Raw genomic sequence first — 131,396 nt, 5'->3', positions numbered from 1 at the left:
ATTAAAACCAAACACTTTGGAAATGAATCCACTTAAAATTTTATTAATTTTAAATCTTAAAATGTGTTTTTTTTTTTTTTTTTTGCGTCTTTAATTCTTCTTCCTTTCTCTTCGACGTCTGCCTCACATGTGCACACGTAGCAGCACCTTAAAGCCTCTGGAGATGAGACCTGAAACAGTTACAACGCAGAAGGAAATTAAAGTGGGAGAATCTGGTTAAGCGTCCTCCGAAACCTGAGTGAGGTAAATGTTCATAACTTTAAGAAAAACTACGCCCAAGAGAGCCTAAACTACAACCTCTTTACTGTTACATGGCTGCAAAGCATGGACGTCTCTGACAGCAGCTTCTGTCAAACCAATCAGTAAGATTGTCATTAGCAAGGTAGCATAGCATGCACCCCTGGAGCTTTACCTGCAGTTTCATGAATAATCAGGAAGATGGGGAGATAAAAGAGCAACACAAGAGCGATATGGAAGCCTAACGAGAGGGCGAGAAAGCAAAGAGGACAGATGGCGTTCAGAGGAGACTGTCTGGCTTCCCGTTGCTCTCTTTTCCATGCAACGATTAGATAACATCTTTTACCTTATCCACTGCAACCCACATACACTCTGCTCCATTGTACACGGGTAGGCCGGCATGTCGAGAATAACCTCGCTGGGTTGCCCTGACAACAGTTTGGTTCAAAGCGAGGCCGCAGGGCGTGGGTGTGTGTGCGTGTGTGTGTGTGTGTGTGTGTGTGTGTGTGTGTGTGTGTGTGTGTGTGTGGTGTGTACACCAGAGAGAAAGAGTCAGACATGTGTTTGGAGTGTTTTAGAAATAGACTTCCCAAGAATGTTTTTAGTATTCATGACAAAAACGTCACATGCAGCTGTCAGAAAACGATTGTTGTGCATGAAGAAAGTTTGACTCCCGAAACCCCCAAAAAAAAGTGACTACTGTGAAAGTAGTTATTTTTACTCATGCAGAGAGTTTAAAATCTAAAGGTTGAGAACTTAAAACAGAAATAAACTTAACGTAACTACTTTACAAAATGCACAGAGGGGTAATTAAAGAAACACACCCTACACTGTAATCAAAAGTATCTGCAAAGTCTTCACTGAAACAAGTCTAAAAGCAGTTTTTGTTACTTTGAGAATGAGGGAACAGAATCAAGGCTTTACCCCAAAGTCCGGTTCATTTGATCAGTGTGAACACAAACGTACCGTATACCTACAGTAGGTACCGGACTCAAGTCCGCTTGAAGATTTGGTCTCAGGCCCGATTAATGTGTACTCGAGTACAGTTCACAGGAGATGTGAACTTAACCGCGCTCAAACGAGCGCTATATGACGTCATTCTAAACGGCTCCTGTCGCTTCAAAAACCATCGGTAGATGTGAAAGTAGGAAGAGGGTCGCTGTTGGCGTCTCAGAAATCAGAAACACATCCACAGAGTGAACGTTGTAAAGATGTATTTTCTAAAATGTATTTGTTTTCTTTAAAGTATATTTTTTATGCCCTCTTCTAAATTTGATGTTTTGTGTGGACTATGGTGCTTAAGAATGTTTCTTATATTTATATTAATATGGTTTTTTTTGTATGTGGACCGCAGGAAGAATAGCTGAGCTCTAGCGTACAGGAGCCTTTATGTTATTTTCTGTGGCTCTGTTTCAGAGACAGGAGAGTGAGTCCAGTAGGAAATCAGAGAGAGAGAGAGAGAGAGAGAGAGAGAGAGAGAGATGGGAACGACATGCAGGAAACCATGCAACAGGTCGGATCTGAAACCCGGGCCACTCGCTCGAGGACTTAAGCCTCTTTATATATTAACGCTAGGCTTCCATCGCCCCTTGTGGCTGATGTTTAATTACCAAAAGTAAGAATCACAGAGCTCCTTTGTGCTTCAGCTGCAGAATGGAGAACATAACTGAACATCAGGTGTGTGGTTGTAGTTTAAATTAGTTTGAAAGCTTAAATAACATTTGAATGAGCTAACATTCACGTAGCTAGCTAGCTAGCTCTAGTGCTGAAGTTAGGCTTGTTAGCATACCGTGTGTGTCCCTGTCCCAATCAATTTAAATGTTTTATCTTCACATGGGGTTGCACCTTTTCTCTTAGGTTTCTGTTAAAATATTAAAATCATACCTTTATTTTTTATCAGTCGTGTTATACAAAAGTATCTGCACTGCTACTCGGGTAAATAATGTTTGTACCTTTGCCACCTCGGGCTGTTAAAGTAGAATTGTCAAATAAAAGAGCCACATTGACAGCTAACACATCCACCATATCTGATATCAGTCCTCAGCGGGCTAACACACAGACCACCAGTGCAGAGGACTACCCCTACCACAGCACACACACAGCTCATCTCTGCTGTTCTGCTCCATTAACACACACACACACACACACACACACACACACACTGTTCTCACACGCAGCTCAACTGTAAAGGTCACTCTGTTCACCTCTGATTCCCCCCGCCATCTTTCAACTGCAGAATCCCCTGTCGAAATAAAGCAAGTGTGTGAAGACATAAACGGCATTCATACAGCTCGTATGAGTGTGCGAGTGTGAAAGTGTGTTCCCGTTCCATGTCAGTCCACGCTTTGATCTGTCTTCATGCTGTCAGCTGGCAGCCATGTTTGTTTGCCCAGCGAGGTAGGCTACCTGTGTAATTACCTCTAACGTAGTGACTTGTTTTGATTTGGCCTGAAATCTAATCCCCGGCCGGGATGAAGACGTGGAAACCAGTTTGAGGTTACTTGGGGATTTTTTTTTTTTTTAAAGTGTGAGTCTGGCTATGTGGGGATGTTTCAGGGGTGAAACAGGTTCGGACGGAGAGTTTTGCGAGGAGAATAATCCCGGCTTGTTTGGAAGTTTATTTTTTTCCCCTCACACCCAACCAGAGCTCTGATAACCACCAGCTCACCTACATGTGTCTCTTACCTCCTTCTTAACCTCTCACATTCTTATAAAATTAATGCACAAGCTCACAAAAACAGAAAAAATGTTGTTGACTGTAAAGCGCTCGCTCAGCTTGAACTCACTCACAGTCCTCACATACTCCTGCTCCTGTGAATCATTTAAGCCCTGGCAGCGGTTCAAGACAACCTCAAAGAGAATCTTGTTGGCAGGAGGCTGCGGCACTTCACCTCTCCGGAAAAGGTTAGCAACAACACAATGTGGCTCTCCTCTCTCCTCACCTTCCTACCATCTCTCTCTCTCTCTCTCTCACCATTGTTTTTGTGCTCTTTTCTACAATCTTTGTTATCCTCTCGTTTGCTCATTTGACTGTTTTTGCTCTTGCAGAATCAACAGACATCTTTGATTTCTACATTTTAATGCTACACAGGTATTTGTAGCTAACCATAGACCAAATCCTCACAGGCTTCTTTACTTCAACTTGTTGCTTTACAAACAGTGTAACAGTATTTAACCCCGTCAGAGCTTTAAACGGGCCTTAAAGGCGACTCGAAGCTCCTGTCAAGAACTTTCACTTTGCGTCATTTTTGGTGACGCCTGTGAACAAATAAGTAGATATTTTATTTCTTTATTATAACCAGAAGGTCGGGGGTTCGATCCCCAGCTCAAGCAGCTACAAGTCCGATGTGTCCATGGGCAAGAAACTTAACCCCAAGTTGCTCCACACTGCTTCGTCTGCAGCATATGAATGTGTATGAATCTATTAGTTACTTCTGATTTTCAGAAACCTCTAACCCAGGTTATTTATTTGTGATTTTATTGGTTGATATTTCTTTATCTTGTATGCTCCAGTTGATGGTTTTATTTTAGTTTTATTATCATGTTTTCTTAGGTTAGAAATAGTTCTCCTTCTCTCTAATGTGTAGTTTCTTGTCACAACCCCGCTGGCTGCAAAACAAATCGACCCACAGGTAGGAAAAAAGTCACATGACTTCTGTACATCTGGAAGACAGAAATAAATGCATCAAAAAATCTTAAACTTAATAATAAAAGAGTGGATTCAAATAAATCAAAAAAGAGAATATTAAAAAGTTCAAGTAAAGCACAAGTTATTGTAATAATGATGTATTATATAAAACGTGCATAATAGGATAAATATGTATTTAAACCTAAAGAGAAGTGTGTAACTCTGTGTGGAATGATGTCACAGCGTCTTTTTTTTCATGCATATGTCCGCGTCACACGAGTTAATGTTGGAAGGCCGGAGAGCTTCCCATTGGCTTCCTGCTGCCGATAAGAAACGTAAACACGGCGTGCAATAAAACAAGAACACATCAGACTCACACTGGAGCTGATGAAGGGTGATCATAAGGTGGAGGGGGGGGGGCTGCTCTCACACAATGATCGGAGTGTTTGGAGGAGGGGGCATGGACTGTACAAAGTAAGGAAGTGACCCTCACACACCACCCGCAGAGCATCCCTCTTAATAAGACATTTTTCTCCAATGACAGTGCATGCATATGTATCCAACACCCCGAAAGTCAGACTCTGTATGCATGTACATGTGTGTTTATGTTCCTGTATCCCCCGCCCCATCTGCATCCCCCCCCCCTCCCTTAACCTTAATCCATGCAGGCAGGGATGTAAAGGCGATGGGTGGAACCTGGTGGTCAGTGTTTATTTGCTCTTTCTCTCTCTTCTTTCTGAGAGGAACAAGAGTCATGTTGGAGACGCTGCATGAGGGCACATCCTTCTGCTTTTTTCTTCGTCTTCCTCTTCACCTCATTGCTCTGTATCCCTCCATACCCCCCCTCCCCCCTCCCCTCTCCCATCTCTTTCCTGCACCTCATAAGGACTCCATTGAGGAGAGGCAACTTCTTGTTGCTGTGTAATCGTGCAGGCAAGCCAGATGCAGATGAACCCGAGACTACAGAGATCAAACTGGGACAAGCGAGCGAGAGAGAGAGATGCTTCTCCTCACACATGCTCCAATGAGGAAAACACACCGATGTAGCAGCAAAGATTTCTGCAGGCTAAACACACATGATTATCTCTTAGGCGACATGACATTGCTGTAAATTTAAAAAAATAATTTATTCAGTCAGATGGACAATAATCATTATTTAAGCCGTGAAGAGAATAAAACCAGCTCACTTTGAAATCCAGAGACTGTCATGTGAATACTTTCACATCACTGAGAAGGAACAATTAAAAGTTATTAAATCCAATGCATTCATTTTGAAATACGATAAAAGGGGATTTGGGGTATTTTTCATACACACAGAATAAAATAATATTCAATGATGTGATTTTATCCTTAAACAGCAGGAAGTAACTCTGAAGACTCAAAAGAGAACATTTATACATCACATTCAGTGGGTTAGTGGAGTATACTGTTCCCTTAATTTTTCCTGCCGAGAATAGTGACAGTGAACAGTGACATGTAAATCCCTCTTGCATACATAGTCAGTGCGTATTAGCCAGTTAGAGACAGAGTAGGGAGGGTCATCCCTTCACCATGCTAGGAACAAAAATGCAGCATATGACTGAATATTGTGAATCAATTATTGGTGTGATTCAGAGGAGATTTGGACGTGTTTATACCCTCTATATGAGTGAATAGTCTGTGTACCTGCGTAAACCCTGCACTACTACACCACAGGTCCCATTAGAACACAGACAAGAAAAGACAATTACATTCAGGCGTCTGAAATCATGAAATCATAATTATTTTACACTATAGCTAAATGTACTGCCATAGAAACACCACAAGTTCTATTATAATCAAACTGAGTACTGCACAGAAGGCCGGAGCCACTGTAATTCATCGTCCTCTTGTTTCTGATCCAACAGTAGTTTATTCTGCTGCACCGTTGCACTATTGTCTCCTCTTGTTGTGTTTTTATATATTTTAATATATATCTGTTTCCATCGGCCTGCACAAAGCAGCATAGCTTTTAGAGGTGGGGGGGAAAAAAATCAATACAGCATCATATTGCAATATTTTGTGTGGCAATATTATATCACCTCACGGCCGCCAAGTGTTGATCATTTTATTATATTAAAAGCAAAATAAGCTTTTTTAAAATTTTAAATCCCTGAAGGAGTTGCACTAATCATTTTTGAACAAGTTGTCAGACTGTGAGGAGCAGGCAGACTTTAAAGGGTTTCACTTTGAGTCTGTGGGCTCTACTCTCACTGTGCAGAAATAAAAAGACCGAAGAGAGACGAACAGACAGAGAATGTTTTCTTATTTGACAAAACAGTTCATGGTTTATATTAATTTTGTGGACATATTCTGAAGTTAAAAACACGTAATCGCAATATATTTTATCACAATTCTCAGCAAAATGTTTAAAATCGCAATAATATCAAATCGTGATTCAAGTTTCATGATGATATGGTATCATGGGGCCTCTGCTGATTCACACCCCTGATAGTTTTAGTTCCATGTGTCTGAGCTGCCTTTGTCTAACTTGCCCTGGTTGTTAATTTGTTCATCTGTAAAAAACCGGAAAACCGGAGCTCAACCTGTTGGAATATACTCAAATTCCAACAGGTATGTGTTCAAATACTCAGCCAATCAAACGGATTCTGATCATTAAAACATGTATTTATATTCCAACAGGCTAAGAAAACGATGAGTTTGATATTGTACACACTCTATAGACAGGTATTGTATTTATGTCTTCAAAATAATAATACACAAACTCTTCTTTATCTGTGTCTACCTTGTTGTAGAGTAGAGCCTGACATGAAGCCTCTCTAGTCCGGGTGGGTGTTCTCCGGTCCCGACCTGACCTCGCGGATCCGTCCGCCGCGCATTCCACCCGCACGCGCTATCGTAAACATCCTAAACGAGGGGCAGGAAGTGCGCGAGGACAGGAATTCCACTCTTTCAAATTACATTATGGCCCGTTTCGATGATGGCTCCTCGATATATTGTCACCACACACACACAGCACGTAAAGGCTCTAAAAACACTGAAGCCATTTCAAAGAACAGATAGAATATATAGAGAGAGTTATTACAGCAAACCTGGAAGTCTGTGAATGTACACGTGATTTTATTTAAATAAAGCCTACAGTGCAAAACCAAGTAACTCCTCTCTGATAAGTGGGAGAGCTATCTGCGGCCTGTGATCCTGCATCAGACACTGACAGGTCTTATCAGTAAAAATACAATTCAAGTTATTAATAGCACTGTGGTATAAATATCAGGCTATATGGATTTAATTTTTGTACAGTTATTGAAGTGTGTATGTGTCAGCTGCAGTCTATTCAAAGACTTTCAGAGGATGTATATTTATCTAAGAAGAAAACACGGACTCTCAGTGTCTCGTGCATCATCTCAGAAAATACCTTTAATCCACGAGCATGATGCACTGACCGACTGACAGGACACATTTCACTTACTGTTAAATAATATAGAAATAGCAATTTTATTTATATAGCACATTTCATTACAGATAAGCTCAATGTTAAACATTGAGGTTAAAAACAAAATCAAAACGTCACAGCATACAACAAGAAGTGTTTCCACAGTCATTAACAAGATACAGAGATCTAATCACTTAAATCATTCACACCCCAAAGCAAACATCAGTTACCACAAGAGTGATCATACACACACACACAACAAAAATAACTATTCATATGCTTTGGAGAACAGATAGGTTTTGAGTTTTGCTTTAAAAGTAGACACTGAGACAAGTAATAGTCAGTGTCTCTGCTCCTGCTCTGAGGTGTTCCTTCATTTAGAAAACATGTCTTGTGATCCAGGAGTATCATCTTTTATTTATTAATAAGAGAATGAACCTCAAAATAATCGAAGTTTTAACGAGGCAATTAAATAAGTTTGTGCAGAGATAAAGAGCTCCAGATTCCACATCACAGCGAACAAATGATCACGTGTTTGCTTTTAAATTAAACCCACGATTCCTTTGTTGTTGTTGGCATTTGGTTTAATTAATTAATTTGTTTGCATGTTTATTTATCACCCACTAAACTCCTTTAGCCGATGGAAACAGGCTGTAGCATCACATTAACATTCCGCAGCGCCTCTCTGCAGCCTGTGAGCAGCTCGTGTTTCAGGCTCCGTGTTTTGTTTACGGATTGTCGGCGACGGGTTCCTTTCAAGTTGTGTTGTGACGTGACGCGCGTGACTGCGGCCGCGCGGAGCCGCTGAGGTTTACAACAGGTATACCGGAAGTAGATGAGGGGAGGTGAAGAGTTTGAAGACACGATGTCAAGGGTGAAGGACGAACGCTTGCACCGGGAGGAACTGTTGTAATGACTCAAAGTGATGATCACTAATTAGCCCAAAGTCGGTTGCCATAGTAATTATTATAGTTTGTCAAACTATATATATATATATTTTTTTAATTCTTATTATTTTAAAACAGAAAGGCTGACATGAATAACTCGTTTTCAAATCCCCACAGAATAGATTAGCATATTTTAACATATTAACATATTTAGAAAATGTCATATTTTACATTTAGCTTGCTTATAGGCCAAGGGAATGTAAGATAAGATAAACCTATATTTATCCCACAGAGGAGAAAGTACTGTTACAGCAGAGCAGGGATAGTCCAGAGAAAGGACACAGTGCACATTTAAAGAACCGGAGAGCCGGAACAGAGCTGAGTGCAGCACAGCTACACGTTAGCATTTAGCATTTGACCCTTTAAATAAGAAGATTCATATCAGTGTGTTTAAGAGTGAGGGATCAAATGTGCTGATCATAATAATAATGAGCGTTTCAACCTTTGAAATAATGCAGAAAATCAACTTTTTCACTTCATGTCGACGAGTTTAACTTTCTTCTTTAAAGTCAATTTAAATATATACATACAGTATCAGTCAAATGTTTGGACACACCTGATAGAAATGTCACGTCTGCATTTCTTTCCAAAACATGAAATGAAATGTTTTATTTTTAATATCTGCTATTATTCTAAAATGTGGAAAATAGTAAAACTATAGAAAAACTTTTTATTAGGCTAATAGGTGTGCCCTAGTTACAGCTTACAATGGGTATATTATAATAATATAGTAAACTGTATTATTGATGTGTGTCCAAACTTTGGACTGGTATTGGATATGGAAATAGTTTGATAAAAAAAAAAAAAAAAATCATGAAAACAAAAAGATGCAACAGATTCAGAGTTTCTGGTGACTCTTACCTCTTTATTATTTTATAACTCAAACATGCATGTGATTAATTTCTCTTTTTATTATAGTATTAATTCTCATTATTTTATTTTTCTCTCTAAAAGCCTCCAGTGGACAAATGTGGATAATTAGCATGTTTGTGAAAAGAAAAATCAAACAATGCATCTGGTTCGTCAAATGTGACTGTGAAGGCCATGAAAAATATGAAATCTAACTATAAATGTATAAATCGATCTATGCATCTATTTCTTTGCAGAAACAAGTGAGAAGAGAAGACTAAACAAGTCCTGAAAGCATGAAGGAAACTAAACCTCTTCTTCGCTGCATGGTTGACAGTGTGAGTGTGTCTGTGTGTGTGTGTGTGTGTGTGTGTGTGTGTGTGTGTGTGTGTGTGTGTGTGTGTGTGTGTGTGTGTGTGTCCGTTCATTAATAACGTGGATTAAATAATTGATTCATTGATCTGAAAATTGCTCTCTGGATTTCTGGCTTCATGTTTTATTTGATAGCCGTGTTATTTCTTTAATCCGTCGGATATTCAACACACTGAATGATGTCACGTTTTAACTAAGCCACAGGCGTACAGAGCGGGGGTGTATTAGTGGTGTTGAGATTATCAGGAAATGCTCTGGGTCTTAAACATGCGAAAAAGACACAGAAACATGGAACAACACGGCGCTGTGACGCTTCAGTCTGGGACTCCGCGGTAATTGCACGTTGAGAGATGGTTGGCACTCAGCGCCGTTCAGCTGCTGCGGCCTGCAGGCTGCAGACTGGGTGCAGGGTGATGACACACATGCCAATGCTGTTCCACCTGCACAGACTCCCAGAGCACGGAAATACACTCCCGGAGAAAGCCGAGGGGACCCTCATGGGTGGCCGGAGAAATGTACACCTCTCCTGCGCTTCCCTCTCAATATGTGAGCAGATGAAGCCGCACTGTCTGTGCAGACTTTCACCGCTCAGTGGACAGGGTGGGTGTGAGAGTGGGATGTGAAGGCCTCTATTTGAACCAACTCAGTCAAATACTCTGATATGCGGCTATGGCTTGCATACATTTAAATTAACTGGCTGTCCAAGTGTTAAGGCATGTAGAAATCTAAAAACGTGGTTCGCAACATTTTTCTTGATGCAAGGGAAACAAATCTGAAGATGAATTAAAGCAAAACTTTTTCTCTTTCTCCCTTTCTTTAAAAAGTTTGTGGTCATGCTTTTCTTTATGCTATTAATAAATAAAAAACGGGATATATGCTCAAACGAGTTTCTAAAATTTGTAGAAAGTAATGTCTATGTTTTTCCAGCGTTGATGTTCATCATATTCTTTAATAATTTTGCAAGGCAATTTAATTGTGTTCATGTCCACACTGTATTAGGTTGACCAGTGTGTGATGAAAAAAACGATTTCTAGTCTGTTCAGACGAGCCTATTATTATTTTTTCATTCACTGTAAGCACCGGAGGCGGAACTCAAATGTGCGCAAATCACAACACAGTACGTCGCTGCACGGAGAGCATTGGAGCAAAAGTAGCCTGTGAGTGTGCCTGAAAAAAAAAACTGGGAAAGGGCTGGGCTTACACACTCTCAAAGCTCAACTTGGGTTGCGCCTCCATCAGAAACCAGTTTAGAAAAACCCTCGCTGAAGACGGTCTGGTGCATGTCACCTACTGAGCTGCAAAATAACGATTTCTCTGCACACAGTTTGGGAGAAAGCTTTGAGTGCGCGGTGCATCCTGGGGCTCTGCAACATCTTTTCTGAGGGTTTCAGGCGCCTTGAAGAAGTCTGCGCATTGGCATTAGGACTGGAGTTGTTTTGTTTTGGTGTGCGCAATGATGGCCACTTACCAAAACCCGGAGGATGACGCAATGGCATTAATGATCCACGACACCAACACGAGCAAGGAGAAAGAGCGACCCAAAGAGGAGCCGGTCCAGGAGAAGGTCCCGGAGAAGCCGGATCCGTCCCAGAAACCACCGTACTCCTATGTCGCTCTCATCGCCATGGCCATCCGGGAAAGCACGGAGAAGCGCCTCACTCTGTCCGGTATTTACCAATATATCATCAGCAAGTTCCCCTTCTACGAGAAAAACAAGAAAGGTTGGCAGAACAGCATCAGGCATAACCTGAGTCTCAACGAATGCTTCATCAAAGTTCCGCGTGAGGGCGGCGGGGAGAGGAAGGGGAACTACTGGACCCTCGACCCGGCCTGTGAGGACATGTTTGAGAAGGGGAACTACAGGAGGCGCCGCAGGATGAAGCGGCCGTTCAGACCTCCACCGACGCACTTCCAGCCGGGGAAGTCCTTGTTCGGGGGAGACGGCTACGGCTACCTGTCCCCGCCTAAGTACCTGCAGTCTAGCTTTATGAACAACTCCTGGTCGCTCGGCCAGCCGCCCACTCCCATGTCGTACACGTCCTGTCAGATGGCGGGCGGCAACGTGAGTCCAGTGAACGTGAAGGGACTGTCAGCCCCTTCGTCTTATAACCCCTACTCCCGCGTGCAGAGCATGGCACTCCCCAGCATGGTGAACTCTTACAACGGCATGAGCCACCATCACCACCCGGCGCATCCCCACCATGCCCAGCAGCTGAGCCCGGCCACCGCGGCACCTCCTCCGGTCTCCTCCAGTAACGGAGCGGGCCTTCAGTTCGCGTGCTCCCGTCAGCCCGCGGAGCTCTCCATGATGCACTGCTCTTACTGGGAACACGAGACCAAACACTCGGCGTTACACACGAGGATTGATATTTAAACTGTGCCAAATGGTCTGTGCAAAATGAGGACTCTGAGAGGGAGCGATGATTCCTGTGATTTCAAAACAGAGCCTAGAGGTTTTTTTGTTTTTTTTTGTTTGATTTTATTTTTTTGAAGAGACCGAGCTGTTTGGGTCCAGCAGACACCCACACAAGGCCGATCGGAAGGTATGCGCGAGCTGATGTTGGGGAAGTTTTTACTGAATTGGATCTGGAGCTCAGAAAGTCACCAGGACGCATCAGGTAGCACAAACTCATGGAGCCATTTCGTGCGCTTGTTTTACACTTGGACTGATGGCCACGCATTTTGGTGTTGTAGTCCTGAGTGTGCCTTTTCACTCTCACGGGGACATACGTGGCTGATGTTACTTCAGTTGCGTGTTGTGTACGGAAAGATCTCTTTTTTTATACGAACAGCTTTTCCTCACTATTTGCCAAATGACACGAGGAGACCATGAGATGCCCTGAATCGTGTCAGTTTTTTGTAAACCTGAGTCAGAGCTCAGTGTGACCTCCTGATTGACTCTAACCGAATAGGCCTGCGTGCTCCAACTTCACCTCCTGTCATGCACTCCACTGGGGTAAAAGTTCAAAGTTTGCTTTTGATCCAGTAACTATTAAAAAAAAAAAACAGTTCAGGGTTTGTCATATTTTGTGATGTGTGATAAACTCGCCAGCAGTTCCACGTTCTGTTCATCCTTCTCAGTTTTTTATTACGTGATTAGCTGTATTGTCTCATTAATGTTGGGGCCATGTTTCATTTTAATTAGCACTTTCCCCTCTTTTCTAGGTTTGTGAATTTCTTAATAAACTTGTATTTCTGTAAGTAAAGCAGTGGTCATGACGTTCTCTGTTCGACGCATTTAGAGGCTGCAGCGAGCTCCACTGTTGGCTTTAAACAAACTGCAGCAACACATTAGTCCGTGAACGCAACACAAAGTTTAATGTTGTTCACGTAATCTTTGAATGAGGAATGTTAAATCTTGAAAAACACCACATGTTTATGTGGTTTGGTGCTGGACTTGTTCCAAAGTTTAACGCGTAAAATGTGTGTTGATCCGGCACAGCGTCTCCTGGAAAACTAATACGACTAATTAATCTAATAAAACCAATATATAATTAATGTTTTATATTTTAAAAGTTCCTCTTATATCGGTATTTATACCTTTGTAATAAAGATTAGATTTATCCTAACAGATTAAACGTGTCACACATGAAATATCGAAACAATAATAATAATAATAATAATAATATTAAAGGTGCATTCAGTGTCGTTTATAATTTCTGTAGACTTTAATTCTGCTCATGTCTTTATTATTCTCTTTTCTTTTTCTTCTTATGTTATTATTTTTCTCCCTCAGTAATAATTCAAATCATCTGGATTTGTATTTCATGTTTTTTCTAAAATCACTCCTCGTCAAAATAAAAACAAATTCCAGCACATAAAACCCAATCACATCCCTCTGATATGTGAGGTCATATTTAATGCAGGTTTATTTCTAAATTTTATCACTTTAAGAAAAGACGTAGAGGAATGTGAAGACTCCTCGGTTATGTCCGGAGAGATGGATGTACGTGAGAGAATCAGAAATACTTCATTAATCCCGGAGGTTACAGTTTCACTAAAACACAAAATAGCAGTAAAAATAGTTATAATCAAATATGAATTACATATGAAAGTAATTAAAATATCAAGCAATACGTCTGTGCTGTAGAAAAGCAGAGAGAGGGAAGACAATATGGACTAAATATCTATATACACGTTTTCAAGGTTTTGTGTACTTTTTGCAGGAAAAAAAAAACATTTTCAACGTTGTTTTTTTTCCTGCTCCCTACAGAGAATTAAAATGATATCAGCTCTGGCACTAAAGCAGCAACAACATCAACACTGACATTTAAACAAATTATAGCAATGAGGTTTATTTCATTTTTTATTATCAGGAAAGGTCACGTTTTGCTTTCGCTTTCAGTTTAAATTAAAGAAAAGTCATACAAACAGCCGCTACAAACTAAAGACACAAAAATCATGTTCTTTATTTGTAAACTAAATTATATAAAATAAAATCAACATGAGATCGGTGTTAGACTGCACAAGGTGAATGTCCACTGCTGCCCTGACAAAAGAAACACTTCTGTGTGAGTGTGCAGAGTTTGAAATGAGTCTTCTAACAGCTCCTTCTTCATGGTTTGGTTTTAACGCGAGTCTGATGAATTAATTACGCAGAAATGATCCCGCGTGAGCCCCATGCAGAGGAGCATCCCGTCGCCCTGACGACCAGCAGCTCTGGTGTCCAAAATAAAAACGGATACGTTTACGGTTAAAACATATTCGACCGATCCCTCATAAAAGCACACTATCACAGCTAAGTGATGGGATATACTCTGTTTAGTGCAACCTAATAGGACGTCTTCACATCTGAGGCAGAGTAATTAAAACGTGACTTTATTCAGCGCGTGGAGGTGATTCACGTCCATCCAACCACTGGTCTCCACAGAAAAAGTCAAAACACAGAGTCAGTGTGAAACAGAAACAGATTCAAAAAATAGAAAACACGACGTAGACACCCTTAGCAATTACTAGAAATAATGACAACATTTGTAGTAACGGTGGGGTGTATTAATGTATGACTGCATGTTTTATTATTTACATATTTGATGACACGTGATTGTGCATTCAGCTGCAACACGACAATAACTCAGACCTGTCTTCTGAACTAATCCTGAACAGAAGTGTCCTCCTTCTATCTTTTAAAGTAAATGATATCAGTCACCGTAAATCTTCTCTGAAACTGTAAACGGACCCTCATTGGCTGAATCAGGAGGGACAGCGGTCTCATAGGCTTTAAAACGACAGGCTATAGAAACAGGCGGTGTTCCTCCTGGTGAGGTTTAGGTCATACAGAGGTTTTGGTTAATTTTAAGTAATAAATGAATGAGTGTGTGCTGAGTTATGTAAATCAGTAAAATGTTGTAAAACAGGAAGTAGGTTTTTCGTTCTTGAGTTGAGATTATTTCTCCTTTAAACCTTTAAAATAAATACATTTAGAAAAAAGACAAATTAACACATAATGTAAAATAATTTGGCCCCTTTAGAAAAAAGTAATTTTGCATGTTTTTTTTTTGGCTTTGCACAGAGTGAAATAATTTGAAGACGACCTCAGTCAATATTTCCAGGAGTTTACAAGCTTTCATATTTGTTTTCTTATATTTACTCTAAAGCATTATATCAGAAATATTTACCAGGAAGTATTCCACATAAAATACCAGAGTGTGCATTCACTTCTGCTGCTCATCGTTTATTTAGTTTTTTGGAATTAAAGTTTTTATTTGTATTATTTCTGCAGCATTCATTTAAAAATAAACAAAGACGTTCTTAAATATTTTAAGTCAGTAGATTTAAAAAAAAAAGGAAGGAGATCCCTCTCCTAAAAAAACAACAACCACAGACAGACAGACAGACAGACAGACACACACACACACACACACACACACACACACACACACACACACACACACACACACACACACACAAGCACAAAATGAAACAAACAAATCTCTAACAAGCCGTCCCTCACACATATCCATAAACACATCTCTTACAGGATCCTGATATTTCATATTGAGAAGCATTTGAAGCTAAATATGTTTTCTGTTCATCTTTGAAACATTCATTTGCAAACCGATCTCATGAGAACTGAAGGAGCTCTCAGGTTTATCTGTGAGGAGGTTAGAGTCACACTAAATGAATCTGCATGCATTCAGCTAATCATACATTTCATCCGTTTATTTTTAAATATGATTAAAAAAAAAATCTTGCTGAATCCTCAAAGAGAAAGTCAAGGAGTAAATATTTCAAACATTGTTAAACACCAGTATTTGAATGCAGGAGGAGAAGTGGAGATTATTAATTTAACTTGTGTATATATATATATTTATATATATGTGTGTGTGTATATGAAGAAATGAATATTGACATGTATTTAACGACATAAAGTTAGACCTCACACACGTTCAGGTTCATTTGAAGAGATTTGTTCCAACACTGAAGATTCAAGTTGACTATTTTTTGAAGTGTCTGCATCCTTGTAAGGTTATATTTCAGTATTATTTCATTTACTTTATTGTATTTTATTTATCAAGGGACAGTGTGCAATGACTTTGATCATTTATGCAAAAGAAAAATGAAAAGATGTTTGCACCACATTTACCGAGTCGCTTATTTCCATTTCAATCTTTACGCACGACGTAAAACAATAAAAGAAACACACCTGACAACAGAATCAGATGCACAATTAAGAATTCAGATTATTTTAAAATATGAAATATAAATGAAATATATTCAATCTTAAAATTAAAAATAAAGTTTTACAGAAAAGGAATAAAAACGTCTTCCTGGTTTACTCCTTCCTGATGTATTCAGATAATAACACACGGAAGATGTATATGAAATGTGTCACATCAGGCTAAATGAGGCCAATAAACCTCAGCTGACCGGCCTTTAAGGAACTTTACAGTTCAGTATGAGACACTCCTCCAGCTCTACTCTCCAGTTGTCCCTTCTCATGGCTGAAGGTTTACAGTAAAGCAGCCGTCGGGATCAGCTCCGTTTCAGCCGTAGTCTATACTTTAAAAACATGAAATAAAAGTGCCAAAAGCTTCGTGAATAATCAACAACCCTGTCCCCCTGCGGTCTGCGAGGCTCTGACACGCTTCTCCTCCATCCTCCATCGTCCAGTGTGTGCACAGGCAGCGCGGATCTCCAGGATGAAATGTAGCCTCGCTGCGTCCTCTCTGCTTCCTCACATTAATGTTTTGTAAACAAGAAGGAGATAAGGGCGCGTTTGAAAGGCAAGTGTATCCTAAACACTCTTCTTAACATAATAAATACAAGTGTTTTACAGAGAAATGAGGGCTCCACGAGTGTAACCAAGCTTTCCAACAAACTGCAGGCTGAGAGGGATTCAATGATGATAAAGTCTTTTCAGTTAGACCTCGTGAAAGCCTGCATCATGCATTCACATATTTAATGGATTTTTCTATTATTAGTAGCTTGTAGATCAGTCTGACCTCACGGTAGATGCCTAAATAATGTCTTCTTTTCCATTTATTTATTTTCTTTTGTGTTTTTCTCTGGAAGAGCCCATTTGTTAACTATTCCCCAAATCCTGCAGCAGCCCTCCACTACATGATGCATGCCAGGATTACACATTGATACACATGCAGAAATATTGTCCTACACATTCTCCCTTGTAAAGCTCCTAAAAACCAAATCTATCGGTGCGGACTCGGGCGCGGCAGGTGTGCGCATTTGTTCAGGGAGAGGTTGACAGTTGAGCCGGGAGGCGGGGAACAATAGGCCTGCATACAGGATGTCTCAGGGGCCGACAGAGATAAGGCCAGCCGAGGTTCATGGCTCCCACACAGGCTGCATTTTAAATCAAGTCTTCTTTCACACTGAGTAGAGCCAGCAGACTGCGTCAGCCTTCTTCCACTGGCTGTTAAGTTTGTGGAATATATCCTATACCTTGGTTGTTTATATGTATTTAAAATCTACTAAATGACCAGGGTGTGTTTTTATTAATTCATTCTAACACTTTAATTCTTTTCACGTCTCTTTCAGCGCATCATTATAAACCACAGTATGTGGACGAAGGAGTTGATGCATGATTCAGCTTTAGATTCTTGTATTAAGAGTTTGAATTTTATTAAAAATGGAAACAAACCGGCACATTTCCATTCCCAACATAAACCTTATTATTACCTGAAAGGCTCTCACGTGCAGAAATACAATCCTTATCCAACGTCCAAAAACGCATCAGTGTACACTACAGAGATATGAGTGAGCTGCATTAGTGATAAATAGACGGTTCTGTTCGTTATTTCTGCCCGAGGTGAAAAGGTTTTGGAAAGCTCGGTTTGGCCTTCCTGCGTTTTTTCCGCCGAGCGCGCGCTGAATAACCGTGATTGTATCCTTTGTTGTGCTCTCACAGATGAGATGACAGATTAGAATCAACAAGACGAATGAGGTCAACGCCGTGTGTAGGAGCAACGTGTTTGACCCTCATCTCTCCCCACACACACACACACACACACACACACACACACACACACACAGGAGCGCGCGGCACAGGAGCGTGCACCGGGCCTACTCGTTCCGGGTGTGACAGCTTGCACGCTCGACGGGGCACCGGCGATGCGACCCGGCCGGACCGGTCGTGTCACGCGCAGGTTGCAGGTTTTCCCAATGCCTGCACACAATTGAATTCCTGACATTCTCGACCAATGTTTGAGAGTGAAGAGCAACAGTTTCCACCTAAAGCTGCGCACATCACCCCGGCCCCATTGAAAAAGGAGAGTGGGGGTCACCACTGTTTGGTATACATCTGCTCCAAACAGGAAAATATGCTAAGATTTGATTCGCAGAAAATCCGGCGATTGTTCCAATCAGCGTGAGGTTTTTTTTTCTTCTTCTCTTGCTCTGTTGTCTGAGAAGAAATAATAAAAGTTTAGTATCAGGTCTATTTCTATGACATTGCTCCATGAAGAGGTGTTTATCTTCCCTCTGGTGGATCTCCACGGTGATCTACGTGATGTTTTCACTGACTCCTGATCTCTATCTTCATCACAGCCCCGCGAGACAATAGATTACACGTAATAATTCGTTAATACGCCAAAATAATGACAATAGAGTGTGTTGATTATACAGCACAGTTTATAAATAGGAACCGTGCGTTTTGTTAAATGGGCCCCTGGTTCAACAGAGGTTCATCTTGTGTGTCTACAAATACCGTTTCTATAAATAAACAGCAGTGTCATCTATTCAGAGCGGAGAGGGACTGTTCTCTATTCACGGAGAAAATCATCACGCACTGACCTCCGTTTACCCTGCAGCCGCTCAGATGTCACATAAGCGCCATCATTACACAGCCTGTGAACATGAGGGGTGGGGGGGGGGGGGCACAGAGAGGAGGAGAGGTGATGGATGCAGAGGAAGAAGGTTTGCAAATGCAATGAAAAAGCACATTTACGCACGGATGGGAACTCGTTTCTTCATATTGATCTATTTCTTGCACTAACTGATGTAAAATATCTGATTATTTGTCTGCACTACAGAATAAACTCTGTGGGTTTTTGTTTTTTTTAAAGCAATAAATGTTTCTCGTGCCAAACAAAGCCGTTTGCACAGACAAAAGCAGAAGGCAGCTTTTAGCAGCTGATTCTTCTTCGGCTGTGGCGGAACTTGCCAGCTTATACTGTAAAGGGAAATGCGATAAAATGCTTCCGTTCTCTTGATTATGAGCTGCAAATCGCTTTGTCGGGATTTAAATGGCAGCCCCTTTTTTTCCCATCGTGCACTGATGGAGTCTATTTTTAAAAGCCCCCCCCCCCTCTCTCTTCTCTCTCTTTCCTTTCTCGCCCCCTTAAAACACTTCCGCAGGGTTGGCAACAAGAAGCTATTAGGATAACTCTTCTCCTGTTAACATTCCAATTAATCAAAGATGAAACCAAATGCCCGCTGGGATCATTAAGGCCCCGGCACCTGTTCCTGGGGTACTGTAGGCTGGATCATAAAGCAGTGCGTGCTAATGGTCAGACTCTGGCTGACCTCTGGGGATGGTGTGAGACATAGAAGCAGTGCAGGCCAGTGAAACATCAGCCCTCCATCACTGATAGAAATATAACCTCATTCGGATATGAATGCCAAACAATGAGCTTATTTCACAACCAAAACAAGCCCATAGAGCTCAGTCATTTGTACTATCAGGATTTCCTTAAGTTTCAAAACAGTTTGGGCTTGTGGTTGCATGAGAGGAGTTTAATGATGCACTCCTCGATTCAATTAAATGATGATTCAGTGGATTATTGGCTTTTATAGTAATCTACCCGGCAAATGTGTACTTCATTGTATGATTGTTATTTTCATGTCTTATAATCACAATTTGTGTATCGGATCTCTCTCTATTAACTTTAAAGTGTGCTAAACAGGAAGTTGGCCTCGGGCTTGACCTTTGTCCCGCCTCCTCCCAATGCCAAACTTCAAATCTCAGAGTGTGCAGTTCAATGTCAGCCATCTTTCTTTCAAGCAATTACATACCTCTTGGCAAGGCCTCACAATTAAACAAATGACGATATTTTGATATCCGTAATTATACGCATTCACATAAGGCGCCCTTTCATGTTAAATATGCTTTTTATTACACGCCTATCGGCCGTGATGAGATTATGCACAGAGAGGGTTTGGATTGAGTTAGGGTACATTTAATCGAATAAGAGGAGCAGTAATGGAAGCATGCTGGACTCAGGATTACTCTGCATAGGCTGCTCCCTTTGAGCCCGGCTGATGTTCAGTACATTTCAAACAATGAGAACGTTATGAGGGGAACTCTGAGGGCGAGCCTTTTGACCGCTGCCCATGCAGCACGAGGTCGAGGTCGAGGTCAAGGTCAAGGTCAAGCACGTCACCACCTCACTTCGACATCACAAAGAGGTTGCATCACACACATTTGAAGCATGAGGAGATGATTAAATGTGCATAGCTGTGACAGAACTAATGATCTGTGATCTGTACACATGGCTCCGTGACAAGGCGAGGATCCGTTTGCAGCAGTGACACTAAATACCATTCATTCAGATTTCATTGAAAGCAGTCACAATGGGACCTAATTTCTTACAGAAGTTAGACAAATGTGCTCACCATGAAAGCACTCCTCAGTCTTGCACTCAAAGGAGAACAGTGAACACAAAGTCTGCTCTGCTGGTCTCTGCTGCCCCCTTGTGGTACAACATATGCTGACACTGCAGTAATGAGCCTCACCTCTTACTGATTCAGAGGTGTTGACAGTCTACCTCTCACTTAAAGTATTTGGATCAGACCGACCGCATTCTAAAACATCAGTGAGCCATGCTTACTATTCCACAGGGAAGTCATCAGAACGAGGAGAACCAGGTGAGTTTAAGTGGCTCACACAGATTATACATCAAAGTACGGATCATGCAAAAATAAATACTGAAACTGTTTGTTTTCCATTTACAGATTTGTCTCATTGACTCTGGCTAAACTCTCAAATGAGAATCACTTTTCATAAAACATGAAGTTAAAATCTCTGTTTGTCAGTTAGTTTGGTTTTTCTCAAGAATTCAATTAAAAAAAACTTTATTTGGGGTGGAAATTCAAAAGTGCATAGCACGAAGACTAAAATAAAACACAGAGCAGCAAATACTGAGTGGGTAGAGTGATCACAGTGCAGCGAGAACAACAGGACAATGGGAACTAAATATACAGTATATACCAAGCTATACAAAATTAGACAAGTACTGAATGAATAAAGGGATCAGTTACTCGCTCGTGTCGTTTCATGAGTGTAAACGTTTGAGATCAACAATCTACAAATGTGCACAATAACGACCTCGACCCTGCTGATCAAAACTGATCCGTTGATTCTCAGTGAAACTGTCAAACTCTGCACAACTTTCTTTCATCATCTGAGCCGTCACAAACTAAACGATCCATTCAGTCATCAACATGGCTCATGTATATTCATACACATGGGATGTTAGTGGTGTCTGATAAATCGGTCAATGAGCTGCCAGCTGACCGTAATGACCGAGGACACATGGGAGTCGAAGCTTGACCCAAAGGCAGCTGGACATGTTGAAGATGTTGAAGACGTTTCACCTCTCCTCCTTCAAAACTATCTGCTGGACGGAGCTAGAAATCCAGGAGAGGCGAAACGTCTTCAACATCTTCAACAAGTCCAGCTGCCTTTGGGTCAGACTCGACCTGGATGACTGAGAGACACAGACAAACATGGGAGTCATTCAGTGTCTGATTTTCTCTATCGGACTTTGTATGAAATTGCAAAGGAGAAAGATTTGTATACATGTCACACCTTGTTCCACAAACAGAGTCACTGCATACAGATGTTCTGATCTTTATGTTGCTGTATCGTACAGTCTGGATTCTTCTCAGTAAACTTTCACCTAATGTTGAAATCTGAACCTGTCACATGGAAAACACACTACTCTTGCTCTGCATCGCCAATTTATCAGAAGAACCCCCAACGTTTGAAGTGTAAACACACCTGACAAATGTTCAGAGGGACCTTTTATAACCTGTAAACTCCTCCTCCTTACTCATGACCCCGACTGACCCCACAGTCTCCTGCTTTTATTTCAGCGTCCTGGATGTTGTGCGCTCATCGTTTGAGTGACAGGGTGCTCAAGTGAATGTGCTACCAACTCCTCTGATGCGCAAACACAGGCGCACAAGCTTGCATGAACACGTCTGTCTCGCGACATTTGTAAAGTCTAAACAAAAGGTGGACTATGCAGCTAGGCAATCACGCACACAGGGCCTGCACATGCGCACTGGCAGCAAGCATCACATTCACCCTCAGACACTAAGATCATTTAGAACATCAGCAACATTTCAGCTCACAAATCAACATTGTCCCATTCCACAAACATACAAAAAAGGCGCGCCTACCTTTTCATGTCTTCATAATAAGGCAATCCAGCTGTTGTCATGTTTTAGAGGCCGTGATTCTTGTCGCTGTCCGGGGCCTTTGTCCTTTTTCTTTTACCAGGTTACAGGTCTAACAGTCTTCTTTTGGTCATCTAACAGTTCTTGTTAAGTCTCCCGGTGACAACTGACTTTATTGATAGTGTTGGTATCATCGACAATCCCAGCATCCTCAGTAAAAGATGCAGGGCAGGTGTTCTTCCCCGTACCTATCCTCCGGCTATCTAGATCTTTATCAAGTCCATTAAACATCACCTGTATGAGCCTCACAGGTTCATCATCACTTTGTTTATAGTTTATGATCGAGTGTCTTCACATGGAAACTGTTGTTACTGATAACAAACAAACAAATGTGCCAAACAAATTAGCGAAAATTTAAAAAGTTGCGCTCTGACAAACAGGAAGTCTTTTAAGGTCAGAGTTCAATACGTGCTGCGCCATTGGACGGACTTTTTAATTGTATTTAAATAAAAAAATAAACACATTTTTTTGATGTCTTCATCAAACTGAAATGTAGCCTAACGTGTAAAGAAATTAGATCAGAAAATATAATGAAACCACAGACATGTCTTGGGGTTGTTTCAGCTATCCATGGGTCAGTCTACCTTAAGTCTAGGGGCGTGTCCAGATAGGGGTAGCACGGACCCCCCTCTTGGAATCTGATTGGCCCCCCATAATCCAAATCTATGATAATATATTTGCCTTATCAGAGGCGGGACTTTTTCAAGTTTTCAACAGACTGCTGGTAGTTTTCTTTAAGTTTTAATGATGTGGTTACTTTAACTTGTAAATAAATACTTCTCTCTGTCCATGAAAATGTCATGAAAACACTGTCTAACTTGCAAAGGACGTACCTGACATTAAAAAAAGTACTTTTGAAAGTTAGACCGTGCACAAGAGTTTGCATGTGATTGTCTAAATACTTTTAAGTTGTGATTTTTGCTCATCCATCTTTACACTGATGACTCTGAGGAAGACGCAGTACATGTTGAAACATTAATTCTGTCCTCTGCACCTCAATAAATTTGCCTTCAGTGAATCATGTGCTCCAGTATCTTCTTTGGATTCTGTCTATGAATGAGTCCACTAAAAACATCATATTATAATGTTCTTATCTGAGAGCGCCGACCTCCATCTGTGGAGGAGCTGAAGAGCATTAAATTTACATGTTGTCAAATTCTATTACTTATAAGAACATATTAGGGGGGATAGAAAGAATAATGAAATTAATTTGTGTGAGTGTGCCCACAAACTTTAAGCCACCCCTGCATAAGTCAGCACCCCAGATGGGCCACCCCGAACAAAATCAAATCAACATAGATGAGTTCAATCAGAGTTTGTCCATTCATCAGGTGGTGTTTCTACGCCACTGAGGTTGTTGTCCTGACATAATGTGGGACATCATTCCACATTTTAGTGTCTGTATGAAAGAACGACCTCTGACCTCAGCTGTTTTTGTAAGCCGGTACTAGGATTAATCAATGCAAGAGGGATCTAGGGCTGCGTTCCCGACTCGTGTTGGACCTTGGTACAGAGCACTAAATGCTGGAGACGACTTGTTGTTGTAGATCTGATAAAACTTCATGGAGTAAATATTTTTATAATTCTGAAAAGTCAAAAGCGAGAAAGTTCAGTACAGTGATGAGTGTGTGTGTGTGTGTGTGTGTGTGTGTGTGTGTGTGTGTGTGTGTGTGTGTGTGTGTGTGTGTGTGTGTGTGTGGTGGGGGGAGGGGGTCCATTCATTTTATGAGCTCTATTATACAGTCTGGCAATAGCTTCAACTGATTCTAAGAAAGTCTGTTAATTACTTATTAATAATTGTTAACTCAAGATGAATGGAGAGAGGGGTAGGGGTTAAATAGATTCACACTTTTCCCCACTCCTTTTTTCGAAACAAAGACTTCAATCAATCAATTCTATAAAATAATATGACCTATTTTTTTTATTGAATCTCTTCTACTTAAAAGTCTCAGAGTTGTATGAACCGCTTTGACCACCAGGGGGCAGCAAAGCTCATATTTCCAACTTTTGGCCTTCGCAGAGTCGTATGTATTTAAATATCCTAATATTAAAGAAATAACTCATGAATGAGGATTTGTCGTGGCTTACTTGAGTGGTAAATACCTACAATAAAGCTTAATAACTTACACAGAGACATGCTATTGGCCAATGTTTAATATCTCGATGTGTTTCAAATTTGGAGGTTGCCTGACACGCGCCGTGGAAAGGAGTCGTGGAAAGCAGAGGTTAAAAAAAACTTTGCGTTTCCGGTTTCAATCACTGCCCAAAAGTTATGTGCCGGTGTTATGAAGTTGTAAAAAGAAAGCCCTCGATGCCTCAGACTGAGAAATGCACAAAACTGCTGCTGCTGCTGCTGACACACGCCAGAGGATCCGGTTTTTCAAAATAAAAGCCTCTGAAGAGAAGTAGGCTATTTAAAAGTATCGGAAATGTTGACAACCTGTTCAGTTCTGTTTCAATTTTATGATCAAACCCTTTAGAGCTTCCTCAGACGCTTTCTGTTCAACAGATATAAGACCACCATCAGATAGGAATATAATCTGATTGGCACTTAGTTAAGACGTTAAAAAGGAGACACAGTGCTCAGTCAGCGAGACAAATCAGGCACAATTTGGGATTTGTATGCTGAATGTGTTTTCAGGTAGGGCTGGAAAATGTATTGGGTTTTTAAGATAAATCAATATGTTCAAAGGAGATAGGGTAAACAATCTCCCTTAATTCAATGTAGTGTATGTTGCTTTAAATAATGTTATAAGTTTATTCTCTAGAGCTGCCAGTTCTGCTCTCTGACTGCCGCTCATCTTCCGAGCAAAACTCAAAAACTACCTAGAACAAAATGCACAGCCGTTTTTTTATAGCTGGGCGTCAGGAGGTGATTGTGGGGACGACACAGTCCGATGGTGGTGTCAGGGACGTCGGGTGGTAGTGGTGCCAGATCACCTCGCTTATGCACATGTCGACATTGTGCAGCTGGCTCTTAATAAAAGTGCCTGTGTGACGTTTGGAATTTGGCTCAAAAACATACAAGATAGAGCTTACATCATGTATCGCCATTCAGCTATGAATATCGAGATACAATTGTTTTAGTCCATATCGCCCAGCCCTATTTGTCATCATAAGATAAGAACTTTTAATTCTGACCTCGATACCATGATGTGTTCAAATGTTCAAGTGTTGAAGGACTGCCCTCCAAAGAACTATTTCAAGAGTAGCCATCTGGTATTGTTGGGTGTATTTATTTGTTCAGGGTTTATCTTTAGCCACAACATAACTGTCTCTATTTACCTTTTCTCCTCACGATTTTAAATGTGCACTCTGCTGACCTGAGGCCCCAAGCAGCTGCCTGCCTTTCCTGTTGACAAGCAGCGCCTCTGCTCGTCGCTCATGTCATGCCTAAATCTGTCACTACTCACTAAGAGGGTGTTTTATTTTGAAACACGCTGAGCGGAAGTTCAACTTTCGCGTCACTGTCTCGGACTTGACTTGGCGGAGGGAGAGGTGGCGGAGGAAAAAGCAAGCGGCTGTGGTTCACCTTCTGAAACAAACAGGAAGAGAGAGCAGCGCTCATGTCCACCTGCGAGGGACTGTGGACTGCGTAGGGAGACATCCGACCGCGGCTGTGGAGATTTCGGTTTTTTCCAACGTCACGTAGACTTTTTTTTTTTTTTTTTTTTTTTTTTTTTTATTACATTGAGAACCTACTACATGTGAAACTACTCTGCGTAGTGAAGACCTGACAGATTTATTAACTTTTCAGCTGTTTTTCCCGGCTGGTTCATTCTTTCAACGACCTCCCAGCGGAGAGCAAACTTCAAGGTAAGCCCCTCAGTGTGTCCTTCTCTTTTCTCATGGGATTGATTTCAGCTGCGTCCTTCTTCATTTGCAGGGTGAGGACGTCACACCAAAGTCCACTCATCTTTCTGCCAATTTAATGTCGCATTGCTTTGGCCGTCCTTTAAATGTCAACCCCCGCCCCCCCACCCCCAAGTTATTTCATCTTTACAACAAACTAGTTCATCATTAAGGCCTCAGTAGAAGACCTGTCATGGTACAATGTGTAGTCCTACTTAATTGATAGAAGTCGGCTTCGACTAGCCTACAGTTTTAATTAATTAGCAAAAGCATGAAAGTCCACTTCTGTTCCCGGGAATATTTTGAAGCCGAATTTACCTGCAGACCCTGTTGATGTGTTCAGGACTCAAACATGGCTTGTCGTGCGTGGACTACACCTGCTATCAGAGATACAACTAACTTGTTAGGTTTGTAAACCGGGTTTGTTCAGTGCTCGTTGCTCCCTCCAAACGAGTACAGAGTGTAGCATTCCTCAGTGACTGTGCTGTACAGGCTGCCTCTGCATACTGTACAGGTGAACATACAGGGACAGTGGTCATTGTTGTCCTTATACCTGTAAATGTGCACACGCCTGTAGTTTTAATGTCATAATTGAAAACACTGCACCTCCATATTATGTCTTCTGTAAGCTTTCATGTGATCAGTCCCTGCCTGTGATTCAAAGTCAAGTCAGAGGGATTCATTTGATTGTCTTAAGCTCAACCTAGACTTATTCTGACACAGACTGACCCCCATATGTCCTCTAGAACCAGATCAACGAAACCAAAAGTCAACTAGATACCAGTAAACAGTGCCAGAGTTGTGGGTTTCATTTAAAAGAGGATGGGAAACTTTGGAGACTTCGCTTGAGTCAGCTTTTTGTGCCATATTCACAATGACTACATGGTAAATCTTCGGCTCAGAGGCAGAAGTCATGACCTGCTGTTTGAAGGGTTTACCTTGTTTCATCCTCAAACTTGAGCTGATTCATGAAAACACATCAGCTGTGGATGGATCTTGCTAAGTTTCTGCACATCGCCTGTGTCCCAACAGGTCATTTTTAAGCTTAAATATTAAATAGGTGAGCCTAAAGTCGACAATAACACACAGCTGGTAGATGTAAAAGAAGATTACGAGACGGTTACACTCCTCACGATGAGCAATGTGTGTCACGTTACATCACGTCTAACTCAGACATCCTTTTCTTAGCTGTGATCGTGGATTTTGTGACTGTGGAGTTAAGCGTGCATGTCTGTGTTCAGAAATCATCGGCCCTTACACATCCTCAGGTGGGTTTACCTCACAGGAGGAACCCTCTGCTCTTCATTAACAACAGGCTGAAGGACATGGATTTGTAATTTCCAGCTCAATCTGTGTCAGTAGAGAGAGAGAGATAGAGAGATAGTCAGAGCTCCTTATGTCAGCATGACAATGTTACCTGCAGCTTTGTTAGTGCCTGTGTGTGTGCGTGTGCGCGTACGGGGTTGACCTTGTGTGGTGAGCACACAGCTTTAGTCTTGGCTTTGTATGATTTTGAGGGATTTTTTTATTTTTTGAATGCACGTTAGTCTGACATTTCTCCAGAGGCTGCTGTCCTTTGAATGTCCCTGCATGTATTAGGACATCTCCAGAAATCCAATCACTGACCAGGAATGCTCGCGGCATTTTCACTTTTAAATTGTAGTTTTATAAGTTTATGTCACTAAGTACCATGCAGCTGTGTATGCCTTTATTTAAACGGGACAGTCGATGGATGGAAACCAGGAGAGAGAGAGAGAGAGAGAGGGTGGGGAAAGGAGCCAAAGGTTGGACTTGAACCCGAGGCTGCCCAGTTTGAGGACTATAGAATAGAAATTACTTTATTGATCCCAAACTGGGAAATTGTGGAAATATAGCCTCTGTACACGATCTGCGTAAACTAACCACTAGGCTATCAGCGCCCCCAGTGTATGCCAATGTAAAGCATTCAGTCAAAAATGTAATATCGCTGCATTTAAAGGCTTTATATGTAATTTTTCACACTTACATATGATATAAATCAAGTATATCCTCTGAAAATAACTGAGTAATGACTTTTTTTGAGTTAATGAGTTTTTCGAGTCCTATCTTCACTTTGTTTACATCGCCCGGACAGCCGGCTGACTCCTCCCCTCGCGAATAAAAGTTGATTAATTGAGGGACTAGAGAAAAGAAGAATAACATACTGTACTCACTGCTTAACTGTGTTTCTAGATCTCGCTCATTTCAGGTAAATTTACATGCAGTGTGAAGATACGAGCATAATAAAGATCGCTAGCATTAGCATAACCCACAATGCACCGCAAGTTGTTTTGGTTTCATGCTGGTGCTCAAGGGCGACATCTGCTGGATCAAAAAATCGCATATAAAGCCTTTAAGATAATATTTAAAACCAATACAGTGTATTATCTGTAAATTATCACTAAATCTAACATGTTGATTCCGAGGTGAGATGATACTTTCTTCCTGTGCTGTTAATAACTCAAACTTTGATCAGTATTAGGGCGCCGATAACTTAGCGATTATGACGCGTGCCCCATGTATGGAGGCTATAGTCCACGTCGCTGCGGCCTTATAAAGGCAAAAATCAACAAAAAAAATATCCAAAAACAAACTGTGATCGATCAGTGTTTGCAGGGAGAGAAGCTCCGAGCCACACAATCACGAGCCAAAAGAGGAGAAGAAGAGTTAAGTACAAGCGGGGTTAAGTTCTACATTATATCTATCAGGCGATGATCCCGGACGCCCTGCTTTGGGCGGGGTCTGCTTTCAGGCCCCTCTCGGAGGTGAAGTTAGAGAACACTGATAAGACTCACTGACGTCACTCCAGAGGCTACAGCCAACAATGCAGCTATTTACTCCCCGCCAGATTTAGTCCCAAGGCAGGCCTCCCCCGACAATCAGGGCACAAATGATGGCAGAATTCTAACTAACCGTGCCACAAAACAACAAACCTTGAAGAAAAGTTTTGCAACCGCGCTGACATCATGCCCTTCAGCGTTGACCTGAACTTGAATACTACTGTAAGTAATGTGACGCAATATTCTGTGAAAAGCTTCTGATTTGAATGATGGTTTAAGATTGAGTAACCTGAGCATGAAGTGGGGTGTGGAGCTGAACAGAGAGAGAAAGTGTGTGAGCCTGGTCTTGGTGACACTATGAGGCAGAGCTCAGAGCAAAGAGATGAGAGGCTGATAGAAGATTGACTTCACATGAAGCAGGTTGTTAGCGAGGTATTTCCTCAGACACACATGCAGCAAAGACTCTCAAAGTGTTAAAGCCGGCATCATGGTGAGACTAAACATGCAGCACAGCATGTAAGTGATAGCTTTTCATTGTTTTGGCTCCTCCATCTTGGATTTCACGTGAAACAATGGCTATCAGGTGAAATAGCTGACTCAGAGCTTCAAGGTTGTTGGCGTCCATGCTGGTGTGAAAGCTCTAAGTCAACTCTTCACTGTTTATTCCTGGAGTAGAGTTTCTTAACACTTGTGGACTGCGTAAAATCACGGAGCTGTGCTGAGCTGGGCCCGAACGATATGGAATTTTTGAGGCCAATATTGATATTGGGGAGAAAGGGAAGATCTGATCCTCACTGGATGTGATCAAATCAGCCGATATCATCGTTTGGTTGATTAATCGGTCGGGCCCTAGTACTAAGTCTCAGAACCGGCATCAGACTTTTTTGGACGTTTTCAGACTCAATCACACTGCCAATGTCCACATAGTCCATTTGTTCTGTCAGCGCCACGGCTTTGCTCCGTCGGATGGTGCGCTTCCTGCCCTGCTGGGTCAGTTTCTGGAGTGTGAGCACAGCCATCATCAGCTGTACACACATCTCAGGAGAACTACAAGATCACAAGAGAACTTCAAGATCACATGAGAACTTCAAGATCACATGGGAACTTCAAGATCACATGAGAACTTCAAGATCACATGGGAATAAAGAGAAAAATGTTCAAGCATGTTGCTTTGTCTTTCTGAGGATGATGTGTTGTTCATTCGGTGCCTATATTGGCGTCATGTATTTTATTTTGAAATTGACCGGAGGCTCTGTGCGTTTCCTTGTCTGACTTCCTGTCCGGTTTGTTCTATTCTGTCCAGCTTGACGCGTGCTTGCAGTGTACTCGAAGAGACTCGCAGCGTATTTGAAACGGAGCAGAGCGTAGTGGTGCAGCTAGCACGCTCCAGAGACGGATCGTGGCGCTCGCCGTGGAAACAGGACCATGGACTAGAGTAGCATCGAACAGTAGATTAGTGGGCGGGGCCAACGTACCAAGGTGCGAACGGAGTCTGTGGAAATTGGGGGTCAGGATAGGAAACTCAAATGCTGATAATGTAGTGAATGCTGCAACTTAAAAGTTTAAATTGATATGAACTGCTGCGATTAAAAACACAACAACTTGGGTAATGCCTCGGCCACTCTGGTGGTACAGTAACAATAGAATGGCCGTCATGTGGAGTGTAGGAAAGGTAGAGGAGAAGAGATGGAAGAAGAATCAGAAACTGTACAAACACAGAGAACAATTACTGTGTGTGTGTGTGTGTGTGTGTGTGTGTGTGTGTGTGTGTGTGTGTGTGTGTGTGTGTGTGTGTGTGTGTGTGTGTGTGTGTGTGTGTGTGTGTGTGTGTGTGTGTGTGTGTGTGTGTGTGTGTGTGTGTGTGTGTGTGTGTGTGTGTGTGTGCGCACTCTGGAGCTCTGTGTGTTTTATTTCAATGATCCTTGAGCTGCTGATTTTCTCCTGATGAATGTGTTCTCTACCTTTTTTTGTGAGTTTCAGTCTCACTGATTGCCTTCTGCGTTTGAATACAGTCAGAGGTTGCTGTGGCACTGAATGGCAGCTTTATTTAACTGCATAGAGGCAGAACACCATGCAGCAGGACATTAGAAAAAACTGTGTCCTTCAAGGTTTTCGTTATACAAACACGTTCATATGAAATGCCTCCATGTCTTTTCAGACCCACTTCAGCTGCCCCACCTTTATCTTCTATTATCCGTGTCTTTCTTTGCAGGTCAACACCTCCTGTGTGTGTTGGCAGCTTTTACCATTTACTGTTTGTATTATCGTCAGTATTTTGTATTTCTCTCCAGCTGAACTCTCTTGCACTCATTCACACTTCCTGCTGCTATATTTCTAGAGTAATCAGCCCTCATTACGCTGAAAGGCTTGTGTAACATCCTCTCAAGAGATGGATGACGAGGGAGTCTGGGCATGTGTTTGTTTGTTTCATTTGATGTAGGCGTGTATACAAGCCGCCTTTCAGGATTTCTCTGCTACCGTAGCATGCATGATTACAAATGTACTAACGAAGGAAGAAGCCCACTGAACCTCAGTGCCTTACATAAAACCAGAGGTAGAAATAGAAACCGCCCTGGCAAGAAATGGGACTGACAGTAAGATGAGAGCTGCCTGCAGAAATTCTGCTCTTTGCTGCACAGCAGGCTGGGACCTGCCAAGGAATGCAGGGAAGACAGCAGGAGAGGGAGAGAGGGAGACGTAATGGACTGAGAGAGAAATGTCACAGAGTGTTCTAGGGGTGGGGGAACAAATCGATTTGTGCCAAACTCGAGATTCGTAAATTCTCAGATTTTAAATAGATTCATAACTTCCAAAAATGGGCTGATCAGTCACTCCATGCTAAGTGCTAAGGCTAGCTCTTTCACTAGAATGCCAAATGGAGCAGCAAGAAGTACAGCCATATTCACAGATGACTGGAGTAGATCCTGAAATAGGCTATGTACTAATTCAAAAATAGACTTTGAGTCCATGAATCGTTTTGAATCGAAAATAGATTCTCAATCGAATCGTGACCCCCAAATATTGCTATCTAATCCTGAGACACCCAAAGAACCCTAGAGTGTAAAAATGGCTTCCTTTAAATCAGTCTCAGTGATTTGTGGTCAGACACTTCAAGATTCAAGAGACACTTTAAGCCACATTAACTCCAATGTGCAAATACTGCATCCAACTTCAATTTTCCCAGCATCGTCATGTCATCACTTGTAAACAGGGCCTGTCGTCATGCAGAGCTGAGAACACAACCGTTAATCCCTTAAACGTTTATTATCTGTGTTACAGAGTTTATGATTTTTTTACTTGAAGGTTAATCTGAAAAATTATTCTCGGAACATTTAAGTTCCGGTAAATTCTGTTTCTGTTAACAGCATTTTTGTTTCTTGAATTCACTTTTGCCAGCTCAAGTCAGCTGACTCTCTTGGCTCCTGACTTTCCGAGGAGACGAGACTGCCGACCCTGTTGTTCTCCGTTTTTTTTTATCAGTGGACACGTCTGTATCATGTTTAATGTTGGTCATGAAGGGAGAGATAGAAAGTCCTGATTCTACTCTTATTGGTTGTAGGTCAATATAGATCCTGATTGGTTAAAAGATGCGTCAATCGAAAGGTCTGAGTGCATGAATTAGTACGATTCTACAGTTCAATTATCAGACGTTTTTATGAAATGGGCAGTACATCAGACCGGACACATAGGCACTGACAGGAAGTGACCAGAGGCAGAGCACAGGTGCTGACAGGAAGTGAGAGGCAGCGCACAGGTGCTGACAGGAAGTGACCAGAGGCAGCGCACAGGTGCTGACAGGAAGTGACCAGAGGCAGAGCACAGGTGCTGACAGGAAGTGACCAGAGGCAGAGCGCAACATCGACGGCTGTTCTTGAGATTTCTAATCAGCATCAAAACCATCCTAAATACCACCACCATCATCCCATCTTCATCATTAAGGTCGTAGTTGTTCATAAAGAGCTGGGTCTTTAGCTTTTTCTTAAAGGTGCAAAGGGACTCAAATGGAGTTTGGTTTTCCCTCCACCACCGAGGGATGACAGAGGGGAAGAGTCTAGTTGGAGACTTAGGGCCCTGTTGTGAAGGTTGGATCAGACGCCTTTCATGGAGTGTAGAGGGCGGGAGGGAGTGTAGACCTGGATGAGCTTTGTTAAGGAGGAGCCGTTTTTCTTGCGTTATAGTTAGAGTAGTGCAAAGAAGAAACAACATTTTGATGCAGTCCGTGGATCTTTATGGATGTGATGTGTTTGGATGAAATCTTTTTTCTGAATTTGGATCGTTGAGACCCTTGTCAGTCAATGGGGGGAGCTCCAAATGTTTTGGCTTCATGTTTGCTGCTTCAACACCCTTTGTTTATACAACCTGGAATATACTCGCAGTCCAAAGCATTTGAGCTTCTCGACCTCAAAGCGTGGTGTAGAAGAACAGATTTCTCCTGAGCTACATACGGCTACCCGTTGCTGTTGTAGAAATTCATGCCTTCCTCATGATGTCATCGGTTCATTAAGTCCACAAAGTCTGGGACGTGTCAGAGTTTATCTCTCTCTCTCACTTCTGCTTCTCTTTCCTCGAGCTGAACTGCATGACGTACGAGTGATCTCAGCCTGCTACATCATCATGTGTCTGTGTGGGTTGTAATAATGGTGGGACCCTTTTGTGTGTGTGTGTGTGTGTGTGTGTGTGTGTGTGTGTGTGTGTGTGTGTGTGTGTGTGTGTGTGTGTGTGTGTGTGTGTGTGTGTGTGTGTGTGTGTGTGTGTGTGTGTGTGTGTGTGTGTGTGTGTGTGTGTGTGTGTGTGTGTGTGTGTGTGTGTGTGTGTGTGTGTGTGTGTGTGTGTGTGTGTGTGTGTGTGTGTGTGTGTGTGTGTGTGTGTGTGTGTGTGTGTGTGTGTGTGTGTGTGTGTGTGTGTGTGTGTGTGTGTGTGTGTGTGTGTGTGTGTGTGTGTGTGTGTGTGTGTGTGTGTGTATCTGAGTGATCGGCAGGGCTCTACCCCAGGCTCAGATGGACCTTTGCTCAGTCAGATGGCAGGAAGGTAACTGATTTACAGCATCCGAGGGGAACTTTTGACAACACACACAGACAAACTCGCACTCCACCCACCGCAGGGCAGCCTTACAATAGCGCCTTAAAATAGAGGCTGAGGCAAGAAGCTATATAAAGTGTGACAGCAGGAAGAGGTGTGTGCAGGCCATAGGTATAGACAGACACATATTGAATGGCTGCATATGAAAGACCTGTTACTCAACTTGGATGATGTTTTTCTGTGTCGAAGACTTGTAAACATCCCACTGTGCCAACGAGTGGGTGTGTATTGTTTTTTTTTTTTTTTTTTTTTTTTAGAAATGAACACACAGTGCCCTTTTGTTTACGGCGAGGCAGTGATGACGCCAATCAAATGCAACGGCCACTCAGACCACATTTGGTGAGGGGAGTGTGTGAGATGTGTGCTCTGGTGCATTCCTCCTGCATTCCTTTTTGCATGTTTTGAGCCCATTACCTTAATCGCCTTTGCTTTACGCTTTCCAGAGATTGACTTCACAAGGAAAAATGTTTCTTCTCTGATTGGACGAGTTTGACATCCTGTGCCGTGTGCTTGACCGAGTTGTACTTATGTTTGCATATCACTATGAAGCTGCTGCTTTGATTGTGATAAACTCTGGTATAAAAGTAGGACTAACTCAAGATTCTCTAATTCAATGATGGCCTGCGTATTTACAGAATGAATCATTTATCTAAGAATAGTTTTTAGTTTTAAGTTCCAGGGCTGAAAAAAACATTTTCTAGAACCCCTCTCACACATGCACTCCTGACATTTTTCGAGATGATTTCAGGACATTTGCATCTGACATTTCGTTTCATGTCTTTCACACATGTACCTCAGCGGGCGGGGGGAGCTTGTCGGTGTCTGACACATTTTCATAGCTTTAAAGAATCAGTTTGTTTCAGGTGAAGGGAGGCGTGGGTGGTGTGTGCAGGAGGAGAAGGAGGAGCTTTTTGTAAATATGACTGATTCTGGGTTAACATCACTACGACATGTGTAACGACGTAACTTCACGTTAAAGAAACGCAATAGTAGAGAACGTTATACAGGAAACTGTCACGGGCAGTTAAGAAGAAGATAAACTGAACCACGTCATCACCCGACTCACGATGAACGCTACCAGACTGTTACCTGCTACGTTAACATTTTGCTTAAGGAAAAAAGTCCTAGGAGGTGAACACTTTTGGCCATTTGCGTCCACACATGTAGCTTTCTCAGATTTTCAGGAGTGCAGTGCATGTATGTAAGGGGCTTAGGTAACTCTGTCAACACTTTACCACATAACTGTAATAGTAAGCCTTTCAAATGTAAATTTTACAAATGCGATCGTAAAAGGAACCGTCAAACAATGAATGTGGTGGCTGTTGTCAGATTTAGCTGTGAGACTGAATATTCACTGATCAGTTTTTTAGATGATCTTTAAGCCAGTCCTCTTCTCAGCTGAAGAGAGAGTGGGGGGATGACATGCATTAAAACGGTCACCAGCTGGGAGTCAAACCAGACACCAGGGTACTGAGGACTTCTGCTTCTGTCCATGGGGCGTCTGCTGTACCCACTGAGCTGAACCGGCTCTCTAAAGCTGCACATCGAATAACTGGCTATAACAGCGTCTCTTCCTGCTGTGGTCCTTTGGGACTTCTCAGGCTGATTAGCCTGAATTCTGAGCGCTTACTAGCAACCCCTGGAGAATGTGCACTTTCCTGATCCCTAATGCATCCTCATACATTTTCTTTTGTGTCACATGCATGTGTTAATCTTAAGTCCTTGATTCTTTAAAGGGAAGGGTCCACCAGTCACACAGACAGGTCAAACATATTAAGATCAGATGAAGCTTCAGGACGGAGTTGGAGGCCTTTCTGCATTTTCACAAACAATGAGTCCCTTTCATTAAAGATCTCATCTTCACCTTTCATGTTAACAGTCTGTGAAACCGATAGAGCAGCTTTGAATGAATTCCAAAAGTTGTCCACCTTTGTGGAGCAGAGCGCTGCAGGGCTGCCAGGGGTGGGATTGCTTGTGCAGTAAATAGGAAATGGTGCGGCCTCATGATGGGAGCCTGCAGGAGGTTTATGATGCTTGTTTTCTGACCCTGATGACCTCAGGGTCATAACTTCTCTCTTTACAACTGGAGGCACCATCTGTCTTTTTCCCCAGCCCAGTTGTACAAACATTAAGAATGTGATTGTGACTGACCCACAATTTACAAAAGAAAAAAAAAAAAAAAGACATACGGGTTAAAAAAAACAGGGTGTGTTTGGATGAGTGCATATGGAAGTGGTCCAAGGTGAGGGACTGGGAGAAACTTGGCGGCTAAAGCCCACGGTCATTAGCATTTTAGCATTCCTCACATTCCTGTACCAGAGCATGAGTGAAGGAGAGGAAGGTGTGTGTGTGGAAGGGGTATCTGTGGAGAGAGAGTCAGATCAGAGTTATATCCTCACTCTGGTGTTTGTTCAATGATAAGAGGGATAATTTCAGGGGGAGGCTCTGCCCAAAATTTTTTTAGGTGCACGTGTAAACTTCAATTCTTCTGGTGTTAGAAACCACTGAGGTAACTGTAAATAGCTTTCACAGCGCTGTTGTCCCCTCGAAACAACAGATTTATAGAGAATAGTTGTTTTGAACAAACAGGTGCACTGTTGGTTTCTCAGTTTTGAGCGCCAATTCTGCAGTTGATGAACTTTGTCACTTGTGTGTGTTTACATGGACTTGAATATCCTGATTTTGTGTTTGTGCATGTCAACATCATATCCTGATTTCAGAAACCAGGACAAGCCCTTATTTCGTCTTTGAGAAACCTGATTTAGCCACCGAAGTGAAAACTGGATACTGTGGCATGTTATACCCCTTACCACAGTTTGACAGCTGCACAGGCGTCGCGTCAAGTGACATATCAGCAAAACAAACAGGGAAGCTTCCAGTCACGGCTGTGTATCTTCACCCATTGCTCCCTTGTCTTGTCGTGGCAATAGTCAAGTCAGGCTGAGAGCTGGAGCTGAGGCTGGTTTTAAGCCTCCTCACAAATCGTCAGGATTTTGCACTTCAGCATCGGCTTCATTTTTCAACCTCCGAGGTCGCTGCTTGGATAAAAACTGAGGAAAAAAACGGAGCCTTAGGAAACTCAGTTGCTAAAAAACAAGAAATTAACCCAATTTTCATGCTTCAATGAAATATGAAACAACTTACAATCTGTCAATAAACTGATTATTTTCAGCATCCCCCCCCCCCTTCAAGATACCCATCGACGTAAGAGCGAGACTGTTTCCAGAAAACAGAAGCAGAGCTAACTTTGGTGTTTGCCCTCCAGCTGTTATGTCATCACTGAAGCACTCTATAGTGAATTATCTGTGTGTCTGTGTGGATCATGTGATGCTTTGAGATGAATCCAGTCAGGGAGTTAAACATTGACTCTCTCTGGCCTGAGATTGTATCATTGTGTTAAACAGCACACTTCCTGGAGCTGGTCATCCCCCCCCCCCCCCCCCCCCCCCCCCTCTGTAATACCACTGTAGTTGTGTTCGAGGGTGACTTTAAATATTTTTTCTCGCCTTTTTGGGGGAAACCGAAATGTTTTACCTCTTTTGTTTGGATTTTTCTTCAAGCCCATCAGAAGGGTATAAATATCACTGTGACACATCCCCACACACACACACACACACACACACACACACACACACACACACACACTAGAGCATTGGGGTTGTTTTTGTGAACCAGTCTGTGTCACACCCCGGTAAACAAGATATGGCATCATGACCGCTGGGGAAGAACAGGAAGTTTACCGGCCTCAATCAGAGTGTTTGCATTGCGTGTCATCAGCGTGTAAAGGGTTCGCTGCACACCCTTGATCACACTATATTTGTTTACGGCATCACTTGTTGCGTTTGATGATTGAAGCTATTAGAACTGCAGAGAGATGGTACTGATTGAGAGGCCTATGGGCTCTCTGTATCTCATATGCAGACACACAAGAGGTCATGACCTTTGAGGAACTTAATAAGACCTTTAAGAAGCTCGACACAGCAGAACCTATATTTACATGAGGGATGAATAATGACCATGACGAATACACAGAGGTTTCAATTTAGACTACAGTCCACTTGTCTGAAGCTAAGGAAAGTACTCAACATGACTAAAAACAACATCACATTCAGCTTATTTTTCAGAAATTGAATCCCATTCTTCGATCTGCTAAATGCTGCTAAAACGTGAGGCACTTTGCATTGCTCTGCAGGTCTCGGTTTGCAGAGGGTGGCTAACATTAGCGCTGCTAGCACCAGCAGCCTTCAGTCCGTTGACATCCACACCTCGTAAATGAACACTTTGAATACTGTCTGCAGTTACCCGTAGCTCCAGTCTGAATGCCTGAAATGAGAGTTAAGTAATCGCCGACTTAATAAGATTACACAAACAGGAATATTCATCCTGCAGGGATGTTTTTAATTACGGAAACTCTGATGAACCAACAAGCAGATGTATCAGAGCATGAGTGAAAAACAAGTGCATGATTCACTCTTTCCACTTTTAGTCCTATGCAGCTGTTCTCACAATGACAATCGCTGTTGCATGAAACACAATCGGACATGTTTTAAAGTTAAAAATCAGACTGAGGTCATGTTTTCTTGCAGTAAGAGTGGACGCATCTACAGTACAAGGTGTGACATTAGTATATCCACTCACTGTACTATTACATGTTTGAATTCAGTAAATCAAAGGGGATGGATTGTGTAAGAAGAGGGAGAGTGAAGAGAGGTCAGAGGGGGCACTTTGCTGTGAGGGCTCTGTACTTTCTGTTGTCTTATCTCGTATGACGGGGCAGCTGGGGGCCCCGTTTAGGGGGTGGGAGTGTACTTACTGTGATGTCCACTTGAGCAAAGTGCAGACTCTCACTCAGAGGATTTTCTGTTCTCATTCTCTGTGTGGAATCACTTCAATCACTTTTTTCCACTGTCTGTGTATTGACCGTCTCCTCAACTTGTTCTTAAACGTGCTCTCCTTTTTCTTACCAACAAACACACATACAAAGACATCTATTACATTTTGAGGTCAACCCCCCCCCCCCCCCCTTCCTCTAACAGTCAGTTTGTTCTTCCCTCTCTCCAATCAGATGCAGTGTCCCAGCCGCTGTCCAGACACCACCTGTAAGGAGCGGAGGCACAGGAAATAAGAGACTTCAGGAAACGGCAGGTAAAACCTCTGCCTTTATGTGTGGGAACATGTTGTATCCTGTAATTATCTCGACCTACTTTTACCTGTGCTGCTGCTGTGTGCGTGTGTGTGCGTCTTTTTACGCCCGTGTGCCTTATTGGTAGAGGAGCAGCAGCAGAGTGCTGACTTGGCGGGAATCTGGGAGAGTGGGCCTCGTCCTGACAGGCGGGGAATGCGTGGAAGTCAGTCAGCATGCTCGGCTTTCATGTCAGAGATCAGTGTTGCACCAGCTGCTGTGTGCACTCTCACTGCAGTACCTTCGATATCCTGCTCAGGTGAAGCCCTTTTGGAACTTGTCGGGGCAGTTAAAGGGAAAGGTCTCGACTGTGTTGTTGTTTGCTTGTGTCACTTCAGTTTGTTGCACTTATTGATGTTGTTTCCTCATTTCTTCTTCTCGCTTGTGTTGTACTTAAATCATCTGCTAAGTGAAATCAGAACATGGTGAGCTACAATACATTTCAGGACACACCCCGTCAAAGCGGCTGGGACACCACATCCTGACTATTTATGCCATTGTAGTAACTCTGAATGGGCAGTCACTGACATCATGTAGCCAAAAGCATCTTTCAAAAAAGGGGTTTTTTTTGGCCCTGGAGACCAAACGGCCTCGAGTTGGGAGTGGTGTTTATGATTTTGTGATGGCCTAAGGTGCATGCCAACAGAAAGCAAAAATCATCCTGAGGGCTGGACCTGGCTCCCCATCTATAAAGATTGTCATTATGATGTTAGTGATAGACTATCGAGCCTCATGGGGAAGTCAACATGTTGCCTCTATAACGTCAACGCACCTCAACGATTTCCTGTTCTGTTGAACTGAATTCATTTCCTGTGATTTCGGACTTCTGTAGTGGCCTCGGTTTACCTCAGTCCTCAAACTGGATGCTCATTTTGATCACCATTCAATGCACAATGGATTCCCTCTTGTACCTACTGTGCATACATAGTGCATGTAACAGATGCTTCTCATTCCCTGTATGTGCCCTGTAATCTGATTGGCTGGCCCGTTTTTAGAACAGATGTGTTGATTGGTTGGATTGCAAAGTAAAATTAACCGTTAAAGTAGTGAACTGTGCTACTCTCAGAACTACTGACCCAATTTGTCGACCGTCCCCGAAGTGATGTGTGCAGGCCTGCTGCTGATCAGCTGTTGGATCATTATGGTCTGTCCTTTTTTCCGTCATAACTCACTTCCTACTGTCTTGCTTCTTTACCTTCTTACCTATACTTCAGCTAACACAGTTTGTCCAACAATTCTGCCGAGGATTGACAGAGTTTTTAATCAATTGATGGTGAGCTGCTTGGTGAAGTGTGTCACCTCACTGAAAGGTTCCTGGTTCCAAACCTTTGTCGGACATAGCCTGCCTGTGTGGGGTTTGCATGGTCTCCCCGTGCATGCGTGGACTTCCTCCCACCGCCCAAAGACTCGCCCGGTAGGTTAACCGTGTGTCGGTGTGAATGTGACTAGTTGGTTGTCTCTGTATGTCAGCTCTGTGATTGGCTGGAGACTAGTCCATAGTGTACCCCCCCCCCCCCCCCCCCCTTGCTCAATGACAGCTGGAATCAGCTCCGACCCTAACGGGATAATGGGTGTAGTAATGGATGGATGGGCCAATTAATTGTTGAAATAATAAGAAAAAACTCCAGGTTTTCCAAATGTAGTAATTTTAAATGTTTGAAGACACAGGATTCTTTGTTTAAGGGCAAGTTGATAAATGGATTCATCCCAGAGTCATTAACCAATGTTGACAAAGAACCGTATGGCGCAGCCAGGGGGTAATCCAGTTATATTTCCTGCTGTTCTCTGCCCTGTTGGCATGTGTACCAGCTGCAGAGCTCACAGAGTAAACACTGTCTGAACTTCCTCCTCCACTCCGATCAGCTAGCTGAACTAATGGGTTCTTACAGGTGCAGCTTCAGAAGCTGTATTCAGAAAAAGCTGCATGTCATTCTGTCAATCTGTGCAGGTGTCCATGAAGCACCAATGATCAGTTCAGATGTGTTCCACCTGCACTCTCTGCTTCCCCCCCCCCCCCACCGCCTTCACTCCCACTAAAATGTGGAAAAAAGAACTTGATCGGATTACTCATGCTATGTCCTGTCTCCTGTCATCCTCCCACTGACACCACTGTTATCACCACCGAGCAGAGGGGAAGTTCAATGGCAATGCAAGATCATTACATAGCTTCCAATAAGACACATGAGGAACTTCTGCATGACTTGTTTGTTCCCCAGAAATGACCTTTTATTGCTTTAAGTATTAGTACTGTATGTTGAAACTCTTTGACTCAGACAATCTTAGGAAGCCCTGCCCACAGGCTCATTCTTAGCAGTGTGTTTGGATGGCATTATACTCGTCACAGTGACCTTGCAACCCGATGTATTTCGGAGTATAATTAAACCAGCGTGTGGTTTTCTGGACAATACAGCGTGTACTAGCACAGCCTAATTATAGGCCAACGGCGAAGAAAGGCAGTGTTCATGAATGAATCATTATATTTTCATGTCTAAAGAAACAAGAGATGTATTTGTGCATGTGTCTCTGTAGATGACAACGATAACACGATTTATTTGGCATTGAGTCCTGTGGAAAACATTGACTTGTGTGTGCTGTAGTGAAACAGAAGTGGACGCTGTAGCCACACACACACACACACACACACACACACACACACACACACAGATGGATGTATAAATTGGAGAGGTGGGCATCAGCTTGTTTTTTTTACCACAGAGTTTTCCCAGCAGCCCAGTCACCTCTATAGCAAGATGACAGCCGCAGCCAAGAAATGTCTCCCATTCCAGGCTTGTGTGTGTGTCATTCAGTGCCAGTGTGGGGCCTTTTGTTCACGAGGGAGATAAATGGTGGATTGGCAGGATGCTGGCAGGCTAATCCTGAAAAATCAGCAGTGTGTGTGTGTGTGGGAGCCGTCCCCGCTTCATTCGCAGCAGCCGCTCGCTGATAGTTTCTCTTACTTCTCTGTGGTATTTCTGGTTTTGGGGTATTTACTCATGATGGCAGCTGTGGAGGTGGTGTGTCTGCAATTTCATATTTTCTCTGTTATTTTTACACTTGTCCATATTTGAATCTGCAGGGAGTTGTTCTGCCGTCAGTGACCTCACACAACCTCTCGCTCGGCTCGGCTGTCCTTGCGCTGATCTTGTTTTTGACGTCCATCAGACTCCTCTGTCGTGGTCATACATTATGTTGATACCTTGAAGCAGAGTGGTACTAATGCTGCTCAGGCTGTACATCGTAATTGAATAACAGTAACATTAGCCGTGTACATTCTGTCCATCATGAATAAAGCCGGGGCTGCTGAGGAGAAGGCATTAGACCAGAGGCTGTATCAAATATGGACGTAGTCTCAGTGACTTCACCCATTGGTTTCTTAAAGGCAGGGTTGGTTATTTCCTCCAGATCCACTTTGTAAGATTTGGGTTCAAATTGTCTTTAGGTCCTGACAGAAATTAATAACTCATGTTCTCTGAAAAAGGAACAAAGAAAATCCATCATCTGTAGCAGTTTGTAAACCTGTAAAAACTTCAACCAATATCTGCCACGATGAACCAATCAGACGCCTCCCTGTCTCCCTGCTCGTTCTCTACCCCTTGCGTGCTCTAGCCCACACTTGCATCTAGTCACTGATGACTTTAAGAGTTTATACTGAGAGTTTACTTATCGCTGAATGAGACATGAGACGACGTAGTTTCCACTTCTGGAGCAACTGCGCTCGTGTATGTAAGTGGCTTTTGAGGGAGCACAGAGGGAATGCTACTTTCAAAATCATGCTAGTTTTTCGAAAATGACCAACCCTGCCTTTTATGTGCACTTGTGAAGTCCATTGTTGGCTGTCGCCATGTTGAAAAACTCTTTCAGTCAACCTAGAATGTGGGCAAGCTGTGATGCAGTTATCAAACACTGGTGGAAAAAATATTTAGATGGTCACTATGAGCATGAACGACCCTCACCGCTCAACACACTGGAGAGTGACGATACTTGTTGTGATCCATATAGCGCCCTCTGCTGGTTAAAACTGAGCTGCTAGTGTAATGAAACTCAAATGAAATGTTATTTGACTGGTGAATAAATGGAGTAATATCTGTGACAAAGTAGCCGATATCAATAGTCATGTGATATGCTAATATATGCTGGCTGATTTATCGGTAAGGCTCTAGTTGTAATGACACATATTTACTGTCCGTATTTGTGACATGGGAATGGGATGGATCTGTTAACTGATAAGAGGACCACTTTTCTTATGAGGATGTATATATGGTGTTTAAATAAGGTTCATGACAAATATTTACCTCCATATTATAACCAAACACGCCTACTCCCCTAATGATCGCTGTTAATTGTGCCTTTTTAAAAAAAAAAAGAAAAAAAAGAAGATATAGTGTCAAACAGAACCAAAGCCGTACGTCCTCGTGTCATCAGAACAGGACGAACCACATCGGCCACTGTCAGTCGGCCTGCAGATCATCTGTGATAAATACAAACCTCGGCTCATCCACCTCCGCTTCAGTCATTCATCTAGTTCTATCTGAAAGACCAGAAACAGGGAAGTACCCCACAAGAAAGTATCCAAAAATAGATCTACTGGTTGTTGTTTTGATGACATCATGTCTATTCAGAGAAGAGCAGCTTTTATTTTTGTACAAATGTTCCAAGAACTTGCTCCATTCGCGTTCATTTCACTCTCAGTATCACAAAGAGGACCTTCTGTGTCCCTGAATCAGATTCGTCGGAAATCTAACGTTGTATGTGCATGTTGTCTTTGTTCAGCCGTCTGTGCTTTAAGTGTGTGTATTTGTGTTTGCATGTATCATACTTTGAATAATGACCTGCGGTGGTTACAAGTGTTTGCATAGCCGGTAGCTTTACAGTACAGGCTAACAGCAGCAGTGAGTCTGTTGTATGTCATTAGCATTGACCCGTGTGTGTGTGTGTGTGTGTGTGTGTGTGCGCGACTTAGGCTGGGTTTTGTTAGGGTGGGGGGACTGTGTGACCCATGCCATGTGACCCTGTTGCCCCTCCTGAGTTTTTACTGGAGCTCAGTGTGTTTATCTGTCTGTGAGGCAGTGCTGGTCAGGGCTTTGTGTTTCCGCCTGTGTGTGTGTGTGTGTGTGTGTGTTTGTCTGTGAGGGAGAGAGAAATGCTGCAGGGGGGGCCGGTTTGTTGTGAAGGGGTTGATGGGGGCAAGGGCATTACAAGGGCAGTGTTTGTGCAGGGCACGGGACCGACCTCACTGGCACGCACACACAAACACATACAAACACGCACACACTTGCCAAAAACAGAGGCTTATTGTGGACACCCAGCCCAGTCGGGTCCACGCACTACAGTCACACATTGTGTCACACTGCTCTCGGTATCCACCCAAATTACCGTCTCTTCTTTCTCATTTCTCACAACGCCATCACACACTTCCACTCTTGTTTGGCCTCAGTCTGACGTCATCGTTCATCCTCACCTGTGTATTCAGCCGTCAGCTGTTTCTCCGGCTCGCTCCTTCAAGGCCGTCGACATCTTGTATCTGTCACCCGCCCTTTCATCCCGGCTGCAGACTCCGTCTCCACTCATTCTGAAGCATCCTCCCATCCCCTCTCCTGTTCTCTCAGAGAGGTGTGAGAAGTCTGAAAGATGAGTCATGTGAAGCGTTTCGACACTTCTCATACTCACGCCTGTGTGTCGCCTCGTGTCTGAAGTGAATCGAGCTCTCAGGGACATCACACTTTCACCAAAGACACACACAAGGAAGCCAAAAAGATGAACTCATAATCCGACTTTATTATGCAGACAGATCTGATATGGCAATTAAAATCCAAATCATATTTAATACCTCCTGAATTATTAGCAATGTAATTAAAACGTGTGTGTGTGTGTGTGTGTGTGTGTGTGTGTGTGTGTGTGTGTGTGTGTGTGTGTGTGTGTGTGTGTGTGTGTGTGTGTGTGTGTGTGTGTGTGTGTGTGTGTGTGTGTGTGTGTGTGTGTGTGTGTGTGTGTGTGTGTGTGTGTGTGTGTGTGTGTGTGTGTGTGTGTGTGTGTGTGTGTGTGTGTGTGTGTGTGTGTGTGTGTGTGTGTGTGTGTGTGTGTGTGTGTGTGTGTGTGTGTGTGTGTGTCATAAGTGCAGCCCATTTACAGTTTGGGTATTTTATATTCTTTGTCAGAATTAAGGAATGTTGCCATGGTTACTAATGCAACAATATTGTTATTAATATCTTGCATAGCCGTCTTCACTAACCTCCTGCTCCCGCTGTTTCTCTCCCTCGCCTTTAATTGAAGCCGTTGTTCCACATAAAGCAGTAGAGACAAAACATCCAGAAGTAGACAAAACAAACACGGCAAGAAGAAGAAGAGGATTATACGGCAGCCAGATGCTCGAAGATCTGCCTGCTTCTTAAGATCAGCTGTGTGGGGAAACGTTTGACATTCTAATGAAAATTAGACGGCATTACCCAGAGGTGCCAATCCCCGGAGCAAGGCATAAGAAAACAGGTGTCCAACAACAGATAGAAACCTAGAACTATACATCCTGGAGTCTTGGTTGCTTTTTCATGTTGAACCTTGAACTGAAGAACGTAGCCTAAAGAAACGTGAAGCCTTAAAGCCTGAGTATATCCTTCAAAATGCAACTCAAGGGGGCACTGGTGGTGCAGTGGTTAGTGCGCACACCACATGTATGGAGGCCGTGGTCCTCTAAGTAGGCGGCCCAGGTTCGAATCCCACCTGTGGCTCCTTTCCCGCGTGACATTCCCTACTTTCTCTCCCTGGTTTCCAACTATATCCACTGTCCTAACTCTCCATTAAAGGCACAAAAAGCTTAATGACAGGTTAATGACTAGTCCAGCAGTGAGCCGGCCGCCGTGTGGGAGTTCTTGTTATTGTTCTGTGATTCTCAAGAACAGCCAGTTTGAACACATTTGATTCACAACTGTTAATTTATCTGCAAAAACAAAGGGACCTTAATTCAAATGTGAGCTTCAGCAGGGACGTGGGCTGCCGGTACGTGCATGGTGAAAAACACCGGGCTCTGCCGCACACTGTTCAGGGTTTTCTGAAAAACAAGTTGGAAAGGATTTACTGTTCGTCACCGTCATGGTATCATCTAAAAATAATTTTTTAAGCAGCATCAGCCAATCCTTACCCCCGACCTTCACAATTACACACAGTCATCGTGAGTGGTAGGTTTTAATGTGTCCAGACACCCAGATCCTCCTGTCTGAAAAGGATAGAACGAGGACAGAAGAATATGCAGAGCAGTCCTGCTGAAATGATCTAGATATTTTCAGGAGTGCAGATGTGAAAAGGGCTAAAGAGACCTCACTCTGGCTTAACTTTGTGGTATGGACCTTAAAGAAAGACCTTAACGTTTGTCCCACTGAATGCATCATGATGCAGATATGAAATCAGTGAATCTTGTTCTCCTGACTCTGCGGCTTTGATTGGATGGTTGAACTCAGCTCTCCGGCCTCTCGTTTCCTTCTTCAGATGTAAGAAGTTGAACACAGTAATGACTAAGAAGCACAGAGACCTTGAATGGCTCTTTTAATACCATGTGATGACGTTCTCTCTGTAGCTCTATGCTAAGCAAACCTAAACTTCTGACAGCATCACTCTGAATGCTTTAATTCAGCTGTAATTAAATGAGCTCTCTGTAATACGAGACACTCATCCTATCAAGTGCAGCGTCTTTTCTTACATTACAGATAAGAGAATCACATATTATCCTCGACCTGTGACGTCATGACTAGTCAATACACCTGTTAGATTCTGCACATTTGCGTTGTGACTATTTCGACTTCGAATGACATCACGACGTCTGATGTTCACTCCTCGCCGCCTGTTTCTACATCTGCATCAGGTCGAGTCAGGTGACTGGCGCGAGACAGACCGAGGGAAGTGCAGTACGTTAAGGATCCATTTCATGCACACTGCTGACGTGATGGCTCTTAAAGCAACACATCTCCAAACACTCGCTAAAAGCAATAAAGACACTGTTGAAGTACGCGCTGCAGCTGTGAATACAGATCTGTAGTTTCTCTGTGTGCTGTTTGAGTCTGAAGAAAAAAAACACTGAATCATGCTTGTGTTTATATTTGATTTTGTAAGTCCATGCAGCCACTTTAATGCCTCTGTGTCTTTACATGAAACGGACAATATGCAGAATTTAGAACGAAGCAACTGACAGATATTTTATGCCGCAAAATCTTTCACTTAAATAGACTCTTGAATGTAGAGTTCAGAATGTAACTCAACACTTTAATTCGGTTTTAAAGAGTACATATTATCCCCCTTCTCCACCTTTTCAAACAGACCCCCGTGGTCTAAATGAAATGTCTGTGCTGTGCTTTGATCAAAATATAACATGAATCTGGGCGCGCTGGTGGCGCAATGGTTAGGGCGCGCGCCCCATGTATTGAGGCTGTCGTCTCGAGCGGGAGGCCCGGGTTCGCCTCCACCCGTGGCCTCCTTCCGCATGTCATTCCCCACTCTCTCTCCCTGGTTTCTGACTCTATCCACTGTCCTATCTCTGCATTAAAGGCACAAAAAGCCCAAACATAAATCTTTAAAAATATATAACATGAATCAAGCACCAGAGGAGGTTTGTGACCCTGTATAAACCAGCTCTCTCAGAACGCTCCTTTTTGGTGTGTGTGTCTCTTTAAATGCAATGAGCCCCCTCTGAGTTTTCCCGGTAGACATCACTCCTCTGTAGCAAGAATAAAAATGGCGGACCTGCACAAAACGTAGCATTTTCTTTAGTATTTACTACAGCTGGGTGTCTTTAAAAACTCTCAATATTACCTGAGGAGCGGCGCCTGACCCTGTTGATAAAAACACCTGCAGTGAGTGTGAAAAGAGCATGCTTTCAACGGCGTGCTGAAATGATGGGAATCTTTCATCACTTTTCACAAAGATAAACAAGGCAACATTCAGCTTTTGAAATCAGTTGCCTAGCAACAATGGCCTCTTTGAGTCACTTGAACACTGAGGACATCACGTGCTAATCTTTCCATGTCGAAAAAAACCCATAATCTCACAAGTTCCATTTCACTGCTGCGTGAGTTTGAACCTGCCCAGAACGTGTGTGTGTGTGTGTGTGTGTGTGTGTGTGTGTGTGTGTGTGTGTGTGTGTGTGTGTGTGTGTGTGTGTGTGTGTGTGTGTGTGTGTGTGTGTGTGTGTGTGTGTGTGTGTGTGTGTGTGTGTGTGTGTGTGTGTGTGTGTGTGTGTGTGTGTGTGTGTGTGTGTGTGTGTGTGTGTGTGTGTGTGTGTGTGTGTGTGTGTGTGTGTGTGTGTGTGTGTGTGTGTGTGTGTGTGTGTGTGTGTGTGTGTGTGTGTGTGTGTGTGTAGGATCTTACCACAGGGACTAGAACCTTTAAAGGAACTTCATATGTTTCCACTTCAATGACAAGGGTCAGCATAAGTCTTGATACATTGCTTGTTCAAAAAAGTTCAAAATCCTGCAGTTCCACAAGTGTCCACTAGAGGAAGAAGCACCGGAAGTCACATACACACCCATTCAAAAATGTTTTTTAATACAGCAGAAATGAAAATGTTTACAGCCTGGTTCAAAAACCAAATAGTTCTGATTAGCTCATGTCTCGATCGACACACACTGTACGGGGGGTGAATGTTTTGATGACTCATCCATTTTGATTTTATGAAGGATAAGAGTTATTCACAATAAGGCGTGTAGCTGACCTGATTGACAGGTGGGCGCGGCGTAACGGTTTGTCAGGAGGTTTAAAACCCGCCTCAGCTCCAGCTCTCAGCCTGCCGTTAGGTTAACTGAAAGTTAGGCTGAGACAGTCTGTCCCCCCCCTCTCCTAGCTACAACTTTAATTGGCAATTTTCCTGTGAGAAACGTTGTTAATACTAATGGATCACCAGAAAAAGTTAGATCAGGGTCACTCTTATGTGATAAAATGAGAGGTGCTTGTGTGTACTCTTAACTCGTGTCCTGTTTTCCAGACATGTCATAATGTTGGTTATCTAACATCCCTTCGATTCGTCTGGAATACAGTCAGCAACACTGAAAATAACTCTCCAAGAACCTCAGCCTGTGACTCAGCATTCATCATCGTTTTTATGAATGAGTGGTCGGGACGTTTGCGCTGCTTGTTGTTTGTCACTCGTGTCCTGTTTGGTGCCATCGCTTCCTGTCTGAGAGGCGGCCGTGTGCCACTGTGTCACTGGAGGTGGTTAGAGCGACGGAGCACTGTTAGCTGTCCGGATGTGGGCACACGCACACACACACACACACACAGACACATGTCTTCACAAGCGCACAAGTAGACTCACTCTTTGATTAACACACGCTCCCACTCGTTCACTTCGTCTGCGTGTCCTCTCGTATACAGTATGTATGAAGATGATTCATTCCCTTGGGACTGTTAGAATATTTTTACGGTGGATTTTGTTTCAGCACACTTCCTCTTTGCTAGAGACGATGTTTTATACAATTCATCATCATCATCGCATCACTGGTGCCAAATATATATTCATTAGAAAACTCCCTCTGAACAGATTTTCCGTTTACTTCCCGTCCCCTCATGGTGGCGCTTATGAGGGAAAGATGAAAGACAGTAGTTGCGTAGGTGAGATTAAAAAAAAAAAAAAAAGATGACATTGGCATGATGTCATACAGAGATCAAAGGTCAGACTGAGGCCAACTGGCTGAAAATAAAAAAATAAAAATTCCTTTTTAAGAGGAAAATTGTTGTCATTGGTTAATCAGATATTTTGATGTTTAATTATATGATCAGTCATCACAGAATTGCTGTTTCATGGTGTTATCGTCATTGTGGGCCAGGTATCGCATACAGGGCCAGACGGATATAGGAACTTTTAGGTCGGATAACGATACCGATATTAGCGAGAGAAAAAACTCCGATATATATGCCAATATCTTTCTTAGATCTATCTTCGATCTGTAGAGATAGACAGATATAATAAATGCTGTTATCAAACTTGTGGAAAAGATTTATAATGAAGACAAGATGGACACTAAACTAGAAAGTAACTAAGCATGTAGGAGCATCACTTCTTGACACTCTGGAGAGTGATGATGTTTGTTGTAATTCACATAGCGCCCTCTGCTGGTAGAAAAGAACTGATAGTGTAATACAATGAAGCTCAAATGAAATGCTTTGTGACTCGTGAATAAATCTAGAAATATCAGCGCATCTCTGCAACAAAGCATCCATTACCGATAGTCACGTCATATGAAAATATCGGCTGGCCGTTTAATCGGTCGGGCTGTAGTGTCATATCATATCGCTTGTGTCATATTGTATGTGGTCGTGTCGTATGTTTAGCTGATTGTACCGTATGGTGTCATATGTTAAAGAGCCCATATTATGCCCTTTTTGGGGTTCGTATATTTAATCTATGTATCTACTTTTGTACGTTCACAATAGATAAAGTCTGAAAAACACGTCTGTTTTCATGTACTGCTCCTCCTTGCTCCCTCTACGCTCTGAGTCTGTCAGCTACACTCTGCTGAGCCCCCACTGTTCGACCCCACGTGGGCCAAGTCTGCTCTGATTGGTCTGCCGATCCGCTCTGTCGTTATTGGTCAGTTGCTCGGCACGGTTCTCGGAAATGTCCCGCCTCTTTTACCATATTGGGAATGCAGCCACTGGCTCTGTCCGAGGGGAGCATAAACATTAGCACCTTAGCACTACTGTGCTACCGCAGGCTATGGTATGTCGTGGGCGTGCTACAGAAGTTGAAGGGCGTGCAACATGAGCTGCTGGGCTTGCCACAACAAGCCAATGGGCTTAGATCAGTGATCTCACACTGACAATGATGTCGGACTGACAAATTGTTATCGAGGGGGGCTAGAACCGAGCATTACATGCGGCTAATGCTACAGCTAACAGGAGGACGTAGGAGAAGCCACGTTTCTGCGGACTTGAAATTTTTGCAAATAGATGTGTCTAAACATGCACAGGACACTTGGAAAACACACTAAAGATCATCTAAAACCAGAAAAAGCGTAATATGGGACCTTTTAATGTCTCGGATCATATATTGTGTCATTTTGCATCTGATCGTATTGAATTTGACAGTATTCTGTCGTATCAGAACGGGTCGTACACTCTTGCAAATTCCACGTTAAAAAATGGTAAACAACTGGCAGTAGGGTTGCCAGGAAGTTACTGTAAGATTAACGGCATATTGCTGTTGTTGAAATTTACAGTTTTCTACGTTTTTTGCAAATACAGCAAAAAGCTGTGATTTTAAACCTTAACAGGAAAATACTGTCGAAAGAATTAACTGTTAAATACTGTTTATTTGCAGATTTTTACTGTGAATTGTAAATACTACACCTAGCTATAGATTAATTTCCTTCTACCAAAATGGATACGATATAATCATTTTCTAAACCTAGTGATTTGATAAATGATTCCTTGCATGTCAGGTTTTAAAACACCATGTTTTAAAATAATAAATAAACAGTGCCTTTAAAATTGCAACTTAAAATGTTAAGACAAATGATAAAACGTCAAACTGTTTTCTCAAACCACATCTGTCTTTATTGAAACTGTAACAAAAACAAAGAAAATACACTTTAAGAACATAAAGGTTAAATAGGCAAAAAATCTAGCACAAATATTTACATTAAGATATTTAGCAAAGGCCATTTCCAATGTATAGTGCATAAAAGAGTTTTGGTGGATACATTTTAAACAGAGAAGTAGAAGACTGAAACTGCTTCTGTAAAGGGAAAAAACAACATTAGAACAAAAGCAGCTCCAGCTGAACAGTGAACATTATCATATGGACAATCCTTTCTTAATATTCTCCATATACAAAGAAGTAAAGTAAAATTATGAAGTAAAACTAGTATGAATAAAAATAAGTCCTGGAATTACTTAAAGTACATGAATTCAGGATGTATGGCAGCAGCTTTATGTGTTAAAACAGTAAAAAAAAAAAAAAATCATCATTTCTAATCCAATATTTAATAAATAGTCAGTGTCAGTTTCAGTTGAAGCTGAAACAAAGAAATGTTAGCTTGTTGATGTTAGCTAACCTTACCATTCTAGGACAACCAGGCAAGCAAGTCAAGTTCATTACAGCCCACATAGTTAACCACATTACAAGAAATTTTTTGTTTTTTTTGTCCCATTTAGCAACTGTTAAGATCTGTATTTCAAGCTAATGTAAGCTGGCAAAGAATTCACTCACTGCGTGTGTGTGTGTCTGCCTGCAGTGTGTCTGTGTAATTTCCAAATCTAGCTAACGTTAATCCCACAAATGACTTCAAACTTAGTAAGCGATGGTTTTTGCCAATTCTAACTAGCAAAGCAGTAAGGCACTCACCTCTTAATTGTCATGGAAGCCAACTCCACTGTCCTTTCAACCATGTGGTCTCAACTTTTTTTTCCCAAAATGCATTGCAAGAACTACGGTAAATTACTGTTTTGTTTCCTTCAAGCGATAATACAGTAAAATATTGTTATAAACCGTTATAAAACAGTAATGTCCTGTATTTAAACATAACAGGATCATACTGTTGAAATTTCCTTGTAAATTTACAGCAATTTCTTAGAGTGTACCTTAAGTACCTGATCATAACTGTGTACTGTTTGTTGATTTACCCTGTGACACCCAAAGCTTACATAGCGAAAGGAGAAAGAGGAACTTGTTGCAAAAGTGTCTCGAGTGTATCGTGAGAAGTTCAATTTTAAATACCTACATTAATGTAAATACGCTTCAGTCACTGTTGAAGTGTATTCAGACTTGCACGCACACAAACACGTCCACTCACTGACTGAGCTCTGTGTCAGAGGTTAAAGAGCTGTTTCAAACATGGGTGTGTTTACCGTCTACATCCACCCCGAAATACAGTAAGTAGTGCTCTGCTGCTGATTCACACACACACACACACACACACACACACACGCACACACAAACAGACTGTTCTTTTAAGCACACACACATACAGGCCAACAAGCACTTATATGAAGCTCGTTTTCCACACAGTCAGTACACTGTGAGCCGCGCTACGACCACGCCTCCTCATCTCTGCCGCTTGACACGTTGCGTTAGTCTGAGAGAGTTACCTGAGGTAGTTTAAGGCGCTGTGTCGACGTCAGTAAAGATCAGAAGTATCCTCTCAATGAATGGATCATGTTCTCTCTCTCTCTCTCTGTCTTCAGTGTCTGTTGACTTGCCATCTTTAATCTCAAGACACAAAAAGAAGTGTATCTGTGTGTTTTGTGTGTGGAGGGGTGTGTGTATGCGTGTGTGTGTGTGTGTGTGTGTACAGTGGAGCTGCATGCAGAATCACTGCCGTTCGTCTCTGAGTTCTCGTGGTTAGCGGCTGAAAGTGAAACAAGATGTGTGGAAGTAGCGCTGACATGAGTATAATTTAGAGATGCACTGACTGTGACGATCAGGGACGATACAGATGTTTGGAATAACTACTGGGCTGATACCAATGTTTCTTCTCTTCAGATTTTCAAATGAGCATCGTCTCTGAAACATGTCGTATAAAATGCAGGTCGCTGATCTTTCTCAGAGATCGACAGAATCTTACATGGTTGACCACGACAACAAGTCAGAGTTTGTCCAATATGGTGACTTCTTCCTCCCAATAAGAGTCCGCTACACGACACTATAATGAGAATATGTGTCTTTCTGTCAATGCTTCATGTAGTTCAACAGAATCAGAATCTGAACTAAAGAGTGGAGAAGAACATACTGGAGAACAGGAAACATAATGCAGCAGGTTGTGAGCACGGAGATGGTAGAGGTGGCGTGCAGACAGTCTATGGTCGTGCAGCGATCACAGGGAATAAACGTCACCACCCCCTCCCACTCGCTCCAGGTGAATTCTCCTGATTATATCCTGCTGTGTTCTCACATCAGCTCACTCTGACTTTCTGCAGAATAAATACGAGGAGGCTGGAGGAGAAACTCTGAGTGAAAAATGTGGCTGTTTGTGTTCACACATGCAGCTCAGCCTGAAAACTTCAGGAGTTTTTCAGAAGTGTGAACAGTCTCTGCACTTGGTGGAAACACTGACTCAGGCCCGTGTGTGTGTGTGTGCGTCTCACACTTATTTACAAGAGAACACAGTGTTTTTGCTGTTGAGGTGAAGAGTTCTTAGATCCTCTTTGTTCAATTTATTTTCAGCAAAGCGTGGAAGAAAATGTGTCACAGGACCCTTAATCACCAGACATGACCTTTCTTATTTTACGCGCGCGCGCGCACACACACACACACACATTAATGTTAGGCCTTCTTTTTCAAGCAGTCACACCCACAGACGCGTGGACACACTCTGTATTGTGGAGCCCCTCACAGGCGTCTTACTGTCGCATAGAAAGCGCTTTAGAAAGAGAGTGCTGAGTAACTCCAGTGTTTGAATAACCATAATCACATCTGGCATGAAAGCCTTCACAACATGTCACTGTCACCGGCTTAGAGGGACCCCTCCCATTCACGCTGCTCTGCCTGGATTATCTGAGGACGTGAACTGTGTGTTTGAGCTGATTGAATTCCGTCTTCTTACCCACCTGTGGAAGTGTTCTTATGACTAAAGCAGTCCCAGACGCTAAAGCATCCCAGGGCGGCTGTGTTTTTGTAAAAGGAAACAAGAAAGAGCACATTTGTGACCCACACAAATCTCCTGCAGACACAAAATGTGAACCCTAATCCACAAAGAGGCAACGTGGGCCTATTATGGATTCAACAGTACATGTTTTTATTCTAAGCATTTTGGCTTTCCCAAGACAGAAAATGAAAGAGGTGAGAAATAAAAGAAATAAAAGAAAAAAAACTGTGTGCGAATATTACAAGAAGACAGGGAACTACACAAATGGAACAACCAACATGATGCAGCATTCAATAAACACCACAATGAGAAGCTCCAATCACCTCCCCTTGTTGAGAGAAAACAAATATTAATAGGCCAAACCACACTGACAAGCGGGTTATAAGCCCCTAAAGGAATCTTTTTCAGTCATAATTTGTCTCATTTTGTAAAATAAATCGTAAGAGAATGGTATCGTCAACCCAGCATTGTGAATCGTATTGTGAGTTGAGTGAATCGTTACCTTCCTACTAGTCCTTCCTGCATATTATTCCATAAAGCCTACTCTTTTGTAAAGCGTCTCAAGATAACACTTGTTGTGAATGGCGCTATACAATTAATGATTAATTTAGAGAGGAAATACACATCTTTACCTGGGAGCTCCTGAGCTCTTTGTTGCTTGGTTCCTCTAGATCCTTGGTGGGGGATGGCCTGCTGCTATGAACCCCCCCCCCCCCTTACTTCAACTATAATATCAGCCTTACATCTTTCATCATATATATCTCTTATATCTATATATGTATATATATCTTCATATATAAATAGAAAGAATCTAACAGCGGCTCAACTTCAACCTCTATGATTACCACACTAAGTTGTTACTGCTAATGCTACACACACACTTTTATCTTGATTACTGACATTGTAGTTAAACATTTGTCTTATCCATTGTTGTTGCTGCTCTGTTTGTCTCTGTGCTCTTCCTGCATCTTCCATTTTTAAAGCCCCACACAGTCTCTGTTCATCATGAGTCTGTTCGACATTTCTGCCTCTTAAAGGAGGTCACAGTAACTTTGCTAAATGTTGCTAAGTGCTCATGATGGATTAACATTTGCTCTGTGTAGATCATATTACAATGCGTAAAGTCTTTTGTGAAGACATCTTGAGATAACGTTTGTTTTGAAATGACGCTACACAAATACAGATTGATCGATTGATAATCTGCCTTTGTTTGCTAAGAAAGCGGGTGAAGCAAAAGTAAGCAGGATCCTATTTCTGCACCGTCAAACACAAACAGTCCTCAAAGTCTGCCTGTGAATCTGTGGACTGAAGGACCCATGATGGAACATGGTTTACATCTGATATTGGAGCTAACTGCTTCGTTCCCTTCGGGCTGCGCCGTTTGTTGTCACATGAAACTCTCTCTCTCTACTTTTCCCTCATCTCACAAGCCCGCTTGTTCTCGTCTGATGCAGCCGCTGAAACCTGACCTCCTCGCAGACCTCTGGCTGTCTGCCACCATATCCTCAATAACCCCTCTCACCTGTGTATGTACAGTGTGTGTGTGAGAGAGAGAGAGAGAGAGAAAGAGAGAGGCGCGATGTGTCAGCGTCCCAGACAGATGAGACGCTATTCAAGCCGTCTGCTGTGAAAAAAAGGTCGTTCTTGAAACCCATCATTAATGAGCTGAGTGTTTGTATGCATAAACATGAACATTCATCCCCGAGCACCCAGCGTCGTCTACTCACCATCACACAGACACGCCGAGTGTCGAGTTACTTTTCATGTGTGTAACCGTGCACCTCCGTGACGCTCCAAACTCGCCATTTTCTGCCCTCTGCCGCTTCATTTCAATGGCTTCCTGTGTTGTGTTTTAAGCTGTCTGAAGTGTGTGTCATTGAAACAGAAGAATTCCTGTTTAGTATGGCTGCACAGACTCTCAGTTTCACTGCTATCACAGTTTGAACATTTGCAATTATCTCATGGAAACAGTCAGGATTTGTCAAAATAAATAAGATGAGGTTTTTTTTATAAACAAGCATGCGTACTGTTTTACCTGTTACCATGGAGGACTGGATTATACTGACCATGCTTTCTCACTATTCAGATACAGACAGATGAGACTCGAGCTCAATTTAGAAGATTTAATTTATTTTGAATTGTAGATGTATGATGCAAACACAGATATTTTGTAGAACAACAACAGACGACATAGAAACTGAGTTATTGCTGAGGGTTAGAAAATCTTGATATCCTATCGGGACTTGAGTGTATCCTTACATCGGGGCGGCTGTGGATCAGTTGGCAGATTCAGTCATCTCTCAACCGGAAGGTCAGGGGTTTGATCCCCAGCTCCTGCAGCCACATGTCTGATGTGTACTCGGGCAAGACACATAACCTCAAGCTGCTCCTTCTGCTTTGCCGGCGGTGTATGAATGTGTATGAATGGATTAGTTACTTCTGATGGACTCTTTACCCAGCAGCCTCTACCATCAGGGTGTGAATGTGTAGGTGTGACCTGCAGTGTAAAAGCGCTTTGAGTAGTCAGAAGACTAGAAAAATGTTTTATAGGCTCGAGTCGATTAACTGTACCTGCTTCAAACTGTTATCAAAACATTGAAACTAATAATTACATCGCTTACTTCCCACGTTGAAACGAGTTTGTTTCTAATTGCAGTTGTGTCATTGTTTTGTTACCACGGCTACGTACTGTTCATCTGAAATAGAGGAGTGTAACGTTCTTCCTGGTGAGAGCACAGGTACGTAGCCCCGCTGCACAGGCGCTCCAAGCTGTTCTTTCCCCAAGATGCACTCAGGCGTTTTTGGAGAAGCCGAGTTTAGGGCGATCGGGGGCTGAGGGGCTGTACAATATTCTGTCCAAAATATAGCCTGATTTGTTTTCAGATTATTTTTACTATTTCTTTTCTTTGCAGATCCTTATGAATCTTAAAGTGGTGATAATGATGTTTCAGATTTCCTTTATTCTTACGGCTACCTCGGAGGCAGTGGTACGATTTTAACGGCATTTAAAGATTCCACTTCAGAGGAAAACGGCTTCCATCTACATATGCCCAATTACTCTTTAATACATGTTCAAAGAGAAGAATACAGTTTGAGCCGCACACAGAATCCCACACTGAAGATTGCCTGGTTGATAATGTTAAGTGGTCCAGATGGTGGCTCCAAACACGCAGCAGACACTGCAGCGTCCTGAAGCCCGCTCGGAGCTCAAGCACTTAACTTTCAGGGGAAAGACCATTAGAGGCAATCAGGGCTGTCGTTTTTAATGGCAGCATGGAGATGAAATGGAGATGGACCTGTGGACTAGTGGAAGAGTTAATGTTCCGGGCCACTTGAGGACTCCTCGGTAATGAGAAAAAGGCGGGTGGAAGTGGTGTGACGGTACAGCTGTGGTCGAGGCACGAGCCCAAACGGAAACCAAACTATGGGCTGGTTTTACATCAGCGGCTGGAAAGCCACTTACCGCAGTTCGTTGGAACTCACTGCAGCTTTCCTGCAAATGTTTATGTCCTTATTTGTTTTTATTTTACTGGAATGACATGCCCTCACTGCTGCAATGTCCAATTGATGAAGATACGTGTTACAAAAACCTTTACAAGAGGAACTTAATTCCAAATAGCAGAGGGGCTGAGTAATCTACCACAAGTTCAACAATGACCCTTCACCAGCTTCTCTTTCCTCCTAACTAAACCCTGCAGTCACTAATTGACACATTTCAGTCCTAAAGGGCACCCAACGACTGATAAGCCAAATGTTGTGAATGCATGGCCGATATAGCCAGGGCTCCTTTTTGATTGGTCAAGTTCTTGCACGCTGAGCGAGAATATATGGCAAAATGTCAGTGTTTTTTATTTTTAATTTCTGGGACTACAAGCTGTCTTTTGTAAAGAGTTTTTAATCGCACATGTTCTTTCTTTTTCACAATAAGAAATAAAATACAATTCAACGTGCAGCTCTAATGCTCTGGATTGTGAGGAAATAGCCTCTCTCAGCCTGTGGTTTTAAACATGTAGAGAGGTCCAGTGGCAGGGTGACCCCCTCCTGCTTGATAATTACCTCAGCAGCAGCCGCTGTGTTCTGTTTTTTTGTGTAAGTGTGTGTGTGTTATGGGACAGTATACAGGATGCTTATGTATTTATGTGCACTCTTATGTCTACATTACTGATGGTTAATGCAGAAGTGTAAGTGTTTTCTTTGTGTGTGTGTGTGTGTGAGAGAGGGTGTGTGTGTTCTCTGCCTGCATAGCGACCAGCTTGTCAGAAGGGGGAGGGGGTTGTGACGGAGGGAGGGAGGGGGGTTTGCAGGCTGACCTTTTGTTCTGTTTGCTTAGTGGGCATTCCTCTGAGCACTGGCCCTCACCCAAGTCAAATTGTCCTGCCTCCCACTGGACTCAGCACAGTGCTGCCCCCACAGACCGGCAGTGACACTGAACCATGCCCCTGTCACCTTCATGTTAATTTGGAGGATCAATGAAAGCAGGGAAAGGGAAATAAGTGAAGGATACATGCATTATCACGATAACATATTGATGATTTTGCAGCATTAGCATCTTAATATTTGAAACTAGGTTATAGTTAGCCTGAACTTCTGAGTTAGCGTTGAAGAATGACTTACTGACACACAAAATAAAACCCAGAGCTGCAACCATTCCAGGAAAGTGTTTTCAGCACGACATGTTTGATCATGAAGTCTGTTGACCTTCAAGATTAGCGCACAGGGTGAATGACTCCTGTAGTACCTTGTTTGTACCTGAAGGGGGCCTTTGACGTTCCTTTGAAGCGAGGGGGAAATAAAACCCTTTGATTGTTTTTGTGAACATGCAGACAGTACACATGTTCAATCAGTCTGATATGTAGTATTTGTTTCTGTCCTCTGCTCCTCCAGGTCCTTATGGTTGAGGTGGTGTGTGTTGCCCCTTGCCATGCCTCCTGCCATGACAGACCTCCTGGACATATGGGCGGGCCACTCGCCCCTGGCCGGCCACGCTCTGGACACGATCACTGTGGACTTTCTGCTGCCCACCGGTATCTACATCCAGATGGACGTTCCTCGAGAGGCCACCATTCAGCACATCAAACTGGTGAGTGGCAGGGAGTGCGTCGGAAAGCATCGGTTTCGGTTTTAAAAAGCAAGTTATAGTCTTTGGTTGAAAGACCTTGCATTAGAAGTCTTTTTTTTCTTCTCGGTATCTGCACATGTACAAGTAAAGAGAGGTCACATATGCAAAATCCTCTTCAACATGTTTCTCTCACACCAATATGTGTCCTTAGTCTTTCTGCAAACCCCCCAATGATGAGAGAAGTCCATCCTCTCCATCTTTAGCCTGCTTCACTTTTCAGAAAATGTGTGCTCAAACAGGCTCTTTGGATAGTTTCCCTTCATGACATCACAAAGGGCAGTAACCCCTCCCCCAGGTGGGTGACACTCCCACAGCCAGGTGTTTGTTCTGCCCTCTGAGTCTGCCTTCTCACAGTAAACAATAGGACATGGAGCGAGAAAGCCCGGGACGACCAAGTCCTTTCAGCGAGGTGGCATGGTCAGACACAGCTCATTTACATTTAAAGGTACAGACACAGAAACAGCCTGTTCTGATCAGGGGCAGGCAAATTAACTGAACTGCACCAACATAACCTTCTTTTTAGCCTTGAAAGTATTCACAGTCACTGCTAAAGGGAAATTTTGTTAAAAAAATCACAAATTACAGGGTGCCAATAGCCAAGTGGTGCACCCCATGTGCTGATGTTGTACTCCTGTAGGCGTGTGGCCCAGATTCAAGTCCAACCTGTGGCTTCTTTCCTGCATGTTGTTCCCTATTCTCTCTCTTTCCCTGATTTCTGACTCTATCCACTGTCCTGTCTCTTCAATAAAGGTATAAAAATAAACCTTTAAAAAAACATGACTGACATATGTCCGGGACAAAAATGACAAAGAGATAAGAGGAACCACTTTGTCCACAGGGGGCGCCAAAACAACACTAACCGAAGTATCTGTTTATGTTCCCTGACGTTATCTTATTGTCCTTACATGCCTATTGTCCTAACGTGGAAAAACAGTCAACACACCAGTCTATAACACATACACACACACACACACACACACACACACACACACACACACACACACACACACACACACGCAGCTGCTCAGCCAGACATGATCTAATGCCTGTTTTCACAGACGTGGCTGTTACTAGTGGCCTGGTGTTTTTTTGTTTGTTTGTGAGTAGCGTGTCAACCTTCTGATTCTGAGGTGATCAGAGGTTACAGATGGATCCCTCTGTTTGTTAATAAAGAGACTTCAAAAGAAAGCAACACAAGGTTTGTTTTAGCGTAACACACTTCAGTTTTTCTGATTATGAATGGGGATGATGTGACCTTTAACGGTAGCTTAAATTAACTCATTGTTTTTATATAAAAGATGTGATTTAGGCTATAACTATAGAGAACCAATGGACAGCTACCAAATACACCAACAACAGCTTCAAATGTTATTCTGAGCTAGACCAATCGAAACACATTCCGATTACTACAGTAGTATTTGTAATGTCTGTATTAAGTTTTTTTTATTCTTGGATTTGATTATATTTCATAACATTTTTTATATTTCAGGATACAGTGTACGAACTTCTCACAGCAGATGTTTTTTTGGATCCATGTAGCTCTCTAGACACACACTCCGCCCTGTAACAGAGCCAAAGCAGCGATCTGAAGGTGTCATCACACACGTACACAAAACACCTAAACATTTCCTGACATGTGTGAAGCGACCCTGACACATTTTTCACCTTAACTTTCCCGTGCCAGCTCACTGGTAAAAAGTCAAATTAATCTCAAGTTGGGATGAGCTAATTGTGTGAAGGCAGCAGTTAATGCTCAAGAAAATTCTCAGCATCTTTTATCTGAGTTTTACCATCGAGCGATCACCATGCACGTCATGAAGCTGCTTCTTGATTGATTTGCATTCATCCACAATCTTGGATTCCTGCAGCATCTTTTTTTACGCCCTTTCTTGCCTCCTGAGACGACCCCCATCTGTAAAAACAGGGGGAACTTTACGCTATTAGGGACAATATGTGGATAAGTAACCCAGGAAGATTTCAAGGTCAGTCTGTCTGGAAAATCTCCCGAACACTGGCATATGTGAAAACAGCTTGAGCTTCATTTGACTTTCAGAGAAAGCAGCTCCAGGAAGGTATGGTTTGTTCATTTATTTTTTGAGGAACTGCACAACGGGTGAAGTTCACTGCTGCGTTCTTTGAGTATATCGGACTACATTTACACTTGAAGTGGATCTATATCCACACATGAAAGATCGTCATTCCCTGAGGGAAGCATGTGCAGAAGCAGATAGAGATTTCTGTAGTCAATGAAAGAGGGGACAAAGGCGAGGGACGCCTAAAGGGATTTAAGTTTGACCTTTACAAAGCTTCCAGAAACTTCATACTAGACTCTTGTATGACTTATCAAGAATCAGAGAAGGGCAGATTTATGAAAAAGTCATCCATAAACCAGTTAAGAATTCCCAGAAAGCATACATTTTTGATTTCTTGGCCAACTGAACTCATCATTTCTATTTCTAGGTTTCTAGAAATAGGTTTCTATTTGTAGTTTGTGAAGACAGCTGACTTGTAAACTTGTGCAAAATGAAAGTGACCATGTGACACATGGTTATTCAGACATAAGGTTATTACATAGATGGTTTCTAGCAAAAAATGAAATCCTTTATGCACTGAGCACATGAGATGGGATCAACGTAACATGAAATCACGAGTGTTCCTGGAGATGGGGGTGTTTGTGAAGAGGGACAAGAGTGTCCTGTTTACAGTGTGCCACTACAGAGCCCTCTAAGCTCATGCTGCGGCATCACAGGGACATGAATCATGACGGGATCGGTCGGTGAACATATTATTCACATCCTGATCAGCTCGCCAAAAAGATTTGTCATGTTGCCATGAGTCAGGTTTGTTCCTGACCGTGAAACCTACTTGTTGGTAGTTATGTCATTGTTTGGTGTTTCTTTTAGTTTGAAGGCTTGGTTAAACGTAGAGTCAGACGTTCCTCCCTTCAAAATAAAATACAGACCTATAAGTGAAGCTGCTCCATTGTCCCTTCTGGGCCTCCTTACATGTGTGGTGGTGACTGTGTCTGCAGAGACTCTGTCCTCTGACTGGATTTTACTGTTCTGCTTTGTTCTGGTTTGTTCTGGTTGACTGGGGACGTTTCTGGGCGGAGCTGGTGTGTTTCCTCCAGCCAGCAGGTGAGTTTAGGAGTGGATACAATTCAGCGAATAAGACAGACGTGGACGTAGCAGCAAAGAAGAGAAAATATAATCCCAGTGAGGAGAAACACCAAGTGGATAAAGCTGGTTCTGAAACGAGGGTGAACCTTGTGTTGTCTTTTACCCGTGGACGTGGAGTTGTTCTGCTTCCTGTTGGACAGGCAGGTGACAAACACCGGCGGTTAGCTTGCGCTAGCGTGCGTTAGCTTGCAGTGTAGGTACAAGCAGTAAACATGCACACTATGTCCTGCAGGGGGCGGGGCTTCTGGTGGTGATGAGCCCAGGAGGAGGGGCCACGTTTGAATGTTGTGTTTACAAACTGCAGCAGACATTTCTACAGACTCAGAAAGAACAGTGATGCTCCTGTTTGCGTTCATATGATGCCTTAAAATGGCATAATTAAATTAATTAAATAATTAACTCTTCAAACACCTGTTAAAATCTCCTGTTTGCCAAAATACCGCTGCTGTCTATCCTGGGTGCACGCTGAATGTAGGAATGATTAAATCTCCTGGACACAACACTCCCTGTGGTGACCACATATTTGTTCCTCCTCTCCTTTCCAGCTCTTATGGAAGCAGGCTCAGTCATTCCCCATGTTTCCCGCTTTGGGAGAGATGGAAAGCCACATGTTCGAGTGTGTCAACCAGGCGGCCGTGCACGAAGAACTGGAGGACGAAACCCGCCGCCTGTGCGACGTTCGCCCTTTCCTGCCGGTCCTCAAGCTGGTGACGCGCAACTGCGGCAGAGCAGAGCGCCTGCTGGACTCCAAGATAGGCGTGCTCATTGGCAAGGGTAAGCAACATAACTTTTATTTCCCTCTAATATAAGACAGCAGATTATCATGCAAGCTCTCACACACATTACTCTCTTCCTGATTGATTGGTTTACTGTCCTTGTTCGACACTCCCAATAAAGGAAAGCACTTACAAGTTGGTAAGTGGCGCCGTAAATCTTTCTCCTCCAGTACAATGAGTAGCTCTCCTTCTCGGCACATCCACCGAGCCATCAGACATGAGGGGCCCCGCCTGCAGCTGGCTCCGATCAGAGGCCCGGCTGTCTGATAGAGGAGCGTGGGGATGGACGGGACGTGTTCCTGACATGTCTCCCATCACGTGTCACTGTGTGTTATCTCCAGTGAAGATAAGGCCTTTCAGAGCAGCAGAGGGGATCGATCAGTACTGAAGAGAAGTCTACTCCTCTGTGGTGACCTCTTCATAGATAGAGGAGGGTGCTCGCCATACCGTGCTGAAGTACGATCCCCCCTCCCCAGTCCCCCGGTGGCCTACACTCACATGCTCCAGCTCAAACCGTCTCTCAGCACGGTTACCTTTTGGACATAAGTCATCACCTCGTAAGAAGACACACACATGGCTTTAGGCTATTTTTGTTTACAAGAAGCGCGTCCTGAGAGCCAGCTCAGCGGAGACAACCATGTTTTTATTTCCTTTCCCAAAGCAGCCATTGTTGTCCAGAGTCCCTCTATGATTGCGGCTCAGGGTCATATGAATGTTCAATAGCTTTAAATGTCAGCGTGTTGTTTTTATTGCCAAGAGAGAATTGTGCAGAAACCCTGTGATAAAAAACCCGGAGACAAAAGCTCACCAGGGAGCAGAGAGATAAAGTCTGATTCGCCTGAAGAACAGTTCAGAGCCCTGGCATTTAGCAGCAGTGTGAATGTTTGGAGGATCTGCTTCAGACTGCTGTTCTAATCCTCTTTACACATTCAGGACCAGCAGAGGCGTCAAGTATGCACAGGTGCTTATCCTTTTTTTATTTTCCCAGAGTTCACGGTTATTAAATCAACAACAACAACAACAACAACAGGTACATTCAGACTTGTAAGAATATCTTCTGAAGAAAAGAGAACAAATCCAGCTCTATAAAGGATAAGAGACCTCTGCAACAGTACATATGTTAATCTCTGATTCTACTGATCTTCAATCATATGTAGCTGCTGAGCAAAAGAGAGAGAGAGAGAGAAACAGGTGGAGTGACATGAAGAGTAACTGTAGAGGGTGAGAGATGAAAATGAGAACAAAGCAGTGAATCTGAGAAATAAGACTCTTTTTTCTGATCAATCAAGATCCAATAAACACGTCCTCACGCCCGCCAAATCCTGCAGGAAGGTGCCGTGTTTAGTTTACATGCAGTCGGGCTTCATCCTGTCCACTGTGTGTAACTCTGCTCTGCAACAAAAACAAGGCTGTACCCTTTCACAGGGTCCCTTCAGTATTTCATAAAGTTGCACATGTTAGGTTAGTGTCTGGTGCAAAAGGAAAGGCACGGGAAGGGCAGCGATGTCACATGGTCCAGTCCTGTCTGCACACTGCTCCATTGAAATCTAACGTCTTCCTAAAATGATATATATTCCACTTGAGAACAGTGATGTAACAACATCCTTTTCTCTGCCTCCAGGACTCCATGAACTCGATGCCATGAACGACCAGGAGGTGAAGGACTTTCGCTGTAAGATGTTTCGTTTAAGTGAAGAGAGGATGCAGCGGGTCCAGATGATGACATGTATGGAGTGGCTGCAGGCCTGCTTCTCCCCACAACTAGAGCCCATGGCAGGGACGGCCATCACGGACGGGCTCAACGAGCGGCAGGTCGACCTGAAAGTCATTATCCACTTCGACCAGTCTCAGGTGAGAGTCTGAAGAACACAGCTTCAAATGCTAAAAACTGCTGCCTGGCAAATTTTTCTCTCAAAGATCCCCAACAGGATCAATATGCTTGATTTGAACACTTAAATCAGCGGCTGTGTCTCAGTTGGTTGAGTCGGTCGTCTCTCAACCGGAAGGTCGGGGGTTCGATCCCCAGCTCCTGCAGCAACATGTACAGTGTGTGTCCCCCAAGTTCCTCTCGCTTTGTCGGCGGCCTATGAATATGTATTAATAAAGGGGAAATCTCCCGTCTCGAAAAATGAAACCAATAGAGAAGTGCAAACTACTGCAGTTCCTCGAGTGTCCACTAGAGGCTGGCTACAGGAACACAGGAAGTCACATACACACAACAGCCAAAAAAGCCGTTTTTACAGCATAAATAAACAGGTTTACAACCTGGTATAAAAAGCTAAATAGGTCTGATTAGTTATTGTCATCACTGGCATAAACTGTACGGGGGGTGAATCTTTTTAAAGGCTACGTTTTGATTTGATAAACGACACATGTTATCCATAGTTAGCTGTGTAGCTGACATGATTGACAGGTGGGCGCGGTGTAGCTCTCAGCCTGTCCTTAGGTTGACTAAAAGTTAGACTGAGACAGCATTTCCAGCATGGAGACCGCCATCGATGGGACTCCAGCGCCCCCTGCAGGAACAGACGGGTGACATCACTCAGGCTTCAACTGATTCAATTGATATTTACAGTCTATGGTATGAACGGATGAGTTAATACTGATGGACTCTACTCGGCAGTCTCTACAACAAGCTTGTGTCCATTTACATTTAAATCAGAGGAACCATGTCCAAACTGGATAAAATGTCACATGGTTAAAGAGGGCAGTTCAAGCCTTTCATGCACCGAGAGAAACCAGTCAAACTGATTTCTTTCTGTTGCAGGGCCGTCAGTGTTTGAAACATCCAACCAACAAAATCAACAATTAAATATATCAAGCTTCAGGCAGTTAAGACAGTTATTCTCATTGTAAGTTCAAACGTTACGCTGACCGAGCAGTCATGTCCTTCTCTGAATCTGTCATAACTTTTGTAATTTAATTGAAAAGAAAAATCAATCGTTAACCCCATTAGCCAAAACTCATCAAGTGTAGCGTGAACAGTAACAGCCTGACTCGGTGCGTCCTCACAGCAACATAAAAACCACTTTGTTTAAGTCGACTGGAGCAGCTCACAGTCTTTTTTCTGCTCATAGTTGGCAGCTCCACAAAACTCACGTGACTGATGCCAAAAAGGAAGTCATGTGACGACACTAAGTGGGTCAAAATCATCAGAGAAATTATGCCATCCTCCCGGACACACACACACACATTAGCATGGCAGCTCCAGGGACAGAGGCGCTGATTAAAATGATTCCTCTTCTTCTATGAACTCTGTCTCCTCCCATCCATCTTCCTCTCTCTCTCTTTCGGTTTTTGCGTCTGTCACAGACTTAACGTTGTTTAACCATAAAGCAGACGGTCACGTCCGTCCAGGCCTCTCTGTGTGTATCAGTTTTGATCAACATCACAGACGCACACACACACACACACACACAAAGACAAGGCCATCTGTGCCTCTGCACTCAGGTGCACACAGACAGGAAGTCTTATTCAGGGGTCAGACACAATACGCCACAATAAAACAGGAAGTGTGCTGGTGTGGTTTACTGTGCTAAATTGTTTATGACCATTAGAGCCCCACCAGCATATCTGACGGCTGCTATTATCAGCTAATACGGGCCAATCACAGATGTTCATAAAATTATTTTTGTTACAGGAAATAAGCAGAAAAGGATGATGTTCTTTTCAGACTGCGCTCCTATACTTCAAGGTCTACAGTACGCTCGCTCAGTGCTTTAAGCCCTACCAGGAGAACTCAGAAACACAACAGAAAATGGGATACTGCGGCATGTAAACACGATTTCTGACAGGCACGGCCTTAACCAAGCGACTTATCAGCAAAACAAACATGGCGGCGTCTTAGATCTGCAGTAAAACTGCTGGAAACATTTGGAAGTTAGGTGGACTCGCTGTATCTGCAACGCTATGTTGGTGTGTGATTTTTCTCACATTTCAAAGTTTCTGCAGTTTGTGTTGTAAAAAATTAACATCACAGACGCCTGCACAAACAAGATGCAGTCATCATAAACCAGGATATTATTTTTTTAAATGTATACAGGGATCTGAAGAACCCGTATCAGACTTGGGTTTCTGTCCGATCTAGTAAACATCCTGGGAGTTTCTAGTCTACATAAAATTGCATGCTATGATTTAGGATTGTACTTCCTACTCAATGTGCCGACATATTGAATGTGAATAGTTTGAAAGTTTGCCTTTCAGAAACGTCCAATGTTTTTAAAAATGTCGGGGCTTCATGAGCGGACACTTTAGCTCGCCTTGAATCATTTTTGTTTATAATGTTCATTTAAAAAAATGTTTAAAGATTTATTTTTGGCCTTTTTGTGCCTTTAATGCAGAGATAGGACAGTGGATAGAGTTGGAAATCAGAGAGAGAGAGGGGGGAATGACATGCAGGAAAGGAGCCGGTTGGGATTTGAACCTGGAGGACTACAGCCTCTATACATGAGGCGCGCACACCAACCACTGCACCACCAGCACCCCTAAATTGTTCATTTAACTACGTGTTTTCTTGCTGGGGAGTGGGGGATTATTTTTATGCCGAACAAAATCTACTTGAAATGGTTTTAGGGTCAAGTGTCTGCCTTAAGGATCAAAAAAAAAGATGTGTTGTCACTGCAGTCGATCTCAGCACTGTTGGTTTTTGAAGACCCTCATAATGGATCTGTTGGATGTCGTCAATTATTAATTTGTAGCAATTCATCCAAACCTCCAGGAAATGATGATTCCATCTCAGGTACAAGGTCGATGCTGTGCTATAAATAACAGGAAGCAGTTAGCCTCAGTGTAGCTTTGACAACCAATGAGAGGCAGAAACAACAGACTCTGTGCATGTGATCGCATGAATTTATCTGTTTTTTAGAGGTGGAACGATAATGTGTCTCTATCTTTAAATTCCTCTTCACTATCTTCAGTATTCATCAGAATCAGGTTGATTGGCAAGTAGGAATTTGAGTTGGTCGTTTGTGGCAATGAACGTAGAATTATTATAAAGAGTTAGAAGCTGTAAAACCGCCGTTCTCCTGCTGTGAAGGGACTTTAAATAAGATGAAATGTAAAAAGGTGAAACAGATTAACTGTACAGTTGTGCAGGTATATGCAATGACATTACACACAAACTTGTACCGTTCATCAAATCAAAACGGAAGAGTCATCATAACTTCAGCTCCGTACAGTGTGTGTCGATCGAGACATGAGCTAATCACACCTATTTGGTTTTGTGAACCAGGCTGTAAACATGTTAATCTCTGCTGTAAAAACAGGTGTTTTAGAATGGGTGTGTATGTGACTTCCTATGCATCTGCAGCAAGCCTCTAGTGGACACTCGAGGAACTGCAGTATATTGCACTTCAGCATCGGATTCATTTTTACTACACGGGAGGTTGCTGCTTTATTACACACACTGTGCAGAATAAACAGGGAATATTCAAGTCCTCTGTGCTTTAAAGCCTCATTGATTCAATGTCATGATGTTTCTTTCCTTGCAGCTTTTCAGCATCTTTTTGTCCAATTTCGACATAAGAAAATGTATTAATTTTAAAACATTTCTCTGCTCTGCTATTCTTTTTCAAGAAGTACACTTAGATTAAAAGTAAACACTAGAGTCAATCCCTCCCCTCTGTCTCTTGTTTTTCTCCTGTCTTCTGTCAGGATTCAGCCAGTGTGATGGTGCCATCATCCTGCACCCCCACTGAGCTGATGGAGCAGGCCGTGAGGAAGTGGCTGACCACCCACGGGCCGGAGGAGGAGGCATGGCAGGGTCAGTACGTACTGAGGGTCAGCCACTGTCTGGAGTTCCTCTGTGGAGACGACCCCCTGAGTCAATATAAGGTCAGTGGCTGTGCAGTCGATGTGGTCGGGTGTCTATAAGTAGCCATGTGTCGCCTTTTGTGTCAAGCACAGAAACAACGGAGGAAGTCGCAGGGTGCAGGTACAGAAAGACCAGGATGAGGACTAAAAGAGGCGTCACATCCTTTGTATCATGAAGCATTCAGCTGCTTAATAAGCTCTGATCATACAGGAGGAAGTCAGCACTCTGCACTGTTTTGAACTTGCAATTGAAATCCCTACATGTGATAGTTTGATGGTTTTGTTTTTATGAGCTGTCCTGTGAATGGTTTCGACGTCTTTTTGAATTGTGTTTTCATGCTCTCGGTGTGAGGCACATTCCCCCGAGGGGCAATGAAGGTTTCATTCATCCGTTCATTTATTCATCTTCTTTGGGGTTTTAGAAACAAACATGCAACCAACATTATGGCCGTGTGTGTAAATATGAAGGAAAGCCATATTCTGCAAACGACTTCATGATCAACCTCCGCTGTGAGTGGAGCGACATGTGGCATTTTGTCAGTGTTCAGTTTCAGAAGAGAGAGACTAAAGTGCTAAAGACATAAAAGAAGAAGAACAGCCAGATGATGGTTTATTCTGCAGGTTGTGTTCAAATCAGGAGAAGCAAACACTAGCATGCTGGCAAGTCTCTGTAGTAAGCTCAGAGATTTGTAAACATGAATCTCCAGTAAATACAAACAAATAAGTGTTGTACATTTCAGTGTCTTTCTTGCTCTCAATGTTTTTCCGTTGAACAGTTTGAGCTGCTCAGCTAACTTTCTAAAAGCACTCAGTTCTCACACAGTCCTGTATTTGCACACTGAACTGTTTGTGTTTGAGCCTTACATAAAGATGTTTGTATCTAAGTCAACAAGCCCAGCTTCAGCATACAGAGTTACAGTATTAAGCGGATCTTTGATGTGTGTGTGGCACTGATATGCACATTCATTCAAAAGATTTGCTGTCCTGTTTTGTTTGTAGTACATCCGCACGTGCTTGCAAGCCAAGGAGCCTCCACACCTCACCCTGGTCCACACCAGCACCGTCAAGGCCATGTTTGACAAGGAAATCTCCGCCATCGGAGCTGTGGTTAGCCGCAAGTCCTCCAACCCACCTTTACCACTACCTCCCAAGAGAAGAGTTCCCACGGTCAGTCTGCTTGCTCGTGAAGCTGTGTGAATGTGCTTTTTCACTTCTGTTTTGTAGCGGGTTATTTTGGCCTTTTCAACATTTACGGGGGAGTTGAGAAAGAAAATAGCATCTAGGACAGGGGTGGACAACTGGTGGCCCGGGGGCCACATGCGGCCCCCATCAATGTGGCCCTCAGGTCAGTTTTTAAATATCAATTATTTGGAAACATGAAGAAAACATGAGAAAATCTGCCATGAAATCATGAAAACCAGAAATATGTCCATAATAATATTTGAGCACTGGCATATGTTGAGTTAAATTTGAGACATCATTGATTTTTGTGTACTACAATTTGGCCCCCTCGCAGTGAGGATTAAATGAATGTGGCCCTTGCTGTGACCAAAGTTGGTCCTGCATCTGCAAAAAGCATTGGTGAGTTAGTCGATTGGGTGGAAGATCGGGAAAATGTGCTTAAAGGGGGTACAAATAGTTTATAAGTTTCATTTCAATCCAGCATGAATGCTTTTAGTCGGATATAGAACGTGTTAGTGTTCGGTAGTGGTGGTGTGCTTCAGACTCCGATGGCCAAGAAAAGTATTACAACCAACCAACAAACACTTCAAAAACATGCCAATTGGTTTGTTTGAGCACATTTTCTGCAAAGTGGAGCAGGCATGACTCCTTCTTTACTGAGTGCAGTCAAAACAATACTTGGTTATGCTTGAGTTGCATTCTTCAACTGTTTTTGAAACTGTTGAGGTTAGTGCCGGTAAGTGTCGTGTTTAACTTCCTCCTCTGTGTTTATTTGCATTTAAAAATACTGAGGAAGTTTCATGTATTCCAGATAACAAGCACTTACTGGAATATATCTGTATGTTTACTGAGTCTATGTTCACAATGATTCACCTGCTGAAGGAAGCAGGTTGCTGCGGTTTACCTAGCAAACAAGTTATCTGCAGCTGCCACCTGTCCTTTATGAGGCCGTGTTCAGAGTGTGGAGGAGGAGTATTCTGCCAGGTTGTCACAAAATATGGCCAGCTCCTCGCTGTTGCTCCTCGCTGCTGCCAGGTGCACAGTGACATCACTCCTTGTATGCTAAATGTCAGGTTGAATGTAATTGGCTTCTGTTAGCGTGTCTCCCGGGGTTTTAATTGCCTGCTGCCATGCTTACTGTAGTGCCCGGTGATGTGAAAGTCTCCAAATTAATAACGGATTCCAATCATCTTATGAAACGATACCACACTATATTATCACATAAAATCACAACAGTGATTATTTCATAACGTGTCCTCCATCATGATTAACATTTGTCTTGGTTTCCAGTAAGACCAGACGCTAACTACAAAACACTTGGCACATTTTTGGGATACGTTTAAAGGTCACATATTCTGTAAAATACACTGCACTGTTTCTCTAACACTAACATGTGTCCCTAGTCTGTCTACAAACCCCCCAAAGATGAGGAAAGTCCATCCTCTCCGTCTTCCGCCTGCTCCACTTTTCAGAAAATGTGTGCTCAAACAGGCTGTTTGGGCAGTAACTCCTCCCCCAGGTGGGTGACACTCCCACAGCTAGGTGTTTGTTCTGCCCTCTCAGTCTGCCTTCTTACAGTAAACAATAGGACATGGAGCGAGAAAGCCCAAGACACCCAAGCCCTTCCAGAGAGGGGGTGTGGTCAGACACAGCTCATTTACATTTAAAGGTACAGACACAGAAACAGTCTGTTCTGAGCAAAGTGAAAGTATTTTTAGATTGTCAAATGAATTGCATACCAGTGAGGTGCAATGGGTGGGTCATTAAAGTAGACAGACGCAGACAGAGATTCTCGTAAGGCTGTTATAATGTCACCACAGCAGTTTGGGTGTCTGCGACTGGAGCATAGATTTATTTTCAGGAGAGGAGCCTGTTATCGACACGTCACTGCTGTGCTGGAGGAAGCCGGACTGATAATTGCTCAACACAAAACCAAAATAGAACACAAGGATGGGTTTGTTTTTAAGAAATGACACTTTATAGAAAACTCCTGGTTCTTCTTGTAATGGAAGAGGCTGACACAAATATAGTCTCTTTCCTGACAAGAAGGCAAATCACACACACACAAAGACGGAGGCAACAAACAGCAGGAAGTGTGCTAGTTAGTCATGTTCATACACTCCACAGGTCATGTGATGCTGTTTTTCCTGCTGACTGCTGACCCTCGCAAATCCACTTGGCTTGACATCAGACTGACCTGCCTGTGTGTGTGTGTGTGTGTGTGTGTGTGTGTGTGTGTGCGTGTGTGCGCATGCAGGGGAGTGGTGGAAATGAAGAAGCAGTGTGTGTAGGAGTACATATTTTCACAGTGCATTATGCTGATATTGCTCACTTAAGTGTCTCTCTCTCTCTCCTCTCACTTTCCCGCTGCAGCAGGTACAGACGTGTGTGTGGGGCGTGTCTAGCCCGTTTAAGATAGTCTTGGTAACAGGCAGCAAAGTGAACGCCGAGGAGACTGCCAAGGTGAGCCTGCTGCTGTCCATAAAACAGTTGTTTGTGTTCTGTTAATCAACTTTGCACACAGACACCCACATCTCCCACACAGTTCACATTTACGATAGGAACGCGTTGGCTTTGTCAGTCAGTTTTTCTTTAGTCTGAGATGCCTCGTGTTTTATTTAAACACTTCACTTCAGGTATGATCATCTCAGATATCATTTAAACTGTTTCACATTTGTGGAGGCGGATTTTACAGATTACAGAGTACTGTGAGTTTATGACTATGACTCAGTTGGTCGAGTCGGTCGCTTCCTAAGCTAAAGGTCAGGGGTTTGATCCCCAGCAGCCACATGTCCGATGTGTCCTCAGGCAAGACACTTAACCCCAAGTTGCGCCCGCTGCTTCGTTGGTATATGAATGGGATAAGTTACTCCTGATGGACTCTTTACACAGCAGCCTCTACCATCAGTGTGTGAATGTGTAGGTGTGACCTACGGGGTAAAAACGCTTTGAGTGATCAGAAGACTAGAAAAGTGCTACAAGCTCAAGTCCATTCAATATTTACTTCTACCTTTTTAAGGGCTGTACTAAACAGGCTTGTAGTATATAAAGTAGGACACTACAGTGTTACTTGACCTCTTATTTGCCCTCCCACTCAGGTCCAGGTGAGGGCGGGGCTCTTCCATGGCACGGAACTGCTGTGCAAGCCAGCGGTGAGCAGCGAGAGCAACGGGCGCTCGGACCACACGTGGAAGGACAGCACGCTGGAGTTTGACATCTCCGTCTGCGACCTGCCGCGCATGACCCGCCTCTGCTTTGCCATCTACGCCGTCATGGATAAAGTCAAGAAGCAGAAGTCAACCAAAAACGCTCACATAAACAAATACCAGACCATCCGCAAAGCAGGGAAAGTGGTAAGAAGCTGTTTACTCTCTGCAGGTGGCAGTGGGTCAAATGAAGACAGCATCTTTATGATGTCATAGACTGATTAGTAATTTAACTTCTTCTCTCTCTTTGTGAACCAGCACTACCCCATAGCCTGGGTCAACACCATGGTGTTTGACTACAAAGGCCAGCTCAAGATCGGACACATCATCCTGCACTGCTGGTCCTCCTTTCCTGGTACACACAGACTAACACTCAGGAGCTGTTTTCACACATGCACTCCTGGAAATTCACAAACAATTCAGGACAACATATCCCTGAAATGTCTCATTCACACATATCCCTTATAGCGGGAAGTTTGCCTTGTCAGATGAGGGAGGGGCGGGGGGTGTTAACAGGGAGGACACAACGTAAAAGAGATGCTGTGGACATCCAAGCTGATAAGAGTCTGAAACTGTAACGGTATCTTTTTGCCCTCATATCAGCTACTTCTTTTTATGGGATCAACCGATATCGGATTTTTGGGGCCGATACCGAATTTAAACCTGATGCCGATATATCGGCCGATATCTTTCTAATCTCTACCTTAAATTAGGTCATGCCGAAAGTCATGTGATATGCTAACATCGGCCGATATTGTTAAATGTCATGCTTATTGGACGTATTCACAGAATGAACAAACAAAGGAAAGGAATAAAGTTAAAAGATTGGAGCAGCTTTATTACTTGCACAGATGCACCTATTGCGCACCAGATGTGTGATATAAACATCATCATCCCACCTGCTCGCGGAGAATTTTCCTGAAAGTTTCTGCTGCTTTGCCACATCGGATCACCCCGACTTTATGCAAACAATGTTCTATGAGGCAGGCAGGAGAAAGTGCGGGAAAAATATGCCTGTACTCATCCGCACATGCAGCTCATCCTGAGATTTTGAGGAGTTTTATCCATGTGAGAAAACACCAATGCTTACTTTTCATGTAGCTACCATGGTAACTAGGGCTAATTTAGCTTCTCCAGTGATGTGCAGCCTCACAGTTACCCTGTTTTTGTTTTTCTTCCAGACGAACTTGAAGAGATGCTGAACCCCATAGGAACCATTCAGACCAACCCATACACCGAGAACGCTACAGCCCTGCACATCCACTTCCCCGAGTACTCGTCACACCCCATCATCTTCCCTCCCTTCGATAAGGTCAGACAGCTCACAGTCCGTCTCACATCCCTTCTAGCCACTATCTGGACGCGGCAGCGAGCTTGAATCTGTCTTTTCTGCTGGCATGGATTCAAACACGATCGGTCTGAAAGGATTCTGACATTACTATCTGTAGACTTAGCCCGATATGAAACGCTTTGATGAGGCCTTTTCACAAACAGACCTGACTGCAGTTTGTCATGGCAGTCGCTCGGTGCTCTTCATAATGGTGCGTGATTATGATGAAGTGGTGGCTGTTAGCATGAGGGGATCAGGACGTGCTCCGCCTCACTAATGCTCTGTACGAGTGCATGAGTCTTGCTTTCCCTTCATCGGCTTTCACTTCACTCTAGGATTCAAAGTGTTCTTCATTACATACAAAGCCCTGCAGGGCCTGGCCCTTACATACATTACTGAACCACTGTGTCCTTAATCTAGCAGCCACCTTTGCTGATCTTCTGATCAGGGCCGTTAACACTTCCTCGTTCATATTTTAAATCCAGCGGTGATCGTGTGTTTCCTTAAAGGTTTTCCCCATAACGTTAGGTCTACTGAATCTGTAGTTTCTTTAAAACGGCTAATTAAAAACTCGTTTTTTTATATGTCAGCATTTTAATAAGTTCTGTCTGTCTGTGAGTTTTACTTGTGTCTGTGTTTGAATACGTGCTGGTTTATGATATTTATGTTGGTGTGTGTGCTTGTCCACCTGTCCTTTGTGCTTTGCACGTGTGTTTAAAAAAGTGCTTTATGAATGTGTTCATACAGTGCTGTTTTTTTCTACAGATACTGGAAAAAGCTGCACAGATTGCCAGAGCGAGCGACTGTGCACCCATGGTGAGTAGACGTACAGATCACAGAGATTATTGCAAACAGGCGTGTTTGCGTGTTTGTTTGAAGTCGGGCTGTGAGGAATATCTGCGCCCCCCCCCCCCCCCCCCCACATGCACACGCTGACAGGTTCCTGGAGAATCCTTTGTTTCCACTCTGACAGAGTGAAGCTGCACAAACATTTCAGTCCCCTTTGACAGTAGCAAGACGCTCATCAGATGATTGTGTGTTCTCCTGTGACAGCCCCTCAGATACAAACACGTCTCTAGGTGTGTTACAGCGGGTTATGTAACCCTGTGTTATGTAGAGGGCATGTCTGAGCGCAGCCCTTTAATGTGGGTGTGTGTCAGGAAACCATGGATCAGATACAGCTACAACTTCAGGTTTATTTTCATGTGCATGAGGTGAAATGCTCCACTTATTTCCTCGAATGTTAAAGTGAGCTGATGTTTTTATTTCGACACATCCTTCACTCTCTGTTAGATTTATTATTGTTGTCTACTTAAAGCTCATATGTCAGGCAGCATGCGAGCTGCCAGCAGAGACAAGTTGAAGATGTTGGTCCTTAGTTTGAATTTTGATTAACTTCAGTGAAGGTAGAGAAAAAGCCGGATGTCTGATACACTCCTGCCATCTTGTGGTTCTTTCCTGCTACTCACCATCAGAGTCCTTTAGTAACTGCACTCTTCAGTTTTCTCTCGTCCACACATCTCCCCGTTTCTCTCCCCCACATCTCCTCGCTCTTTTCTGTCTCAAACTTCCCAACATCATCTGACTTTAGTTCCCTCCTCTCCGTGCTTCTATCAGGGTCGTGGCGGTAAGAAGTTCCACATAGAGCTGAAGGAGATCATGGAGCGTGACCCGCTCTCTCAGCTGTGTGAAAACGAGAAGGACCTGATCTGGACACTACGCTACGACTGCTGGGAGAATTTCCCGCAGTCGTTGCCAAAGCTGCTGCTCTCCGTCAAGTGGAGCAAACACGAGGACATGGCCCAGGTAGACCAGAGTTTGATGTGTTGAATCAGCCCTTAATACAACTTTGGAAATTAAAGATGAAAACAAGTTCAATATTTCTTACATGTTCACAGGCTATGCAGAAGTTTAATTCCCTACGGTGTACTTTACAGTATGAGAACAGTTACAGTAAGATTTTGTAGATAAACCTCTCCTCTCCATGTGATGCTTTAAGGGCCGATCACCCAGAGACGCTTCATCCAATGCGCCTGTGGAGTAATACTTTAGGATCAGATGTCTGTGTTAATGCACTGAATTTAACGCCCCAGGTGTCTGCCTGTCACAGGTGTTTGTTTGCTGCGTGCTGTGATTGAGCAGGCGCTGCTTTTCAAACATTATTCTGTCTGCAGGCTGCAACAGTGTCTGTCCAGGTGAATAAAATAAGTGGGGAAAAATTAGATTCAAGCAATTGTAGAGCTCTCGTCGTTGATTCTCTCCTAAATAAGGAGGGGAAAAAGTAATAAAGGGGTAAGGAGGTAAATCCTACTTGATTTGATTTTTTACTTTTATGCACTCCCAAAAAAACACTGGAGCAGAGAACATCATCCAGAAAGAGAGCTACATCAGTGATCAGGTCCTAAGACTTCTAAATCTAAAATTGTTTTAATGGGACTCATTTGTTAGAGAAATGTCTTTCAAGCAGGTGATATTCTTTGAATTGAACCCGTTTTAAAAGTTCATAACGGTTCTTTTTCAAACCTTCTGTCACTCATATAAACACTTATTCATGTCTCCGTACAAACAGCCCATGTAGTTTAACGTTGTCTCAAAATGTAACACTATGACCTCTTAGATGAATGTTTGTACTGGTTTCCGCTGACCTTTGGCACAGATGATGGTTTTGATGTTTTAACATCCATCAAGAAGGAGATAAAAAAAGTTTTTATAGCCTTAAATTTCCCTCAGGATCAGACTTTAAGTCCTCCTCTGTCCACATTTTTTAAACATTGCTGACTTGTTATAGATAAACATGACACAATTGTGCACATGAATTAACCTCCTTTTGACACAGAAAATGTGTCTAGATGGAGCCTTCATGTCTCTCGTGGACAGATGCTTTTGCAGCCTGCAGACAGAGTTCTGTTTGAAAAGCAGCGACTGCTCAATCACAGCAGGCAGCAAACAAACACCTGTGACAGGCAGACACCTGGGGCGTTAACTTCAGTGCAGCAGCACAGAAATCTGATCCTAAAGTATTACCTTTACACCTTCTCTGCTGTTAATAATATGCCAAGGGAGAATGTGCAGCCTTATCCATAACATGTCTGAAACCTTTCATTCACAGAGCTTTATACATTCTGTCTCTGATAAATGTGCACCATGTTCTGATTCTCTCTGTGTCTGTATGTCGATCTCAGCTGCAGGCGCTCCTTCAGATCTGGCCCAAACTGTGTCCCAGAGATGCTCTGGAGCTCCTGGACTTCAACTACCCCGACCAGTATGTCCGAGAATACGCTGTGGGCTGTCTGCGGGACATGAGGTGAACTCATCTATCCCCCCACACCGACATTGTTTTATAACACACGGTCTTCTTTCTGTTTTCTTTCTCTTATATTCAAACTTCTACATTTATATCACCCGATGCACATGTTGTCACATCCCCCTTCCTCCTTCCAGTTTGTATTTATCAGATATGATTCAGTGCACAAGTCAAATCTCCTGTGAGTCGTTTGTTACTGGTTGTGAAACATACTGGAATTAATACTGGTGCATCTTTATCGACTACAAAAGCAAAAGAGACAATCAGCAAGTTCCATATCCCGTCTAAACTGGTATATATAAGATGCAGTTTATTTTTCGGGGTGTCCCAGAGAGAAAAAAAGGTGTAAACTGTCGTCCTACATGATGATTTCCTTTGTTAGCCAAGTCCACAACGGTCAATTTCTGTGCAGCTCTGTCGCTTTTTTGGTACCGTCTGTTTGCACTTCTTCTAGCTACAGTACGTTAGTTGATCTCTCAGCGTACGGAAAAAAGTTGTGAAGTACTGATCGACAGTCTGCAAGTCGTGCTGCTCACCTCCGATGGTCACTCGATGACTTATTGAAGAGTTTTTCAATCAGCGCTCCACACGCTTTATGCACTGATCAGTAAACCTGCAGGATTACGACCTCAAGACGTAGAAAAGATGTTAAAAAGTGGCGCTGCCAGCCTGCTCTGTGTATCCCAGAACAGCTTGCAGTACACAATGAAAGGGGAGGTTGAATTTTCAACCGTGTCAGGTCGAGTACAATGTGTGATGGTAGCGGCTGCAGCACTGAGTCATGACAGCGCCTGAGCAGTTTATACTAATATATTGGGCCCACCAGTGTATGGGCACAGCCGACGATTTAGAGGAAAAAAGCAGGTATTAAAAGTGTTTGAAGACATCGGTAGGCTAGTGGTTAGTGAGCGAGCCCCATGTACGGAGGCTATAGTCGTCCAAGCAGGCATCCCGGGTTTGATTCCGACCTGTGTCTCCTTTCCTGCAGGTCATTACACTTTCTCTCTCTCTCCCCCTCCCTGATATCTGACTCTGTCCTCTGTCTTATCTCTAAAATAAAGGCAAATAAAAGCTGCTGCCGGGTTGGTATCAGACAATTAACAGTAGATGATTAACAGCTTACCGCCTAAACAGCGTCCTTTAATATTTACCCAGAGAAGTCCTAACAATGATCATTGTGTTTGACTGTTTTAAAGAAAGCAGGATGAGATTTAGAGTCCTCACAGGAGTTTTAGTATAAGTATCTGTAGCTATAAAAACCTCTCCATCGTCCTCTCTCTCTCTCCTCTCTAGTGATGAGGAGCTGTCGCAGTATTTGCTACAGTTGGTGCAGGTGTTGCGTTATGAGCCCTACTATGACTGCGCCCTCACCCACTTCCTGCTGAAGCGTGCTCAGGGGAACCGCAAGATTGGACACTTCCTCTTCTGGCATCTACGGTGAGCTACACACACACACACACACTCACACACACACACACACACACACACACACACACACACACACACACACACACACACACACAGACACACGCACACAGACACAGACATGCGTATGTAAAGGACAATAGTTGAGTCCTCAGAGATTCCTCCTCTGACTTGTTGTATTCCCCCGCCCTCTACAGGTCAGAGATCCACATGCCTGCTGTTTCAGTGCAGTTTGCCCTCATTCTGGAGGCCTACTGTCGAGGCAGCATCCCTCATATTGAGGTCCTAAAAAAACAGGTAGGTCACTTGCAGTTTAATTAGAGCGGTACAGTCTGTCTGTGAGACACACCACAGAGCAGAGTTGAAGGTGAAAAGCAGTTCAAAGACCCTGACACACAAAGCAGACGGCAAAGAACTAGTGGCGACGAAGGCCAACTGTGGCGTCGCCTCACTTCTTGTCCAAAAAGTTGCACTTGAACACACCACAAAGACTACAGCTGACGGCCAACCATCACGTACGTTCTGAGCATCCGTGAGAGGAAATAACTCTCCATGCCAGCAGGGGGCAGTAGTCTGTTGTTATGATACGAGAAGACCATTTTCACACCGCTGTCGCTCACCACTCGTATTATAGGTAGTCTACTAATGGAGAATAATGTCTGATAAAAAGTTGAAAATGGCGCTGCCGTTGTCAGCCCTTGGTCTTTTAGTGGAAAAAGAAAAGAAGAGAGCTGGCGATAAATGAAACCTCCAAACAGCCAATCAGAGAGATTCCTCTAACCGACCGCAGACACTGATTCAACATGTCGAATCGGCCCAAAAAAAGGCGGACGGGTAGCGACGGAGCCGGACACACCGCAAAAATTAGGACGAAGACCGCTCACCGACGGTCCAACTAGGACAGACAGACGGCGATCTCCTTGGTGTGTCAGGGCCTTAACCCAATAACTAGTCCGATCAAATTACTCTCAAACAACTGGACCAAACATGCATTATGTCCCATTCATGTATTTATCGCGTCAGACTTTAACTCTACTTTTTCTGACTGAAAAATTAGAATAGCTGAATTGTTTTGTCAACCCCTGCAGGAACTAGATTTCTGTTATTTTTAGAGTCCCCCTCCGACCCTTAAACCTGAACCCTCTGCAGATCCTGACAGTCAGTCCTCTCGACACTTCCTCATGCTTCCTCTTCAACGCAGATATTTATCTGAGCCACTTCCCTGTTTGGAAGAATGTGCACACGTGTTTGGGATCACAATGCTGACAGCGTGTTTTTAAGGAATAAATATTTTCATGTTTTAATCGTTCTTTTTGTTGTTGTGGTGGTTTCAGGTGGAAGCCCTGAGTAAGCTAAAGTCAGTGAACGAGCTAATCAAGCTGGGAACCATCAAGAACGCTCGCAGTAAAACCAAGGAGGCCATGTTGACCAAGGAGGCCATGATGACTTGTTTAAGGCAGAGCGGTTACTCAGAGACTCTGTCAGACCTGCACTCCCCTCTGAACCCCAACATCCTGCTGTCAGGCATCAAGTGAGGCGACAGCGCTCAGATCAGAGTATCATGCTGAACTTTTTATCTCTGTCAGACGTCTTCATTTTCCCCTTTCTCTGGTTCATCCATCAGTGTGGAGAAGTGTCGGTACATGGACTCTAAGATGAAGCCGCTCTGGATTGTTTACAACAACAAGCTGCTGGGCGGAGACAGCCTGGGGATCATCTTCAAGAACGGAGATGGTAGGAGGGCTCAAAAGTGGGGAGGGGATGGGAAGGGAAGGTTTGGTATGAAGGATGAAAAGTTATTCAAAACCACCTTTAAGTTAAATTTACTCCACAAAGTAAAGGAAACATTCCTCTTTTCTACTTATTTTCTCTCCCCAGACCTGAGGCAGGACATGTTGACCCTCCAGATTTTGAGGTTAATGGATCTGCTATGGAAGGAGGCTAACCTGGACCTTCGGTGAGTTTGTCCGTCTAGAGCAGCTAAACCAAAGTCTATAATCATGTTTATATAAAATGGATCAAACGGCAACTCTGACTGAAGGTTTGACGTCGATGTTGAATTTCTGAGTTTTGCTTCAACAGAAAGTGCATGTTCGAAAATGTTAACCTGCAAAGTTGAGCGGAGTGACCCGGGGGGCAAAAAAAGGAATGGGCAGAACTGCAATCTCCAAAAAAAGGGGGATTATTTTGTAGGGCCCGACAGATATGAAATTTTGGGGCTGATAAAATCAGACACCGATTTACCGGCCGATGTATCTTTGGCTTAAAGAGATAGATATAGATGTACACTCCGATTGTTGCTGTTATCAAACACTTGTGTAAAGATTTATAATTAAGATAACTTTTTTTTTTTACAGTTAGTTCAATTATGAAAATAAATAAACTTAAATTTAATAAACCTCATTGCATATCGGCACGTATCAGAGATCAAATCAGCCAATACCGATATCGGCTGATATTATCGGCCGGCTGATTTATCGGTCAGGCTCGATTAATTTAATATAAAACATAAAGTTTAACAGCGATTACAACCTGCACGTGGTGCAGGGTCCTCTCGCTCTCGCTCTCTCTCTCTCTCTCGCTCTCTCTCTCTCTCTCTCTATCTCTCTCTTTGTGTGTGTTTGTTTACCAGAAAGACTTTGTCGAGCTTATTTGTTCCTGCTCTCGGTGGGGAAGAGGAAGCTCCGCCGGGCTGCAGCAGAGGAGAGGACACACTAGTTTGACCTCTGACCCTTTTACACCCTAGCTTTTCTCACACACACACACACACACACACACACACACACACACACACACACACACACACACACACACACACACACACACACACACACACACACACACACACACAGGTGTTGCATCCTAATCAAATCCACACTCTTGGACGTCTACAAACCGTCTGTTCCTCTTGGTCATACTCTGACACATCTGGAGCTGAGCGGTGTCGGGGGTTGTTTTGACAGTTGAGCTCGGAGACGGTGCGTCACATTACAAAGGACGCCGGTTCACAGGTCGATCACATATATTAGGAATGAAGAAAGGGACGATGTATTGAAACCTTTATGATGTGGTGGATGTGAGTTGCGTCTGGGATTTCTCGATTTTCAAAATGCTCAGATCATCACTCATCAGCTGCCTGAAACTCATCACTCACCCCGTTACCTTGGCGATGTTTTGTCTATAGACTTAAAATAAAATGCAAACAAAATACACATGGAGTCTCTTTGACTGAACCATCTTAGCTGCTTGATTAAAAGTCTTGGGTGCACCGTGTTAGTACATTTGAGCAGAGAAGGAAGCTTCCTGTGGAACATTTGTCAGAGTCATCTTATTTTTCTACATCCTGCAAAGTGAAGACTTGAAGAAGAGAAGGACAAACAATGTGAAAGAAGAGGAAACGCTATCATCTGTCTGCTCCACATGCCCATCCCATAATCATCTAATGTTTTCCCCTTATGGTTCCATCTGTGCCGTCTCGTCTCAGGGTAAACAGCAGCATGTTGTTTACTCTCTGACAGGAGTTTGATATGAGTGAACTTTCAGATTAACCACAGCTTGATACGTTAATCTCATTCATGTCCAACACTGAGCAGGATCGACTACGACACACACAAAGCTGTATTAACACTACCAGTGTTACAGCGACTTTTAGCTCTTGTTTTGGTCATTTTTCATTCACATTTTAAGATCAGGGTGCATACGTTCACAATGTTTAAAATCAGTCGCATTAAGCCCTTTGTCTTCTCTCTCTCTCTCTCTCTCTCTCTCTCAGGATCGTTCCGTATGGTTGCCTAGCGACAGGGGACCGAGCGGGGCTGATCGAGGTCGTGTCATCGGCAGACACAATCGCAAACATCCAGCTGACCAGCAGCAACGTAGCCGCAGCTGCTGCCTTCAACAAAGACGCCTTACTCAACTGGCTGAAGGAGAGAAACTCCAGGTGAGTTCAGGTGCTGCTCACTCCTTAAATACTGGAGTACTGCAGAGTCTACTGCAGAGGCTACACTGGTCGTATAGAATACTATATATGAACTCAACAGTACATTGATCTGTAGCCTCAGACAAGCTGATAATAAACATCAGAGCATGGTTGGTGTGAAACAGAAAAAACAAAAGCTGCTTTCAGACCGCAGGAACTTTTTCATAGTTCTAGGAACTGTTGGAACCCTCCCCTTTTTTATTGATTCTGCACCACAGTAACTATGAACTATTTTAGTTCCTAGAACTTGGTTTAGAGGAACCTTTGTAGCTCCTGCTTCAGATTAGGTACCATGGCAGTGTGACTACAAACAGAAAGAAGTACCTATGGTGTCTAGTTATCAGGGAACGCCCTGGTGGATAGTTCCTCTTCAAAAAGTCCCCAGAAGTAGGGCGCTGGTGGCGCAGTGGTTGTGGCACGCGCCCCATGTGTGGAGGCTCAGGTCCTCCAGGCAGGCGGCCCGGGTTTGGGTCCGACCTGTGGCTTCTTTCTCGCATGTTGTTTCCTGGTTTCCGAACACAGCCTTTTTCTTCTGGATCAAATCTTCAGTTTGTGTTGTTCTAGCTTTTTAGTAGGATGAGGATTACTTTGATCCAATAAACCAGGATCATCCTGATCCAGGATTGAGGCTGGACTACGGAGAACAGTTCTTCTGCTGTACCACATCAGAACAAAGACGTTTGGTGAGGCTCCGAGAAGCTGGCCCGTCTGCAGGAGGAGCTGAGAATATGAATACATTTAAAACGAAACTAAAAACAATGAAATCAGTCTTTTATGTCGGATTTGATCAGTTCATTACTTTAGGTTTAAAAGGTTTTTTTGGGCTTTTGATGCCTTTATTTAGAGATAGGACAGAGCATAGAATCAGAGAGAGAGAGCGCAGGGGGAAGAACATGCAGCGAAGAAGAAGTCACATGTCGGGTTCGAGCCCGGGGCTGACCGCTTGGGGGATTACAGCCTCTGTACATGGAGGTGTTATGTTTTGCGTTGCTGTAAAAACTCAGCTTTTAAATAAAGCTTGATTCATTGATTAACGAGGTGTTAGCGGCGGTAGTGATCGATGAGCTCATTTTGGTCTTTTTGTCTCACAGCGATACTCTTGAGCGAGTCATCGAGGAGTTCACGCTGTCCTGCGCAGGTTACTGCGTCGCCACCTACGTCCTGGGGATCGGAGACCGCCACAGCGACAACATCATGGTCCGCAGCACGGGACAGGTGAGTCACCCGGCTCATTACTCAGCCTCTGTTTGTTTCATGCTGCTCACTGATTGGCTCTTTTTCGTCCGTCAGCTCTTCCACATAGACTTTGGTCACATCCTGGGAAACTTCAAGTCCAAGTTCGGCATCAAGAGGGAGCGCGTGCCGTTTATCCTCACGCACGACTTCATCCACGTCATACAGCAGGGCAAGACGGGATACACGGAGAAATTTGGCAGGTTTGTTCCTCTCAAACTTCGTCTAAAAGTTATCAAGTTTTTAATCATGAAGGCCCCGTGTCCACCTACTGTTACTTCCTTGCTGTGTTTGTGTGCTGAGAAGAAAAGCTCTATGACAACAGTCTGTCGACAACGGTCGCTGAATGACCGACACTGCTCCGTTACTTTTTACTGAATGTTTTATATTTGAGGTTGTTTATTTTCTGATCAGAAACGGAGCGAGGAAGATGTGGGTACAAGACACGATCTGTAGGCGGCAAAACTACGGGGAATATCATACATTTGGAAAAGAGCGCTGGTGACGTCACCAGTGCCTTTCTGAAAAAATGAAATATTTTCAGTTTATGCACTCGGAGCGACTGCATAAAAAAGGTGGAGTGCTCAGAAAAAAAGACACTGGACTAAATCAGCACAAATCTGTAGAAGTGAAATGAGCATAATCTGCAACAAACCTGAATTTGAAAACATCTCATCTGAAGTCAAATGTTAATAAATTATATCAAGATCTCATCTTTACACAGTTTTGAATTCAATGTTTGTCAAAATTAAGTAAATTAAAATATGCAGCATCTGTTTTGTTTTGTCTATGCCTCCGGGTGATAAATAACCTTGTGAATCATCCTTCATCGTTTTGACAGCAAAAGGCGTTCTTTAGGTGTTCTCTAAAAGACTAGAAAACATGTAGAACCAAATGACGGTCAGGAAAAAAGCAGAAGAACTTTGTGTTTCCTACGTAGCAGCACAAACAAGCCTTTGATTGGACAGAGACACAGCTTGTTTGAGTCGTTGCAGTATCCTCTCCCGCCAGCAGAGTGCAGTAGAAGCCAAGGCAATGATGTTTGTCTCTCCGGTTATTCAACAAGAACAGTCGGGTGAGCATCTGGTCCTCTGAGGCGTCATCGGGAAAGAGGAAGTGTTGAATAAAAATCAGCTTAATATCCTCTGCAGTTCCCATCATGCTGCTGTTGTTGTTTTAATACTGACCCCGTGCTGGAGCTCTATTGCACCCCTTCCCCAGTCCCCCAATGACCTGCACTCACATTACTCGAGGCCCGACCAAACCTGAGCACAGTTACCTCTTATAGTATACGTAAGTCACCACGTTGTAATGCGACACTTTGTTTACGAGAAGCGAGGTCATCGAGTCGTAGCACAAAGGAGAACAACGCAGAGAACATGACTGCAGCTTTGACTTTGTGGCTTTTTTTTTGTTTTTGCAGAAAACTTTACGTACTGTTCTTGAGCCTCAGAGCTTTTTAATTAGAACTTCAAATCGACCTCATGCTGACCTCATGAGAGTCTTAAAACATGAAGTGTTTGTGTGTCACCTTTCAGGAGCCGGTGGTGATAACCTCGTTCATTTTTCACTTCTTCTGACCTCTTTACAGCGTGTTGAAAGAGGATGATGGTTTTTAATTTCCCTGAAAGCAAACTTCACAAGTGAACAACATCGTGTACTGGAATACCTGTTGATGATGTACTGTTTACATCGTGTGTGTGTGTGTGTGTGTGTGTGTGTGTGTGTGTGTCGTAGTTTCCGTCAGTACTGCGAGGAGGCCTATCTCATCTTGAGGAAGAATGGAAACCTCTTCATCACGCTGTTCGCCCTCATGCTGACCGCTGGACTACCTGAACTCACCTCAGTCAAGGACATCCAGTACTTAAAGGTACACACACACACAGAGGAGAACACAAACACAGAACAACACATACAGAGGAGGACACACACATACACATTTTTTACCAACCTCAAAATATCAACATTTTGCAAACATTTCTGTCAAATTCTTCAACTCCCCCCTTAAAGCAGCTAACCCTCCTCCTCTCCCTCAATGTGTCTCTCCTCAGGACTCTCTGGCGTTGGGTAAAACGGACGAGGAGGCGCTGAAGCAGTTCAGGCAGAAGTTTGACGAGGCCCTGAGAGAGAGCTGGACAACCAAAGTCAATTGGATGGCCCACAATGTGGCCAAAGACAACCGCTCGTAGAGCAGCTGAGACCCCTTAAAGCTGGGGGGGGGGGTCAGGGGCCGAGGGGACACGGAGAAGGAGTGTGTGTGCGGGGAGCGAGGGAAGAAAAGGTGTGGCGAGGAAACAGAGCAACAGCCACCCGGGTTAAAGAAGGGAAATATCAAACATAAGCAGAATATCCAAAAACAGCAGAATCAGCCCTGTGTATCGTACCTACTCTCCACACAGGCCTGCATCCTTAATTTCTGATTTCCTCCTCGCCTTGCATCACTCCGGCATGGTGCGTCCTGAAAAGCCGGATTCATGGTCGTGTGACATTTCGTTGGAATCATGGTGGGTTAAAATCATTGCAAGTTTTGCACAGGCACAACAGCAGATAAGAGCGCACAGTCAAAGGAAGGGGAACTGAAGCACCCAGTCTGCCCACACTAAAGATGGCTGGCCCCCCTGAGGAGCGAGCTGACATCACAGATCCTGTTCTGGATCAGTTGAACTTTGTCGGACAGACAGAACTGGACTCTGAGGCGGGTTGAGGTGTGACTACGCCCCTCCACTGCTGTTAGGTCAGTGGAGATATGAGAGGGAAGTGGAGAGGGCGGAATTGAAAAAAACTTTTTAAAAAACGTCTGACCCCAATTTCTGAAAACAATGTGCACAACGCCCACAGGAAGTGCGTCTTAACAGTCTCTCCACCGCTGCCTCTAAGCGTGCCTCAAAACTGCAGGAAGATTGTATTTTTTAAGACCCTACTTTTTTTTTTAATTTTGCCATTTTAAGAATTTATTACCAGATGTTTATGTGCCAGACTACTTTATTCGCCCACAGAGAAACTATGATGAAAGAGGAGCTGCAGTTAGAGGAAGAAACGTCCTGAGCCTGTCGGTCGGGCGTTTGAATCATTCGGACCATCGAACACTGGAATGTTTTCAAAAAGACGTCTACGTGAAATTTCAAGTTGTCTTTTAACTAAACACTTCATTTTTATTTCATTTTAAACTCGCAGAGTGCTTCGTCTCTTTGTTCATTTTTCAAATCAAGTGAATTATCGGCCTCAGTGCGTCGTCACCTGTGAGGTCTCTTAAAGTCTAAAATCTCTGACCCCCGATGCTTTTATCTCGACAGGACCAAAACCTAAAGCCCGTCTGTACTCATTGTCTTGTTCATACTGTGGTTTTAATTCTCTGTTTTTGAACTGAATGTGAAATCGTGTAGCTCTCCTTTATAAGTGTATTTGTTTTTATACAAGCAGGTGTGGGTGGAGCCTTGGACCTGTGTGGGCGGGGTTTATCCTAATGGACATTACACTGCGATGCAAAGCTACTTCCTATTTTTCCGACACAGAGGGCGCCTCTCATCTGTGATTCATTTTTGTGCAATATCCGAGTATATGAACCATATCCTATTATATAAAACCTACGGCCCGGGCCGAAGCCTATAATGGTTTTTTTTTTTCTCTGTCGGTGTTTCTGTGCTGCAGCGCCACATCGCACCACTCGCCTTCAAACGTCTTAGACACTGGATATTGTCAAATGTACAGGCTTTTATTGTTTTGCTGTTTTTGTTTTCATAGGAGTTGTATTAAAGTTATTTTCCACCGCGCTACATGTCTGCCTGCACTCAGCGTGATTGTTGTACATGTGTATTGAGTGACTGCATCCCGGGGGGGGAGCAGAACGAATGGGCAAATGTTTCCTGCTGAATGAAGAAGTCAAAGTATGAAAAAACGGACGGACGGACGAATCAGGTGGTGCAGTGAGATGAATGGAAGGAGAAGACCTGACAGTGCGGGTGGGTGTGTTATGTGCAGGACTTCAGAGGTACAGAGGAGCGAGGTTATGGACGGCCTTAAAGGTGACGAGTAAAATCTTGTAGTCGATGCGATATCGATGAATCTGGAGTGGTGGGATTAACAGAGGGTGTTCTGGAGTGACAATGCCGCTGTTAATATTTACTTCTCCAAACAATCGACTTTTTCTGATTGAAATTGCGCAGTCAGGGCATTCTCCTGCAGAATGCAGTTTTTTTGTGGTATAGATAAACTCTACTTATCCCTGCATGAGGGTTAAGATAATAGCTGAACAAACCACCAAATCAAAACACAACTTAAAGGTCAAATATAATGCAAAATGCACCATGTTCCTCTAACTCTAGTATGTGTCTCTAGTCTGTCTACAAACCCCCCAATGATGAGAAAAGTCCACCCTCTCCGTCTTTTGCCTGCTCCACTTTTCAGAAAATATGTGCTCAAACAGGCCGTTTGGAGATTTTCCCTTCATGACATCACAAAGGGCAGTAACCCCTCCCCCAGGTGGGTGACACTCCCACAGCTAGGTGTTTCTTTTGCCCTCTGAGTGGTCAGACACAGCTCATTTACATTTAAAGGTACAGACACAGAAACAGCCTGTTCTGAGCAGGGCTGAAATAGAGGGGTTTATAGACATGATCAAATACAGGATCAGAGTGGATTTAGAACAAGAAACTTCACACACATGTTTTAGGGAACTCTGAGACTTATTTAAAATGGTTAAAAAAGGTACATGTGATCTATAACATGGTCGCTATATTGAAAATGTGTCGAACTTACTTTAGGTTAACCTAGTAAAGGATAAAAAGTTGGCGCTGAGGTGGGGATTAGGCCTCTTGATACACACTACACCTTTAGCTAGTTGTGCCAGAACCTTTCAAACATAAACACCTTAGTCAAATAATTAAGTAAAGTTAAGTAAATAGCAAAAACAATGAAGCATCAGGGTACAGTGGTTAGTGTGTGCGCCCCATATGAAGGCTATAGTCCTCCAAACGTCCTCCCTTCCTGCATGTTATTCTCCACTCTCCCTGATCTCCAACTCCATCCACTGTCCTGTCTCTCCAATAAAGGCAGAAAACGAAGCATCAAAAACAGTTCATGTTCACTTCTTCAGGTACACAGTGTGCGCTGATTTAAGCAGAGTGAATTGTTCTGGAGTGTTTACTTTACAGGAGACAGTGTGTGTTCCTGTACTTGCCTGTTGTGAACTAGCTCTTAACTGAAATGAAAGGGTTGCAGGGGATCTTTGAGACGCTCACTTCCTCATCTTGACGATGCTCCTTTTGTGTGCAGGCTGAGGTTCACTAAAATGCTCCTTTTTGTATGACTCAGAAAACACTTTTCTTTTCACCACTGAGAAGTGTTAACAGTCTCTACCTTCCTTTATTTCGATTCTAAATTACTGACAATTGTTGCTCACTGTAAAGTGTGTGTGTGTGTGTGTGTGTGTGTGTGTGTGTGTGTGTGTGTGTGTGTGTGTGTGTGTGTGTGTGTGTGTGTGTGTGTGTGTGTGTGTGTGTGTGTGTGTGTGTGTGTGTGTGTGTGTGTGTGTGTGTGTGTGTGTGTGTGTGTGTGTGTGTGTGTGTGTGTGTGTGTGTGTGTGTGTGTGTGTGTGTGTGTGTGTGTGTGTGTGTGTGTTACATAACTCAATAACCTGGTAAGAGGAAGGTTCATAGCAGATATCCCATACAGACTGTAGAGGGAGTGAAAAACAGCGGGAAATATTGAGAAGTAATCTGAAAATAAAACATCAATCCAAGCTAAGTGAAAAGGACGGTCAATAAACATGGCTACATGGAGGAGTGTGCATATACCTAACAAGTGAGCGTCCCTTTAATCCATCGCAGTCTCTTATGTCATCTGTGCTCCTTCCACATCCATCCTTTTTCCTGTGTGAAACAGGTGGCGGATGTTCCTCATTTTGAACACAATGAATACTGCATCCATCACACAGATGTTCCATGACAGAGCACTTAACTGGCGCTACTTCATTTTGGTCTTCCACTGATGCATCCCTGACACTGTTTTCCACTCCCTTAACCTCAGCTTACACATATTTGATGCTGCCCCACTTTCAGTGTGCCACACACACTTAACGCTAAATGAAGCTCGTAAACTTTGTGTATGCTAGGCCTGGGCTCTAGAAAGACACTTTTGGAAAGGATTTTGGAAATGCATTAAAATGGTGCTGTACACTTTATGTCAGCCCATAAACATAACTGACCTTGCTGTATTGGCTCTCAGTTTATTCACATCTTTGGAGGTCTTACATTTAGGTAAATACATATTTAAGGTTAGTGGGATTAATATAACACAGTGGTGCATCTAATTCAGAACACAGTGGGCTGCGGCTCACATTTTGGGAATCACTGCACTTATTATGGGCTGCACGGTGGTGCACTGCGAGGTGCCTGGTTCGAATCCCCATCTGACAGGATCCTTTCTGTGTGGAGTTTGCATGTTCTCACCGTGCATGTGTGGGTTCTCTCTGGGTACTCCGGCTTCCTCCCGCAGTCCAAAGACATGATCATTAGGTTAACTGCTGACTCTAAAATTGCCCGTAGGTGTGAGTGTGAGTGTATGGCTCCAAACCCCCCCTCGACCCAGAACTGGAAAGTGGTCTAGATAAAGGATGAATGGAGGCTCTAATTCTCTGTTTAAGGTAATATGAGTACTTTCACCATTACTGCATACACAAATACGAACACTTTTGAAATCACCAAGCACATAAGTGTTGCTGCCACCCTTCAAATAAATGTTGTTATATCACCTGTATGTACTAATCATGTCTTCAGTGGCAAGACTATCACAGGAACATATGTGGTTCAGTGTAAAGGATATCTGGTTAGATAATCTTGACCACTGGTCAAAGCTTCAGGGCTTTGCAGAGGACACCAACCACATTGTGATTCCAGGTTTTTAGGGAGTTTCACCCACCTGTAAGATCTCCCAGGATGCTTCCACAACCAGCCAATTAAATGAGACTGTGTGTGTGTTTAATTAGAGGATCTGTATATTCATCTCTAGTCAGACAGTTTTTGGGTGTGTTAAGGATTTTCTGTTGTGACTGCAACATGTTTGTTTTTTGTGCATTGGGATCTTTGGAAAGGCTTCCTTGGATACTTGGGAAAAGAGAGCCAACAATCCAACCTTTCACCGCATTGGGCTCTCAGTGTGATGTCATTCAGAGGCCGTGTGTGACAGACTCGGTTCTCACATGTTCTGCTGAGTGGACACACACACAGACTGCGGGGAGTCCCGAGGAGTCGACTCAGCAGGGATATTGCTGCAGCCGCTTCAGACTGACACTTATTACTCAGAGTGCATTTACATGAATGCACTGAGCTATTCTAGGGCGACTGTAGGCAGGATGTGGTGTTGTGGCGTCAACAACATCATGTGGAATAATCACAATCTGCAGTTCAAAGAAGATGAGACACAGTTAATGAAGAAATATGTCTCATTATAGGCTACCTCAACAACCCCTCACTTCCAGATATATAACTTATGTAAAGTCTGTGAACTTTACACATAAGAAATAGTATCAAGGTCTCTTTCTGGAGTCAGCAGGGACGTGTCCAGAGGGGGGGGTATAGGCCCACATTGACATCTCATTAGTCTCTCCAGGTGCTACCCCAAAATCCAAATCTATGATTGGCTATTTTCCTTAACTTGAAATCTATTCTGGTGTTTTTTTTTTTTTTTAACAGGCTGCTGGTAGATTTTGTTACATGTGAATGTAGTAGGCATATATTTATTGACTAAGTACTTTCAGTTGTAAATGAATACTTTGCACTTTCAATAAAAATGTCCAAGCAAGAACTGCTGCAAACTGTCAAACCTGTCAAAGGACGTTCCTGCAAATAAATGTATTGTTGCAAATTAGACAGCGCACAAGAGTTTGCATGCAATTATTTTTTCAGTTATCAGTTAAAAATACACTAAACCTTTGTAATGTTTGTCGAGTACTTACATTACCTCAAATATTTCCAACAGTTATCAAATGCTGCTCCTGAAAGCTGCCGTACTGTTGCTGTATGTGCTGCTGTGATTAAAACCTCACGTAATTTATCGTCGGTAAATATATTCTCTTCCTCAGGTCGGACTCACCTGTTCGTCTTGACTACGGTCAGCTCGGAGGTCATTGGGAGTTTGGGGAAGGACAGAGAGAATCCCTCCCATGATTCCCCGCTAGCCTTGATCTGTGAATGATGCTGTCAACGTGGCCCTCCACCTCATCCTCAAGCATCTGGACGCAGGAGGATCCTACGCCAGGATCCTGTTTGTGGATTTCAGCTCTGCTTTCAATACTATAATCACGGCTCTGCTCCAGGACAAGCTCTCCCAGCTGAACGTGCCTGAGTCCACCTGCAGCACTGGCTCCCCTCAAGGCTGCGTTCTTTCTCCTCTGCTCTTCTTCCTGTACACCGACAGCTGTACCTCCAGTCATCAGTCTGTCAAGAGACGACACCACCCTCACTGGACTCATCTCTGGTGGGGATGAGTCTGCCTACAGGTGGGAGGCAGACCGTCTGGTGACCTGGTGCAACGAAAACACTGTTGCTTCCTGGGTACCATCATCACCCAGGACCTCAAGTGGGAGCTGAACATCACCTCACTCATCAAGAAAGGACAGCAGAGGATGTTCTTCCTGCCACAGCTGAAGAAGTTCAACCTGCCAAAGACCATGATAGTTCACTTCTACACTGCCATCATCGAGTCCATCCTCTCCTCTTCCATCACGGTCTGCATCATCTGCTCTGCAGAGAAGGTGATTGGCTGCAATCCACCATTTCTCCACGACCTGTACACCTCCAGGACCCTGAGGCGTGCAGGTAAGATTGTGGCCGACCCCTCTCACCCAGCACATGGACTGTTTGAGACTCTCCCCTCTGGTAAGAGACTGCGGTCCATCAAGACCAAAACCTCTCGCCACAAGAACAGCTTCTTCCCCTCTGCTGTCAGCCTCATGAACAATGTCCCTGCCCTCCCCCCTCCTCCCACATAACCCAGACTCTCATCAGCCCCACAGTCAGAAAAACATGAAAGTAATGTGAATGCTGAACTGTTCTTTATGCGTTACATTAATGCCCACTGAACTTTAAATGTATTTTCTTTACATGCACTTTGTGAGTAGGTTACATACACTGTAAGATGTTTTCTCATAGTCCACTACACAGCTCCTACATTGCACCTTTTGTACTTTGTGTTTTTTATTTTTTATATTTTTAAATTCTATTTTATATATTGTAATAGCTTCTTTTAATGTATCATTTAAGTTGTTGCTAGTTCTGATTTATTTCCTTGTTAATTGTTTAGCACCAATACACCAAGTCAAATTCCTTGTAGGCCTATGTGTGACTGTACTTGGCAATAAAACCCGATTCTGATTCTGGTGGATGGAGAGGGTAAATAAATGAAATTAATTTGCGTGTGTGTGTGTAGCCACAAACTTCATTGCACCCCTGCATGAGTCGGAGCCCTTGGTGGGCCACCCCGTCTGGACACGCCCCTGCTAGACACTTCAACGTGGATGTGTTGTGGTTGTTGCTATCGTCTTCTTTTTCTGCTTCTTGCTGCTTTTTGTTCATGGACTGAGTCAAAGTATTTCAAGAAACAAGTATATGCTGTGTTACTGTGTTGGAAATCATACCCTGATATGAATGAATGAATGAATCAACGTAGGCTAAAGGGACGCCACATCTAAAAATGACAAATAAAACATTTTTAATTGCTACAGATTCCACATTTCCGTCGACATGGCTCCTTCATCAGAGCTGACGTTACAGGATTTGAAACCGATATTTTGACTTAGTCCATCGTTTCCTGATTGTTTCCTCGGACTTTTGCATTTATGTAATTTCCACACTTAATACGATGTTTTGCCCTATGCGTGGTCGTAACTACCCGGTCTCACACTCCACGGTTCATGCAACATGGAATTCCACGTGCAGGGGATGGCTTGTTTATGTAAAAAGACGGACAGCGCTCTGGACCAATGGGCTTCTGTTGTCACAAATGCGTCACGTTCTCCATGGAAACCCGCAGATTTAAGCCAATTGGGAAAGGCACGGGGAGGAGCCTGAATTGAGGTCGAGCGCAGAGCTCGCCGATTTGCTGGTTAGAAGTTAGTGGAGAGAACCGGGGAGGACCCATTCACTACTGTGTCAACCCGTCTGAACGCTGCTGGACACTTACCGACTGTTTCACCCTCTCGTCCATTTTCCTTCTGCTTGACAACGAGGACGACTGGATAGTGGATTGTTCCTTCTGCTCCAAAGGTTGGTTTCGCTTTATTTCAAGCTTTAGTTAAAGAAAGAGAGGATAAACGAGCGGAAAAAAAATAAATTGCATAACTGAATCCGATGTGCGCATGCGCCAAATCCCCGCCTGCTCTACTTGTACTTTTATAACAAAATAAGCTGGTTTGTGGTTTTATTTGTCACTCTTGGGGTAGGGAAATGGTCTCCGTTGGTGAAGCGGCCCCTCGGCAGCTGGGTGTCCGTGTTTTTCTCCCCGTGTTTGAAACGATCTCGTTACTTTTACATAACTGTGTCAGTGTACCGTGCACTGGATTGCAGGTCAACGTGTGTGAGGATTGTGAATAGCAGGTCAGTGGGAGTTAAAGGGGGGGAGGGATGTTTAACTACTGATGACATAATATGCTTTAAATACATGCACTATTTAAATAACCTTTACAGTTTGTAACATTATCAACATGTGAAAAAAAACACAGTCATTGTGATAAAATTAAGCTTTTATTCCGTTTTTAATCCCGATGTTAGGACTCAGAGAGGATAGAGGCAACATTTGATGTGCTTCCCCCCCCACATATAACCTATAACATGCTCTCTAAGTCTCCATATCTACTCCTTAATGTCATTAATAACAGTATAACTTTAACTATCACTGCAGGACTTCGTGTCTGCACACTGGAGTCTACCTGTAGCTGCCAGGTCGACATGATAATCACATTACACTGCTGTTAAGTTCTCCTTTAATGTGAATATCAAGCAAGACATTTCAAATAGATAACCTGAGATAGAGACATGGAGCTGATTCTGATAACTAAGTATTGAGGATATATGGGCAACTCTGGGAGTTTACTTAAAACAAACACAAACAGATTAAATGTGGCTCATGTTGTTTTACAAAACGACACAAAGAACCATTTTTAGATGTTAATGAAACATTTGACTTCATGTTAGTCCTCCTGCCATGGTTGGTGAGGTCTAAATAATGGAATAACTTCAGTGCAGGCACGGTGATGTAACTCCCTGCCTGCTGTATGTCATTGTAATGTACTGGAGAAGAAGTGAGAATAAACCCACTCATTACTCCTTCATTACACTCTCTGCATGTCTTCTGATCCTCTCCAGGCAACCCTTGCTTTATGTCTCACCCTGTGATTTAGCTCATTGTGTAGATCGTGATTCTCTCAGCTGCGTTAGAAAGTCTAAATCTCTCATGTAATGTGTGTGTCACATTTCACAGAAGATGTGTCACTTCATAAGAGTGTGTCGGATAGGCCTGCTGGTGAAAGCATGTGGTTTTATGAAACAGGGCTACCACTGGTTTGTACTGCGCTGTGTAGCCTAATCCATGTGACTGGAGCAGCAGCATTGTATAATGCCTGAGATCTGTGCTAGTGTGTTGTGTGATTCAGTGCTCTGACTGAGGCAGTGCTGAGCAGAGGGACTTTCATTATTATGTCATTCCGCTCGTCACTTCTCACAGACCTGTGTTTGTGTGTGTGATCACTTCTCGGACACTTTTTGAAGATTTAGTACAGTAGCCTATTTTTTTATTTTTTTGCCTGCTGGACTGTTTATTGCTGCGCGTGAAGGAAGGAGTCTCTGGTAAGCTCATGTTCACTCTGCATGCTCTGTGAAAACACAGAGATACACACAGGACATGCTTTTAATGATTGGGATGCTTGGTCTGGTTTTGTGTTCAGAGTTATCATGTTTTTTCCTTTCATCAAAGTGTTGAATATTTGACTGTACTATGACGCTCTTCACGCAGCAGCAGATCGTTTGTGTTTTCAATGATTTTGCAGTTCAGCTCAGTTTAGATTTGTGTCTTTTGTGGCGTCTAATATTGCCCTTAATGTGCTTCTGTCTGAGTAATACTGAGTAACTTCCCTGTTCATTCATTGGTCACTTTGTCACTGTATGATTTAGTTTGATGTAGTCCTGTTTCAACAAACCATTCGTGAAGTTTTGCTCTTCTCCTGCAGGAAAAAACAGAAGCCTTTAATTGTTTCTTTTGACATGTTTTTAACCTGCTGTCAGACCCTAACTTCCTCCTTCTCGGCTGACATCACTCTGAACTGTTGTCATTCCCTGCTCTCCTCTGATTGGACACTGCAGCAGCCAATACGAAGTCCCGTCTCAGGGCTTGGCCGTGTCCTCGGTTTCACTTGGGAGTGGGTCATTTTATAAGGTGTCGGCGGGTGTGTGAGTGAATGAAACTTCTGCTACACATCAAATCTCTCAAATTTCTTTAAAAGAGTGAAGAGTTATGTAAAATAGCTTATGTAAAGGGAGAAGAATAGACCAGCAGCCCAGTTTACACTCTTACATAAATACTCATGTTGGATTGGATGGCAGGGAAACAATGAAATACTTTGGATTTGGCTGCTGAGCTCGTTTCCAGTGTTTCCTAATTTGGATTTAAGGGACATAAATAGCACCAACTGTTGCTGCTCTAAAGGAGGAGGATAGAGTGGTTAAGAACAGTTATTCTTGTTACAGGGGCGGCTGTGGCTCAGTGGTAGAGTCCGTCATCCACCAGAAGGTTGAGGGTTCGATCCCCAGCTCCTGCAGTCACATGTCCGATCTGTCCTTGGGCATCACATTTAACCCCGAGTTGCTCCTACTGTGTCGTCGGGCAGTGTGTGCATGTAATAGTTTACACTGATGGTCACTTTACACAGCAGCCTCTACCATCAGTGTGTGAATGTGAAGGTGTGAAAGCGCTCTGAGGAGACTAGAAAAGTCCATTAAGCATTTTTTTCTGATGTATAGTTTCTGCTTGTGAAACTCCGTCCTGTGTTACCAGTTTGGATGATCATAATACCGGCTGTGTTTTAAATATTTAAATGACCATGGAGAGTGCACTGACATGTCTTATCACCTGTTTGTGTGGCAGTAATGATAATGAGGCTGTTTATGAGGACGAGCCGTGTTCTCCTCAGGGAGTTTATTAGATAATCCACAAACAGCCGGGCAGCCGAGGATGAGAAGGGAACTATGATTATTATTCAAATGTGTCATCTTGATGTTTTTATTACACGTAAACAATCACACACAAACATACATATCAACGTCTAAATATTTCCTACTTTATTTCAGGTCGTCGACCTCGACAGTAAGACAACAACAGAAGAAATCAAATAATATTACTTTAAGGATAACATCAATAATCGTCCCTCTCTATTTTTATTTGGACCTTCCATAATAAGTTTCTCTTGAAGATAATAATCCTCAAGACTTTAAATAAAGCTTCTTAATAACACTTTTTTAGGGGGGGGGATTCAGTAAATAAAGATATCAAACAGAGTCGTTGAGTACTGGGAGCTGGACTAAATTAAGTCCACTCCAGTTCACATTGAATAGATTTGATCCCCACATGTGACGTCTATAATAAATGAAATCTGCCACGACGTTCTCCGGTGTTGTTAAATTACACGTTTGTGTCATCTTGAATGATAAAGTGGATAAAAGGTAAAGGGATGCAGCAGTCGCTCCTGTTGGTCTGTGCCGGTCTGGATGAAGTCCTTTGTTGGTGTCTCGCCGTCAGAGCTGTGTTTTCATCTCTGCAGACGCTCCTTTCATGTGAAAAAGCTCTTTTGAAAGATTCAACCAGATCACACCGGTCTGAGGCTTTAGTCCGCCTGGAAAGGGCAAACGCTGGCCTATTTACTGTGCAGACCTTTTGACGGAGGCTGACCGCTGTGATTGTGTGTTTGTGTAGTTGTGTGTGTAAGTATAAGTACACAACAACATGATGACTTTCTCTGTCCTGCAGTGCCCGCTTCTTCATCACTGGCTTTCCAAGTGCTGAGACCCAGGCTGCTGTAATGTTCATGCTTTAATGCATCCATTTCTATTGATTGTTTCACTAGAGATCTGCTTTAAATAGAAGTGCACTGTATTATAAATGGTTTTGCTAAGTGCCTGTGTTTTTTCTTTCTTCGCTTCTTTAGACTGCACCCCCACCAAGAGGGATCAACTCCATTTACCTCCTGGTGCCATGCACTTCATGGCAGTGCCATGTGGAAGGTAACTTAATCTCCCATATTCTGCCCTTCGACTCGTCCCATGTCTGAGGACAGTGACCCAAATCACTACCTGTACTCAACCCTGGAGGGGCGCGAACGGAACCGGGACAGGATCGGCTACCAGGCGGAGGAAGAGGAGCACTCTCCCTGCAGCTCCATCAGACAACTTCACAGAATGGCGAGCAGTTACAGCGAGGGTTGTGGCCAGCAGGATGGGGCCGAACTGGAGGCCGAGTTGGGACATGCCTCTGAGGGGAGCGACAGCAGCCACGAGCACTCGGCCTCACCGGGCTCCCCGCATGATGACAGGAAGCGACCGCGCCCCCCTTTACATGAGGATGTAGAGATGGGTGGCAGCGGCTCGAGCGGGAGCGGGACAGAATCCCATGGAAACGAGTCGCATGGCAATGAGTCGCATGGCAATGAGTCCGTGGGCAGCTCCAACGGCAATGGAAAGGACTCGGCTCTCATGGAGTCATCCGAAAGCAACAAGAGGTGAGACTCACCAAACGCACCCAATCGTGGTTAATGAAGATTTTTTTTCCACAACACAATGGGGCAGCAGACCATCTAGGTCGCGGACGTAAGGTTCATTAAATGTAATGGAAGGGCCATTTTCTCCTATGTGAGTCATTGTTGAGTGAATCAGACTGAGGACAGCGGTGAGGAACCTCTGTTACTAAATCCAAAGACGGTACAGAGGTGGGATCCCTTCGTCCCCCCTATTAGGCTTCTGCAACACTCACATGGAAGGCCAAACGTCACAGAGGCGTAAATATGGCAGCTCGATCTGTAACGTGATGAGGGCTAAAGACGCCGCCCTTTCGCTCTCTAAATAAAATGTAGCTCCTGTTTTGGAGGTCAGCTGAGTACTCCTCACCACAAAGTGGCGCATCAATTGACGGGCTTTAAACTCGAGTCGTTCTTCTTCTACATTAGTTCGAGTGTGAAATACTACAACACTTATCTAAACGGCGCCGCCCTGCGTGGACTCTGCTGTACACCGCTGAGCCGGCCTGTTGCTGTCTCATTGATTGATGCAGGAATGTGCAGACACACACACAGCTAAGGAACTTGACACACTTGTGATCCTTCAGGAGAATCAAAAGTAGGACGTGGGCCACCAGCTTCAGTTTGACGGCTTCAAACTCCTGATGCCGTTTGACTGCAGCAGATAAATGGCCGAGCGGATAAATGCCTTCTTAGGGCGTTAGCTGTAAAGCACATTATTTTTAGTTAAGCTTGTTTCCTGGCACAAAACAAGACGAGCGGGCCCCTAACGTTGCCTGCCTTGCTCTATTTTTGAATCAATTATTTTAAAGATGAACTTCTTCTAAAGGGTCAAACAAAGCATGATCCAAAGGCAACTGGACTCAGAAGAAGAGATCTTTAATCCAGGTGCCTTTGGCTCCAGGTTGGATTTACCAGGACCTGGATGACTCAGTGAACAACAGGAAACAGTGTTGCACCCTTGCAGTCGTATTTGTGCGTCGGTGCATTCCCGATTAGTGTGAAAGAAAACTCTAAAGTGCAACAAAAAGGTATAAAAGAGCAGTTCAAGTCAGCTGTCATCATGAGAAGCCGACATTATGTGAGATGACGACCTCCATTTACATGATTTAAAGGGGGGTTCCTTGGTTAAGTCCCCCTGCAAATCTCTGCCAAGGTTCAAGGAGTTAGAAATGAAGTAAAGTGAGTGAAGACATGGAGGAGGCTTCATGCCTCACCTTCAGTTTCCTGATTTGAAGAACACATGTTGGACTTGTTTTGTTGCTCAGAACTTTAAACTTGTACGTTCTAATCTGGTTTCCTATTCTTCCATCGCCTTGAGCTATCTTGACATGCTTTTCATGAACTCTCTGTGCCTCTTATTTTCAAACACAAAGAAGTAAATGTTGGACCTTTCTGTTTTGCACCTGCTAGCTGTTGTCCATATTTTTATAGCCGTATTTATCCAAGGGGGTGGGGGGGGGGGGGGGTGATACAGGTGGTGTGTTGATGTTTAGGAAACATCATAGAAGTCCTTGACTTCCTGTGTTTGGTCTCAGCTTTTGTTTTGGCGCTCTAACTGTGCTGTCACAATGTTCCTCTCTGTCGGTCTCTCTGTACATCTTCAGTGACACAACATGTTGTTTATGGTTACAGCTCAAACTCTCACAGCCCGTCGCCGCCCAGCAGCTCCAACGCCTTCAGCCTGGTGAGCTCGGAGCAGGACAACCCTTCAACCAGCGGCTGCAGGTTCGTAAATTCTTCTCTTCTTGATTTAAATGAAGACAGTAGAGGACTCAGTTATTTCTCTTCAGAGAGTTAGAGTTTGTTGCAGGTTTTTTTTTTACATGCATGCAAAGGTACAAAGATCTGAAAAGTTAGGCCAGGGTTACATGTAGCCCCCTCACCCCCTTACACACTGGTTAGCTGGTTAGCACGTTAGCTTCCCCCCTCCTGTTCTGCTCTCTGTTCTGGAAGGCCTCGCTCCTCCAGATTGTGAAAGCGATGGTGAGACCTTGTTATTTTGACACACGTGTATCTGTCTCATGCTCGCCCTGCAGCAGCGAACAGTCAGCCAAAGCGAAGACACAGAAGGAGGTCTTCAAGACCCTAAAGGATCTCAAGATGCACCTACCATCGGAAAAGAGGAGCAAGGGCAAATCCAGCACCGTCAACACGCTCAAGTATGCGCTGCGGTGCGTCAAACAGGTGAAAGGTAAGAACCATTTCGATTTTTTAATGCACATTTGTTCATGTGTTTACATTGTTGTTAGTAAACATCAGAGATATTGAGGACGGTTAAAGTTCAAAGTAAACGGGAGTGTTTTCAGATGCTGAACAAAAAGTCAAACTTGAACTTAAAGTCTGTGACTTTGAGTTTGAAAACTGAAACTCAAATCTCTGATGTTGATGTGCAAAGAAAACTCTTCTCATTCTGCAGCTGAAATGATGTGTGCATTTTGCAGCCAATGAGGAATACTACCAGATGCTGATGATTAACGACAGTCAGCCGCCAGGGTTTGATGTTTCCTCGTACACCATCGAGGAAATCAACAGCATTACCTCTGAGTACACGCTCAAAAACACTGTAAGTACCCCGGGACAAAGGAGGAGATACATTCATCTGTGAGTAGAGGGATGCTGTGAGTGGCTGGATGACGTGTCACAAACTCAAAGTTCTTCTTTTGGTCCTCGGATGTGCAGGATATATTCGCCGTGGCCGTCTCGCTCATCACCGGGAAGATTGTTTACATTTCGGACCAGGCGGCGACCATCTTGAACTGCAAACGGGAAGTGTTCAACAACGCCAAGTTCGTGGAGTTCCTGACACCGCAGGACGTCAGCGTGTTCTACAGCTTCACCACGCCCTACCGCCTGCCCTCATGGAGCATGTGCACTGGAACAGGTAACGACTGTCTCCATCACCCAGACAGGGCACATGGGGAGGACACATGGGGAGGACACATGAAACCCTAATCTGCACCTGCAGCACACACATGCCCCTACTTCCTACATATGACCCACCCCCTCAAACACATGCTTATACACACCTAGCACCTATTACATTAACATGCTCAATCACACATTCACTAACATACACCCACTCATGTGATGCACGTCTCCTGCACATGCTCTGCAGCTGATCCTGTCATTTATCATTTATTGAGGTTTTTGCTGACATAGCGTGTTTGAGCTGTTCATGGCTGTTCACACTCCCTACGAGGCTCCTCTGTTGTCAGAGCACTTTGGATGCTGTGGTAGATCCTGAACAGTTTACAGTTCTTGCATGTGGGAGCTGTTTTCAGACTGGCTGTGTCAGAGTGGCAGGAATCTCTGAGCAGCTGTATTTTTATTAAAACCTGTTTCTCTATGAATGTTTGTCACAGTTAAAACACAAACAGTTGCATCATTGTAGTAAACTCTGCATGGCCTCTCCTGCTTTTATTAAACACTTCCTGTAATCAGAAGAGAGACTGACTTTCTCCGGTCCTGTTCACAGCATGTTGAACATGGATGACTAACAGATGGGTGCTTTGGAAGTATTCAATCTCATGCATTTGGTGACCACCTTCTTTTGGTCTCTTATTCAGAGTCGTCTCCCACGGAGTGCATGCAGGAGAAGTCCTTCTTCTGCCGCATCAGGTGAGTGACAGTGAACGGCAGCTTCTGTGATTCATAGTTTCCTGCTCAAACTAGCTCTGAGTCAGCACAGAGAATGTGAGAGGAGGGAGGAAGTCAGCAGCTGTGAGCTTTGCAATGGTTTCGCCACCTAGTGGCTAGATAGGGCATTGCAGCTACAGTTAAATATCATTTCACATGATCAGATCTCAGTTATAAAATATTCAGTAGCTGTACTCTACTCAATATGCAAAGTCTTAGGGTTATGGTTAGGCAAAGCATCTTAGTGTAGCAGCCTTTTAGTATGAAACAGTGACTGAAAATCATGCTCTGTTTGTTCTGCAGTGGTGGAAAGGAGCATGAAGGGAATATCCAGTACTATCCGTTCCGCATGACTCCTTACCTGATGAAAGTCCAGGATGCCGAGCTGGGTGAGGAACAGTTCTGCTGCCTCCTGCTGGCCGAAAGAGTGCACTCTGGATATGAAGGTGAGGCCTGCACTCATCACCATCTCCTCCCTCAAACATGTTACCCACAGACTCTGTAGCTTTTATTTCTAGGGATCACATTTAAATAAAGCGATTATAATAGCTTTTCTATTATTGGCCAATCTGATGTTGATCTCGTTTTCTCTCAACAGCGCCCAGAATCCCTCCTGACAAGCGCATCTTCACCACAACACACACACCTAACTGTGTGTTCCAGGATGTGGATGAGAGGTGAGTGCGTCTTCTTTGTTGATATGTTGCAGTTTGCTCCTGTGGTATAAAACAAAAATCTGAGCTCCAGGAGATTCCCTGTCAGAACCACAATAATATTCAGTTTATTGAGTTTCTTTTTTTCCTCTTAACACGTTGATGTTGTTCCTCCATCAGGGCTGTTCCTCTGTTGGGTTACCTCCCTCAGGACCTGATCGGGGTCCCTGTGTTACTCAATCTGCACCCAAGTGACCGACCCCTGATGCTGGCTGTTCATCGCAGGAGTAAGAACCCCTTTCAATCCCTTAGTTGGATTTTTGCGAGGTTTTCTATTTCTATTAGTGGTGGCTGGCCAGTAGAGGGCACTAGGGCGCCGCCCACCCGCTCGCCACTGATTTGTTTGCAACCAGCTTTGTACAAGAGTGGAGATCTTTTGTAAACTGTAAATGATGTTTAAAATGTAGACACAAGCCTGGTGCAATGACTGAAGCATGAAGTATCGTCTCTAAAATGTACTCTTTCCCCTGTTGCCAACAGTTCTGCAGTACGCTGGTCAGCCATTCGATCACTCCTCGATCCGCTTCTGTGCAAAAAATGGCGAGTACATCACCATCGACACCAGCTGGTCCAGTTTTGTCAACCCCTGGAGCCGCAAGGTCTCCTTTGTCATCGGCAGGCACAAAGTCCGCATGTAAGTGTCCCAATGTGATGAGTCAGTCTTTGAACAGATGTCACTTTGAACATGGAAGATGACAGGCGTGTGTGTGTGTGTGTGTGTGTGTGTGTTCAGGGGCCCTGTGAATGAAGACGTTTTTGCTGCACCAGCTTTCCATGGAGGGAAGATCATGGACTCGGACATCCAGGAAATTAGTGAACAGATTCACAGGCTGCTGCTCCAAGTACGTACACACAGACACACACTATACCTCTACTTTAATAGATATACACACACACACACACACACACACACACACACACACACACACACACACACACACACACACACACACACACACACACACACACACACACACACACACACACACACACACACACACATTTGACTGTTAACATAACGACCTTCTCTCTCTGCAGCCGGTCCACAACGTGGGCTCCAGCGGTTACGGTAGCCACGGCAGCAATGGTTCCCATGAACAGCTGGTTAGCATCGGTTCATCCAGCGACAGCAACGGGAAAGACACGGCGCGGAAGACAGCGGAGGAGACGGGCAAGGCCAAACCTCCCAGGACGTTCCAGGAGATTTGTAAAGGGGTCCACATGCTGAAGAACCAGGACTCCCAGGTCTGCCTGCACTCCCCTTACTCTTCGCCCATACCATCACCGTCCAAGCCTGAGCTGAAAAAGACCGCTGACAGTGAGTACAGTTAAATACCGTGATACTAGGGTTAGACTCAGGGCTATAACACAAGGGTTGCACCCATAACTAGTGTAAGTTATCACATGCGCCATGTACATGCTGCAGGTATAGGCTACATGAATATTTTTTCATTTAATTTTACCTTTATTTATTCTCGAGAAATCATTGAGGGTAAGCCCTCATTTACAATGACGTCGAGAGTACAATTAAAACGAATAAGAGACAAAAAACAATGAAGACAAAATACATAGATTATAAGACCAGAAGAATAAGCAGTAAGCAGGTAACTACAGTTAATAACATTTACACTCATGAGTACAGTGAGCTGTGATCAAGTTTTTAAATTGACCCATGGTAACCATTGTATTGAGTTTTAATGTGTTCCAGGTGTGTGCAGCACAATAGATGAAGGATGTTTTCCCAAAGTTCGTTTTTACATGTGGAACCGTTAACATTAGCCAGTCACTTGATCGAGTCTGATACTGATTATCAGCCCAGATTAATAAAGAAGTGATGTATGCTGGTAGATTACCCGCAAGTGATTTATAAATAAATAGCAGCCAATGCCGTTCACGTCTAACTGTTAGTGAAGGCCAGTCAACTTTATCGTACAGGATGCAATGATGAGTGGAATATTTGTCACCAGTGATAAATCTGAGGGCGGAGTGATAAACTGTGTCTAATGATGACATCCCCGTAGTCCAGAACAGATAGGAAGATGGCTTCAATTATTCGCTTTCTACTCACTAAGGGGAAGTTCATATAAAATGTCTTATATAAAACAGAACAAAGTAAACAAGGCTGATATTTGAATTCAGCTCCGTCTGTTATCTGTCTGTCTACCTGTGTGTGTTTCTGAAGTTTCTCTTTTCGTCTTTGCCCTCCAGCTGCTGTTGCAGCTCAGAAGAGTTCAGCAGTTCGTCACAAGGACTCAGCGCCCCCTCTGCAGGCTAGAGACAGTACTGTAGCCACCATTGAAGACTTCCCCTGTAAGGACCAGACCATGCACTCGTACCAGCAGATCAGCTGCCTCGACAGTGTCATCAGGTGAGGGCCGCTGCTTTGGTTTATGAAGGGTAACCTTTAAAAGTGTGTGAAGCGTGAACTCTCTAATTAAACTCATTCGTGTTTCTCAGGTACCTTGAGAGTTGTAACATCCCCATCACGGTGAAGAGAAAGTACCAGTTCTCCTCCAACACCTCCTCTTTCAACTCAGATGAAGACAAGGGCTTAGAAGACGGCATGCAAGGGCCTCAGGATGCAAACTCAGGCATGTACACAAAATGTAACACATGCATATCTTACACAGTGAGGATGATGTTAGATCCCATCTCTCTTTGCATTGTCAAAATCTTACTAAAACACATCCCTCAAGTTATTGACATACGTAATAAGACTGTAGTAACCTATGATCTTGAAGTTAACTGGATGTTTCTCTCCCAATCCAGACCCTTCGATGCTTGAAGCTCAGCCAGGTCTATCGAACATGAAAGTACCCAAGAAGCCTCCATCTGGAGCTGCTGCTGTGGTGGGCGGCCCCCTGGCTCCCCTCACACTGCCCAGCAAGGCTGAGAGCGTGGTGTCCATCACCTCGCAGTGCAGCTACAGCAGCACCATCGTCCACGTGGGGGACAAGAAGCCTGTGCCAGAGTCGGGTGAGTGTTGAAGTCCACTTATTTTAAAGATGTGATATTGAAACAGACCTATAAAAGCATCCTGTGTTTACTTGTATACATTATTTTGCTTGACCGATGTTTATGCCTCTGTTTCCTTCCACAGAGATTATAGAGGATGTGGCAGAGAGTCCTGCACCCCCACCCCTGCCTGTCAGCATCGTGTCCCTGCCCACCCAAGAGAAGGAGCCCTACAAGCGACTGGGGCTTACCAAGCAGGTGCTGGCTGCACACACGCAGAAAGAAGAGCAAGCCTTCCTCAGCCGCTTCCGAGAGGTCCCTAACCCCAGGACCCTCCAGAAAGGCTGCTCCGCGTATCTGCACAGACAGAAAGGTCCAGCCATCGCAGAAGGTACGCATGGTTTAGATATCCAAATGACAACATTTCAATTAAAAGCATTCCTGAAAAATAACCGTCTGACTCCTCTGTGTGTCATCTCAGAACCATCTGGACCACGGGGATCAGCCAAACAGGGCCCCTCCAAGCCTGAGACTACCACCAAGAAGGGCAACCGCAACAGGAAGTCCAAGAAGCCCAGGATGAAGCATCCTGATTCGTCAGACAGCGCAATATCCAACCGCAAACCCCGGCCCCCTCTGCAGGGTCTCAACCAAACGTCGTGGTCTCTATCAGAAGCGTCCCAGTCAGCTTTTAACGTTTCCTACCCAGCCATGGTGCCTGCATACCCCCTCTACCCCCCAGCACCCACTGCCCCAGCTCAGGCCCCTTGCCCTGACCCTTCCCTTTCTGCCGGATTTGCAGAGGGGCAGAACACCCAAGCCCCACCCACTGCCACACCATTTCCTGCACCCCTTGTTACACCTGTGGTGGCTCTGGTGTTACCCAATTACCTCTTCCCCCAGATGGGACCGATGGGACCGATAGGATCAATGGGGCCGATAGGACCGATAGGTCAGATTGGACCGATAGGTCAAATTGGACAGATAGGGCAGATGGGGCAGATTGGGACTGCTCCGAGACCCACATTTTATGCTGAGCAGTCCCAGACTCAACCTGCATACACGACTCAGCAACCCTTTCAGCCCCCACAGCCGGCCTACACCATACAGACTCAAGCCCCTTTCGCCAGCCAACAGCCGTTCCCTGTGCAGACTGCTTTTACTCCCCAACAGCCATTCCAAACTGCTCACACCACCTTCCCTACCCAGCAGCCTTTCCAGACGCCGCAGACTCCTTACACCACCCAGGCGCCATTCCAGGCCCCTCAGCCTACCTACACTACCCAGCAGCCCTTTGCTGCCCAGCCTTCTTTCCCAGTTCAGACTCAGTTTGTGGCTCAAGCCCCGTATCCAGCACAGCCCTTCCCTTACAGCCTCACCGCTGACTCCACCAAAGCTCTGGCTGTGGAGCCTCGAGAAGGGGCCGCCTCACGCTCCTCCACCCCGGCCTCTGGAGCAAGGGACCCTGCCACGTCACCGCCGCTGTTTGAGTCGCGCTGCAGCTCGCCGCTGCAGCTGAACCTGCTCAGCATGGAGGAGGGACAGCGCTCAGTGGAAAGACAGGACGGCACAATGCCCCCTGCTGGACTCCAGGGTAACAGTTTATCAACAGGATTTGGTGGAGCAGCAGTGGAAAACATGGGAGGGACGTTCAAGTCTGAAAGTTTCCAACAGGTAAAAGATGCAATGAGCTTAATCTTTCATAGCACTCATACACAGCCACACATTCAGCCGTTCACACTGCGGCTCTGAAGTGTGACGCTTTGTCTCTGATCATTTGTCGTCTCGTGTTTCAGTTGGATTCTCAAGGAGACGGAGCCCACAGCGATGGTAACTCTTCTTCCTGCGACTTGCTGGACATGCTGCTGCGGGAGGACTCCCACTCCGGCACGGGATCGGCCACCTCCGGCTCCATGGGCTCAGGATCTGGATCGGGCTTAGGATCTGGATCGGGCTCAGGATCTGGCTCAGGCTTTGGAACATCAGCTAGCGGAGCTTCTGGCAGCAGAACAGGTCAGTTTCCCAGTTAGCTTGACAGCTATCCACTGAATAAACTGCACTTCTACTCACACAAAACCATGATGGTACTAGTTTCTGATGAATTGGTATAAAAATTCTTTATATAAGTGAATAAACTCATTCTGTTTTTGTCTTCATTTCTCTCTTTAACTGTACAGGGAGCAGCAACACCAGTAAATACTTTGGTAGTGTTGACTCCCTGGAACCTGATCCCAAGACCCAAGCCAAAGCCAAGACGAGAGGCGAAGGAGGCTCTGATGGAGCGCAGTCCCAGACCAAGGTGTCAACCCAAGGGGACGGAGATCCTTTCGATAGATATGTTCTCCAGGAGCCCCTCTGGCTGCTCATGGCCAACGCTGACGACAAGGTCATGATGACGTATCAAATGCCATCCAAGTGAGTCGCTGGCCTGCAGTGATCTGAATCATAACAAATGACTACATTAGAGTCCTCTCTACCTGTTCCACTTGTTGTTATTCTGTAACTTACATGTGTGTGTTTGCTGACCTGCAGGGACATCCAGAGGGTTCTACGAGAAGACAAGGAGAGGCTGAGGCAGATGCAGAAGAGCCAGCCTCACTTCACGTCAGACCAGCGACGAGAGCTCCTGGAGCAGCACCCCTGGATGAGGAGGGGCGGTCTACCAGCTGCTATCAATGTAAAGGTACAGAACAAACACTTGTTTTGCCCCTCAAACATCAGCTGTGTTTCAGCATCAGGTGAAGATGTAAGTTCCAGTCTTGGTTGGTTTATTTAACATTTCCGTTGTGTGTGTGTGTGTTTTTAGGAGTGTGTGTACTGCGAAGATGCAGCAGCGGCATCTCCAATCGAGGAGGATCTACCCGACATGGAAATGAGCAATCTCGCCGAGGAGCTGAGACAAGAGGACCGGAACGCCAGGAGCCAATCAGAGGCCTCTCAGCCTCAACAGGACACTGGCTCCTGATTATGCACACACACACACACACAGCCTGCCAGCCATTGAGCAGGGGGACACACTATACCGGCCATGGACCCTCGTGATGCACACACACAACATGAACTCATCAGAACTCTGTGACGCCGCTGCGCTGAAAATGAGGATGCGTGCCACACGTCTGTTCATGTGTGTGTTGTGCAGAGGACTGCTGTTGAAGTGCAGATCTTAATGTACCGACAGGAAGCAGGAAGGCGCCGATGTTGGACTTCTGCCAGCTCTCACACACACACACACACACACACACACACACACACACACACACACACACACACACACACATTGGGGCCTAGACATTGTGAACAGTGGCCTGTAAGATAACAGTTTATTTAATTGTTTTCCATCCTCTTCTCCAGAGGCAGAGATTTACAAAGAGTTAATTTAAGGATATGGCTGCTTTGCCGTTTCGAGTCCTTCACCACCAGACATTATGTTTTTGTCTTTTAATGTTATGTCACATGATCCAGTTCGAACCCCAGGATCGCTGTTGTTACCCCACAAGGAACTCGCTATGTACAGTAGATGAGGTTTTCGCTGGACGATGTAGGCGGCTGGGTCTAGGGGCGAGAAGCAGCACTTTAGTTTCACTGGAGAGGTAAAACAACAAAAAGCACTTCACTCCAGAACGAATGTGAAGTCATGTGGGGAATGTTTTTTTTACCTTCTCAAAAGTGACAATCTGAAACGTAGTGCGAGGGGTTCCTATTTATTTTCTACCAAAAAATGTATCTACAATAGATCGTCTAAAGTTTAAGCCAAATCCACACAGTTGTAAACTTTTTTTTTTTGGTTTGAAAAACACAGAATGTTTCAGTTCTTCTTCACTCTTGACTCCTCGTATGTAAAAGGTTGTTTTCTGTCTCCGGGGTCTCATGTTGTTTTCTATTGTGGACAACAACACAGCATGATGGCTTCGGGAAAAAAATTGGTCAGGATCACAAACATAATGCTGACATGTGTTTGTTAGGAAAAAAGAAAAACAGAGGTAGAAATAATTTCACTTTGGATCTCTTATTTATCTTTCACCTCTTTTTTATATCTTGAGTTTCAGCCCTGTACGTTACCAAATAATGCCAAAACTGGTAATATCCTTTTTCTTTTTTTAAGTAAATATGGTGCATCTCTACTACAGTGTCATTTGAAGACCAAACCGGTGCTGATCTTTGGATTTCTACATAATGCAGAATGATATTGTTTCTGTTTGCATCCTTCTTTGAGACTTTCCCATTTCTTCTTCTCCTTCAGATTATTTCCACTCTTAGCGACTGTCAAACAGAACTGGTGTATTTCACGCACGACCATCAGGGCGATTATTTCATCGTCTGTACTGGTCGCTGTGCTGCAGTTCAGATTGTTCAGTATGTTTTTTTTGTTTTTTTTGTTTTTTTTAGCAACATATATCAATACCAAGCATCAGCACTGAAATATTACAGCATGGTGGAAAAAAACAGCATAACAATTGTAGCAAATAAGGGGACCATATTGCCTCAGTGACCTTATTGCTTACCCTGGGATACTTATAGGAAGTGGTGACATGCATGCACCGGCGAGCCCTACGTCGTCGTTACATGAAGTCTTCAGGAAAACGCGGTCCACATTGGCTCCATGTAAGCCAGTCGAGGTTAATACTGGGAACATGTGTGGTGCTACAGCAGAGACGCTGTCGGGGTTTGTGAATGTAACAGACTGGACCAAGAGCATCCCTCTGGCTTAGTTTGTCTTCACCGTTTTTTTTTTTGTTTTGTTTTGTTTTCTCGTTCAAATGTCAGAACGTTTTTTAATATTGTTCTATTTTTCTATTCTTCTTCTTTGGTGTGTTTTATTTTTTATTTTATTTGACATCTGCATCAAGAGTGTTTAAGTGTCATCTGGGACCACGGAGCCTACCTCTAATAAATCCCAGGTCACGTTTAAAGCAGCACATACCATGTGTATGAATGTGGGCAAAGCGCAATGGACAAGAGGGGTCCGATACTTCAGTGATTCCGGTGAGGGACGGGCTCGAGCAGGGAGAGGACGAGCCCCTCCAACACTCACCTGTGGTTAACCTATCACGAATACAAGAATGTAGTTAGATGTTATTGAAAGAGAAATATGGAAAGAATCTGTTGTTCTCTGTCAGCTGGGAGAGGATGATGCTGCAGAGTTTAAAAGCCTTTATCCTCACAGAGGGGGGAATTCCCACGGTACTCTCACACGATGCTGTGTATGGTCATGTAAATATGTTTGACGCTGTATGAATCTGTGCTGTAAGAAACTGGCACAGGTCGGTGCGTTTTTTGTAGGTAATGTGGTGTTGTTTGAGACATGCAGACAATGTTGTAATAAAAACTACAGAAATATAACCATGTGTGTCACTCAGATGATTTCTTTAGCTCCTTGATCAACATGAAAAGGTCATATGCTGCAGGAAGAAGAAAGAAAATGACCTCTTAAGTATAAAAGGTCACTTTACAAACTTAAAAGAAACATCTGTCACATCTACTAACACCTGCCACCACCATCATCATGTAGGCTAGAACGTCCCGAACAAAGGTTCAAATTTAAACCCTACAAAAACGTATACATGAAATAAGTTAGACCTTTACAAACGTATCTGGAGAGACACAGTCCTGTCTGTACTGGTACTGCGAATCATTGCAAACGTAGCTCCAATGAGGAACTGCAGGTTTGTGTTGATGCTGGCGCCCCCCTGTGGACAAAGCGGTAACTCATCTATTTTTTCTGACCCTGTGTACACGTAGTTCATGACAACAAAAAAACGTCATCTGGCTTTCTTAAAACAGTCTAACGTATCACACTCATCAATACTCTTTGTTTCTGCAGCGTGCTGTCAATCCTCTCGTCTTTCACCCAGAGGCGCTGCTGGGTGTCAACAGCCAAGGCAGGCAACAGCTTGGGGCCCCTGACTAGTATGGGGCCCTCTTAGGGCTCACAAGCTTAAACCAAAGCAGTGGCCCAAAATGTGCAAAGTTTTTAATGGTAGTAGGAAACCTCACTCTTGTTGCCCTGCTGAGCATCACTTTACGCCATTATTGCTGTGAAAACCAAAGTTTTTGAAGGAAAATCAAAAAAGAAAAATCAGGTGGAATTATCCATCTTTAACCTCTTTTGGAGAGATGGCCCCTAATTGATTTTTGCCTCAGGGCCAGACCAAACTCTAGAATCATAACTGCTTACACGACCCCACAGCAGCAATTACAGACATTAAAAATAACAATGTGGAAATGATCAGTCTTGTCGAGGCTTTCTTTGAGGAAAACTTTTACATTTTTGAAGGCAAACATTTGAATCAAAATCAGAATATCGGGTTTAACAACAATAGATTTACCCCAAAAAGGAATTTGTTTCAGTGATTTTAGAGCATACAGGAGTTTAAATAAATGAAATAATAAATGATTAAACTTGAATCAGAGGCTGCAAACAAACTCAACTGTCTAAGTGGGAATATTTTGGAGAGCCACGGTCAGCCGTTAAATCACCACATGCTGCCTTTTCTATTCTTATCGCCTATGGAATTCATAACTGCACAGCTGACATTAAAAACAGAGAGTGTTTTGGCCAAATGGTCCCCAAAAAAATGCATCCTCTTTTCACTCTTCTTCTGTATCAATATTTGTACATAGGGTATGCATACATGCATAAATGTGTGTATGTATAGATGCTATCACATTTGATCTATCCTTGTTTTATGCGTGTAATGTGTCGTTTCCTTGATATGAAAGAAAACATCTTTGCTTTGGTGTATTGTGTGTTGCACGCTGCTGGCCACAGGAGTCATTGTTCCCCCACAGACAGTTGAGAAGTACCCCAGGTCTGCAGAGAATCCCCTCGGGGATCCGTTTCAACGCCATATGCTCTTCTCTCTGCCGTTGCATCACTCTCACGCCAACTGCTGCACTACACTGACCTTTGACCTCAGGATTCATATGCACGGTCACAAAAGCCACAGCTGATGCTTTTGGACACAAAAGTTTTCCCTCCTGTTTGATTTTTGATTTTTTTTTGTATTGTATACATTTTCCCTCTAAAAGCTTAATGTGTTAACGCAGCCAGCCTGTCGTCTGTCGCTTTTGGTTTGCAGATTGTGGTGACATGAAGGGGGCGTTGATGGGCCAGAAACACACAATTTCTTCCCCCTTTTATTGTTGAGAAAACACAACAAGAGAAGCAGTGAAAGGATAAACAGAAGGGGGCAGGGATTAGAGGATATTTGTGAATTATTATCTTTTTTTAAATTGTCGGTTTACAAGTAGTTTAATTCATTTAAATTGAGGATAAATATGTGATGGCTGCAAGGTGGTGCAGTGGTTAGTGCTGTTGCCTCAAGGCGTGGAGGTTCCTGGTTTGAATCCCCCGTCTGACAGGAGCCTCTCTTTGTGGAGTTTTCTCCGGATACTCCGACTTCCTGTGTCTTGTTATCCCCTGATTGTCTGTGTATATAATTCCTGGGTGCTTCTGAATTTCAAAGTGCCTCTACAGTCTGACAGTGGACGGTCCCTTCTCTGCGTGCTGTATCCTGTTAGGACCTACTGTTCAGTAGGCCGATATCTGCTCCTCTGATTGCTTACCTGTGTACCGACGTGAACTGTTTATTGAACTCTGCTTTGTGTGAGTTTGCATTGCATTGTGGGTCCTTTAACCTGTCTGGTTTTGTCAGTCGGAGGCCGGCTAGAGAGCGAGGAGTGTCTGAACTGTCTTTCCAATGAGCCGAATGAGTGCACTATGAAGTCCTCTACAGATGAAGGGAGTATGGAGGACGGAGTGAGAGTGTGATTTCAAACACAACCAAACTTAAAAGTTCTGGCTGGTCCAGTGCAGGCCTACATCTGGGCAAACACTAAACTGCATACTACTGTTTAATTTCAGATCATACTATTCAGTGTGACGTCATATTCAGTATGGATTAGATTCATATGCAGACTCAGCCGCTGTCGTATATTTAATGTCTTAATAATATCTGAATATTTCTTCCATCACCTACAACAAGGGTTCATCCCTGACAGCCCACAGCCTGGAGGTCTTGATGAGCAGTGTGTGTGTGTGTGTGTGTGTGTGTGTGTGTGTGTGTGTGTGTGTGTGTGTGTGTGTGTGTGTGTGTGTGTGTGTGTGTGTGGTGTGTGTGTGTATGTGTGTTTGTGTGTGTGTGTGTGTGTGTGTGTGTGTGTGTGTGTGTGTGGTGTGTGTGTGTGTGTGTGTGTGTGTGTGTGTGTGTGTGTCCCTTTGAAGAATGGGAGCCTGCTTGTATCCTTTGTAGCTGTGGCTGTTTAACACTCTCCTGTCAAATGGTCACAGCTTTGATCCGCGTGTCTGTCCGCTCCCATTTCAATGTGTTTCCTTGACTGTTCACACCCCGAGTCCAGTGTGTGTGTCTGTGTGTGTGTGTGTGTGTGTGTGTGTGTGTGTGTGTGTGGCCTCCTCTACCTCCTGCTCCACCCAAATCTATTCATCATTTTTAAGACTCCAGTGTCAGTTGCCAACAGATAATGAAAGTGTGAATTTCAACCGAATATTACACATTACTACAACAGAAGAAATCTTCCTCTGTCTTCTTCTTCTTCTTCTTTTAATGTTGACTGCTACCAGGCGGGGCATTATCGCCGCCTACTGTTATATTAAACCTTCATAGTTCTCATATCCTTGTTATCAGTCCAGTGTTTTGCAGATTCAAGATCCAAGCTTTCTTTATAAGAAGGCCTGTTTACCTAAAAAGGTTGTGCAGACGAGAGATTCAGCGTTCCAAAGATACAGACAGAATACTTTAAACAAACACAGTTGATTACATCTCATGGCACTTACACAGACACCCACCCAAAAGTTTTAAACATCCTCACATGGTTCAAGTGCATCATCTTGTGCTATCTTTGTTGAGTAGTGCTGCAGGTAGAAAAGTGTTCCTGTAGAGTTTTGTTCTCCCTTTTAGGAGCAACAACAAACCGACAGCCAGGAGCGGAGAAGCTGAAACTCCCCGTTTAAAGGGGCGACAACAGCCATGGAGGGGAGAGCTCGCCTTACGCTGCAGCTGTAAAGATCTGACAGTCAGGTAACCAAACCGTGAAACAAGAGGAGAAACAGACAGGAAGGGAAGGCATGCTTAAAAAGTGTTTTGTTTTTAAATCAATGCATGTAACTCATTCACTCTCCACATAGTTCTTTCATTTGCATTCTTGAGGCAGATAATAAAATACATGCTCCAACACACTTTCCACCTGATTGAAGATGTTCTGCTCGGATGTTTCCAGAAGAAGTGTAGCGATGAATCTCATGTGATGTGACCCATTCCTAGGAGCTGGCCTCCTAGACTTTGTTTTCTATTGTTTTATTCTTTTTTGTTTGTTTGTTCTGTTTTGCTTCCTCGATTGTTATTTTTCCTTCTCTTTTTATGCTTTTCATCTATTTGATGGTGTGGGAATGTATGCACTTTGGCCAACTCTGTTGTTTTTAAATGTGCTCTATAAATAAAGTCGGATTGGATTGGATTCTCATCCTGCTGATCAGGCACTCTTCTCCCCTGTGACCTTCCCTCTCTGACTTCCTGCTGGATCTCATATAAAACGCCTCTCCTTAGTGTCTTTGTCCCGTTACACCTGCCAATGCTCTTTGATTTTGCTCCATATAACAGATTTAGTTTCTGCTTTGCTTACCAGAACTGCTACCTGCACCTGATTTGCTTTAAACACTTTTTTTTAGCGAGGCGACCTGCTGTGTGATTCCCTCGGATGCCTACATGAGATAAAACTGCTCATCTATTCCTAGAGTGATGATTCTGAACAAAACAACTAAAATATCCTGTCTACGTTTAGAGGATGCACTCTTAAGAAGGCTGCACTTGAGTCTGAACATTTCTGCAGAGGTTTGATTTCCTCCATCCGTTGTAAGGCTTAGAGAAGCACCAGCATACTGACATGTGGTCTGATCCTCTCCTGGCTTATCTTCCCTTTCAACTCTGGGACATAAAACGCACAGCTTGCTTTCATTTTATTCTTTATTCCCTCCTAAAACAGGAAGTGGAGGCGTATGTTGGTGCGTCCCTGAGGTTGGTTCCGGGCAGAACAGACAGGATCTCACAGGTCTTTGATGATGTGCTCGCTGAATGTGAGGTGAGAGAGGAGACACATCGGAGAGGCGCGACTTTTGTCAAAGGAGTGACGGCAGGTCTGGGGTGTTGTTAAGGGAGAGGAAAGCTTGTAATGAGGTTCTGTTATTCTGCAGATTGAATGTATGTGGAACTGAAGCTTGTGGCAGCAAAAAGCATTTTGTGAGGAGAGAAAATGCACAACACACACTTTACACAAGCTTCTATTTATTCAGATATGTTTTGGGCCTTTTTGGATTTATTGGAGAGGACAGCTGAAGAGAGACAGGAAACACTGGAGGGGGGGAGAGAGTGGGGGGATGACATGCAGGAAGGGGGCCGAGGCGATGAGGACTTTAGGCTCTGCACATGGGGTGAGCGACATAACCACTAGGCTATCAGGAACCCCCCAAACTGGATTTTATTTACCGTGGGAATGTATGGAAGATGAAAGGTGACAAAGTCAGCAAACACACACACAACAATTCTTCAGGTGCAGAGTCGTAAAAAACTGCTGGATGCAATTCAAGAAGACTCCCACTGTTGTGGTTCGAGTATCACATTTTATTCACTTAATGTTTATACAAACACAGTTTTCAAACCCGGCAAACCGATGCCCTTCATGTGGTGCTGTATGATAAACAGGTCCAGTTAATTATGGTGCATTCAGGTGCTCCTCAGAGGGTCCCAGTTTCTGAGATTGGGAAGTCGTCCGTCCAACTTCAGTGTGTTCATGTGATTTCACTTCTGAAAGTCTGAATGTTGCAAAAATAAACAACAACAAAGTGTCATGATTTGGTCTTAATTGGTTTTGTATATTTTCAGAGTTTAGATTGTCTCATTCTTCCCTGGTGTTTCTTGTCCTAGTTAATCTGTGTCCTGTTTCATTTTTTTAGTTCTTGTCCCCAGTTTTTCTTCTCTTGTCTGTCCTCCTGCCTCTGTGTGTTCTGATCACCCTGATTGTCTTCACCTGTGTTGTTTGCCTCACCTGTGTTTGATTGCACCTTGTGTGTTTACCTTCTTCTCTACCCTCCAGTGTTTGACTCCCAGTTTTCCTTTGTGGAATTTTGTTGGATGTTTTGGAATTTAAATCAAGTAAGTGTTTTGTTTGCTTTCTTTGTTAAAATACATTTTTTAATAAATCTGCAATCAGGTCCAGTTCCCTGTTTTCCAGAACGTGACTCAGACATTGTGCAGGATGTGTAATGTCTGTTACAGGTTTGAGCAAAAGGTTGATGTGCAATACGTGACTTAACATCTGAACATTCACAAAACCTCTTTTGCCTCCCATGTGACGAGGATTATGATGTCAAGTCGGACGCCTAATTGTTTCCAGAGTAGTTGTTCCGCATTAAGCGGGCGTTCATGAGCTTTTTACAACTTTCCGACAAAACATGAATGAAGGGTTAGTTATCAATCAAATCACACTTGGAGTCCCACCCGTTGAAGTGGACATCTGACTTCACTAGATTAGACTTTAAACATAGAGGACATACACTTTAAACCTACACAGTCTGTGAATATGAAACAGGATTTCACACACCTCTAGATATCAACAGAAAATATACCAAAAATACATGCTATAGTTTAATGCAACATGGTTGGATTTGCTCAACCCTGATGTCCACGCCTGTGGCTCAGACTCTGACTGATTTTGTTGAAAACTAATACCTGAACCCGTTAAGAGCGGTGGTTCTCAACTGGTGGGTCGGAGAGCTGTTTTCAGCCGGTCACAAATGAGCAAACGTCGTCAAAAAGTCCATGGAGTGCCTTTTAAACACGTTTTCTCGTTTTTTGTAACACCTTTCATTAAATGAATCTGACTGGTTGTGATTTCTCATGGTGGTTGGTCCTGAGGCTAAACCAGTTGAGAACAACTGGTTTAGAGCACCTGATGAAGAGCAGTGTTTTAAAATGCATTAAGGAGCCTAAATGATATGTAGTTATATTTTTGGGAGCACTGTGTTGCAAGTCTTTAATTATTGACCAATAATAATCATATTGTATATTAAATATATTGAACAAAGGCTGCTGTGGATCGTAGCCAAAACAAGAAGCTTACGTCTGTCTGTCTCCATCGTGCAGAAACGTCCTCCCATCCTGTCTTCCTCTGTCCACAAGAACAAACACCAAGAAGCCTAAATGTGCTCTAAGATGAAAGTTTACCTTCAACACAGTAGAAAAACTATCACATGATTGAAAACAGATTAAAAGAGCAAACAGCCGTTTTGTGTTTTGTATGTCTGAGGTCGCCAGAGTCACGAGTCAAAACAAAGGAGCAGCAAGCTTCTTCTATACATTATTTTATTAAACAAATTCATACATTTATTGGCATTCCTAAATATCGTTACAACATTAAGGGGTCATTCTGAAAGACGTTACTGGTCCAATAAACTACAGGCTTTTAAGAAATACAATAGAAATATTTATATTAATCAGAGGCATCGCCAAAGTTCTGAGTTTCTAAAAGAGCTTTTTATCCCTCCACATACAAATACAATATACAAAGGCAGAAGTGTGAACCTAAACTGCTCCTCAAGTGTCCTTTGATGGGTTAGGTTTCCGCTTTTTCCAGGAGTGAGAAAGAGTCACAACAGAGAACCAGCAGCCCGGGAGTCCCGGCTGAAAAGAGGACGAGGGGCTGCTTTCTGTCTGAACCTCAGATGTGTTGTCGTAAAAAGAAAAGGCTGCTCTACCGACTTACATGGTTCACTTCTACCTCACTGAGTGATTTCCTACATTTCCCAGAGTGCAAAGAAGGCTGCTACTTCCTCATGTCCATCCAAAGCGCAGCTGAGTTTTCTTCTTCTGAGGATGTTGTTTGTCCTATAACCGTACACACAATGGTCACTGCATGTTGTAATGTTGGAAATCCCTCAAAAATATCTGTGCATGTGGCCACAACATCTGCAGGGGTGAATGTGTTTGAAATGTTCCTGTGTCAAAGGTTGGAATTTTTCTTTGCCCAGTGTCTCGGAGTTTTAAAAAGTCCACAAACAAGACGAAAAGGATCTTTTATACATCTCCATTTACACCGCGTCCAAATCCAGACCCTACCAGGGTCTCCACATGGACCGAGGGTAGGCCACCGTGTGGATGCTCAGGGCCTCCCTGTTCTCCGAGGCCTCTGTGGAGCTCTGGTTGTGCTCGCTGTCGGTCTCGTCCAGGTCGGAGCACAGGTCCTCGCTGGAGGTGGTGGAGGGGGCTGGAGAGAGGGCGTCGGACGAGCTGCTGGACATGCTCCTTCCTCCGGGCGAATCAAGAGACGTGCAGAGCGACTCGTTGCCTCCGTGCCAAGTGCTGCCGTTACTCCCAGACATGTCAGTGATCAGATCCATCAGCACGTCCTGGAGGTGGTCCTCGTTCAGTGGCATACACTCCAGCAGGTGGTTGAGGAGCTCCGCCGCCACGGTGGAATCTATCCCCGGACAGCTGGACACGAACATGTGGACCTCGTGCATGCACTGGATGTAGCCGGCTGCAAACCTCTCGCTGGCTTCTCTGTTCAGCGTGTCTGTTTCTGTTGGAGGACAAACAAAGACAATGAAATGAGTCGTGCATCAGGCTGCTCGTGGTCCCAGCCACGCTATAGCAGCAGGGTCTTTAACAAATCTCATGACTTCAAGGAATGATGTAAGAAATGTCAGTTTTTTTCTGGCTATCCAGATTTTAAGGAATCAGATCTGTACCCATTAACAGACTGACTGAAGGTTGCTCTTACGCTCTTAATAAATGGTCCCCAACCTTTTTGCCGTGGGATCACTTAATCACTACATTTGTGGAGACTCTGATTTTAATATCCAGAAGGGGTCAAGTAACAGGTATGCATTTTTCATTTGCTTTACTCTCCAGTTGAAAACCCTGGGACCATTTGTTGGGGTCGACCCTCGTCTAAAACACGGACGAGTGAAGCTACTTGTTACAGTGAGGGTTGCGGCCTTTCCTGTAAAATGTAGAACTGTGAAATACTACTCGTGATATCAATCTGGACTTCTGACTGTGATTTAGAGTCATGGTGATACATTTTAAATGATGACTTGGTTGTGTAAATTAAATCAGGTCAGACAACATTCATTAGTTTGATTATTTGCTGGGAGATAAAAAGATCCGTTTGGTTGCATAACATTTCTCCATCACACTTATTTTTACAGATAATACTCCAGGGTGTGGGTGAACAGAGATGTGCAGACCTTGGCTCCGGTTCTTCAGAATGTCCTCCACCTTCTTCACCGTCATCTCCAGCACCTCTGCGTTCTCCATCTTGGAGTGAAACTGTGGAAAACAAACAAACAAGCTCGATCAGAACCAGAATCTCCATGTGTGTCATCTGTCCCAGGTAAGTTGAGAGATGCAGGGGGAGGGGAGTGATGTACTACTCACGTCTGTGTCCGCCAGGAGGGTCCGCAGCTCCTGCAAACTGTCGTTGATGCGAGCCCTCCTCTTCTTCTCCACCAGAGGTTTCCTGGTCTGCAGGTACAAACATCACACTTAATTCATACACAAAAAGACAGGCTATTGTTTTTTTTCTGGATATGAGTTCAAGTAGCCTAATGCATTTTATGTTACTAGCTGTTGTAGTAATAAAGCTTAAGCCGATGTGACAAGTGCGTGTTATTCCCCAAACAAATACCTTTCTGTCCGCCCTCTGAACCCCGTAGTAGGACTCATCGTCCTCTGAACCGGGTCCGGTAACGCTGGGCCGAGCCGCGGGGGCCATGTTGGTCGTATCGCCGCTTCTCTGGCTTCTCCCACCGCTGCTTCTTCCTCCGCAATCTTCAGCGAGGAGCAGCTGGCAAACGGAACCGGTTACTGGAAGAAGAAGAAGAAGAAGAAGGAAACTCAGAGGCGAGGCGCCCTGTGTTTATTGTGCAATCCTAGTGAGACGTGGTGCCAGCGCTGAGGGGCTGTTGTTAGTATTTATAGGGGCTTATTAACATGTGAATAGGGGCTGGGCTGCTCTCGCTGGGGGACAACAGAGCGCACACGGCCGGAGCCAATGAGCGCCCACTCCCTTTGTCTCCGGTCAGACCCGGTCTGCGCCCCGAGGATCTGGATGGTCTTTAATCAGACAGTTTGTTGGGTTAGGGGACCGAACGCACTGTTTGTTTGTTGATTCCAATTGACTGTGTGTAGTGCAATTTAATTCAGCTATATGAAGTTCATTATCTTGCAGAAGCATATGTCTGAATGACACCACTGAAAAATAACAATAAAACCTTATTTACTGGTCTAGTAACTGTTAAATGCACGCTTAGGTTAATTATTATTGTTAGCAATGATGTAGGTCTAAACTTCGAAATAAAATATTCTTTGTTGAAAAGGCAGCTTCTTTCTTTATTTTCTTTGACTACTTTTACACATCAGAGCAGATCAGTGTTGCTTACATGAGTCTCAGCACTGGCTCTGTTTTTGTTTCTGCCCTACCGAGTCCTCTTTCTGTTGGCCTCTGTGGTCGAGCCTCAGCAGATTTACCCGGCCGGCTGTTTGGAGGATGTAACGCGATGCCTTCAGTTGGCAGCTGCTGCTGGCGGCCCCTCGGCCCAAACTGAATCAGCCGGGGGAATTAAGGGCCCTTCTCCAAAGAAAGCGACAGGTGTTGCCTGCGCCTCGTTTGTTCTCCTCGTTGTTTGGTGACTCCTGGATTTCTGTGCAACTGCAATCTCAAGTTTTCAGCAAAGCAGAAAATGTCTGATGTGTTTCGTTAAAAACTCACAGTTACAGGATATTAAGACTGTTTTGCGTCATATGTTGCAAAATAAGAAGATTCACCAAAAAACAATTTAAGTTTTGAGAAATGAAAGATGCTGGCAATAATTTGACATTCTGAATTTGGATGAGCGTAATCAGACTTTTGCGCACACTGTCTATTTGCTGAGGCCCAATAAGAGCACCCTCTCTGCCCTCGTTATTATACATGTTGGGTGCAGTGTATTATCATGCAAATCACCACAACAAAAGGACAGTTCTGTCTGATGGAAAAGGAGAGCACGACGGCATCTGTGCAACCTTCCAGGTGAATTAAACCATGTACTCATACAGGTGCTATTTTACGCACGGTTCCACAATTGCGCAGCATTTCCGCCTGAAGCGCCACAAAAACTCGAGTGCCCATAATGAAGGAAGAGTTTCAGACCTTTCAAGTGGGAGGATTTTGGCACCTCGCCACCTCCAGATCTCTGTTCCAGATCTTTAATGGTGTGGACTGTGGAGAGAGCAGCTGTCTCGGCTCGCTTTTGTTAGTGAGCCCCGCTCAGGGACCAGGCACCCCCCTCTCTGTCTTCCTCTCTTCAGACCTGGACCAGGCTCCATGTGGCGACCAATCATAACGACAATAATAGCGAGGTTTTTACTGTTCTGAAACCAATGATGCAGTACATCTTTTTTTTTTTTTTTTTTTTTTACTTGATGGCACCAGGACTATCGCCTACATGTGGACACTTCGTGACGAGTTGTGTGCACAAATTCAGACTGTGTTGAGACTTCACGGCTCACAACGACCCTTATCCCTCCATCTGACTTATTATGAATGCGGAGGATCTACAAAGGGCACATTTTCATAAAGAATGTCACTTTTGTGCCATAAAACGATTTAATTTTGAATCCATTCATCACCAATTCTGTGTAAAAAGTGATCTATGTATCATTAATACCTCAGACTAAACACCTGTTTGCAGATAAATTCATCAAGCAGTCACTCCCCAAACCAAACCATAATTGTCCAACTCTTTGGAGCTTTCCACACATCTTTTATACATTTCTTGTGGCGCTATTTAAAAGCCGCGAAAGATTAAATTTGAAAAGTAAGACATCCTGATTGCAGGATGAATGCACTCAGAGAATCCCTACGCTTTGCTTTGAACATTTGGTTAGATATTAGATATTGGTTCATGACGACCATGAACCAATATCTGCTTTGAGTGTGACTGAGGCAGCTCTACAAATCTCTGAACACAAATCTCATCACTTTTTGTTCACCAAGAAACTTTGGCCTTTAAAATACGACACATTTGTCTCACTCGTGTTGCTCAAACTGTGCAAACTCGATTAAGAGAGAAACTCGGAGTCAGGGGCTAAAAGACCCCTCAGGTGGTGCACTGTAATCAGGTACACAGTGATCTGTTTCATCTTGCTCATGTTTTGTCAGTTCAAATGTACTCTTTGTATTGCAGTAACGATTAAATATTTCATTACCTTTTTGTATCAGTGCACTGATTTTCTCTGTTGTGTTTCTCGTTGTCCTTACAGGTGAGCTGAGTTTATGTTAAATAGGAAACATATGTCTCATTTACATGTCGTACTGTAAAAGCTGTTTCAGGACAAAAATCAAGCAATCTCTTGTCTGGATGTGAATATGTAACATGGCTAACACAAACGTGATGGTCGTGTTTTGAATTGATCACATCAGTGTTCAGTTGATGCTCTGAAAGATAAAATCATTTGATAACTGTGTCAGTAATTGTGTGTTTCAGAGCACAGACAATGTAGTGAACTCTTTCCATTTTTTTTTTTTTTTTTTTAGAGTTTTGAGAAATTGAGCCTCAGTTTATGGAAATGTGTTCAAACATTTGGGGGCAAAACTGTCACACAAAGGCTAAAGTTGTTCAGTAGCTTCTTTCTAGTATCACGGAAACAAACATTAAACACAGCAAGAGAACGTTTCTTTCCCCAAACACTGCTTCAGTTTCTGGGTCCTTGTTTGATGCTTGTTTACAGGGCTGTGTCCAGAGGGGTGGCATGGGCCCCCCTTAAAGTATATGATTGGCCACCCCAAAGTCCAAATCTATAATTAGCTATTTGCCTAGCAAGGGGCGGGACTAAGTACAAATGAACTATTCTGGCTGGTTTTAAAAGTCTACTGGTAGTTTTCTTTAATAGTAAGTGTGGTCACTTTTTTTTCTAAGTACTTTAAAGGGGACATTTTATAAAAAAATCCACCTGTACAGTGTTTTTGATATTTATATTTGGGTAATCTGAGTGTCTACCAACCCACAAAATGTGAAATAAACCCTGATCCCTGAGAGAGCTGTTTTTTTTTTTTTTTTTTACAGGGTCACAATTAAGTAATATCACTTAGTGCCAGACTTCAAGACTCAGGTACTCTATAGTTTTAGGACTGTAAACTAAAACATGCACGGTTAATGTTATCTTTATCTTAAGCTGTAGAATCTAAAAATACATAGGCACATAATGTATTTGAATGTGGCGTCTTTATGATTGATCAAACCGACAAAAGATGAAATAAAATACTTTTCAGTTATTTTCTAATATTGATATGAAGGATGATTTTTGTGGAGCTGTCTGAGCATTTTTTGGAGTGCATTGCGGCCACCCTGTCCACGCCGGGCTCGTGTCATGTTTAGTCTTTCTGCACTCTATGGACACTTCTCCAGTAATGTCCAGTTACAGGAGCAATTTCTGTTACTGAAAAGGAGTATTGTTCTCGGATAAAAAGTCAAGAGTGTATAATACTTTTTCTTTATTATTATGAATATTTGGGTTAATTATAAAGCAAAGAAGGAAGACATAAACATCTCTATATAGTTCAAAGCAAGTGGTCTAAGAAGCAGAGCAATATTAAATCCAATAAATAAAGCTGTTAATACAATAAATACACAAAAGATTAATAAGAGCCTTCTACAATGCAGGCTACGAGAAGTTGACTTCTGAAGGGAAGTACTGAGGAAAGAATCATTATAGCAAAACTACAATAATAATAATAACCACTGGAACAAAACTGCCCCACGTTTGTTTTCTGAGCAACATATCTATAAGATACATAACAGAGGATGGCCTAACAAAAATGAAGAACCAAGCTCATTACATCCACCAGGTCACCAGGGCCTCCACATGTCCAGCAGCCCCAGGTGGGAGCTGTGGACAGCAGCTCTTTCTGGGGGTCCAGACACATGGCAGGTGGGTGCTTCTCTCTGAAGCTGGAGGTCCCCTCTGAGGGGGCTGCAGTGAAGCCCCGTGCCAGGAGGGGAAGGAGGAACATCGTGCCTGGGTGAGGGATGGAGGGGTCGCTCATCAGTGGGCCTGGGCAGGGACTTGAGGAGGTGGTTCAGCAGACGGGAGCCCAGGGTTTTGTCCATCCAGTCGCAGGTGAGGAGCATGTTGTGGACCTCGTGCATGCACTGGATGTAGCCTGTGCTGTATTTCTGCTGGGCCTCCAGACCTATTGTGGGGTCTGCGAAGGAAAACGTGTGAAGTTATACCCCCTGGTGGTGACAGCACAACATGCATCTATAGTAAAACGGCTTCAACTAATCAGGAAACTCCTAAAAACAATACACCAGACCAGAATACAAACACCTCTCTTAAATCCACTTTAGAGCTACATACAGAACATTATACATGTTTTGTGCAGATGCTGTCTCAAAATAACTATCACAAGGGATCTCAAACTCATGGCATATTTCAGTTGGAATCTCCTTGTTACTGACCCAAGACAAACATGAACAGATAACATTAACCTGACTATAACCATCACCTTACCCGGAAGTTATGACCCCACAGAGAAAAAAAAAGTAGCAGTAAAAATCCATGTTACGTACCGTTGACTTTGTGGCTTTGGATGTTTTGCAAATGCTTCACTGTCATCTCTAGAATATCTGCCTTTTCCAGTTTGGATTGCTGTTAAGAAACGAGCATCATTGGAGTTACAACTTGATCCATAACACTTTGTTTACTTGTTTATGAGATGAGAGACGTGAGGACATACTCACATCCAGCCTGAACGCTCCGATAACAGTTTCTTTCAGCTGATCCAAACAATTGTTTATCCTCTCCCGTCGTTTCCTCTCAATAAGCGGCTTCCTCAGCTGTGAGGGTAAAAAAAAAATACGTCAGTTAAAGGCGGCAAAGGTGGCGAGGCGTCACGCTGGAGCGCATGTGTCCAAACCTTAAGGAGAAGTAGATCTATAGCATATCCAAGCAGTAAAATACCTTTCTTTCCGCCTTGGCACTGGCATGTTTCCCCACGTTGTGCGCCATGGATGCAGCAGTCATGTTTCCTCTCGGGTGTCTGCGCGCTCTGCTCTGGATCTCAGTGCGTCTCTAGGGCCCTCGGCGCGGCGCGACCCTCTTATTTATCGGACGCAATTAGCATGTGAATGCTCCAACTCTTTGGCTGCCGGATTTTCCCACACACGGGGTCCCATCAGTCAAGAATGACAGGTCACTAGCTCCATTCAATAACCGAGAGTCCCGGCCTGGAAACACCCCCCACCCCCTACAAGCGACAGATGTCCAGCCTGAAACCATGCACCATTCCGCACTCTCCCACCCAACTCTCCACCCAGCAAGAAGAAGAAAAAAAAGACAAAACTGCAGTTTCCTCTTCTCCCAGGGAGGAACAAGAGTATGTAGTTACCATGTTGTACTCCGGGGAGCCCCTCGACTTATCTATTCAGGAGCAACGTTACACTTTACAAAAAAAGGCCAGACCTATTCCCTCAAAGCGCACGAGAGACACAATGGACCGAAAACTCACCTGAGAATATATCAACCCATATAGCCTACAGGACAGGCTCGACTTTAAAAGGCACTTTTCAAATGTAAAAGTAAATTAATATAACTTTGAATTGTTTCTCATTTAAGTCCTCCTTCTGCTAGATGTCTTTTTTTTATGGACTTGTTTCAAATGCAATGAGCAAGCTTTGATCACCCTCAATGCTTTCAAATGTAAGACATCTGCTGGTAGGATCTGTTAGCGAGCAGATGTCAGATTGACCACATGCCCCCCCCCCCCCAGCCTTTGGGGTCCCTTGAAGCGAGGGCCCCTGTTCTAAGAGCCACGCGACTGCCAGGCGAATGCCGGGTCGTGGGAACCGGAGCCGAACAAAGACAGCCATTCATTCAGACCTAATCAGCATGAAGAGCGTAATAACCTCCAGAGTGAGTGGACAGGCCAGAGGAGGAGCAGCAGCAGCAGGAGGAGGAGGAGGAGGAGGAGGAGGGGACGACTTTGGCAGGTGACCAGTGGATGATGACCAGTGTCGAAGTCTGGTGTAGTCCAATAGCACCTGTAGTCTAACATGTTGCATATTGATTTAGCCAAATTAGTCAATCTGTGCAGAGTTTATACAAATACAAGTTCAGCCTATTTGAATATTTTTATCAACGTATTAATATGAGAACATTTATACGTGTTTATAACAACTTATAGCTAGGTTTATGAAGTGTTATAAGCATTATAAATGTACGATTTATAATCCATTAAACATTCATGCAATACTAACAACAGCATCTTGTAAATTGTGGGTTTCATAACACATTGAGGCTAGCCCTCAGCATCCCACAAAGTGAGGACGTCAGGTTGGCAAGGTTGAGGTTGGCACACTGTGGGCTAGCCAGTGGCTTGGTGCTAGTAGGGCAGCACAGCTGATGGCTGCTGTGGGCATCATGGAGTCCTTGGAGTCAGTTTTGCACATGCTGATGCAATGTCCATTTGGAGTGAGGAGGGAGTTATTTATTGCACTTACAAAACTTAGCGCTAAGACCTTCTCAGATAAATATTAGAAAATGGAGATTGACAAAAAGAGAGCCAAGACAATAATGTGCTTCTTAAAAAACACAGGTTATATCCCAGGATATAGGTCTGATAGTGGCAAAATCATTATTGTCATCACACTGGTTCTTGGCAGCAATGTGCATGTCATGCCTATAGTCTGCAAGAAGAAGAACAACATTTCCATCACCACTATGATGATCAGAAAGGAAGGGGGTTGTCCAAAATACAAAAGTCGGTTGTAATATGAAAAGAACAGAAGGGAGGAACTCATCATAATGAGTGTACTTAAATTGGGTCATACTGGGTTGAATGACAATGTTCAGACTCTAGGTGAAAGGAACTGACGAAGTATGAAAGATGAGGAATCAAGTAAAATGTGGATGTTATCATTGTGTGAATGTGGCAAGGGGTACTAAGGGCTGGAGTACAATAAACAAGAAACGATCAACTAACTGACCTGACAACACCACCAGGGAATATATAAACACCTTTATCAGACAAAGGCGACACAGGTTCGACAACTGAATCAAGACAGAGGCGTGGTTCCAAAAGAAAATGTACATTTATTGAAAACTTAGACTGGGAGTATCTGTGAAGAGAAGGGTTTTAGTTAACACTGTAATGAGGTAAATCAATCAAGATGTATAACAGGTCTATTACAATATAATTTATTTTATTCTAAAATAACACTTCCATTAAAATGTCCTTTAAAAGGAGCAAAATGGGAGGGGTAAGTGAGTGGTGCCAGCAGATTACTATTGTGTCCCAGTGTGCTTACCACTACAAACCACCTAGAGAGCCTAGCCCCACCAACAGCCAGCAGACACTTCATTAAAGGGGAAATAACAAAATAATTAAGCAAAGAAAAGCAAATAAAGCAGTTGGTTCAATTTAAAAATACATAATACAATTTAACCAATTAACAGCAAATCCATAAAAAAACGAATCATTAAAAGCTAAACACTGAATGCACAAAACAGCCACACGCGAAACATAGGAAAAACAGCAGCCGATAAAAGGCCATTTAACTGGATTCCCTATTACTCTTTCACAAGGTGACAGCTACCCAGACTTCAGGTAAGTCTTTGAGCCTCAAGTAAAGGACCAACAGGAAAAAAGACACTTAACAAACCAGACACCGGACACACAAGGCAGACAGGGGCGCAAAGAACAAGCATCAAAGAACAGGCGGACAAGACAAAACAAGGCGACCGTCTTGCCACAGGTGCTTTATATATGGTTCACCTAATTAAGGGGCTGGACAAGGGGAGGAGCTGACCTACTTTCAGGAGGCTGCATTCAAGACCAACAAGGAAAAAACACTGACTGAGAGAGAGGTTGCGAGAGAAAATCAGAGCTGCACGGCGTGAGTGGAATATGGGAGGAATACAGGACACAGAGGGAGAAGGAGGGCTCTTTTTTCATTCTCATTAAACAAGTTTGGCAGGCAAAATTTAAAGTACAGGTAAATGACACGACAGACTGTTGTACAGTAGGTGGCGGCATGTTTGCGATCCGCCAAAAAAAACGAGAGAAGTATTACACCATCGCTTGCAATGACAGGAGACGACCAGAGGGGGCGATAGACGGCGCTGCTGCAGTGACAACAGCTCGCCTGCCTGGCAGCAGCATTACTAGTTTGATCAGAGAAAGAGGGAGGAAACAGTGGCCGCAAAACTAACTATAACGTTACACTTACGGTCATTTATAAACAAGGGGAGGCGACAAGCAAGGACAACCACTCTGTTATTGTTTCCAGGAGCACCTGAGGTTCATTTTCCTGTCTTGACGAATCGAGAGAAGGAGGTGAAAACACCGTTCACAAGGTATTGTGTGTGTATGTGCTAGCATTGTGGGTGTAATGCTAACATATGGCATGAAAGGTCAGCTTGTTAACTACATTTACTCTCTTTGTGAGTAGAAACGTTTTAACATGCAGTTTTTTTATCTGATAAAGTCAGCCACTGCCAGGCCTGGCTAACATCATGCTAGGTTAGCTTGCTAACTAGCCATACTAGTTAGCATACGCGAGAAAACAGCAAAACTGGATACCACACATTCATGTTACTTTCTACATTGCCTGCTGTATTATATTATGTGAAAGCAGCTTTGAAAGCTTTAGTATTTGGCCATCTGATGTCCTCCGTGTGTCGATAACAACAACTTTTTATACAAGCGAGCTAGCAGCCCCAGAGCTAGCTATGCTATGTTGTTTAATGAACACTGATTTAAACTGTGTGGGCCATGTTATCTAATGTTATCAAGCAAATACAGGTGAGCAGCTAAGGTGAAGGTGAAGTGAAATACGTAGCTTAATGTAGGGCGTTAAAAAGGCGTAAACAATACCGCTGTGAGC

General features: G+C 43.7%; 6 protein-coding genes and 1 long non-coding RNA gene across 9 annotated transcripts in view; 5 read left to right on the top strand and 2 right to left on the bottom strand.

Moving 5' to 3' along the window:
• Positions 1-10,662: 10,662 nt before the first annotated feature.
• Positions 10,663-13,098, top strand: foxl2a (forkhead box L2a). The gene has a single exon (XM_020644373.3). It carries the CDS (start codon positions 10,899-10,901, stop codon positions 11,817-11,819), a length of 921 nt encoding a protein of 306 aa, XP_020500029.1. The 5' UTR covers positions 10,663-10,898; the 3' UTR covers positions 11,820-13,098.
• A 12,762-nt stretch (positions 13,099-25,860) lies between these two features.
• Positions 25,861-89,148, top strand: pik3cb (phosphatidylinositol-4,5-bisphosphate 3-kinase, catalytic subunit beta). Of its 3 annotated transcripts, none has more exons than XM_065959946.1 (24): positions 25,861-26,179; positions 39,158-39,237; positions 59,719-59,914; positions 63,678-63,906; positions 65,530-65,759; positions 69,561-69,740; positions 70,719-70,886; positions 73,278-73,364; positions 74,000-74,254; positions 74,366-74,462; positions 75,289-75,419; positions 76,203-76,253; positions 77,055-77,243; positions 78,620-78,741; positions 80,035-80,178; positions 80,364-80,463; positions 81,501-81,697; positions 81,791-81,900; positions 82,045-82,123; positions 83,939-84,106; positions 85,237-85,360; positions 85,436-85,581; positions 87,116-87,248; positions 87,430-89,148. In XM_065959946.1, exons 3-24 carry the CDS (start codon positions 59,756-59,758, stop codon positions 87,565-87,567), a joined length of 3,237 nt encoding a protein of 1,078 aa, XP_065816018.1. In that variant the 5' UTR covers positions 25,861-26,179; positions 39,158-39,237; positions 59,719-59,755; the 3' UTR covers positions 87,568-89,148. The 3 variants fall into 3 exon arrangements, with proteins under 3 accessions (XP_065816018.1, XP_065816016.1, XP_065816017.1); XM_065959944.1 differs by having other exon boundaries at positions 73,275-73,364; XM_065959945.1 differs by lacking the exon at positions 25,861-26,179 and adding an exon at positions 26,414-26,622 and having other exon boundaries at positions 73,275-73,364.
• A 6,331-nt stretch (positions 89,149-95,479) lies between these two features.
• On the top strand, positions 95,480-112,798 carry LOC109991908 (period circadian protein homolog 2). Its single transcript, XM_020644338.3, has 22 exons — positions 95,480-95,637; positions 99,567-100,136; positions 101,787-101,879; positions 102,191-102,345; positions 102,596-102,717; positions 102,834-103,035; positions 103,721-103,772; positions 104,094-104,236; positions 104,389-104,467; positions 104,624-104,730; positions 104,984-105,137; positions 105,237-105,345; positions 105,542-105,821; positions 106,712-106,871; positions 106,961-107,094; positions 107,273-107,479; positions 107,604-107,849; positions 107,940-109,132; positions 109,255-109,471; positions 109,636-109,873; positions 109,991-110,141; positions 110,265-112,798. Exons 2-22 carry the CDS (start codon positions 99,682-99,684, stop codon positions 110,421-110,423), a joined length of 4,656 nt encoding a protein of 1,551 aa, XP_020499994.2. The 5' UTR covers positions 95,480-95,637; positions 99,567-99,681; the 3' UTR covers positions 110,424-112,798.
• A 7,017-nt stretch (positions 112,799-119,815) lies between these two features.
• On the bottom strand, positions 119,816-122,293 carry her13 (hairy-related 13). Its single transcript, XM_020644372.3, has 4 exons — positions 122,159-122,293; positions 121,909-121,995; positions 121,719-121,800; positions 119,816-121,048 (listed from the first exon to the last, which is right to left on the bottom strand). The coding sequence occupies exons 1-4, from the start codon at positions 122,243-122,245 to the stop codon at positions 120,582-120,584; spliced, it is 723 nt and encodes a 240-aa protein (XP_020500028.1). The 5' UTR covers positions 122,246-122,293; the 3' UTR covers positions 119,816-120,581.
• Positions 121,869-122,852, top strand: LOC109991931 (uncharacterized). The gene is made up of 2 exons (XR_010667165.1): positions 121,869-122,001; positions 122,187-122,852. It is a non-coding gene; the product is annotated as an uncharacterized lncRNA (long non-coding RNA).
• A 3,137-nt stretch (positions 122,853-125,989) lies between these two features.
• On the bottom strand, positions 125,990-127,780 carry her8.2 (hairy-related 8.2). The gene is made up of 4 exons (XM_020644398.3): positions 127,474-127,780; positions 127,254-127,349; positions 127,083-127,161; positions 125,990-126,715 (listed from the first exon to the last, which is right to left on the bottom strand). Exons 1-4 carry the CDS (start codon positions 127,534-127,536, stop codon positions 126,360-126,362), a joined length of 594 nt encoding a protein of 197 aa, XP_020500054.1. The 5' UTR covers positions 127,537-127,780; the 3' UTR covers positions 125,990-126,359.
• Positions 127,781-130,372: 2,592 nt separating this feature from the next.
• Positions 130,373-131,396, top strand: part of cab39 (calcium binding protein 39) — a 13,711-nt gene continuing 12,687 nt past the window's right edge. The window contains exon 1 of the mRNA XM_020644371.3: positions 130,373-130,866. The gene's annotated coding sequence lies outside the window, so the exon portion shown is untranslated. The remainder of the gene's footprint in view (positions 130,867-131,396) is intronic.

The sequence above is a fragment of the Labrus bergylta genome, chromosome 11, assembly GCF_963930695.1.
Source record: "Labrus bergylta chromosome 11, fLabBer1.1, whole genome shotgun sequence".
Taxonomy (NCBI): domain Eukaryota; kingdom Metazoa; phylum Chordata; class Actinopteri; order Labriformes; family Labridae; genus Labrus; species Labrus bergylta.
This window is presented reverse-complemented; position numbering and strand designations above follow the sequence as displayed.

Bases quoted from the DNA above. Each gene is read 5' to 3' on its own strand.
- her13 (XM_020644372.3), bottom strand. From the start codon at position 122,245: ATGGCCCCCGCGGCTCGGCCCAGCGTTACCGGACCCGGTTCAGAGGAC. The intron at 121,996-122,158 runs GTATTTGTTTGG...TTGTACCTGCAG, and splicing joins TTCAGAGGGCGGACAGAAAG to ACCAGGAAACCTCTGGTGGA. The intron at 121,049-121,718 runs GTCTGCACATCT...GTCCTCCAACAG, and splicing joins TCTGAAGAACCGGAGCCAAG to AAACAGACACGCTGAACAGA.
- foxl2a (XM_020644373.3), top strand. From the start codon at position 10,899: ATGATGGCCACTTACCAAAACCCGGAGGATGACGCAATGGCATTAATG.
- her8.2 (XM_020644398.3), bottom strand. From the start codon at position 127,536: ATGACTGCTGCATCCATGGCGCACAACGTGGGGAAACATGCCAGTGCC. The intron at 127,162-127,253 runs GTGAGTATGTCC...GTTTCTTAACAG, and splicing joins TCGGAGCGTTCAGGCTGGAT to CAATCCAAACTGGAAAAGGC. The intron at 126,716-127,082 runs GTACGTAACATG...TTTCCTTCGCAG, and splicing joins CCAAAGCCACAAAGTCAACG to ACCCCACAATAGGTCTGGAG.
- LOC109991908 (XM_020644338.3), top strand. From the start codon at position 99,682: ATGTCTGAGGACAGTGACCCAAATCACTACCTGTACTCAACCCTGGAG. The intron at 109,133-109,254 runs GTAAAAGATGCA...CTCGTGTTTCAG, and splicing joins AGTCTGAAAGTTTCCAACAG to TTGGATTCTCAAGGAGACGG. The intron at 109,874-109,990 runs GTGAGTCGCTGG...GCTGACCTGCAG, and splicing joins ACGTATCAAATGCCATCCAA to GGACATCCAGAGGGTTCTAC.
- pik3cb (XM_065959944.1), top strand. From the start codon at position 59,756: ATGCCTCCTGCCATGACAGACCTCCTGGACATATGGGCGGGCCACTCG. The intron at 70,887-73,274 runs GTCAGTCTGCTT...TTCCCGCTGCAG, and splicing joins CCAAGAGAAGAGTTCCCACG to CAGGTACAGACGTGTGTGTG. The intron at 73,365-73,999 runs GTGAGCCTGCTG...CCTCCCACTCAG, and splicing joins ACGCCGAGGAGACTGCCAAG to GTCCAGGTGAGGGCGGGGCT.